At 45.6% G+C, this 144179-nt stretch overlaps 1 pseudogene; it reads right to left on the reverse strand.

Annotated features, from left to right (window-relative positions):
• Positions 1–7473: 7473 nt before the first annotated feature.
• On the reverse strand, positions 7474–81842 carry LOC136479915 (disease resistance protein Pik-2-like; annotated as a pseudogene).
• Positions 81843–144179: the final 62337 nt, after the last annotated feature.

The raw sequence follows: 144179 nt of genomic DNA on the forward strand, positions 1-144179 counted from the left end.
CCTCGAACGCCCTCTCGGTCTCCTCCTCATGCCGATGGGCCTCGGCCTCCTATAGTCGGAGATTGTCCACCTCCTCAGCAAGGGGAGTTAGCTCGGCCACCCTCTATTGGGTGGCAACAAGATGGGTGGTCACATCCCCATGCAACCACGCCTCTTTGACGAGGTGGTCCTAGTTCTCCTTCTGCTCATGAAGCAACCGGGATTTCTCCCAGCTATGAGCGATAAGGGACTGAAAAAAGATAATGGTCAGAACACAAAAATACATGAAGAAAGAAGAAGGCGAGAGGCAAGGTCAAGTGAATACCTAGCCAGTGGGAATGACGACTTCACGTAGGGCACCCCTGGTATGGTCCAAGGCTTTTAGCATGGCCGCAATCCCCTCGTCGAGACGCTCCCGCTTCAAGCGCTCAGTGGCATCGTCGAGGGTGAAGAGTGTCGACATTGGGTCCTATGGATTCGTCCACCGGAGTAGGGGCTCACCCCATGTGGGCGAGTGGCTGCCTTCAACATCAGGGCTAGGGACGATTCCCCACCGGTCCTCTCCGCCACCACCACAACGTCCGGGGACCCCTCGGCCGCGTCCCCCTCCATTCGGCCCACGTCGGGCGGCATCACTTGGGCCACCGGTGGTGCGGATCGTGCCACTACCTCGAGCACCGCCATGGTTGCATCCGACTATGTCTCGCCCATCACAGCCGCTACCACCTCTACCTGCATCGGTGGGGCTTCGACCAGCGGTGTCACGCCCATCGCGGTTGGCACCACAAGCGCGGTCGGTAGCTCCGTCTGCCCTATCGTCAACAGCGGTATCACCTCCGTCGCTGGCTGCTCAATGACCTCTGAGGGCATCCCTCAAGCTCTAGTGCCCGCTTGTCCCACCAAGGGCATGAGTGAAACCATGAGCGGCGCCTCACCTGCCGGCGACGCAGTCGCACCGGCGCTGCTCCCACCCAAAATGGGTGTGACGTCAGCCGATGGCTGCCGCCTCACTTGAAGGGTGATGCTCTTTTTTAGCGCCAGCGCCAAAAGATTACGCCGCCTCAAGATGCTGTGAGAAAGAAAGGCATGAGTCACAAGAAAAACAGAGGAGTTGGTGACTTACATTGGCGCTATTGGGTGGTGGATATGTTTTGGAAGACGAACCCCTAGGTCCCTACTCCACCTCATTAGGGCAGGGCCGTTTTGAGCCCGCCCCGTGCTCCCGGGCAGAGGGGCTCGCCCCCCTTGCATCTTGGGGCACGATGGCGGAGCTACCCTCCTCCGCTGGCACCTCGAGCACGGTGGCAGGCCCGCTCACCCCTGTTGGCTCCTAGGGCCCTCCCCTCCATGGTATGGGAAGGGTCCTGACCCCTGCAAGGACGAGCGGATACCTGCCAGCATATCCTTACTCTCTAGGTCATCCCGCTCGGTGTCGGCAACTACTTCATCATCGTCCTCCTCATCGTCATCGTCATCACTATCAGTGTCCTCCCCCCGCTCCCACGCACACAATTTCTGTTGCCTCTTCTTCCTCTCGTCCTCCTTCGCCTTCCTTTGCCGCTTGGCCTCGGCGTGGTTCGCCGCCCTCATAGATGGATCCCTCGACAATGGAGCCAGGTGATCCATGAGGATGAGGTCTCTCGGCTGGTCCCCCAATCTCAATGTCAGTATCAAGGAGTCAGGAGTTCAATTGAAGAGAAGGCAAGAGGAAGGGAAAACTTACAAGGATGATGTATCTTGATTCCGACCGCATCGGGGATGCCCCGGCTCTAGGTACACAAAATCAAGGGGGGCGCCCACGCTGTCCCGAGAAAGCTCCATCACCTTCTTGATGCGCTGCGCGACTTCGAAGGGGAAGAGCGCCCCCTCGGCAAGCGCCATCCCGTCAAATGATGCCCAGGCGCCATCGCGTATAGGGGAAGCGCATGCCTCATCAGTGGTGCCACCCTCCTCGCGTGGTAGGTGCCGATGATGCCCGACCCCTTCAGTCCCCTCTCCTTCAGGATTCAGATGGCGGTGAGGTGGTCCCAGATCCTCTTCTTGTCCTTCTCCGAAACACCCCACTTCCTCCATGAGTCTGGGACCTCTTCGACTAGGCGCTTGGTGAACTCTGCCAGGGGGCGGCTGCATCGTTCTTGAGATAGAACCAATGCGAATGCCACCCCTTATTAGAGGTTGACAGATGCATTGATGGGTATTCGTCGACCTGGTTGTTCCAGAGTTGGATGCCGATGCATCCCATCAGCTTGTTCAGCTCCTGCTTCTTCTCCCACTTCTTTTGGAGGGTGACAGCGAAGAAGTACCGCCACAGATCAAAGTGGGGACTGATCCCCAGGAATCCCTCACATAGGGTGATGAACGCCGCCATGTGCTGGATTGCATTGGGATTGAGGTGCTGCAACTCGATTTGGTAGTAGTGCAGCAACCCCCAGAGAAATTTGTGAGTAGGGGTAGCAAACCCCTGCTCATGGAAGCACACGAATGAGAAAACGTAGCCATCGGGCGATGACGACACGTCCTCCTCACCAGGCAGCCACCACTCCTCGGCGGCGGTCCGCGCGTAGAGAAGACCGTGGTAGACAAGGCCCTCCATGCGCTGGAGGGTGATATCAAAGCGGCACCACGGTTCCATTGGAAGATGGGGGTGGGTGGATGCGAACTCGACGATGGCTGAAACGCGGATGTGGGAAACCTTGGCAATTAGCGGCGGAGGTTGTAGATGCGAAGGTAAGGAGGCAAAGTATGAACCCTAGGGGTGAATCTTTTGGTTTTATAGGGGTGACGGATGCAAGGAAACCACCGTCTACCTAGATCTCCACGCCTACCATGATCTACCACAACGTCACGCCGCGGGATATGCGTGCGCAATCCTTATCCTTTCCTTCGGAAGACTCGCCAGACGTTTCGCCTCCCCGGGCGAGCCTAGGCTCATTACGAGCAAGAGAAATACGGATCAACAAACGCCTCTACGGCCCATCTAGGCCTAGGAGTTTGATGGTTGGCCCATCTATAGGTTTGACAGCCGCTCCAAGCACCCCTACAATAAGGGATGGGCCCCACAAGCGGCCAGTACCCGGGCACACGAACGCCATGAGCATCTCAGCCCATGATCGTATCTCAGCCAGGTAGTTCTTGACCGGATCCCCATGAACAGGATACCGGGACCCCAATCGAACTATCCAGCTAACGATCCACCAAATCTCACGACCATACCCGTGAAGGGTCCGACCTCGGCAAGGAGAAATCACCATCTACAGGACACGCCGTGGGCAACGATAGAGGGCCAGGGCTCTCAGAGTCCTCTCTTTTGGAAAAACCTCTGAAGGAGTATTCTACTCCTCTGTAGGCTCGAGGGCTACACCCACCGGGCGCGCTCGTGCACACCCGCTAGCTAGTCAAAAAAATCCCTAGGCGATTCTACTCAAATCGCCTGGGGGCTTGGGGGCTACTGTCAGGAACCAATACTAGGGTACCCGATGAGGAGGAGCTAATGACCATCAAAATTGATTCGTTCGCACGATCAAGAGCGCAACTACGCCATTTGCCGGGCTCCACCTCGTCCAGCCACTGAGGCCATGGGCCCTACCTCATCTGATCCCTGAGGGTTGACTCTGCCTCGGCTGACTCCCGAGGACTGTTCTGCCTCGCCCGATGTCTAAGGGCTGGCTCTGCCTCGCCCGACGTCTGAGGGCTAGCCCCGCCTCGCCTGATGTCTGAGGGCTGGCTTCATCTCGCCCGACGTCTGAGGGTTGGCTCCGGCTGGCTCGACGTCTGAGCGCTGGCCCCGCCTCACCGACGTCTGAGTGCTGGCTCCGCCTCACCCAACGTCTGAGGGCTAGCTCTGCCTTGCCCGACGTCTGAGTGCTGGCTCCGCCTTGCCTGATGTCTAAGGCCTGGCTCCACCTCACCCGATGTCTGAGGCCTGGCTCCACCTCGCCCGACGTCTGAGGGCTAGCTCCACCTCGCCCAATGTCTGCACGTGAGTCCTTGACAACAACGCGCGCAACAGATAAGGCAAGGCGCTCAAAGTCAACCGCAATACCGAGGACCGTACCTTGCACACCTGCAGGACAGTACCGTCAAGCCATGCCAGAAGGGTGCTTTGCAACCTTCTAGGCATGTCAGAGCTTAAATAGTGTTGTAGGCGCCGACATTTGCCTCACAGTGTTGTGGGTGCCATCATTTGCCTCACAGTGTTGTGGGCGCCGTCATTTGCCTCATAGTGTTGTGGGCGCCGTCATTTGCCCTTGGACACGGATCCTTACAGAAGCTCATGACAACGACTACGGTCTAGAAGGAAACTCGTATCACCCACAGTAACGGACGTGCGGTTAATGTGCTGCCTTCTCCCTGTATGGCCACTGATCAGCATCTTGGTCCGTTGTGCCGCCCGCCGGGACGGGATGGAACGTGACAACCCGCTGACAATGCCAGGACATGGCATCGTCAGCGGACAGACGACCATTGCGGCCCTGTCAGGGTCAGTGGACATACGCCCGGTGTGGGGCTGTCCCTGTCACCGCCTGCCATGTCAGCGGGGCCTGCACAGAGGAAATGGAGGACCCGACGTCCTTGAAAGACTTCCTTTGCCTCTCGTTTTCCTCTTTTCTCCCATCTGTAGTCCTTGCTCTCTCTTGGCCTATAAAAGGGAAAGCAGGGCACCCCACTAAGAGAATCGATTGACCGCATCACAGCAGAACCACTAGCGTCGAACCTCGAACACATTGCTGAGCAGTGACTTAGCTCTCGGCATCCATTCGATTTTTCCATCAGAGACTTGGGACCTGTCCCTCTCTCGCCCGTTTGTAATCCCTACTACAAACTTTTCAGTGCTAATAACACGAGCAACAGCCACGAACTGGACGTAGGGACATTCTACCCGAACCAGTATAAAACTTGTGTCTTTTTAGCATACCATCCGGGTCAGACGCGCAATAACACAAATTTACTCGTTGGTGTTTACTCGAAACACCGACACACAGTGTTTGTGAAGCATGTGTTTTATTTGCATAATCGAAGACCAGAAAATGGATTTGGTAGAGTTTTTGTTATTAGCTGTCCAGAAAGAATCATTCGGATAGTATTTGGACTTGATAATGGCGGACAAAAAGGGGGTTTTATTAGTAACAATATTCCAAGCAGCATTGATAATATGGCTTTGATTGATTTTAAGAACATCTCTAATGCCGAGCCTACCTTTGTCTTTAGGTTTACAGATATTATCCCTAGATCTAAAATGAAAGGAATTGGTTTCGTTTTCATCTTGAACACCCGCCCACCAAAATTTCCTAATGATTGAGGTAATTTTGGAAATGAAACCTTTGGAAAACAAAACCGTGGACATGTAGTAAATGGGAATGGAGCACAGAACAGAGTTAATATAAACTAAACGACCAGCGTGATTAAGTTTATTCGCTTTTATAGTCGTAAGTTTAGCTCTAAATTTGGTCAGAATAAAATTATAAGCTTTGTTCCTATCCTTATGGCTGAAAGTGAGAGGGTGACCTAAATAAATGGAGTTAGGAGCATGGTTATTAACAGGGAAAACAGATTTAACCTCATTTTTGCTGCTGTCATCGACATTTTTACTGAAAAGAATATGAGACTTAGCAAGATTAGGCGTTTGGCCAGGGGCATTACAAAAGTCATACAAGATAGATCTAATATTATTAGCTTCACTAGCATTAGCTTGCCCACAAATGATCAGGTCATTCGCAAAAAGTAAAGAATGAATTCTAGGACAGCCAGGGCCTAAAGTAACACCATTAATGTTGAGATTGTCCATATTAGACTGCATACTGATGGATGGATAACTCATTGACAGCCAAGACAAACAAGTAGGGTGAGAGAGGGCAGCCTTGTCTGATACCTCTTTGGGGATGAAAATTAGAAGAAGGTTCACCATTAACAATGACTGAAAGAGTAGTCGTTGAGATACATTGGTATACTAGGTTAATAAAGTGATTGTGAAACCCATGTCTTCTCATAGCTCTGACAATGAAATGCCATTCAATTCTATCAAAAGCTTTAGCTAAATCAATCTTCAGAAGAAAAGCTTTCTGATTCCAAGATTTTAGGCAGAAAGAATGAACAATCTCTTGAGCAATAATGATATTAGAGGCAATGTGCCTACCTTGGACAAAAGCAGATTGAGAAGGATGAATAATGTGGGGAAGGTGACTTTTGATTCTGTCAGCTAAAGATTTAGCAATAATTTTATAGCTAACATTGCAAAGACTGATTGGCCTAAAATCCCTAGTAGTAGCAGGACAATTAATTTAGGGATTAAGACAATGTGCGTGGCATTAATCGGTCTGGGCAAATTACCAGTGCTGTAGAAAGACAGAACTAGTTCATGTAAATCCTTACCTGTGCATGACCATGTGGACTTGTAAAATGCAGCATTTAACCCGTCCGGCCCAGGGGAAGCGTTGTTGCGCATATTCTTGAGTATGTAATGAATTTCCTTCAAATCTGGAGTAGAGTTAGTGAAAGTGTCATTAGATGTTACCTGATCACCATGTGTCTCGGTCTAAGCATCACCCAAGATGTTGTTATTTTGCCCTACATGTTGGCTGGTACGGTGAAGAGATCTTTGAAATAATCAGTGGCGGTTTGGGCTAGCTGCTGTTGAGTGGTAAAATAGGAGCCATCAGGGTTCTGCAAGTAAGTGATGGTATTTCTCCTAGCTCTTTTGATGATGGACTGCACTATAACATCTCCATGGCTCACATATCTCCAAAGAGATGAATCAGCTTGAAGTTTGGACCATGTTGTTTGAATTCACCCTGGTCACCGTATTATTTTTCTTTTTGAGCATGCTTAAATTTGACTTCAAGTGCAACATCATAATCATTTCTACAGTTGTATGCACTATAGTACCATGGAATATGATCCCTGCCAGCAATCAGCGGCCCATAAAAAACTGTAGGAACCCAGATCAATATCTGGAAAGCAGAAATACAATACAACTATTAATAGGATGTATATATCATAGCGAAAACCAGTCAAAACAAATGTACACACAAACAACCAGAACAGAACATGGATGCCATAGCAAGATACACCACGAAACTACAATACAGGACAGCAATAGAAGTACAACACAAATTGACTGGTCCAATCTTTATATATATAATTATAAACACATTTGCACACCATCGGTATGTTTTAGAATAAATCCAAACTGGGACTATGCGCTAGGAATAATTAAACCAAGCTGAATTCAGCTACGCATGTCATGGCCACTACTGAATGCTGATGTGACATGCACAAGAAGAATGAATAGACTGGTCGAATAGACTGATCAGTATGTGGCGAAGCAGGAAGCTTTCAGGTTTCACCATTGGCACGATGGTTGCCTAACCGATCTTTCTAATTGGTTAGACTGGATCAAGCAGCAGTGAAGAAATAAGAGGAAGCGAACAGCACCAGTCACTAATCCTTAATATCGTTATGACAGGAAGCTCAGAATCCATCAGTGGACGAAAGTACTTATTCCATCTTTAAAATAGGTTTCTTTGGATGCCCGGCAAGTTGTCCCTCCACGTCTTTTTTGAGTGTGGCATCATGGGCACCCTTAATCTGGACTTCCTTGAGTTCAGATTCAGACAGTTTTTCTAGCCCAGAGAACTTCATTACCAACCCTGAACCACTACAGCAGGAAACTTTCAACAGCTCAAGATTGTGCAGTGCTTGTGATCCAAAAGTCACATCTAAGCTGGAGCTACAAGAAATCTCGAGTACCTTCACTGTTTCATAGCAGCGTAATTGCTGTCCATTCAACATGACACAAAAATTGAGGTTACCATCAGGAAGCTGCTTGGCAATGAGATGTAGAATAGATTCTTTAAGATCCCTGAGTCCACTAATAGTATCTTTGGTTAATATAGTTGCGAACACAAGGTTGACAAGTACCCTTGTGTATTCGTTTTGTGACGAGTGATTGTCAATGTGATCCACGAAGTAGGTTAAGTGGTGACTAACCCTACCATGGCGAAAGCTATGTGTGCGACATGTCTTTTGGCTTGTGTTGTGTAGGTGTGGAGCTCGGATGCGGTGGTCGACGGCGAGGTGAAGGTCAAGGAGGACGTGCCGTGCCGACAGACCGGGAGCAGTGAAGGACGGACGTGAGGCTTGGACCGAGGGACCCAGAGGCCGGGTGACTAGCCGCGGTGGCTGACACTTGGGACATCGACAAGTGCAAGAAGACATGGAGTGACGGTGTTGACCGGGTCAAGACGGCGGACGCGTGAGTCGAGCGAGGCTCAGGAGGACTTGGCGGGCCGGCCGGTCGAGGACGGCGGTGACACGCGTCGGATGGCGGGGGACGCGTATGTAGTACGCTACTCGCGGACGGTTTGATGGTTTGGACCTCAAAACCATCGGATAGATGGTTTACGGGTTTGGGCCTCAAAACCCGGGCGGAGGTTCCGAGGAGGGACGGACGGCACGTGGCGGCATCGGGGAGTTCGCGTCGAGGCGAAGCTACCGATGAGAAGGCACGGTGGCCGTCGGATCAAGATTACACCGGGTTGGACAACAACGCCCTTGGGCTTAGCGGTTCAACTCATTTGTATCCAGGGGTAAAACTGGGAATGTGTAATAGCCCTGTTAAATAGGATGAGGGAGCCCCCATCTCCCTCACCTCCTCCAGTTTTCATTTTCTCCTTTAGGGTTTCTTCCTCTAGTTTGCATCCATGTATGAGAGAGGTCCACAACTCAAATTGTGACTTGGTTTTGAAGGAATCGGTGGCCGTAACCACCGTATGCCCTCCGGGATTCATGATTTAGTTGTGTTCTTGATGTGATTTTGGTGTTCTTCACGAGCTCCTTTTGTCCCTTCTTGTTTCCCCTCTCGTTTCTTCGTTTTGGGATGGTTTTGGTTCGTTCTTGTTGCCTTGGATCGATCAATGACATGAGTAGAAGCTTTCCACCGAAGGAAATCCACTAATTCCTCACGAGATCGCAGATCCGGGCAATTTTAGTTCTTGACCTATTTTTTTGGGGGATTCTTCAATTCCTTCGATTCACGGAGCTAGAGTTTGTCTCGGGCCATGATCCTTTAGAGGTTGCTTTTCTACTCGCTTGTGAACCCTTGTGCAAAGTTTCAAGTCATTTGGAGTTGATTTGATCAAGTTATGGCTTGATTTAATTTTTTCCCGAGAAACTGCTCGCTCATACCGGACGCGTCCGATATGATCTAGGACGTGTCCGATATTTCTCACTTTGGAGTTTTGAGCTGAAATTTGGTGGAGACCTTCCCTTGGTGTCTAAAGAGCTATGGTTAAAATTTCATGATTTTTGGACACCATTTGACGGGGTTTTGGATTTTTCTCTTTTGGTCAGCTTGCTGCCGAAAATACCGGACGTGTCCGATATAATACCAGACGTGTCCGATATTTGCAGGAGCAGTGCTGTTTTTCTTTTGGGAGTTTGCTCGTTTGGGCTTCGATCTGTGTTCCGTTTGCTCTGTGGTGACCCGCTGTGTTCTGAGGGAGCATCCACCCTTCTCTAGGGTCGTGGTCATCAAGTCTTTCGTGTATACTTTTTGGGGATTGATGTTGGGACAGTGGTCGAAGATTTCGAAAGAAATTTGAGGCTCCCATTCACCCCCTCCCTCTGGTCGCCGTTTCCGGTCCTTCAATTGGTATCAAAGCCGGTTAAGGATCATTCCACCTTAATCGGTCCGTGATCCACGAAGGCGACATGGAGCGTGGTTCCGGCAAACCACCGCACTTTGATGGGTCCAACTATCCTTATTGGAAGATCCGCATGTCTGCGCATCTCCAGGGGATTGATTGGCTCGTTTGGGAAATTTGCGAGGATGCTACTTACGTTGTGCTCCCTGTTGCGGCCCGTACCACCCAGGATCACAAGGATCGGCACAATGCAAATAGCAAAGCTCACAGTGTGCTTTTCTCGAGTCTTTCGCTTTCTGAGTTCGAGCGTGTCTCCGATTGTACTACAGCTCGAGAGATCTGGGTGAGGCTTCAGAGCTATCACGAGGGGACCGCACAGGTTAAGACCAGACTCTACGAGACGTACAAGCGCGAGTATGAGAACTTCTCTCAGTTTGATGGCGAGTCCATCGATGCCATGTTTTCCCGCTTTCAGACTATCGTCAACAAAATGAAAGCGAACAAGGCCAACCTACCTTATAGTGATCATGAGAGGGCGCTCAAGCTTCTCTATGCCCTTGATCGAAAGGTATGGGATGTGAAGGTGTCGGCGATCATCGAGTCGGCCAACTACGACACCCTCACCGTCGATGAGCTTTTCAGCAAGCTCAAGTCCACAGAGATCGACTACCAAACCCAAGCCAAGCTCAAGAATCCTTCTGCACCAACCATGGCTTTGGTCTTAGGTAGTGGTTCAAGTTCATTGACTAACCCTTCACAAGCTTCTTTCTCTTTGTCGTGCTTGATGTCAGTCACAGAGGAGCAGCTGGAGTCTCTTGGGGATGATGAGTTGGCACTCATCATCAGTCGGTTCTCTCGGTTTCACAACAACCGTTTGAACCACCGACGCAGTGGTGGCCCAAAGGAGGGATGCTATGGATGTGGAGATCCAGACCACTTTGTCGTGCACTGCCCTAAGAAGAAGCCCTTCACCAACAAGTATGACTCCGGCAAGCGCAAGGATAAGCGCGACTACACCTCCGGCAAGCACAAGGCCAAGGGCGGCTTCGACAAGGAGGCGATCAAGAAGGCGTACCGCAGGAAGGCCAAAGCTCAAGAACGCGCCTTCCTCGCCTCCCTCAGCGACCTCAACGACGACTTCGACAATGATCACTCTTCTTCTCCCTCGACCGACGATGAGTCCGAGAAGAAGCGCGAGGACAAGCTCAACGGTCTCTGCTTTGTCGCCGGTGCAAACCGTGGTGGGTTTTGCACTATGGCGGTTGATGGTGGAGCAAAGCTCAAAAAGGATGTCGACGTCGATGACGACGAAAATGAGGTACCGCCCACACTTGACTCACTTATGCTTGAGCTTGATACTATGAATGATACATTGATGAGTCAAGATAAGTTGCTTAAGCGTGCTGCCCGCGAGAGAAAAGAGTTTAAGGACCAGCTAGAGGTTGCTTTGAAGGAGTTGGAGCTTGCCAAGAGTGGTGTAGTGGTGTCAGAGGAGGAGGAGTGCGATGAGTGCGCTATACACATGTCTAACCTCTCTGACTTGCAATCCAAGTATGCTGTTTTGCTTGATGAATGTGATGAGCTGAAGTCTCGTTCTGGGTTGCTCGGTGCGTGCAAGTCCTGCTCAGGCTTGCAATCTGAGTTGGCAGAGAAGGTTGCCAAACTTGCTGAGTTTGAGAAGGCCAACTCAGATAGCACCACCACTACATGTGTTCGATGTGAAGCTTTGGTGTTGGAGCTTGAGTCCTGCAGGCACGACAAGATGGGAACCGAGGAAGAAAACACACAACTTCGGTCCATCTTGAGTTGGGTGTCGTGCAGTGAGCCCCAGTTGGGCATGATGGTGAGCCAGTTCAGGCGGGGAACTGACTCATCGGGAGTAGGCTTTGCTATAGGTGGGAAGGGTGAGCATGTCTATGGCAAGGTTGGTGAACATAGTGGTTTGAACCCAAGTGAGAAACCCACCAACACTCCCAAATTGATCAAGATCCCTCCACCAGAGCCTACCAAGCCTATGATCAAAGATGGTGTGTTTGAAGAACCACCAAAAGCTCCACCATCCAAGCAAGTTTGGGTTCCCAAACCGAACCACTTTCAGAACTCACTCGATACTCTACCCAACATCTCTAGTGCACCCCTTCCTAAAGCCAAAAAGCCTCAGAGAGTGAACCACATCCACAAGAGAGTGAGTCAACCACCACCCAAGAGAGAGGTGAGGTACCACTATGACTATTGCCATAGAGATGGTCATTTGGCTGAGTTTTGCTTTAGGAGGAAGAGAGATGAGCGGTGCGAGTACGAGTTGAACAACCGGAACATGTACCGTCCTCCCCATGGCGTATATGTACCGCCTATTCAGAGGCACAGTGTTAGGCCTAGAGGTGCAATGCCTCAAGGTGCTAGGCCTTAGGTGGCGAGACCACGTGGTGGTCGTGCCTGGCGTGGCCCAAGTCATGATCTATATGACTCTGGACCTCGCGACGGTGGCTTTCAGTCCCACACTCCTAGCGGACCACGTTTTTCCCCACGTGGTGATCGCTTCTCTCCAATGGGACATGGCATGTATGGTGTTTTTCCTAACACTTTTCCAGGGCAAATGACTCAACACTGGTATTCTCCTCATTTCACTAACCCCAGTGTTGTGCCATTTGCTCACCCCCTGTCTTTCTATTGATGCAGAGCGGAGGCCTAGAGAACACGTGGCTTGTTGATTCCGGCTGTTCGCGCCACATGACCGGAAGTTCCAAATGGTTCTCCAGCCTCGACCCCATGCAATACAAGGAGTACATCACATTTGGGGACAATAGCAAAGGTAAGGTGCTGTCTTGTGGGACTATTCGGGTCAATGAGTCTTTTATCTTGAAGGACGTTGCTTTGGTTTCAAGCCTGCATTTCAATTTGCTCTCTGTTTCGCAACTCCTTCAAGATGGGTTTGAGGTGCGCTTTAAGACTGGACTTTCTCGTGTGCTCGATTCTCAGGGACATCTAGTTTGTCAGATCGTTCCTTTTGGCCGAGTTTTCAGAGCTGATTTCTCTCAGTCTTTCGGTTCTTCTCGCTGTTTGGTTGCCGGATCTTCTTCTGATTTGTGGAAGTGGCATAGGAGACTTGGTCACTTGAGCTTCGATCTCCTAGTGAGGTTGAGTTCTCTTGACATGATCCGAGGATTGCCCAAACTTAAGTTTGAGAAGGATCTGGTATGCCATCCCTATCGCCACGGAAAGATGGTGGCTGCTTCCCATCCTCCAGTGACTCAGGTCATGACCACGAGACCCGGTGAGCTACTCCATATGGACACTGTTGGTCCGGCTCGGGTTCGGTCAGAGGGAGGGAAGTGGTATGTTCTTGTGATCGTGGATGATTTTTCTCGCTATTCTTGGGTGTTTTTCATGGAGGGCAAGGACAAAGCGTTTTCTCATGCTCGTGACTTGATCTTGAGGTTGCAAACTGAGTTACCAAAGAATGCCATACGAGCTATCCGCAGTGACAATGGCACTGAGTTCAAAAACTCTCAGTTTGACACCTTCTATGCTTCCTTGGGTCTTGAACATCAGTTTTCTTCACCCTATGTCCCTCAGCAGAATGGTGTTGTTGAGCACAAAAATTGGACTTTGGTTGAAATGGCCAGGACGATGCTAGATGAGCATAGGACTCCTAGGCGTTACTGGGCCGAAGCCATCAACACCGCCTGCCATGTTTCAAACCGCATTTTTCTTCGTGCTTTCTTAAAGAAGACATCCTACGAGTTGCGGTTTGGGCGTCCACCCAAGGTGAGTCATTTTCAAGTCTTCGGTTGCAGGTGCTTCATTCTTAAGCAAGGTAATCTTGACAAGTTTGAATCTAGATCTTCGGACGGTATATTTCTCGGTTACGCTTCTCATTCACATGCATACCGTGTGCTTAATCTTGAGACTAACCGTGTTGTGGAGACTTGTGAAGTCACCTTCGACGAAACCATGCCCTCTTCTATTTCGGTCTTTGAACGTGCAGGTGATGAAGAGATGGGTGACAGCATTTTCGTTGAGGATGATGATGACGTCGATTGGGATGATCCCAAGCCATCTCAACCGGCTGCCCTGATCGAGCCAGCTTCGACCACTTCGGCTCACGGCCCCGAGCCCTCCACCTCTACTTCATGGGGTCCGTGCGAGCCACTTCCTCAATCAACTGAGGAGGCCCCAGCTGTGGATGAGGGGGAGGCGACTTCGTCTTTGGGTGCACCTCGACATATCCAGCGACGCCATCCTCCTTAGACCATGATCGGTGACATCGACGAAAGGGTAACGCATTCCAAGTCTTATCATATTTCCCATTTCGCTCATTCTGCTTTCGTAGCTTCTTTTGAGCCTCGAGATATTGGACACGCACTATCTAATGCCGATTGGGTTAATGCTATGCACGAGGAGTTAGAGAACTTTGAGCGGAACCAAGTGTGGGTTTTAGTTCCACCTCCACCAGAGTGCCACCCCATAGGTACAAAGTGGGTTTACAAGAACAAGCAGAGTGAGGATGGGGTGGTGGTGAGAAACAAGGTGAGATTAGTGGCTCAAGGTTTTTGCCAAAAAGAGGGAATAGACTATGAAGAAACCTTTGCTCCTGTTGCCCGTCTAGAAGCCATTAGGATTCTTTTAGCATTTGCAGCTTCGAAAGGGTTCAAGCTGTATCAGATGGATGTAAAGAGTGCCTTCTTGAATGGGTACATAGAGGAAGAGGTTTATGTGAGGCAACCCCCTGGCTTTGAAAATCCAAAGTACCCCAACCATGTTTTTAAACTCCACAAAGCCTTGTATGGTTTGAAACAAGCCCCGAGAGCCTGGTATGAGCGTTTAAAAGCTTTCTTGCTTGATAAGGGTTTTAGGATGGGTTCCGTAGATAAGACTTTGTTCCTCCTCAAGCAAGGCACATACATCCTTTTGGTTCAGATATACGTGGATGATATAATCTTTGGTGGCTCTTCTCATGCTCTTGTTGCCAAGTTTTCAGATACTATGAGCAGGGAATTTGAGATGAGCATGATGGGCGAATTGACTTTCTTCCTTGGGCTGCAAATCAAGCAAACTCGTGAGGGGACGTTCGTGCACCAAGGCAAGTACACCAAGGACGTGCTCAAGAAATTTGATATGGGTGAGGCCAAGCCTCTTTCGATGCCCATGTCAACAACGACGGCCCTGGATGAGGACAAGGAGGGAGAAGCCGTGGACCAGAAGGAATACCGAAGCATGATCGGGTCCCTGCTGTACCTAACGACGACGAGACCAGACATCCAGTTCGCAGTCTGCTTGTGCACGCGCTTTCAGTCTTCGCCGTGCACGTCTCATCGTCAAGCCATCAAGTGGATCCTCAGGTACCTTCATTTCACACCCGAGTTTGGTCTTTGGTTTTCAGCTTCCTCCTCTCTTTCTCTTTGTGGGTATTCTGATGTGGATTATGCTGGTTGTCATGTTGAGAGGAAGTCCACTTCGGGGACTTGTCAGTTTCTTGGATCTTCTCTTGTGTCTTGGTCTTCTTGCAAGCAGTCTAGCGTCGCCCAATCCACCACAGAAGCTGAGTATGTTGCTGCTGCTGCTTGTTGTTCCCAGTTGCTTTGGATGATAGCTACTCTGAGAGACTTTGGGTTAGAGTTTAGGCGAGTGCCTTTGTTTTGTGATAGCACCAGTGCCATAAGTGTAGCCAAAAACCCAGTCCTTCACTCAAAGACAAAGCACATAGAAGTTCACTTTCACTTCTTGTGTGACCACTATGAGAAAGGTGATATCGATCTGCACCACATTGATACCCAAAACCAGCTCGTAGATATCTTCACCAAACCACTTGACCAAGCCCAGTTTGCTCGCTTGCGAGGGGAGCTTGGAGTTTGTTTCCCTTTTTAGAGGAGGGGAACTTTGGTTGTTGTATTCTAGTTTTGCTTTTCTTTGTAGTTTAGCCTTTGTTTTTGTTTTTATATCATTCTTGCATATCATATCATCATGTATCATATTGCATCCTGAGCTTCATCCTTATAGTAGCTAGATTGACACTATGCTCTTGTTGGGGATGTTATGGATATACAATGATGTGCTTTTGGCTTAGGCTCCTTTTGATCAATTGATACATGTTTTGAGCTAAGCTTGTTTTCCAAACTGTGAACTTGATTAAAACTTGTTGAAACATGAAATGTGTTCACCACTACTTGTGGCACTAGCATGTGTAGAATGTGTCGAGATCTTTTTCTTGCTTCATATATATGCTTAGTTGCTACGGCTCATACCTTGAGTTACACACTTGCTTGAGAAACTTGAATTTGTGCTAAAACTTGAAAATCAAACTAAGTGATTTGAAAAGATCGGGATGGGTCTGTACTATCCTGTGTCAGAGTATCGAGACAGCTCCAAATTGCACTTATTGGTGAACTTGAGCTCTGTAATGGATACCGAGATCATTGTCTTAAGCTTCTGATTGCCTTTGGCATAGGCTTGACATGGTCGCTAAGTCAGGTTTTGATGGCACAGATAACCTCCCGCACACACTTGTCTGACAAACTTTGGTAATACGCTGCATAACTCCGATAAATTTCAATTGGTGTCTAAAATTTGATCAAACCACAAGTTTGTCTCATGACATGATGTGTGAACTTTGTTTGGGGTAGTTCACTTTGCATACATGTGTAGCACAAGGTCGATCTCCTGTCTATTTTTGCTATGTGCTCCTTTGGTGGTGAACCCTCTTTTAAAATTGCTCAAACTTGATCAAACTTGCTTAAATGCCATATTTCGCTTCATTTGGTCACCTTGAGCATTTGCTAGCACTTGTATGTGTTGCTATATATACATGACAGCATCCACTAGAGCATTCTTTCAATATACTTGCTATAATCTTGAAGCTTCTGCATTTGCGCATTTCTGCATTCCTAGCTTGTTTTGAGGGGGAGTTGCAATTCTTGGGCTCTAGCTTGATAAGTGCATATGTCAACAAGGGGGAGAAGTTTCCACACTCACAATGTCACCTAAAGTTAAGAGATATGCATTCATTTGAGAGAGATTCACCTAAAGTTGAGAGATATGCATTCATTTGAGAGAGATTGCACTTGTTTAGGGGGAGTTGCATTTGAGGTGTTTTGCTAGATGTGTTGAGCCTTTGCCTCTTCTGGAGGGTCTAGCAGTTTTTCGGTTTTTCGAGCTTTGCTAGTGGTGTTGAGCCCGTTGCCTCTTCTTGAGGGCTAGCTTTGTTTTACTTGGTTGCGTCGAGCCGTTGCCCATGCCTTTGGGGACTAAGTTTTTTGCTCATTTTCAAATGACCCGGTTCTTGGCTTTTCTTTGGCTTTTGGTCATTTGGGTGAGTTCTTTCTTTTCTCTTCTTCTTCTTTTTCTTTTGCTCAAGCTGTTCGTGTATTGGTGTTGACAATGCACTCATCAAGGGGGAGATTGCGAACACAAGGTTAACAAGTACCCTTGTGTGTTCGTTTTGTGATGAGTGATTGTCAATGTGATCCACGAAGTAGGTTGAGTGGTGACTAACCCTACCATGGCGAAAGCTATGTGTGCGACATGTCTTTTGGCTTGTGTTGTGCAGGTGTGGAGCTCGGATGCAGTGGTCGATGGCGAGGTGAAGGTCAAGGAGGACGTGCCGTGCCGACAGACCGGGAGCGGTGAAGGACGGACGTGAGGCTTGGACCGAGGGACCCAGAGGCCGGGTGACTAGCCACGGTGGCTGACACTTGGGACATCGACAAGTGCAAGAAGACATGGAGTGACGGTGTTGACCGGGTCAAGACGGCGGACGTGTGAGTCGAGCGAGGCTCAGGAGGACTTGGCGGGCCGGCCGGTCGAGGACGGCGGTGACACGCGTCGAATGGCGGGGGACGCGTATGGAGTACGCTACTCGCGGACAGTTTGATGGTTTGGACCTCAAAACCATCGGATGGACGGTTTATGAGTTTGGGCCTCAAAACCCGGGCGGAGGTTCCGAGGAGGGACGGACGGCACGTGGCGGCATCGGGGAGTTCGCGTCGAGGCGAAGCTACCGATGAGAAGGCGCGGTGGCCGTCGGATCAAGATTACACCGGGTTGGACAACAATGCCCTTGGGCTTAGCGGTTCAACTCATTTGTATCCAGGGTCAAAACTAGGAATGTGTAATAGCCCTGTTAAATAGGATGAGGGAGCCCCCATCTCCCTCACCTCCTCCAGTTTTTATTTTCTCCTTTAGGGTTTCTTCCTCTAGTTTGCTTCCATGTATGAGAGAGGTCCACAACTCAAATTGTGACTTGGTTTTGAAGGAATCGGTGGCCGTAACCACCGTATGCCCTCCGGGATTCATGATTTAGTTGTGTTCTTGATGTGATTTTGGTGTTCTTCACGAGCTCCTTTTGTCCCTTCTTGTTTCCCCTCTCGTTTCTTCATTTTGGGATGGTTTTGGTTCGTTCTTGTTGCCTTGGATCGATCAATGACATGAGTAGAAGCTTTCCACTGAAGGAAATCCACTAATTCCTCACGAGATCGTAGATCCGGGCAATTTTAGTTCTTGACCTATTTTTTTGGGGGATTCTTCAATTCCTTCGATTCATGGAGCTAGAGTTTGTCTTGGGCCATGATCCTTTAGAGGTTGCTTTTCTACTCGCTTGTGAACCCTTGTGCAAAGTTTCAAGTCATTTGGAGTTGATTTGATCAAGTTATGGCTTGATTTGATTTTTTCCCGAGAAACTGCTCGCTCATACCGGACGCGTCCGATATGATCTAGGACGTGTCCGATATTTCTCACTTTGGAGTTTTGAGCTGAAATTTGGTGGAGACCTTCCCTTGGTGTCTAAAGAGCTATGGTTAAAATTTCATGATTTTTGGACACCATTTGACGGGGTTTTGGATTTTTCTCTTTTGGTCAGCTTGCTGCCGAAAATACCGGACGTGTCCGATATAATACCGGACGTGTCCGATATTTGCAGGAGCAGTGCTGTTTTTCTTTTGGGAGTTTGCTCGTTTGGGCTTCGATCTGTGTTCCGTTTGCTCTGTGGTGACCCGCTGTGTTCTGAGGGAGCATCCACCCTTCTCTAGGGTCGTGGTCATCAAGTCTTTCGTGTATGCTTTTTGGGGATTGATGTTGGGACAGTGGTCGAAGATTTCGAAAGAAATTTGAGGCTCCCATTCACCCCCCCCTCTGGTCGCCGTTTCCGGTCCTTCAATAGTCATCTCCAAAACTAACTTCCTGAGATTGTCAAGTTGATTGATCCACTCTGGAAACTTGTTTGCAAGACCATACAGTTTAAAGCTCTATAGGTTCTTGGGGGGAAGGTAGCCATCTGGGGTGACATACAAGCAATCCTGATTGTCCTTGAGCCGAACCGATAAGGATTCTAAATGCGCATGACTTGAGATGGCCAAACAGAAATCTTTGTTGTTGTTCCTACTGATTCTAGACACTTCAATCTTGCGCAATTGGGTGAGCTTCCTGGCCTCTTTCAAGACAGCCCTCCCCCGAGCAGAATCGACATTAACAACACCGATGGTGTGCAATGCAGTCATTTTGTCTATCCCAGTAGGCACCTCAACACCCTCTAGCTGTCGATGTCTGCGGAACAAAGATGATGTCCATGATACCGTGGTACATGGGGTTGGTTGTTTCTCGGTAGGTTTGGGTGCACCGGTAGTATTAGGTATTGGTTGTTCCTCAGTTGGTTTGGTGGTACTAGCACGAAGGTACTGCAGTTTCTTTAGCTTGGTGATGGTTGTTGCATGGTTGCTATGGATGTATGTCTGACCCGAAGGCACAATGAACCGCCACCTCAACTTTGCTCTAATTCTACTCATACAAAATGTATGAATGGTTAAGCATAAAGTTGAACATGTTAAGATCATAACATACAAACTATATGCTAGTCCATATGTCAAGATTATAACATGAGAACTATAGTCTAGTTCATATGCACTACTATATTGATAATATGAGAACAAGGCTATGGAAGAACTCTTCATAGTATTCATACCAAAGTTGCTCTTCTTCCAAGGAGCCAAGCTCTCCAAGGTAGCTCCTGCCTAGCTCCAAACTACTACTAAAAGCTATAAGATTACAAGTAGAGAGGTGAGGTGTGTAGCTCCAAATGTTGGTGTCTTGAATGGTGAGCACCTCCTCTCTTCTTATAATAGTGTGTGGTCGGTTTGGTGTGTTATACATGGAACCCCCTATGTAACCGACCTCCCCTAGCATTAATGATACCGCCTGAACAACGTGAGCTTGAGAGGTAGTGGCGGGCCACCGTCCTTCTCTGGTCGGTTGCTGGGTGGGCCTGGACCATGTCTACGCCGGTGCTTGGCCCAGAATTGGCATTTGGACGGGCCTTCTTCTCCTTCGTTGCAAATGATCTGCTTTGCGCTTTGATGTATGGTGTATTATGACTATAATTCCCTTGTATTCCAATATGGGTCCTACAAAATAGTAATCTTACAATACAAGTGGAACTATGTCAATAGTAAAAGCATATGTGTATAAGTTTGCTTAATTTCTCCTGTTTTGGACTTAAGTTGCTGGTTGGATTTGGTCGTTAAAGACCGCCAACACATGGCAAATAAGTGATGGTGTGTATCCTTAAATCAATTTAATACATAAAACATGGTCATGCAAAACTTCACATTATGACGATACGCTTGATGATTTCTCGTCCTGCCTCGTTTTTGGCTTCTCAACCCAATTCCCAATGATTAGTAACAAGCATTTGGATGTGTTGTCTTTCTTGTTGGTGTGTGATCTAGTGTGGATGGGCTTGCTGGCCCAGCATTGTCTAGTGCTCCTAACTAGTGTGGTCTTGTTGCCACTTTTGGCACTGCCAGTATTGCTGGAGAGGCCAAAAATATCACCTCTACGATAGTTAGGGTGCTGGAAATTGTGATATAAGGAGATGCGGCTCCTATAGAGGGCACTAGGTTGACAATGCGATAGTTGGGACTAATATAGCTGTAGTTGTTGATCAGTTCTCTAACAACGATGATGAGAACAATGCCTCAATAACCACTAGAACAAACAATTCCATGGCATACCCCGATGACAACTCAAGGTTTTCTTGTTGGAAACTCCTCCGATGATTTACTAGGAAACAAGAAAACTATGTGTAGAATATATTTCCTACAAAGGATATCACGGACGATTGAGAGATCTATCTATCCAATCGGCCAAAGGCTTCATGATGTACATGGGATTGCTTGGATCAGTCGGACACTAGCATGGGCAAAACTTTACATTATGACGATACGTTTGATGATTTCTTGTCCTGCCTTGTTTTAGCCTTCTCTACCCAATTCCCAATGATTAGTAACAAGCATTTGGATGTGATATCCTTCTTGTTGGCGTGTGATGTAGTGTGGATGGGCTTGCTAGCCTAGCATTGTCCAGTCCTCCTAACCAGAGTGGGATTATTTCTACTTTTGGCACTGCCAGTACTGCTAGATAGGGCACAAATGTCACCTCCGTGATAGCTAGGGTGCTTGAAATTGTGATATAAGGAGATGCATCTCCTATAGAGGGCACTGGGGCGACAATGCTATAGTTGGGACTCATATAGATGTAGCTATTGATCAGTTCTCTAACAACGATGATGAGACCAATGCCTCACAGTTCGTCATAACCTCTAGAACATACAATTCCGTACCATATCTCGACGACAACTCAAGGTTTTCTTGTTGCAAACTCCTCCGATGATCTACTAGGAAATGAGAAAACTATGTGTAGCATATGTTTGCTACTGAGGGTATCACGGGCTATTGAGAGATCCATCCATCCAATCGACTAAAATAATCTATTAAACTTTTTGACTTTTCTGTACCTAAACCTCTCCTGGTCCCCTTGATATCCAGCGCATCTCTCTACGAGATCTAACAACATCGAAGGTGGCTTTGATGATTTTATAGCAGCCCCGTTGTTCAATTTCCTGATGGGTCATCCCCTGAGGGCTTCGTGGGTCTTTTTGGCAAAGAACTAGCGTTGAATCGGCCTCTCCGTAAAGCCAGTCAGCCTCGCCATTTAGATCTATATCCGTTGTGTATCTTGGACATGTGCAGCCCGGACGATCAAGCCCATGCTAGTGTATGACCGGAATTCGCATCAACACACCTTTTATCAACTTTGCTGGGGAAGGAAGCAAACATATCTCCTACTATGGCCGACGGTATGCAAAATGGTCCGATTGATCCAAGCAATCCCGCGTACATCATGAAGCCTTTGGCCTATCAACTTCCTAATGAGATTTGCAAGATGCTAGAGAAGAGGGCATAGGCCGGAGTTGTTACTAATCTATAGTATGCTCTAGTGTGCTTTACATTGGATCGGCTAGAACCTTTCAAGAAAATTAAAGGCAGCAAAATTGATTTTATTCCTGCTACAACTTCATCTGAGGTAAAAACTCCTCAACCACCTCCAAGATCTGGATGGAGGGAATTTTACTCAACTGACCAATAATTAGCTGCTATTAGTTTGGTGTGCTTAGGTAACAAGTTAGTTGTTGGCTTGGTGTCCATCTAATAGTTAGCTAACATAATAGCTAGGTCTATTGGATCCACCACAACTAATTTTTAGCAGCTAATAACTACTATCTGGTTGGATCCAACCCGACCCTCAAATAATGTTAAAGTGTTGTTAATTATGATCAATATAATATTAGAAGTAATCAAAATTGATATGGTGTATTAGCAGCCAATAAGTACCTATGCATGGTAGATTGGTATGGAGTGAATCTATATCATTAAAAATTTGATTTTCAAGGATCAAAATAGATACGACATTATTAGGCAGCATATGCTTACTTATGAAGTAAGATGAGAAATTGTAAATATATGATTTAAATAGCTACCATCGGTGTAAACATTGAGTGGGTAAAATATATTAGAGGATATTGGTGCTACGAGTAAAAATCTCAAGATATGATATTTTTTAAGGAAAAAATGACAAAAATTGATTGCTCAAGGTTAATTTGGTTGTGGCTCAAGCCTATATAAGAAAAGACCCACAAGCATAGGGGCACTCAATTCTCAATCAGCGAACAACCACAAAGCATAGGAGCATCATCAAGGGACCAAGTAGCCTCTACTTTCGGAAGCCTAGCCTAGAGCATCATGGCGTGTTCCAAGAAAACTCTCGCAATTGTCGTTGTTCCACTACTGATGCTCTCCTTGCCTCGGCCATTCCAGCAAGCCAAGGCAGTCGTGCCCTATTAGGAGCAGAGCAGTGCTCCAAATCTGACAACTACAACGAACAGTCGTGTGGGGCGACATGCGCCGTCTTGGGGTTGAATGCTATTGGGGTATGCAACATTGTTGGTGGGGTCTCCTCCTGTTGTTGCGTCCCAAAACCATCCACCTCCATCAGCATCCGCCACTAGCTTGTTCGCTGATTCATCAATTTGTCGATTCAAGATAGAGAAACTACATTTTTGTTAGCAATATGTAATACGTTCTACAAGGGACAAATGTGTGGCACAATGTATTACATCCATGCGCATGGCAAATAATTAATGGTGTGTATCCTTAAATCAATTTAATATATAAAACGTGGTCACACAAAACTTCACATTATGACGATACATATGATGATTTCTCGTCCTGCCTTGTTTAGGCTTCTCTACCCAATTCCCAATGATTGGTAACAAGCATTTGGATGTGATGTCCTTCTTGTTGGCATGTGATGTAGTGTGGATGGGCTTGCTAGCCTAGCATTGTCCAGTCCTCCTAACCAGTGTGGGCTTGTTGCTACTTTTGGCACTACCAGTACTGCTAGATTGGGCACAAATGTCACCTCCGTGATAGCTAGGGTGCTTGAAATTTTGATATAAGGAGATGTATCTCCTATAGAGGGCACAGGGGCGACAATGCGATAGTTGGGACTCATATAGATGTAGCTATTGATTAGTTCTCTAACAACGATGATGAAACCAATGCCTCACAGTTCGTCATAACCTCTAGAACATACAATTTCGAAGCATATCCCGACGACAACTCAAGGTTTTCTTGTTGCAAACTCCTCCGATGATCTACTTGGAAACGACAAAACTATGTGTCGGATATGTTTCCTACTGAGGGTATCACGGGCTATTGAGAGATCCATCCATCCGATCGACAAAAATAATCTATTAAACTTTTTGACTTTTCTGTACCTAAACCTCTCCCAGTCCCCTTGATGCCCAGCGCATCTCTCTACGAGATCTGACGACATCGAAGGTGTCTTTGATGATTTTATAGCAGCCCCGTTGTTCAATTTCCTGATGGGTCATCCCCTGAGGGCTTCGTGGGTCTTTTTGGCAAAGAACTAGCGTTGAATCGGCCTCTCCGTAAAGCCAGTCAGCCTCGCCATTTAGATCTATATCCGTTGTGTATCTTGGACATGTGCAGCCCGGACGATCAAGCCCATGCTAGTGTGTGACCGGAATTCACATCAACACACCTTTTATCAACTTTGCTGAGGAAGGGAGTAAACATATCTCCTACTATGGCCGATGGTACGCAAAATGGTCTGACTGATCCAAGCAATCTCGTGTACATCATGAAGCCTTTGGCCTATCAACTTCCTAATGAGCTTTGCAAGATGCTTGAGAAGAGGGCATAGGCCGGAGTTGTTACTAATCTATAGTATGCTCTATTGTGCTTTACATTGGATCGGCTAGAACCTTTCAAGAAAATTAAAGGCTGCAAAATTGATTTTATTCCTGCTACAACTTCATCTGAGGTAAAAAACTCCTCATCCACATCCAAGATCTAGAGGGAGGGAATTTTACTGAACTGACCAATAATTAGCTGCTATTAGTTTGGTGTGCTTAGGTAACAAGATAGTTGTTGGCTTGGTGTCCATCTAATAGTTAGCTAACATAATAGCCAGGTCTATTGGATCCACCACAACTAATTTTTAGCAGCTAATAACTACTATCAGGTTGGATCCAACCCGACCCTCAAATCATGTTAAAGTGTTGTTAATTATGATCAATATAATATTAGCAGTAATCAAAATTGATATGGTGTATTAGCAGCCAATAAGTGCCTATGCATGGTAGATTGGTATGGAGTGAATCTATATCATTAAAAATTTATTTTCAAGGATCAGAATAGATATGACATTATTAGCCAGCATATGCTTACTTATGAAGCAAGATGAGAAATTGTAAATATATGATTTAAATAGCTACCATCGGTGTAAACATTGAGTGGGTAAAATATATTAGAGGATATTGGTGCTACGAGTAAAAATCTCAAGATATGATATTTTTTAAGGAAAAAATGACAAAAATTGATTGCTCGAGGTTAATTTGGTTGTGGCTCAAGCCTATATAAGAAAAGACCCACAAGCATAGGGGCACTCAATTCTCAATCAGCGAACAACCACAAAGCATAGGAGCATCATCAAGGGACCAAGTAGCCTCTACTTTCGGAAGCCTAGCCTAGAGCATCATGGCGTGTTCCAAGAAAACTCTCGCAATTGTCGTTGTTCCGCTACTGATGCTCTCCTTGCCTCGGCCATTCCAGCTAGCCAAGGCAGTCGTGCCCTATTAGGAGCAGAGCAGTGCTCCACATCTGACAACTACAACGAACAGTCGTGTGGGGCGACATGCGCCGTCTTGGGGTTGAATGCTATTGGGGTATGCAACATTGTTGGTGGGGTCTCCTCCTGTTGTTGCGTCCCAAAACCATCCACCTCCATCAGCATCCGCCACTAGCTTGTTCGCTGATTCATCAATTTGTCGATTCAAGATAGAGAAACTACATTTTTGTTAGCAATATGTAATACGTTCTACAAGGGACAAATGTGTGGCACAATGTATTACATCCATGCGCATGGCAAATAATTAATGGTGTGTATCCTTAAATCAATTTAATATATAAAACGTGGTCACACAAAACTTCACATTATGACGATACATATGATGATTTCTCGTCCTGCCTTGTTTAGGCTTCTCTACCCAATTCCCAATGATTGGTAACAAGCATTTGGATGTGATGTCCTTCTTGTTGGCATGTGATGTAGTGTGGATGGGCTTGCTAGCCTAGCATTGTCCAGTCCTCCTAACCAGTGTGGGCTTGTTGCTACTTTTGGCACTACCAGTACTGCTAGATTGGGCACAAATGTCACCTCCGTGATAGCTAGGGTGCTTGAAATTTTGATATAAGGAGATGTATCTCCTATAGAGGGCACAGGGGCGACAATGCGATAGTTGGGACTCATATAGATGTAGCTATTGATTAGTTCTCTAACAACGATGATGAGACCAATGCCTCACAGTTCGTCATAACCTCTAGAACATACAATTTCGTAGCATATCCCGACGACAACTCAAGGTTTTCTTGTTGCAAACTCCTCCTATGATCTACTTGGAAACGACAAAACTATGTGTAGGATATGTTTCCTACTGAGGGTATCACGGGCTATTGAGAGATCCATCCATCCGATCGACAAAAATAATCTATTAAACTTTTTGACTTTTCTGTACCTAAACCTCTCCCAGTCCCCTTGATGTCCCAGCGCATCTCTCTACGAGATCTGACGACATCGAAGGTGTCTTTGATGATTTTATAGCAGCCCCGTTGTTCAATTTCCTGATGGGTCATCCCCTGAGGGCTTCGTGGGTCTTTTTGGCAAAGAACTAGCGTTGAATCGGCCTCTCCGTAAAGCCAGTCAGCCTCGCCATTTAGATCTATATCCGTTGTGTATCTTGGACATGTGCAGCCCGGACGATCAAGCCCATGCTAGTGTGTGACCGGAATTCACATCAACACACCTTTTATCAACTTTGCTGAGGAAGGGAAGTAAACATATCTCCTACTATGGCCGATGGTACGCAAAATGGTCTGACTGATCCAAGCAATCTCGTGTACATCATGAAGCCTTTGGCCTGTCAACTTCCTAATGAGATTTGCAAGATGCTAGAGAAGAGGGCATAGGCCGGAGTTGTTACTAATCTATAGTATGCTCTAGTGTGCTTTACATTGGATCGGCTAGAACCTTTCAAGAAAATTAAAGGCATGCAAAATTGATTTTATTCCTGCTACAACTTCATCTGAGGTAAAAACTCCTCAACCACCTCCAAGATCTGGAGGGAGGGAATTTTACTCAACTGACCAATAATTAGCTGCTATTAGTTTGGTGTGCTTAGGTAACAAGATAGTTGTTGGCTTGGTGTCCATCTAATAGTTAGCTAACATAATAGCCAGGTCTATTGGATCCACCACAACTAATTTTTAGCAGCTAATAACTACTATCTGGTTGGATCCAACCCGACCCTCAAATCATGTTAAAGTGTTGTTAATTATGATCAATATAATATTAGCAGTAATCAAAATTGATATGGTGTATTAGCAGCCAATAAGTGCCTATGCATGGTAGATTGGTATGGAGTGAATCTATATCATTAAAAATTTGATTTTCAAGGATCAGAATAGATATGACATTATTAGCCAGCATATGCTTACTTATGAAGCAAGATGAGAAATTGTAAATATATGATTTAAATAGCTACCATCGGTGTAAATATTGAGTGGGTAAAATATATTAGAGGATATTGGTGCTACGAGTAAAAATCTCAAGATATGATATTTTTAAGGAAAAATGACAAAAATTGAATGCTCAAGGTTAATTTGGTTGTGGCTCATGCCTATATAACAAAAGACCCACAAGCATAGGGGCACTCAATTCTCAGTCTGCGAACAACCACAAAGCATAGGAGCATCATCAAGGGACCAAGTAGCCTCTACTTTCAGAAGCCTAGCCTAGAGCATCATGGCGTGTTCCAAGAAGACTCTCGCAATTGTCGTTGTTCCGCTGCTGATGGCTCTCCTTGCCTCGGCTGTTCCAGCAAGCCAAGGGCAGTCGTGCCCTGTTAGGAGCAGAGCAGTTCTCCAAATCTGACAACTGCAATGAACAGTCGTGTGGGGCTACGTGCGCCGTCTTGGGGTTGAATGCTGTTGGGGTATGCAACGTTGTTGGTGGGGTCTCCTCCTGTTGTTGCGTCCCAAAACCATCCACCTCCATCGGCATCCGCCACTAGCTTGTTCGCTGATTCATCAATTTGTCGATTCAAGATAGAGAAACTGCATTTTTGTTAGCAATATGTAATATGTTCTACAAGGGACAATGTGTGGCACAATGTATTACAATGCAGTGCGCATGGCAAATAAGTGATGGTGTGTATCCTTAAATCAATTTAATACATAAAACGTGGTCACGCAAAACTTCACATTATGACGATACATTTGATGATTTCTCGTCCTGCCTTGTTTTAGCCTTCTCTACCCAATTCCCAATGATTGGTAACAAGCATTTGGATGTGATGTCCTTCTTGTTGGCGTGTGATGTAGTGTGGATGGGCTTGCTAGCCTATCATTGTCTAGTCCTCCTAACCAGTGTGGGCTTGTTGCTACTTTTGGCACTGCCAGTACTGCTAGATAGGGCACAAATGTCACCTCCGTGATAGCTACGGTGCTTGAAATTGTGATATAAGGAGATTCATCTCCTACAGAGGGCACTGGGGTGACAATGCGATTGTTGGGACTCATATAGATGTAGCTATTGATCAGTTCTCTAACAACGATGATGAGACCAATGCCTCACAGTTCGTCATAACCTCTAGAACATACAATTCCGTAGCATATCTCGACGTCAACTCAAGGTTTTCTTGTTGCAAACTCCTCCGATGATCTACTAGGAAACAAGAAAAATATGTGTAGCATATGTTTCCTACTGAGGATATCACGGGCTATTGAGAGTTCCATCCATCCAATCGACAAAATTAATGTATTAAACTGTTTGACTTTTCTGTACCTAAACCTCTCCCAGTCCCCTTGATGTCCAGCGCACCTCTCTACGAGATCTGACGACATCGAAGGTGGCTTTGACGATTTTACAGCCACCCCGTTGTTCAATTTCCTGATGGGTCATCCCCTGTGGGTTTCGTGGGTCTTTTTGGCAAAGAACTAGCATTGAATCGTCCTCTCCGTAAAGCCAGTCAGCCTCGCCATTTAGATCTATATCTGTTGTGTATCTAGGACATGTGCAGCCCGGACGATCAAGCCCATGCTAGTGTGTGACCGGAATTCGCATCAACACACCTTTTATCAACTTTGCTGGGGAAGGAAGCAAACATATCTACTACTATGGCCGATGGTATGCAAAATGGTCCGACTGATCCAAGCAATCCCGTGTACATCATGAAGCCTTTGTCCTATCAACTTCCTAATGAGATTTGCAAGATGCTAGAGAAGAGGGCATAGGCCGGAGTTGTTACTAATCTATAGTATGCTCTAGTGTGCTTTACATTGGATCGGCTAGAACCTTTCAAGAAAATTAAAGGCAGCAAAAAATTGATTTTATTCCTGCTACAACTTCATCTGAGGTAAAAACTGCTCAACCACCTCCAAGATCTGGAGGGATGGAATTTTACTCAACTGACCAATAATTAGCTGCTATTAGTTTGGTGTGCTTAGGTAACAAGATAGTTGTTGGCTTGGTGTCCATCTAATAGTTAGCTAACATAATAGCCAGGTCTATTGGATCCACCACAACTAATTTTTAGCAGCTAATAACTACTATCTGGTTGGATCCAACCCGACCCTCAAATCATGTTAAAGTGTTGTTAATTATGATCAATATAATATTAGCAGTAATCCAAATTGATATGGTGTATTAGCAGCCAATAAGTGCCTATGCATGGTAGATTGGTATGGAGTGAATCTATATCATTAAAAATTTGATTTTCAAAGATCAAAATAGATATGACATTATTAGGCAGCATATGCTTACTTATGAAGTAAGATGGGAAATTGTAAATATATGATTTAAATGGCTACCATCAGTGTAAACATTGAGTGGGTAAAATATATTAGAGGATATTGGTGCTACGAGTAAAAATCTCAAGATATGATATTTTTAAGGAAAAAATGACAAAAATTGATTGCTCAAGGTTAATTTGGTTGTGGCTCAAGCCTATATAAGAAAAGACCCACAAGCATAGGGGCACTCAATTCTCAATCAGCGAACAACCACAAAGCATAGGAGCATCATCAAGGGACCAAGTAGCCTCTACTTTCAGAAGCCTAGCCTAGAGCATCATGGCGTGTTCCAAGAAGACTCTCGCAATTGTCATTGTTCCGCTGCTGATGGCTCTCCTTGCCTCGACCGTTCCAGCAAGCCAAGGCAGTTGTGCCCTGTTAGGAGCAGAGCAGTGCTCCAAATCTGACAACTGCAACGAACAGTCAAGTGGGGCGACGTGCGCCGTCTTGGGGCTGAATGTTGTTGGGGTATGCAACGTTGTTGGTGGGGTCTCCTCCTGTTGTTGCGTCCCAAAACCATCCACCTCCATTGGCATCCGCCACTAGCTTGTTCGCTGACTCATCAATTTGTTGATTCAAGATAGAGAAACTGCATTTTTGTTAGCAATATGTAATATGTTCTACAAGGGACAATTGTGTGGCACAATGTATTACAAGCGTGCGCATGGCAAATAAGTGATGGTGTGTATCCTTAAATCAATTTAATACATAAAACGTGGTCACACAATACTTCACATTATGACGATACGTTTGATGATTTCTCGTCCTGCCATGTTTTAGCCTTCTCTACCCAATTCCCAATGATTGGTAACAAGCATTTGGATGTGATGTCCTTCTTGTTGGCGTGTGATGTAGTGTGGATGGGCTTGCTAGCCTACCAGTGTCCAGTCCTCCTAACCAGTGTGGGCTTGTTGCTACTTTTGGCACTGCCAGTACTGCTAGATAGGGCACAAATGTCACCTCCGTGATAGCTACGGTGCTTGAAATTGTGATATAAGGAGATGCATCTCCTACAGAGGGCACTGGGGTGACAATGCGATTGTTGGGACTCATATAGATGTAGCTATTGATCAGTTCTCTAACAACGATGATGAGACCAATGCCTCACAGTTCGTCATAACCTCTAGAACATACAATTCCGTAGCATATCTCGACGTCAACTCAAGGTTTTCTTGTTGCAAACTCCTCCGATGATCTACTAGGAAACGAGAAAAATATGTGTATCATATGTTTCCTACTGAGGATATCACGGGCTATTGAGAGATCCATCCATCCAATCGACAAAAATAATCTATTAAACTTTTTGACTTTTCTGTACCTAAACCTCTCCCAGTCCCCTTGATGTCCAGCGCATCTCTCTACGAGATCTGACGACATCGAAGGTGGCTTTGATGATTTTACAGCAGCCCCGTTGTTCAATTTCCTGATGGGTCATCCCCTGAGGGCTTCGTGGGTCTTTTTGGCAAAGAACTAGCGTTGAATCGTCCTCTCCGTAAAGCCAGTCAGCCTCGCCATTTAGATCTATATCCGTTGTGTATCTAGGACATGTGCAGCCCGGACGATCAAGCCCATGCTAGTGTGTGACCGGAATTCAGCATCAACACACCTTTTATCAACTTTGCTGGGGAAGGAAGCAAACATATCTACTACTATGGCCGATGGTATGCAAAATGGTCCGACTGATCCAAGCAATCCCGTGTACATCATGAAGCCTTTGTCCTATCAACTTCCTAATGAGATTTGCAAGATGCTAGAGAAGAGGGCATAGGCCGGAGTTGTTACTAATCTATAGTATGCTCTAGTGTGCTTTACATTGCATCGGCTAGAACCTTTCAAGAAAATTAAAGGCAGCAAAAATTGATTTTATTCCTGCTACAACTTCATCTGAGGTAAAAACTGCTCAACCACCTCCAAGATCTAGAGGGAGGGAATTTTACTCAACTGACCAATAATTAGCTGCTATTAGTTTGGTGTGCTTAGGTAACAAGATAGTTGTTGGCTTGGTGTCCATCTAATAGTTAGCTAACATAATAGCCAGGTCTATTGGATCCACCACAACTAATTTTTAGCAGCTAATAACTACTATCTGGTTGGATCCAACCCGACCCTCAAATCATGTTAAAGTGTTGTTAATTATGATCAATATAATATTAGCAGTAATCAAAATTGATATGGTGTATTAGCAGCCAATAAGTGCCTATGCATGGTAGATTGGTATGGAGTGAATCTATATCATTAAAAATTTGATTTTCAAGGATCAAAATAGATATGACATTATTAGGCAGCATATGCTTACTTATGAAGTAAGATGGGAAATTGTAAATATATGATTTAAATAGGCTACCATCGGTGTAAACATTGAGTGGGTAAAATATATTAGAGGATATTGGTGCTACGAGTAAAAATCTCAAGATATGATATTTTTTAAGGAAAAAATGACAAAAATTGATTGCTCAAGGTTAATTTGGTTGTGGCTCAAGCCTATATAAGAAAAGACCCACAAGCATAGGGGCACTCAATTCTCAATCAGCGAACAACCACAAAGCATAGGAGCATCATCAAGGGACCAAGTAGCCTCTACTTTCGAAAGCCTAGCCTTAGAGGCATCATGGCGTGTTCCAAGAAGGACTCTCGCAATTGTCGTTGTTCCGATGCTGATGGCTCTCCTTGCCCCGGCTGTTCCAGCAAGCCAAGGTAGTCGTGCCCTGTTAGGAGCAGAGCAGTGCTCCAAATCTGACAACTGCAACGAATAGTCATGTGGGGCGATGTGTGCCATCTTGGGGTTGAATGCTGTTGGGGTATGCAACGTTGTTGGTGGGGTCTCCTCCTGTTGTTGCGTCCCAAAACCATCCACCTCCATCGGCATCCGCCACTAGCTTGTTCGCTGATTCATCAATTTGTCGATTCAAGATAGAGAAACTGCATTTTTGTTAGCAATATGTAATATGTTCTACAAGGGATAAATGTGTGGCACAATGTATTACATGCATGCGCATGGCAAATAAGTGATGGTGTGTATCCTTAAATCAATTTAATACATAAAACGTGGTCACGCAAAACTTCACATTATGACGATACGTTTGATGATTTCTCGTCCTGCCTTGTTTTAGCCTTCTCTACCCAATTCCCAATGATTTGTAACAAGCATTTGGATGTGATGTCCTTCTTGTTGGCAGTGTGATGTAGTGTGGATGGGCTTGCTAGCCTAGCATTGTCCAGTCCTCCTAACCAGTGTGGGCTTGTTGCTACTTTTGGCACTGCCAGTACTGCTAGATAGGGCACAAATGTCACCTCCGTGATAGCTAGGGTGCTTGAAATTGTGATATAAGGAGATGCATCTCCTACAGAGGGCACTGGGTTATAATGCGATAGTTGGGACTCATATAGATATAGCTATTGATCAGTTCTCTAACAACGATGATGAGACCAATGCCTCACAGTTCGTCATAACCTCTAGAACATACAATTCCGTAGCATATCCCGACGACAACTCAAGGTTTTCTTGTTGCAAACTCCTCCGATGATCTACTAGGAAACGATAAAAATATGTGTAGCATATGTTTCCTACTGAGGGTATCACGGGCTATTGAGAGATCCATCCATCCAATCGACAAAAATAATCTGTTAAACTGTTTGACTTTTCTGTACCTAAACCTCTCCTAGTCCCCTTGATGTCCAGCGCATCTCTCTACGAGATCTGACTGACATCGAAGGTGGCTTTGACGATTTTACAGCAGCCCCGTTGTTCAATTTCCTGATGGGTCATCCCCTGAGGGCTTCGTGGGTCTTTTTGGCAAAGAACTAGCAGTTGAATCGTCCTCTCCAGTAAAGCCAGTCAGCCTCGCCATTTAGATCTATATCCGTTGTGTATCTAGGACATGTGCAGCCCGAACAATCAAGCCCATGCTAGTGTGTGACCGGAATTCGCATCAACACACCTTTTATCAACTTTGCTGGGGAAGGAAGCAAACATATCTACTACTATGGCCGATGGTATGCAAAATGGTCCGACTGATCCAAGCAATCCCGTGTACATCATGAAGCCTTTGTCCTATCAACTTCCTAATGAGATTTGCAAGATGCTAGAGAAGAGGGCATAGGCCGGAGTTGTTACTAATCTATAGTATGCTCTAGTGTGCTTTACATTGCATCGGCTAGAACCTTTCAAGAAAATTAAAGGCAGCAAAAAATTGATTTTATTCCTGCTACAACTTCATCTGAGGTAAAAACTGCTCAACCACCTCCAAGATCTGGAGGGAGGGAATTTTACTCAACTGACCAATAATTAGCTGCTATTAGTTTGGTGTGCTTAGGTAACAAGATAGTTGTTGGCTTAGGTGTCCATCTAATAGTTAGCTAACATAATAGCCAGGTCTATTGGATCCACCACAACTAATTTTTAGCAGCTAATAACTACTATCTGGTTGGATCCAACCCGACCCTCAAATCATGTTAAAGTGTTGTTAATTATGATCAATATAATATTAGCAGTAATCAAAATTGATATGGTGTATTAGCAGCCAATAAGTGCCTATGCATGGTAGATTGGTATGGAGTGAATCTATATCATTAAAAATTTGATTTTCAAGGATCAAAATAGATATGACATTATTAGGCAGCATATGCTTACTTATGAAGTAAGATGGGAAATTGTAAATATATGATTTAAATAGCTACCATCGGTGTAAACATTGAGTGGGTAAAATATATTAGAGGATATTGGTGCTACGAGTAAAAATCTCAAGATATGATATTTTTTAAGGAAAAAATGACAAAAATTGATTGCTCAAGGTTAATTTGGTTGTGGCTCAAGCCTATATAAGAAAAGACCCACAAGCATAGGGGCACTCAATTCTCAATCAGCGAACAACCACAAAGCATAGGAGCATCATCAAGGGACCAAGTAGCCTCTACTTTCGGAAGCCTAGCCTAGAGCATCATGGCGTGTTCCAAGAAGACTCGCAATTGTCGTTGTTCCGCTGCTGATGGCTGTCCTTGCCACGGTTGTTCTAGCAAGCCAAGGCAGTCGTGCCCTGTTAGGAGCAGAGCAGTGCTCCAAATCTGACAACTGCAACGAACAGTCGTGTGGGGCGACGTGCGCCGTCTTGGGGTTGAATGCTGTTGGGGTATGCAACGTTGTTGGTGGGGTCTCCTCCTATTGTTGTGTCCCAAAACCATCCACCTCCATCGGCATCCGCCACTAGCTTGTTCGCTGATTCATCAATTTGTCGATTCAAGATAGAGAAACTGCATTTTTGTTAGCAATATGTAATATGTTCTACAAGGGACAAATGTGTGGCACAATGTATTACATGCATGCGCATGGCAAATAAGTGATGGTGTGTATCCTTAAATCAATTTAATACATAAAACGTGGTCACGCAAAACTTCACATTATGACGATACGTTTGATGATTTCTCGTCCTGCCTTGTTTTAGCCTTCTCTACCCAATTCCCAATGATTTGTAACAAGCATTTGGATGTGATGTCCTTCTTGTTGGCGTGTGATGTAGTGTGGATGGGCTTGCTAGCCTAGCATTGTCCAGTCCTCCTAACCAGTGTGGGCTTGTTGCTACTTTTGGCACTGCCAGTACTGCTAGATAGGGCACAAATGTCACCTCCTATGATAGCTAGGGTGCTTGAAATTGTGATATAAGGAGATGCATCTCCTACAGAGGGCACTGGGTTACAATGCGATAGTTGGGACTCATATAGATATAGCTATTGATCAGTTCTCTAACAACGATGATGAGACCAATGCCTCACAGTTCGTCATAACCTCTAGAACATACAATTCCGTAGCATATCCCGACGACAACTCAAGGTTTTCTTGTTGCAAACTCCTCCGATGATCTACTAGGAAACGATAAAAAAAATATGTAGCATATGTTTCCTACTGAGGGTATCACGGGCTATTGAGAGATCCATCCATCCAATCGACAAAAATAATGTATTAAACTGTTTGACTTTTCTGTACCTAAACCTCTCCCAGTCCCCTTGATGTCCAGCGCATCTCTCTATGAGATCTGACGACATCGAAGGTGGCTTTGACGATTTTACAGCAGCCCCGTTGTTCAATTTCCTAATGGGTCATCCCCTGAGGGCTTCGTGGGTCTTTTTGGCAAAGAACTAGCGTTGAATCGTCCTCTCCATAAAGCCAGTCAGCCTCGCCATTTAGATCTATATCCGTTGTGTATCTAGGACATGTGCAGCCCAGACGATCAAGCCCATGCTAGTGTGTGACCGGAATTCGCATCAACACACCTTTTATCAACTTTGCTGGGGAAGGAAGCAAACATATCTACTACTATGGCCGATGGTATGCAAAATGGTCCGACTGATCCAAGCAATCCCGTGTACATCATGAAGCCTTTGTCCTATCAACTTCCTAATGAGATTTGCAAGATGCTAGAGAAGAGGGCATAGGCCGGAGTTGTTACTAATCTATAGTATGCTCTAGTGTGCTTTACATTGGATCGGCTAGAACCTTTCAAGAAAATTAAAGGCAGCAAAAAATTGATTTTATTCCTGCTACAACTTCATCTGAGGTAAAAACTGCTCAACCACCTCCAAGATCTGGAGGGAGGGAATTTTACTCAACTGACCAATAATTAGCTGCTATTAGTTTGGTGTTCTTAGGTAACAAGATAGTTGTTGGCTTAGGTGTCCATCTAATAGTTAGCTAACATAATAGCCAGGTCTATTGGATCCACCACAACTAATTTTTAGCAGCTAATAACTAGTATCTGGTTGGATCCAACCCGACCCTCAAATCATGTTAAAGTGTTGTTAATTATGATCAATATAATATTAGCAGAAATCAAAATTGATATGGTGTATTAGCAGCCAATAAGTGCCTATGCATGGTAGATTGGTATGGAGTGAATCTATATCATTAAAAATTTGATTTTCAAGGATCAAAATAGATATGACATTATTAGGCAGCATATGCTTACTTATGAAGTAAGATCAGAAATTGTAAATATATGATTTAAATAGCTACCATCGGTGTAAACATTGAGTGGGTAAAATATATTAGAGGATATTGGTGCTACGAGTAAAAATCTCAAGATATGATATTTTTTAAGGAAAAAATGACAAAAATTGATTGCTCATGGTTAATTTGGTTGTGGCTCAAGCCTATATAAGAAAAGACCCACAAGCATAGGGGCACCCAACTCTCTATAAGCGAACAACCACAAAGCATAGGAGCATCATCAAGGGACCAAGTAGCCTCTACTTTCAAAAGCCTAGCCTAGAGGATCATGGTGTGTTCCAAGAAGACCCTCGCAATTGTCGTTGTTCCGATGCTGATGGCTCTCCTTGCCTCGGCCGTTCCAGCAAGCCAAGGTAGTCGTGCCCTGTTAGGAGCAGAGCAGTGCTCCAAATCTGACAACTGCAACGAACAGTCATGTGGGGCGACTTGCGCCGTCTTGGGGTTGAATGCTGTTGGGGTATGCAACGTTGTTGGTGGGGTCTCCTCCTGTTGTTGCGTCCCAAAACCATCCACCTCCATCGACATCCGCCACTAGCTTGTTCACTGATTCATCAATTTGTCGATTCAAGATAGAGAAACTGCATTTTTGTTAGCAATATGTAATATGTTCTACAAGGGACAAATGTGTGGCACAATGTATTACATGCATGCGCATGGCAAATAAGTGATGGTGTGTATCCATAAATCAATTTAATACATAAAACGTGGTCATGCAAAACTTCACATTATGACGATACGTTTGATGATTTCTCGTCCTGCCTTGTTTTAGCCTTCTCTACCCAATTCCCGATGATTTGTAACAAGCATTTGGATGTGATGTCCTTCTTGTTGGCATGTGATGTAGTGTGGATGGGCTTGCTAGCCAAGCATTGTCCAGTCCTCCTAACCAGTGTGGGCTTGTTGCTACTTTTGGCACTGCCAGTACTGCTAGATAGGGCACAAATGTCACCTCTGTGATAGCTACGGTGCTTGAAATTGTGATATAAGGTGATGCATCTCCTACAGAGGGCGCTGGGGTGACAATGCGATAGTTGGGACTCATAAAGATGTAGCTATTGATCAGTTCTCTAACAATGATGATGAGACCAATGCCTCACAGTTCATCATAACCTCTAGAACATACAATTCCGTAGCATATCCCGACGACAACTCAAGGTTTTCTTGTTGCAAACTCTTCCGATGATCTACTAGGAAACAAGAAAACTATGTGTAGAATATGTTTCCTACTGAGGGTATCACGGGCTATTGAGAGATCCATCCATCCAATCGACAAAAATAATCTATTAAACTTTTTGACTTTTTTGTACCTAAACCTCTCCTAGTCCCCTTGATGTCCAACGCATCTCTCTATGAGATCTGACGACATCAAAGGTGGCTTTGACGATTTTATAGCAGCCCCGTTGTTCAATTTCCTGATGGGTCATCCCCTGAGGGCTTCGTGGGTCTTTTTGGCAAAGAACTAGCGTTGAATCGGCCTCTCCATAAAGCCAGTCGGACTCGCCATTTAGATCTATATCCGTTGTGTATCTTGGACGTGTGCAGCCCGGACGATCAAGCCCATGCTAGTGTGTGACCGGAATTCGAATCAACACACCTTTTATCAACTTTGCTGGGGAAGGAAGCAAACATATCTACTACTATGGCCGATGGTATGCAAAATGGTCCGACTGATCCAAGCAATCCCATGTACATCATGAAGCCTTTGGCCTATCAACTTCCTAATGAGATTTGCAACATGCTAGAGAAGAGGGCATAGGCCGGAGTTGTTACTAATCTATAGTATGCTCTATTGTGCTTTACATTGAATCGGCTAGAACCTTTCAAGAAAATTAAAGGCAGTGTCGACGAAATATGGTCGGCAGTCTACCTAGGGGTATGCCCAAGGTAGTAGATTATCGGCAGACAGATGCACAAGCTACAAACAAGATGGTGACGCAAGACAGACATGAGGTTTTATCCAGGTTCGGCCGCCGTGAAGGCGTAATACCTACGTCATATGTCTGATTGTATTGCTGTATGTCAATGAGAGATGTTTTTGAGAGGGGTCCCCTGCCCGCCTTATATAGTTTGGGGGGCAGGGTTACAGATCTGGAAACTAATCCTAACCAGTTACAATTGCCATAGGTGGCCGAATAAGGATTCCTATTCTAACCGACCAGGATCTTGCTTGATCTCCAAGTCTGCCTTGATTCCTTGTGCGGGACTCCGAGCAGATTGGCTAGGCCACGCGTCGTCTTCTAGTGGGTCGGATCCCCTAGTCCAGGCCGGCCCGAGCCTAGCCGTAAGGGTATACGGGTTAATACCCCCACAGCTAGTCCCCGAGCACCATGTATTATGTTGCGACACACCGTTCGATCTTCTTTGACTAATGCGATCTATCTTCATGTCATCTCCAACTGGCTGAAACATTGACCAAGCAAATGTGCCAGCATCCTGGTCAGCATAGAGAGCAGTAGACCACGATTATAGCTAAAGATTCCAGTTGTCCAAAGAATGCATGGTGCTCTAAAGAAAAAAGAAAAAGATTTCTTTCCTGATCAAGTGTGCCCACTTATATTTCTGAAAAGAAATGTAAGTGACCCTTTTACAGTAGCAGTTATGGCCAATAGTCAGAGCGTAGGGGTTGATAAAATAAGCACATTCACCGCAAGGTGAAGTGTGCCCACTTAGTCCCTGAGCCTGGTAGTAGGTGACGTAGGCACGTGGTGCTAGGGTCTAAAAAGAATTCTCAGTTAAGTTGAGAATCCAATCGTCGTACAATCGATATGAGATGCACCGGCAGGTGCATCGTACCGATGTAGTCCCCGAGCTTGCTGGAAGGCGAGGTATCAGCCTTGTAGCAAGGTCAAAGTAAGAAAAATAAATGCCTCTCAACTGTATGTGAGTACAAATCACATGTAGCCAATGAGAGCGGTCTCCGAGCAATGGTCGGAGAGTGGTCGGGGCAGTCCCCGAGCGCAACATGGGAAAAACGATGAATCCCCGAGAATAACCGTAGTCAGTTTAGTCCCCGAGCACGAGGGCAGTTGAGATAGTCCCAAGCACGAGGGCGGTCGAGACAGTCCCCGAGCACGATGGTGGTCGGGACAGTCCCCGAGCACGATGGTGGTCTGGACAGTCCCCGAGCATGAGGGTGGCCTGGACAGTCCCCGAGCAAGAGGGTGGTTAGGACAATCCCCAAGCACAAAGAGTGTGGCAAAAAACCTTTTGCCACTTGTACTATTATGCCACTTTTACTATTATTTTTTGTATTTGCTTATGTATTTGCTCTAAGAAGTCCGGTCTGACATGTCTAGTCAAAAAAGTAGACGGGTATAGCACGTCAGTTTCCCTTTTTGTCTTGTCAAGCAAATAGTTGCGTGGCACCTGTCAGTAGGTGCGTCAGTGTGGGCCCTCCCACACTGGCAACGAAGAGGCGTATATATTGGCGTAGATCTCGAGGCTGTGAAAACAACCGTCTACGGCGCGTGCGCACGTCTCCCAAGAATTCCAGACAGACGAAATGGCATAACTCTTGGGTTAAATATGGTATATGATAGGTCAGTTACTATTTACTGAACCCCATTGCCATTCGCAGCTGCAACTTTCTTTTTCCTCTTGCCAACCCTAATACATCCAAAATCACCACCAATCAATCCGCCGCCATTTCCCCGTTCACCAGCAAGGCCGGAGTCATGGCGAAAAGTGATGTGCAGAAGAAAGCAGGGGTCATGGCGAAGGAGTGGTGGAAATCAAAAAGCAACGAGCAAACCATTGAAGACCTCATCACCATGGGGGTACTCCACAACAAGGAGCTCATAGGATGGCGTGCGTCGGAGGGCGAGGGGTACCCCGATCCATAACCAGGTGAGATGGTGGTGTTCGAGGATTTCTTTAAATGGGGATTTGGGGTTCCGGTACATCCGTTTCTTTAGGGGCTCTGTCTTTACTATGAGATTGGGATTTGCAATCTGAATCCCAACTCGATCCTCCTTGTTGCCACTTTTATACATCTCTGCGAAGCATATGGCGGCTTCTAGCCCCATTTCGATTTTTTCCGCCATCTTTTCTGTCTGCGGAAGAAAGGAAGCGGTGGTTCGAAGATAGTCTGGGGGTGTGTACCTCAACCTCCAGTGATGACATGAAAGCCTAGTACCTGCACTACCCATGGAACACCTCGCTCGATGACTGGTACAAGAAATGGTTCTACATCCATGAAGAGCCGAACACGATCACGCTGTGCGACGTGGGCTACATTTCCGAGAAGAAGACAAGCTGGTCGGAGAAGCCCGAGCACCTGGAAACAGATTCCTAGAAATATTTGGAATGATACCAGTGGAAAAAACTGGATGGTCCGAGCGTGGTCAGGAGCTTCATCAGCCGAATGGATCCAGCCCTACTAGAGGAGGGTACATCCTGGCTATAAGTATCAAGGGAGCAGCAGACCCGACTGAGGACGAGGCAGGGGGCGCTTGACAAAATCGAAGTCAAAGCCAGAATTGGCTGAGCTGTTTAACTTAGCCTAATCCAAATTATGCCAGATTGAGTGAACATCGAGCATGCTTTCAAGCTTGCCTGACCTCCCCCAAAGGTAACTCGTCTTGCCTTGTACCCGTAGTCTTATATTGTGGTAGGATAAGTGAAAACTTACTGTGTTCACTCCCTTTTGTTACCTAGGTTAATGGTCAGGATAGAGCGACAGTATTTGTGTCACCACCCCCTGGAGTAGAGTGGCCACAAGGAGCTGATCTCACCATCCAGACCAGCGTCGAGATCAAGGACGAGGACGTCAACTGGGCGGTGCTCGGAGCTGGAGAGGAGGCAGCGGCCAAAGCCGCTGGTAAGCGGCTGGCTGCCCCCAAACAGTTGAAGAAGAGATCAGTAACCACCCTAGTCACCGAGGGGCGCTAAATATCAATGAGCCCGAGGGGGACCCAGAGGAGAACCCGGCCAGCAAGCGTCGGCAGGCAATTTTTGCTTAGTTGGACGATGACACAGAGGAGGGAGAGGATGCAGACATCTTTCGACTTGTCCCTCGAAAAAGGAGGAAGCAACTGGAGTCAATGGAGCAAGGTGGCTCCTCCGCGCCTATGGGACCTACATCACCGACGGCGGTGAAGGATGCAGCCGGGTCGACCTCGGCAGTACCTGGGCAAGGAACGCGACCGGCGACGGGAGCGACAACTCGACCGAGCATGCCACCGACCACTGCAACGCGAAGGACGAGTGGCGGAGGGGTTGAGCTTCAAGGCCCAGCGACAGTGCTAGATGTGGAGGGAGAACAGGAGTCATCCGCACAGCATGTCGAGCAAGTACGGCCGAAGAGACGCGCCTTCTCCACATCATTTCGTGCTTCCAACATGTAAGTATTTGTAACCTTTATGTAAGTTAGCAATTTGCATTGAATATGATTGCCTTCTGAACTTATCTCAGATGTACTAGTTTGGCGTCCATAGAAAGTCCGAACCAGCTAGCCGGAAGTAGCGTGGCTCCGCCAATAAGTTCAGAGTAGACTACCCAGCAGCCGACCACCAAGGAGGCCATAGTAGAAGATCCGTTGGGGCCTTAGCAAGCGATCAGTCAGACAACAGTCCTCGAGCAGGTGGTCGAGGGACCAGCCGAGCCGGGCACGAGTGCTCTGAGCGTTAAACCTGCTGAGGGCAACACCTCAGCGTCGAGGGTGATAAAGCAGACCGATGAGCAGTGGCCGAAGGTGAGAGCACAGCCCACATTTACCGATGCTGTAGCTCGTGGGAAGGCTATGGTGATCACAGATGCTGCCGACGCCGGGACAGCACCAGGGCCCGAAGAAGAGCCCAAAGAGGATGAGGTGGAGGAGGTCCTGGGCCATCCGCAAGACAAACGACAACATGTGTATGTGTCGCATTGGTGGAACGACCAATGGGTTGTCCATGAGGAAATCCCGGAGGTCGAAGAAACCAAGAAAGTTGAACGGGCGGCGAAATGGCTTATGACAGAGGTGTAGGTAAGCTTTGCTTCACCCCCTAGTCTTGTTGTCTAGTCGTAGTTGTCTTACTTAGCTATCTGCACATAGGACTTAATGAAGACCGCAAGGTACCGCAAGAAATGCTTCGACCAGATCGAGGGGATCGCTGCAAGCAACAAGGAGCTGACGGCGGAGGTGGAACACTTGCACCAGCGACTTGAAGCCGCCAATCATGAAAAGACGGTGCAAGAGTCCCAGAACCAGAACCTGGTCATCCAGCTCAGTAATAAAGAGCGGGAAAGAACAAGTAAGTAGCCATTTTATCATACCGAGAACTGACAAGTGTTGTTGTGTTGTTGGTAGTAACAGCTGTAGTGCAGGCTTAGACGCTGAAGTGATCTGTCTCCGAGAGGAGAACAGTCATGCGGTCGTGGAGTGTGATCGCCTGAATGAGAACAACAGAAAATTGGCGCAAGACTAGTCACAGCTCTAGGACCACACGACCAAGATGACAGAGGAGCTGAAAGGTAAGTTGTCCAAATGCCTTTGCTCATTTTTGTTGCCTACCAAAGTTTGGCATGGTCTGACATTTTAATAGCGTGTGCGGTTTGCAGTTATAAAAGTCAATGCAAAGAAGCATCTGGAGGCCATGATGAAAGACCGTGACGGCTGGAAGGCGCAATGCCAAGAGATCACCAAGGACCGTGACACCTGGAAAAGCCGGTGCTAGGAGGTGGCAAAGGGCATTTTGCCGGTGCTTAACCTCATCGATCCGGTGCTAGTAGAAGATGTGCCAAGGACACCGCAGCTGGGATTGATCGAGAGATGCCAAAAGGCATGGGGATGGTTCCAGGAGTTCATGAAGGAGGCAGGAGAGTACGCAGGCGCACATGTGCTGAGTATGGTATGTGCTCACTACCCCCTGATCGATCTCAAGCGCTTGGAGGCTAGATACCCGAAGGAGGTAGATCCAGACAAGGACGAGGAGCTATGGATGACCCAGCTGGACTTGTCGGTGAAAATAATTGGTGACATTAACCTGTGTGGAGGTGCGACACCACCCGTACAAGAAACGCCATCAACAAGTCAACTGGGAGCACCTTTATTTTCAAGCCAACCGGCGAAGCCTGCGGTCTCGACCAGCCAGGCGTCGGCAGGGCCATCTTCTTCACCTCAATCAATGCCAGAGTCCCCGAGACCCGAGCACAATGTCAGGCCCAATGAGCAGCAGGTGCCGCATGCCCTGACCAGCCATTAGTGTAGGCTATAGCTATAGAAGAAGATGTAGTTGTGTTATTGTAAACTTGGACCTTTTTAGGCAAGCTTGTAATAACGTAACTGTATATCAACATGAGCTTCTTTGTTTTCTAGAAAACGTGTTTAAGCTCGGATATCATGCTGATGTAACTAAGTTAGAACGCGTTGGCGTTCTGTTTAGTTGTACCAGTTTAGTCGACACGTCATCCTGAAAGGTTTGTATGGCCCTGGTTTGTCTTGCGGTCGGAATGTGAGGTGCGTAGCTTGTGCACACGTAGAAACACACAAGTCAAACTAGAGAGCACCTGCCGATCACCCGTAGCATAGAGAGCGGATCCCATGCACACGTTGGGAGGAACCAGAGACAGGGCCTGCTCCAAAAACCTGAGAAGGAATGGTGGTCGGTTTTAAATGGTAGAGTTAGAATAACAATAAACTTCGAAATGACACATTAGAATGGTCAGAGAAATCATAATAGCTTTATTGAAATAAATCAATAGTACAAGAGGGGTACATATCTTAGTAGCTAAGCATAGAGACGCCTAAGCTTGTCGATGTGCCAGGAATTGGGTACGTCTGTGCCGTCTAGGCGAGCTAACCTGTAAGATGTAGGGCGTGTAACTTCCTTGATCATAAAGGGTCCTTTCCATGGGGTTGCGAGTTTGTGGACACCAGCCTGATTCGTCTTCCACTTTAGGACCAGGTCCCTGACCATGAAGAACCACTCCTTGATGTTCTTGTTGTAGTACCTGTGCAAAACAGCAAGGTATTTGGCTGTATGTACGCAAGAATCGAGCCATTTCTCTTTTGCACTATTCAATTCTAGCTCCTGTACTTCATTGGCCTTGTCTTCGTCGAAGTTCTCTACCTGTGCTGATCTGAAGGCTATATCTGCTGGGAGCACTGCCTCAGCGCAATAAACCATAAAGTATGGTGATACGCCGGTATTGCGACTGGGCTGGGTTCTGAGACCCCAGACCACGGCTGGTAACTCTTTGAGCCATCTTCCAGGAGCTTTGTCATTCTCTTTGTACATCCTCTTCTTGAGTGCATCCAGGATCATACCATTTGCCCACTCGACCTATCCATTAGCTCTAGGGTGTGCCACCAAGACGTATTTTACTACTATGCTCATTTCATCGCAGAAGTCCCAAAAAGTGTTCCCGGTGAACTGAGTACCTAGATCAGTGATGATGCTGTTGGGTATGCCAAAGCGGTGGATGACTTGGTTGATGAACGCGACAGCCTTTTCTGAAGATGCCTTGACCAGGGGCATGTACTCTATCCACTTGGAGAATTTGTCGATCAGCACAAAGACACATGTAAATTTCCCAAGGGCCAGTTTGAAAGGCCCGATCATATCCAGTCCCTAGCATGTGAAGGGCCAAGAGGCTGGTATAGTCTAAATCTCGTGTGCTAGTACGTGGATTCTCTTGGCGAAGAACTGACAACCTTCACAATGGCGGACTAGCTTCTCTGCATCGACTACGGCTGACGGCCAATAGAACCCTGCTCAGAAAGCCTTGCCAACCAGCGTTCTCAAGGTCGCGTGGTTGTCGTAGGGGCCAGAGTGGATTTTGTCTAGGAGATGTTCACCATCCTCTTGGGTTATACACTTCATCAAGATTTCCTCCTTCGCGTTCTTGCGCCACAATTTGCCATCGACGAGCAGATACTGCTTACTGCGACACATCAGGCGTTTGTTTTCTATTCGATCGATGTAACCGCTGCCATCTGTCAGGTACTTGATGAAAGGTACTCTCCAGTCAGGCTCCTTAGTGGTCGGAGGTGGTTTGGTGGTGTTTGACGCCGGAACCGTAGCCACCAATAGCTGGTCTGGAGGCTTGTCGACCATGGGATCTTCTTCTTTGATGGAGGGCGTGAGCAAGTCTTGAACAAATACGCCATGTGGGACTTTGGCTCAGAATGATCCTAACTTTGACAACGCATCTGCTGCTTGATTTTTGTCTTGGACCACATGTGTGTACTCAATGCCATAGAACTTGCCTTCCAACTTTCTAATCGATTTGCAGTATGCGTCCATCTTTTCGCTGGTCGTATCCTAGTCCTTGTTGAGTTGGTTGATGACCAGAGCCAAGTCTCCATAGACATAGAGACGCTTGACACCGAGTTCGACCACGATGCACAGACCGTGTAGGCATGCTTCGTACTCGACGGTGTTATTAGGTGCTGGGAAATGAATCCTGAGGACATATCGGAGCTGCTCCTTGGATGGTGATACGAAAAGGACTCCTGCCCTTGCGCCGTCGATGTTGAGAGAGCCATCGAAGTACATCTTCCAATACTTGGTGGACCCCTAAGAGGCAGGTGTGCTTAAGTCTGTCCACTCGATGATGAAATCAACAAGTGCCTGAGACTTGATTGTAGTACGGCTTGCAAATTCCAAGGAGAAAGGGCATAACTCCATTGCCCATTTGACGATGCGCCCATTCGCATCCTTGTTGCGAATGATGTCACCCAGAGGGTACTCGGTCATGACCACCACACGATATTCATCAAAGTAGTGTTTCAACTTTTGGGATGTAATTAGTATGGCGTAGATTAGTTTTTGAATCTATGGGTACCTGGTCTTGGATTCATTGAGCACATCACTGATGAAATAAATTGGTCGTTGTACCTTGTAGACGTGGCCGGGCTCATTGTGCTCGACCACCATAGTAGTGGAGACCACTCGATTAGTTGCCACAATGTAAAGCAGGAGGGTTTCGTCTTCTCTAGGAGCAGTGAGGACCGGAGGTGATGTAAGGAATTGTTTCAGCTATGTAAAGGCAGCGTCTGCTCCTTCGACCACTCGAACTTCTCGGATGCTTTGAGCAGCTGGAAAAACAGTAGTCCTTTTTCGCCTAATTTTGATATGAAACGACTGAGGGCAGCCATGCATCTGGTAAGCTTCTGAACATCCTTCACCTTTTTGGGCGTCTTCATCTCCAAGATAGCTTTTACTTTCTCTGGGTTAGGGCATATGCCGTCATGACTGACGATGTTGCCGAGCAGTATACCAGATGGAACACCAAAGATGCACTTCTTTGGGTTTAATTTCCACTGGAATGTGTTAAGGGCTGCAAAGGTACGTTCTATCTTGTCGACAAGGGTGTATGCTTCCTTGGTTTTAACAACTACATCATCGACATAAGCCTTGACGAGGTCGTCCTTTATCTCGTCTTTGAGGCAGGACTGTATGGCGCGTTGGTAGGTAGCCCCAGCGTTCTTGAGCCTGAACGACATGGTCGTGTAGCAGTAGGCGCCGAAGGGCGTGATGAAGGATGCCTTGATCTGGTCGTCCTTTTTGAGAGCGATCTGGTGATAACCAGAGTAGCAATCAAGAAAGGAAAGCAGCTCGCAACCGGCAGTTGAATCTACGACCTCGTCTATGCGAGGTAAGGTCGAAGGGGTCTTTAGGGCAGTGTTTGTTGAGATCAGTGTAATCAACGCACATTCTCCATTCCTTATTCTTTTTGCATATAAGAACCAGGTTGGCTAACCACTCCGGATGATACACTTCTTTGATAAATCCGGCTGCTAAAAGCCGTGTAACTTCTACCCTAATAGCCTCCTTTTTGTCGCAAGCGAACTGTCGTAGCTTCTACTTGATGGGTTTGGCCTTGCCATCAACATTTAAGGAGTGCTCGATCAAGTTCCGAGGTACACCGAGCATGTCAGTGGGTTTCCATGCGAACACACTCACGTTGCTTCTCAAGAACCTGACGAGCGTGTCTTCCTATTTAGGATCTAGGTTGGCCCCGATAAGGGCCATTTTGCTGGGATCATTGTCGACCAGCTAGATCTCTTTGTGCTCTTTGGACTTGATGTTCTTGCGTGGGGCCTCGAGCTTTGGGATCTCCAGGTGATCGGCTGGGGTCTTCCTGGTGTCGAGCGTGGTCTCGGTCATGCGAATAGAGAGGTCGTGAGCCTCTGCTATTTTGAAGTTGTCATCCTCGCAGGTATAAGCTACGTATACATTGCCCCTGAGAGTTAGAACCCCTTTCTCAGTAGGCATCTTGAGCACCAAATACCTGTAGTGAGGTATGGCCATGAACTTGGTGAGCGCTGGTCAACCAAGGATAGCATGGTAGGTGCCTTCAAAGTCGGCGACCACGAAGTTGACATAGTCGGTGCGGAAGTGGTCTGGGGTACCAAATTGCACAGGTAGCATGATCTGCCCGAGAGGTGTAGAGCTCTGTCCGAGGAGAACACCCCAGAACTGTGCCTCGTATGGCTTGAGATTAGCCTAGGTTATCTTTAAAGCTGGCAAACTGTTCTTGAACAGTATATCGATGGAACTGTTGCCGTCAATCAGCACTCTATCGAACTGAACCTTGTTGATACAAGGATCGAGAACCAGAGGAAAATGCCCTGGCTCAGGTATTGCGGCCCATTGGTCCTTTCTGCTGATGGAAATCTCGCGATGAGACCAAGGAGGTAGCCGCGGATCGGCGATGAGGTTGTCGGCATTGGCCACGTTCAAGCAAGCGCGGGCAAGCAGCTTGCGCTCTCGCTTAGTCTCGATGGACACTCTGCCCCCAATGATGGTGTGGACGCGGTCGGTTGGCTTGACGTACTTGTGACGGGGATCTATGTCTTCATCTTCGTTGTCCTCGTTATGCTGCTTCCCTATGTCGTTAGGCTTGTCAGATTTATCCGGAGCCTGTTGGCGCGTGTAGATGGATTTGAGAACATGGCAATTCTCCATGGTATGGTTCGACTTGGGATGGAGCCGACAGGGTCCCTTCAATGCTTTGGCGTAGTCTTCTTCATAGTTGCGACGTCCGCCACCTTTTTTAACGGTGTTGACTTCACCGTCATCTTCTCGAGCACGCTTGCCCCTGCAATCATCACGACGATTACGCCGCTGATTACGCTGGTCGCAGTGGTCGCGAGAATCGTTGTGCTGGTTGCGGCGATCAAAATTGTCGTTCCGACCACGGTTGCCGCGGTAGTTGTCGTAGTGCGGGGGGTGGTCGGAGCATGGAACCCTTGCTGCTTCTTCAATGATTATCTTTTTAGCATCATTGGCATCCGCATATTTTTTAGCAGTGGCTAGGAGCGCTGTGACCGATTCAGGTCTTTTACGGAGGAGCTTGTCCCTTAGGGCATCATGGAAACGGAGACCAGTGATGAAAGCTTCGATTGTCTCATTGTCAGAGATTGATGGGACCTTGATGTGCATCTCCGAGAAGCGTCAGACGTACTCACGTAGTGGCTCATCTTTGCGATCTCGAATCCGCTGCAGATCATATTTGTTGCTTGGTTGTTCGCAAGTAGCAATGAAGTTGTCGATGAATGCTTGCCTGAGCTCTTGCCAAGAATCAAAGTAGTTCGCCGACAAGCTGACCAGCCATTGGTGGCCTGCATGGCCGATGGCGACTGGGAAGTAATTAGACATGACGTGCTCATCAGCCATGGCTGATCTGCACGCGGTTTCGTAGAGCATGACCCATAACTCGGGGTTCTCCTTGCCGTCGTACTTCTAGAGTTTTTCGAGCTTGAAGTTTTTGGGCCATATGACTTGGCAAAGGTGAGGGGTAAACTGCTTCAAACCCGGAGGGCCGTGGGTAGTATCATATTCCATACGGCGATAGCTTTCGTGGGATGCACGATCATTGGTTCTTTGGTTAATGCGATCGTGCAGATCGCGTTCTCCAAGGGAATGGCGGAGATCGTTATTGCCATCACGGCGATCCTGATTGCCCCTCTGGTTGACTCTGCGACCGTGGTTATCACAGTGATTATCGCGGTGGTTGTCGTTGCGGTTGTCGTCCCGACCACCATCATGACCACCATGACGGTTGTCTGGTGGGTCATTGTTGCACGAGCCATGTTGGTTGGGTGACTGTGGGTGACTTGAGTACTGGCGACTGCGGCTTGATTCGACTGAGACGGACAGAGCCCGAGCTTGGTTTGCAATCTCTGCGGTCTGGGCCATAGCAGCTGTCAGGTAGGCTTGTACATCATCACGAATTGCCTGGGTTTCTAGGGTATTGGGTAGTCGTTGCATTGTTGCCATAGCAACAGCTATGTTGGCGCTTGGAGTCCTGAAGACCTGCTTTTCCCCTACCCTATCAAAGGCATTGTTGAGGTCATGTGGCTAGAACCTTATGCGTCGTGCCTCCTCTTCCGCCTCGGCTTCGGCTTGTCTGCGATTGAACCGGTCAATATTGCATGCTTCGCGTGCTAGCCTTTCTTGTTCTGTTTCGCCAACCGCCGATGGTTCATCATTACTGATGACATTGATCAAGCCTCCTCGCCTTGGTGGGAAGGATGGGAATCATGGGAACCTCGGGGAGTGGTCTGGGATATCCAGATTGTATTCAACTTCTTCATTGTCACAATGCTGGAGCTCGGTGTGGATGGAGCCATTAGATGCGATGCCAGACGAGGAGCTTAAGCCGCCCTCTTGAACTGTGTGGGTCGATCCTTCTTGATACTCCTCAATCCGAACCATATTGACAAAGTTGTGCAGGCCGTAGGGCTGAGCCTGGTAATTCTCCATCAAGGCTTCACACTTAGAGAGCCGGAGACCCATTGCGGGGGCTGATCAGCGATGAACGGAGCGCCCTTTAGGAGTAGACGTGACCACGAGATCCGTACCGAGTCGTGTAGGATGACTGGCCCGAGCTGGTCGGGTAGATCTGTTGTGGGTAGTGGTTACCTGCTTGGTAGGTTGATTTTGAATCGAATCTACCAGAGCTAGGGTTTCAGCAAGCTTGGTTCTGACCCGATCAATGGAGTCGAGCAGGTCAGTGTTGTCGATCTACCTCTCTTTGTAGCGAGGAAGCGAACGACGGGTTGTCGGCATGGCTGAAGATGATGCTGGTGTAGCCGGAGCTAGGTCCAACGTGGTCGGAGCCATAGCAGATGCCAGTGAAGCAATGGTCAACACAGATTGGATCCGCGCCTCCTCCATGGTCATGGCGATGAAGTTGTCAGAGCCAGTGGTCCAGGTGATCTGGCCGATGGTGAACGTGAGGCCGTTCAGCGTAGCCATGGAACTAGGGATGATGACCATCTTGTTTGTCTGGAGAGCAGTATGCATAGCCCCTACCTGGCGTGCCACTGTCGATGAAATATGGTCAGCAGTCTACCTAGGGGTATGCCCAAGGTAGTAGATTATCGGTAGACAGATGCGCAAGCTACAAACAAGATGGTGACGCAAGATAGACACGAGGTTTTATCTAGGTTCGGCTATCGTGAAGGCGTAATACCAATGTCCTGCGTCTGATTATATTGTTGTATGTTAATGAGAGATGTTTTTGAGAGCGGTCCCCTGCCCGCCTTATATAGTCTGGGGGGCAGGGTTACAGATCTGCAAACTAATCCTAACCAGTTACAATTGCCATAGGTGGCCGGATAAGGATTCCTATTCTAACCGACCAGGATCTTGCTTGATCTCCAAGTCTGCCTTGATTCCTTGCGCGGGACTCCGAGCAGATCGGCCGGGCCGCGCGTCGTCTTCTAGTGTGCCGGATCCCCGGGTCTGGGCCGGCCGAGCCTAGCCGTAAGGGTATAGGGGTTAATACCCCCACAGGCAGCAAAATTGATTTTATTCCTGCTACAACTTCATCTGAGGTAAAAACTCCTCAACCACCACCAAGATCTAGAGGGAGGGAATTTTACTCAACGGACCAATAATTAGCTGCTATTAGTTTGGTGTGCTTAGGTAACAAGATAGTTGTTGGCTTGGTGTCCATCTAATAGTTAGCTAACATAATAGCCAGGTCTATTGGATCCACCACAACTAATTTTTAGCAGCTAATAACTACTTCTGGTTGGATCCAACCCGACCCTCAAATCATGTTAAAGTGTTGTTAATTATGATCAATATAATATTAGCAGTAATCAAAATTGATATGGTGTATTAGCAGCCAATAAGTGCCTATGCATGGTAGATTGGTATGGAGTGAATCTATATGATTAACAAATTGATTTTCAAGGATCAAAATAGATATGACATTATTAGGCAGCATATGCTTACTTATGAAGTAAGATGAGAAATTGTAAATATATGATTTAAATAGCTACCATCGGTGTAAACATTGAGTGGGTAAAATATATTAGAGGATATTGGTGCTATGAGTAAAAATCTCAACATATGATATTTTTAAGGAAAAAATGACAAAAATTGATTGCTCAAGGTTAATTTGGTTGTGGCTCAAGCCTATATAAGAAAAGACCCACAAGCATAGGGGCACTCAACTCTCTATAACCGAACAACCACAAAGCATAGGAGCATCATCAAGGGACCAAGTAGCCTCTACTTTTGGAAGCCTAGCCTAGAGCATCATGGCATGTTCCAAGAAGACCCTCGCAATTGTCATTGTTCCGCTGCTGATGGCTCTCCTTGCCTCGGCCATTCCTGCAAGCCAAGGCAGTCGTGCCCTGTTAGGAGCAGAGCAGTGCTCCAAATCTGACAACTGCAATGAACAGTCGTGTGGGGCGATGTGCGCCGTCTTGGGGTTGAATGCTGTTGGGGTATGCAACGTTGTTGGTGGGGTCTCCTCCTGTTGTTGTGTCCCAAAACCATCCACCTCCATCGGCATCCGGCACTAGCTTGTTCGCTGATTCATCAATTTGTCGATTCAAGATAGAGAAACTGCATTTTTGTTAGCAATATGTAATATGTTCTATAAGGGACAAATGTGTGGCACAATGTATTACATGCATGCGCATGGCAAATAAGTGATGGTGTGTATCCTTAAATCAATTTAATACATAAAATGTGGTCACGCAAAACTTCACATTATGACGATACATTTGATGATTTCTCGTCCTGCCATGTTTTAGCCTTCTCTACCCAATTCCCAATGATTAGCAACAAGCATTTGGATGTGATGTCCTTCTTGTTGGCGTGTGATGTAGTGTGGATGGGCTTGCTAGCCTAGCATTGACTAGTCCTCCTAACCAGGTGGGCTTGTTGCTACTTTTGGCACTGCCAGTACTGCTAGATAGGGCACAAATGTCACCTCCGTGATAGCTATGGTGCTTGAAATTGTGATATAAGGAGATGCATCTCCTACAGAGGGCGCTGGGGTGACAATGCGATAGTAGGGACTCATATAGATGTAGCTATTGATCAGTTCTCTAACAACAATGATGAGACCAATGCCTCACTGTTCGTCGTAACCTCTAGAACATATAATTTCGTAGCATATCCCGATGACAACTCAAGGTTTTCTTGTTGCAAACTCCTCCGATGATCTACTAGGAAACGAGAAAACTATGTGTAGCATATGTTTCCTACTGAGGGTATCACAGGCTATTGAGAGATCCATCCATCCAATCGACAAAAATAAACTATTAAACTTTTTGACTTTTTTATACCTAAACCTCTCCCATTCCCCTTGATGTCCAGCGCATCTCTCTACGAGATCTGATGACATCGAAGGTGGCTTTGACGATTTTACAGCAGCCCCGTTGTTCAATTTCCTGATGGGTCATCCCCTGAGGGCTTCGTGGGTCTTTTTGGCAAAGAACTAGCATTGAATCGGCCTCTCCATAAAGCCAGTCAGCCTCGCCATTTAGATCTATATCCGTTGTGTATCTTGGACATGTGCAGCCCGGACGATCAAGCCCATGCTAGTGTGTGACCGAAATTCGCATCAACACACCTTTTATCAACTTTGCTGGGGAAGGAAGCAAACATATCTACTACTATGGCCGATGGTACGCAAAATGGTCCGACTGATCCAAGCAATCCCGTGTACATCACGAAGCCTTTGGCCTATCAACTTCCTAATGAGATTTGCAAGATGCTAGAGAAGAGGGCATAGGCCGGAGTTGTTACTAATCTATAGTATGCTCTAGTGTGCTTTACATTGGATCGGCTAGAACCTTTCAAGAAAATTAAAGGCAGCAAAATTGATTTTATTCCTGCTACAACTTCATCTGAGCTAAAAACTCCTTAACCACCTCCAAGATCCGGAGGTAGGGAATTTTACTCAACGGACCAATAATTAGCTGCTATTAGTTTGGTGTGCTTAGGTAACAAGATAGTTGTTGGCTTGGTGTCCATCTAATAGTTAGCTAACATAATAGCCAGGTCTATTGGATCCACCACAACTAATTTTTAGCAGCTAATAACTACTTCTGGTTGGATCCAACCCGACCCTCAAATCATGTTAAAGTGTTGTTAATTATGATCAATATAATATTAGCAGTAATCAAAATTGATATGGTGTATTAGCGGCCAATAAGTGCCTATGCATGGTAGATTGGTATGGAGTGAATCTATATCATTAAAAATTTGATTTTCAAGGATCAAAATAGATATGACATTATTAGGCCGCATATGCTTACTTATGAAGTAAGATGAGAAATTGTAAATATATGATTTAAATAGCTACCGTCGGTGTAAACATTGAGTGGGTAAAATATATTAGAGGATATTGGTGCTACGAGTAAAAATCTCAAGATATGATATTTTTTAAGGAAAAAATGTCAAAAATTGATTGCTCAAGGTTAATTTGGTTGTGGCTCAAGCCTATATAAGAAAAGACCCACAAGCATAGGGGCACTCAACTCTCTATAAGCGAACAACCACAAAGCATAGGAGCATCATCAAGGGACCAAGTAGCCTCTACTTTCGGAAGCCTAGCCTAGAGCATCATGGCGTGTTCCAAGAAGACCCTCGCAATTGTCGTTGTTTCCCTGCTGATGGCTCTCCTTGCCTCAGCCATTCTAGCAAGCCAAGGCAGTCGTGCCCTGTTAGGAGTAGAGCAGTGCTCCAAATCTGACAACTGCAACGAACAGTCGTGTGGGGCGACGTGCGCCGTCTTGGGGTTGAATGCTGTTGGGGTATGCAACGTTGTTGGTGGGGTCTCCTCCTGTTGTTGCGTCCCAAAACCATCCACCTCCATCGGCATCCGCCACTAGCTTGTTCACTGATTCATCAATTTGACAATTCAAGATAGAGAAACTGCATTTTTGTTAGCAATATGTAATATGTTCTACAAGGGACAAATGTGTGGCACAATGTATTACATGCATGCGCATGGCAAATAAGTGATGGTGTGTATCCTTAAATCAATTTAATACATAAAACATGGTCACGCAAAACTTCACATTATGACGATACGTTTGATGATTTCTTGTCCTGCCTTGTTTTAGCCTTCTCTACCCAATTCCCAATGATTTGTAACAAGCATTTGAATGTGATGTCCTTCTTGTTGGTGTGTGATGTACTGTGGATGGGATTGCCAGCCTAGCATTGTCTAGTCCTCCTAACCAGTGTGGGCTTGTTGCTACTTTTGGCACTGCCAGTACTGCTAGATAGGGCACAAATGTCACTTTCGTGATAGCTACGGTGCTTGAAATTGTGATATAAGGAGATGCATCTCATACAGAGGGCGCTGGGGTGACAATGCGATAGTTGGGACTCATATAGATGTAGCTATTGATCAGTTCTCTAACAACGATGATGAGACCAATGCCTCACAGTTCGTCATAACCTCTAGAACATACAATTCCATAGCATATCCCGACGACAACTCAAGGTTTTCTTGTTGCAAACTCCTCCGATGATCTACTAGGAAACGAGAAAACTATGTGTAGCATATGTTTCCTACTGAGGGTATCACGAGCTATTGAGAGATCCATCCATCCAATCGACAAAAATAATCTATTAAACTTTTTGACTTTTTTGTACCTAAACCTCTCCCAGTCCCCTTGATGTCCAGCGCATCTCTCTACGAGATTTGACGACATCGAAGGTGTCTTTGATGATTTTATGGCAGCCCTGTTGTTCAATTTCCTGATGGGTGATCCCTTGAGGGCTTCGTGGGCTTTTTTGGCAAAGAACTAGCATTGAATCGGCCTCTCCGTAAAGCTAGTCAGCCTTGCCATTTAGATCTATATCCATTATGTATCTTGGACATGTGCAGCCCGGACGATCAAGCCCATGCTAGTGTGTGGCCGGAATTTGCATCAACACACCATTTACCAACTTTGCTGGGGAAGGAAGCAAACATATCTACTACTATGGCCGATGGCATGCAAAATGGTCCGACTGATCCAAGCAATCCCATGTACATCATGAAGCCTTTGGCCGATCAACTTCCTAATGGGATTTGCAAGATTCTAGAGAAGAGGGCATAGGCTGGAGTTGTTACTAACCTATAGTATGCTCTAGTGTGCTTTACAGTTTATCGGCTAGAGCCTTTCGAGAAGATTAAAGGCATCAAAATTGATTTTATTCCTGCTACAACTTCATCTGAGGCAAAAACTCCTCAACCACCACCAACAGCTGGGGGAGGGAATTTTACTCAACTGACCAATAATTAGCTGCTATTAGTTTGGTGTGCTTAGGTAACAAGATAGTTGTTGGCTTGGTGTCCATCTAATAGTTAGCTAACCTAATAGCCAGGTCTATTGGATCCACCGCAACTAATTTTTAGCAGCTAATAACTACTATCTGGTTGGATCCAACCCGACCCTCAAATCATGTTAAAGTGTTGTTAATTATGATCAATATAATATTAGCAGTAATCAAAATTGATTTGGTGTATTAGCAGCCAATAAGTGCCTATGCATGGTAGATTGGTATGGAGTGAATCTATATCATTAAAATTTTGATTTTCAAGGATCAAAATAGATATGACATTATTAGGCAGCATATGCTTACTTAAGAAGTAAGATGAGAAATTGTAAATATATGATTTAAATAGATACCATCGGTGTAAACATTGAGTGGGTAAAATATGTTAGAGGATATTGGTGCTGTGAGTAAAAATCTCAAGATATGATACTTTTTAAGGAAAAAATGACAAAAATTGATTGCTCAAGGTTAATTTGGTGGTGGCTCAAGCCTATATAAGAAAAGACCCACAAGCATAGGGGCACTCAATTCTCTATAAGCGAACAACCACAAAGCATAGGAGCATCATCAAGGGACCAAGTAGCCTCTACTTACGGAAGCCTAGCCTAGAGCTTTATGGCATGTTCCAAGAAGACTCTTGTTGTTGTCGTTGTTCCGCTGCTGATGGCTCTCTTTGCCTCAGCCGTTCCAGCAAGCCAAGGTAGTCATGCCCTGTTAGGAGCAGAGCAGTGCTCCAAATCTTACAACTGCAACGAACAGTCATGTGGGGCGACGTGCGCCATCTTGGGGTTGAATGCTGTTGGGGTATGCAACATTGTTGGTGGGGTCTCCTCCTGTTGTTGCGTCCCAAAACCATCCACCTCCATCGGCATCCTCTACTAGCTTGTTCGCTGATTCATCAATTTGTCGATTCAAGATAGGGAAACTGCATTTTTGTTAGCAATATGTAATATGTTCTACAAGGGACAAATGTGTGGCACAATGTATTACATGCATGCGCATGGCAAATAAGTGATGGTGTGTATCCTTAAATCAATTTAATACATAAAATGTGGTCACGCAAAACTTCACATTATGACGATACATTTGATGATTTCTCGTCCTACCATGTTTTAGCCTTCTCTACCCAATTCCCAATGATTGGTAACAAGCATTTGGATGTGATGTCCTTCTTGTTGGCGTGTGATGTAGTGTGGATGGGCTTGCTAGCCTAGCATTGTCCACTCCTCCTAACCAGTGTGGGCTTGTTGCTACTTTTGGCACTGCCAGTACTGCTAGATAGGGCACAAATGTCACCTCCGTGATAGCTACGGTGCTTGAAATTGTGATATAAGGAGATGCATCTCCTACAGAGGGCGCTGGGGTGACAATGCGATAGTAGGGACTCATATAGATGTAGCTATTGATCAGTTCTCTAACAATGATGATGAGACCAATGCCTCACAGTTCGTCATAACCTCTAGAACATACAATTCCGTAGCATATCCCGACGACAACTCAAGGTTTTCTTGTTGCAAACTCCTCCGATGATCTACTAGGAAACAAGAAAACTATGTGTAGCATATGTTTCCTACTAAGGGTATCACGGGCTATTCAGAGATCCATCCATCCAATCGACAAAAATAATCTATTAAACTTTTTGACTTTTTTGTACCTAAACCTCTCCCAGTCCCCATGATGTCCAACGCATCTCTCTACGAGATCTGATGACATCGAAGGTGGCTTTGACGATTTTACAGCAGCCCCGTTGTTCAATTTCCTGATGGGTCATCCCCTGAGGGCTTCATGGGTCTTTTTGGCAAAGAACTAGCGTTGAATCGGCCTCTCCGTAAAGCCAGTCAGCCTCGCCATTTAGATCTATATCCGTTGTGTATCTTGGACATGTGCAGCCCAGACGATCAAGCCCATGCTAGTGTGTGACCGGAATTCGCATCAACACACCTTTTATCAACTTTGCTGGGGAAGGAAGCAAACATATCTACTACTATGGCCGATGGCACGCAAAATGGTCCGACTGATACAAGCAATCCCGTGTACATCATGAAGCCTTTGGCCTATCAACTTCCTAATGAGATTTGCAAGATGCTAGAGAAGAGGGCATAGGCCGGAGTTGTTACTAATCTATAGTATGCTCTAGTGTGCTTTACATTGGATCGGCTAGAACCTTTCAAGAAAATTAAAGGCGGCAAAATTGATTTTATTCCTGCTACAACTTCATCTGAGGTAAAAACTCCTTAACCACCTCCAAGATCCGGAGGTAGGGAATTTTACTCAACGGACCAATAATTAGCTGCTATTAGTTTGGTGTGCTTAGGTAACAAGATAGTTGTTGGCTTGGTGTCCATCTAATAGTTAGCTAACATAATAGCCAGGTCTATTGGATCCACCACAACTAATTTTTAGCAGCTAATAACTACTTCTGGTTGGATCCAACCCGACCCTCAAATCATGTTAAAGTGTTGTTAACTATGATCAATATAATACTAGCAGTAATCAAAATTGATATGGTGTATTAGCGGCCAATAAGTGCCTATGCATGGTAGATTGGTATGGAGTGAATCTATATCATTAACAATTTGATTTTCAAGGATCAAAATAGAGATGACATTATTAGGCAGCATATGCTTACTTATGAAGTAAGATGAGAAATTGTAAATATATGATTTAAATAGCTACCATCGGTGTAAACATTGAGTGGGTAAAATATATTAGAGGATATTGGTGCTACGAGTAAAAATCTCAAGATATGATATTTTTTAAGGAAAAAATGACAAAAATTGATTGCTCAAGGTTAATTTGGTTGTGGCTCAAGCCTATATAAGAAAAGACCCACAAGCATAGGGGCACTCAACTCTCTATAAGCGAACAACCACAAAGCATAGGAGCATCATCAAGGGACCAAGTAGCCTCTACTTTCGGAAGCCTGGCCTAGAGCATCATGGCGTGTTCCAAGAAGACCCTCGCAATTGTCGTTGTTCCGCTGCTGATGGCTCTCCTTGCCTCGGCCATTCCAGCAAGCCAAGGCAGTCGTGCCCTGTTAGGAGCAGAGCAGTGCTCCAAATCTGACAACTGCAACGAACAGTCGTGTGGGGCGACGTGCGGATTCAAGATAGAGAAACTGCATTTTTGTTAGCAATATGTAATATGTTCTACATGGGACAAATGTGTGGCACAATGTATTACATGCATGCGCATGGCAAATAAGTGATGGTGTGTATCCTTAAATCAATTTAATACATAAAACGTGGTCACGCAAAACTTCACATTATGACGATACGTTTGATGATTTCTCGTCCTGCCATGTTTTAGCCTTCTCTACCCAGGCTTGCTAGCCTAGCATTGTCTAGTCCTCCTAACCAGTGTGGGCTTGTTGCTACTTTTGGCACTGCCAGTACTACTAGATAGGGCACAAATGTCACCTCCGTGATAGCTACGGTGCTTGAAATTGTGATATAAGGAGATGCATCTCCTACAGAGGGCGCTGGGTGACAATGCGATAGTTGGGACTCATATAGATGTAGCTATTGATCTGTTCTCTAACAACGATGATGGGACCAATGCCTCACAGTTCGTCGTAACCTCTAGAACATACAATTCCGTAGCATATCCCGACAACAACTCAAGGTTTTCTTGTTGCAAACTCCTCCGATGATCTACTAGGAAACGAGAAAATTATGTGTAGCATATGTTTCCTACTGAGGGTATCATGGGCTATTGAGAGATCCATCCATCCAATCGACAAAAATAATATATTAAACTTTTTGTCTTTTTTGTACCTAAACCTCTCCCAGTCCCCTTGATGTCCTGCGCATCTCTCTACGAGATCTGATGACATCGAAGGTGGCTTTGACGATTTTACAGCAGCCCCGTTGTTCAATTTCCTGATGGGTCATCCCCTGAGGGCTTCGTGGGTCTTTTTGGCAAAGAACTAGCGTTGAATCGGCCTCTCCGTAAAGCCAGTCAGCCTCGCCATTTAGATCTATATCCGTTGTGTATCTTGGACATGTGCAGCCCGGACGATCAAGCCCATGCTAGTGTGTGACCGGAATTCGCATCAACACACCTTTTATCAACTTTGCTGGGGAAGGAAGCAAACATATCTACTACTATGGCCGATGGTACGCAAAATGGTCCGACTGATCCAAGCAATCCCGTGTACATCATGAAGCCTTTGGCCTATCAACTTCCTAATGAGATTTGCAAGATGCTAGAGAAGAGGGCATAGGCCGGAGTTGTTACTAATCTATAGTATGCTCTAGTGTGCTTTACATTGGATCGGCTAGAACCTTTCAAGAAAATTAAAGGCAGCAAAATTGATTTTATTCTTGCTACAACTTCATCTGAGGTAAAAATTCCTTAACCACCTCCAAGATCCGGAGGTAGGGAATTTTACTCAACGGACCAATAATTAGCTGCTATTAGTTTGGTGTGCGTAGGTAACAAGATAGTTGTTGGCTTGGTGTCCATCTAATAGTTAGCTAACATAATAGCCAGGTCTATTGGATCCACCACAACTAATTTTTAGCAGCTAATAACTACTTCTGGTCGGATCTAACCCGACCCTCAAATCATGTTAAAGTGTTGTTAATTATGATCAATATAATATTAGCAGTAATCAAAATTGATATGGTGTATTAGCGGCCAATAAGTGCCTATGCATGGTAGATTGGTATGGAGTGAATCTATATCATTAAAAATTTGATTTTCAAGGATCAAAATAGATATGACATTATTAGGCCGCATATGCTTACTTATGACGTAAGATGAGAAATTGTAAATATATGATTTAAATAGATACCATCGGTGTAAACATTGAGTGGGTAAAATATGTTAGAGGATATTGGTGCTGTGAGTAAAAATCTCAAGATATGATACTTTTTAAGGAAAAAATGACAAAAATTGATTGCTCAAGGTTAATTTGGTGGTGGCTCAAGCCTATATAAGAAAAGACCCACAAGCATAGGGGCACTCAATTCTCTATAAGTGAACAACCACAAAGCATAGGAGCATCATCAAGGGACCAAGTAGCCTCTACTTTCGGAAGCCTAGCCTAGAGCATCATGGCGTGTTCCAAGAAGACCCTCGCAATTGTCGTTGTTCCGCTGCTGATGGCTCTCCTTGCCTCGGCAATTCCAGCAAGCCAAGGCAGTCGTGCCCTGTTAGGAGCAGAACAGTGCTCCAAATCTGACAACTGCAACGAACAGTCGTGTGGGGCGACGTGCGGATTCAAGATAGAGAAACTGCATTTTTGTTAGCAATATGTAATATGTTCTACAAGGGACAAATGTGTGGCACAATGTATTACATGCATGCGCATGGCAAATAAGTGATGGTGTGTATCCTTAAATCAATTTAATACATAAAACGTGGTCACGCAAAACTTCACATTATGACGATACGTTTGATGATTTCTCGTCCTGCCATGTTTTAGCCTTCTCTACCCAGGCTTGCTAGCCTAGCATTGTCTAGTCCTCCTAACCAGTGTGGGCTTGTTGCTACTTTTGGCACTGCCAGTACTGCTAGATAGGGCACAAATGTCACCTCCGTGATAGCTACGGTGCTTGAAATTGTGATATAAGGAGATGCATCTCCTACAGAGGGCGCTGGGTGACAATGCGATAGTTGGGACTCATATAGATGTAGCTATTGATCAGTTCTCTAACAACGATGATGGGACCAATGCCTCACAGTTCGTCGTAACCTCTAGAACATACAATTCCGTAGCATATCCCGACAAAAACTCAAGGTTTTCTTGTTGCAAACTCCTCCGATGATCTACTAGGAAACGAGAAAACTATGTGTAGCATATGTTTCCTACTGAGGGTATCATGGGCTATTGAGAGATCCATCCATCCAATCGACAAAAATAATCTATTAAACTTTTTGTCTTTTTTGTACCTAAACCTCTCCCAGTCCCCTTGATGTCCTGCGCATCTCTCTACGAGATCTGATGACATCGAAGGTGGCTTTGACGATTTTACAGCAGCCCCGTTGTTCAATTTCCTGATGGGTCATCCCCTGAGGGCTTCGTGGGTCTTTTTGGCAAAGAACTAGCGTTGAATCGGCCTCTCCGTAAAGCCAGTCAGCCTCGCCATTTAGATCTATATCCGTTGTGTATCTTGGACATGTGCAGCCCGGACGATCAAGCCCATGCTAGTGTGTGACCGGAATTCGCATCAACACACCTTTTATCAACTTTGCTGGGGAAGGAAGCAAACATATCTACTACTATGGCCGATGGTACGCAAAATGGTTCGACTGATCCAAGCAATCCCGTGTACATCATGAAGCCTTTGGCCTATCAACTTCCTAATGAGATTTGCAAGATGCTAGAGAAGAGGGCATAGGCCGGAGTTGTTACTAATCTATAGTATGCTCTAGTGTGCTTTACATTGGATCGGCTAGAACCTTTCAAGAAAATTAAAGGCAGCAAAATTGATTTTATTCTTGCTACAACTTCATCTGAGGTAAAAATTCCTTAACCACCTCCAAGATCCGGAGGTAGGGAATTTTACTCAACGGACCAATAATTAGCTGCTATTAGTTTGGTGTGCGTAGGTAACAAGATAGTTGTTGGCTTGGTGTCCATCTAATAGTTAGCTAACATAATAGCCAGGTCTATTGGATCCACCACAACTAATTTTTAGCAGCTAATAACTACTTCTGGTCGGATCTAACCCGACCCTCAAATCATGTTAAAGTGTTGTTAATTATGATCAATATAATATTAGCAGTAATCAAAATTGATATGGTGTATTAGCGGCCAATAAGTGCCTATGCATGGTAGATTGGTATGGAGTGAATCTATATCATTAAAAATTTGATTTTCAAGGATCAAAATAGATATGACATTATTAGGCCGCATATGCTTACTTATGACGTAAGATGAGAAATTGTAAATATATGATTTAAATAGATACCATCGGTGTAAACATTGAGTGGGTAAAATATGTTAGAGGATATTGGTGCTGTGAGTAAAAATCTCAAGATATGATACTTTTTAAGGAAAAAATGACAAAAATTGATTGCTCAAGGTTAATTTGGTGGTGGCTCAAGCCTATATAAGAAAAGACCCACAAGCATAGGGGCACTCAATTCTCTATAAGTGAACAACCACAAAGCATAGGAGCATCATCAAGGGACCAAGTAGCCTCTACTTTCGGAAGCCTAGCCTAGAGCATCATGGCGTGTTCCAAGAAGACCCTCACAATTGTCGTTGTTCCGCTGCTGATGGCTCTCCTTGCCTCGGCCATTCCAGCAAGCCAAGGCAGTCGTGCCCTGTTAGGAGCAGAACAGTGCTCCAAATCTGACAACTGCAACGAACAGTCGTGTGGGGCGACGTGCGGATTCAAGATAGAGAAACTGCATTTTTGTTAGCAATATGTAATATGTTCTACAAGGGACAAATGTGTGGCACAATGTATTACATGCATGCGCATGGCAAATAAGTGATGGTGTGTATCCTTAAATCAATTTAATACATAAAACGTGGTCACGCAAAACTTCACATTATGACGATACGTTTGATGATTTCTCATCCTGCCATGTTTTAGCCTTCTCTACCCAGGCTTGCTAGCCTAGCATTGTCTAGTCCTCCTAACCAGTGTGGGCTTGTTGCTACTTTTGGCACTGCCAGTACTGCTAGATAGGGCACAAATGTCACCTCCGTGATAGCTACGATGCTTGAAATTGTGATATAAGGAGATGCATCTCCTACAGAGGGCGCTGGGTGACAATGCGATAGTTGGGACTCATATAGATGTAGCTATTGATCAGTTCTCTAACAACGATGATGGGACCAATGCCTCACAGTTCGTCGTAACCTCTAGAACATACAATTCCGTAGCATATCCCGACAAAAACTCAAGGTTTTCTTGTTGCAAACTCCTCCGATGATCTACTAGGAAACGAGAAAACTATGTGTAGCATATGTTTCCTACTGAGGGTATCATGGGCTATTGAGAGATCCATCCATCCAATCGACAAAAATAATCTATTAAACTTTTTGTCTTTTTTGTACCTAAACCTCTCCCAGTCCCCTTGATGTCCTGCGCATCTCTCTACGAGATCTGATGACATCGAAGGTGGCTTTGACGATTTTACAGCAGCCCCGTTGTTCAATTTCCTGATGGGTCATCCCCTGAGGGCTTCGTGGGTCTTTTTGGCAAAGAACTAGCGTTGAATCGGCCTCTCCGTAAAGCCAGTCAGCCTCGCCATTTAGATCTATATCCGTTGTGTATCTTGGACATGTGCAGCCCGGACGATCAAGCCCATGCTAGTGTGTGACCGGAATTCGCATCAACACACCTTTTATCAACTTTGCTGGGGAAGGAAGCAAACATATCTACTACTATGGCCGATGGTACGCAAAATGGTCCGACTGATCCAAGCAATCCCGTGTACATCATGAAGCCTTTGGCCTATCAACTTCCTAATGAGATTTGCAAGATGCTAGAGAAGAGGGCATAGGCCGGAGTTGTTACTAATCTATAGTATGCTCTAGTGTGCTTTACATTGGATCGGCTAGAACCTTTCAAGAAAATTAAAGGCAGCAAAATTGATTTTATTCTTGCTACAACTTCATCTGAGGTAAAAATTCCTTAACCACCTCCAAGATCCGGAGGTAGGGAATTTTACTCAACGGACCAATAATTAGCTGCTATTAGTTTGGTGTGCTTAGGTAACAAGATAGTTGTTGGCTTGGTGTCCATCTAATAGTTAGCTAACATAATAGCCAGGTCTATTGGATCCACCACAACTAATTTTTAGCAGCTAATAACTACTTCTGGTCGGATCTAACCCGACCCTCAAATCATGTTAAAGTGTTGTTAATTATGATCAATATAATATTAGCAGTAATCAAAATTGATATGGTGTATTAGCGGCCAATAAGTGCCTATGCATGGTAGATTGGTATGGAGTGAATCTATATCATTAAAAATTTGATTTTCAAGGATCAAAATAGATATGACATTATTAGGCCGCATATGCTTACTTATGAAGTAAGATGAGAAATTGTAAATATATGATTTAAATAGCTACCATCGGTGTAAACATTGAGTGGGTAAAATATATTAGAGGATATTGGTGCTACGAGTAAAAATCTCAAGATATGATATTTTTTAAGGAAAAAATGTCAAAAATTGATTGCTCAAGGTTAATTTGGTTGTGGCTCAAGCCTATATAAGAAAAGACCCACAAGCATAGGGGCACTCAACTATCTATAAGCGAACAACCACAAAGCATAGGAGCATCATCAAGGGACCAAGTAGCCTCTACTTTCGGAAGCCTAGCCTAGAGCATCATGGCGTGTTCCAAGAAGACCCTCGCAATTGTCGTTGTTTCCCTGCTGATGGCTCTCCTTGCCTCGGCCATTCCAGCAAGCCAAGGCAGTCGTGCCCTGTTAGGAGTAGAGCAGTGCTCCAAATCTGACAACTGCAACGAACAGTCGTGTGGGGCAACGTGCGCCGTCTTGGGGTTGAATGCTGTTGGGGTATGCAACGTTGTTGGTGGGGTCTCCTCCTGTTGTTGCGTCCCAAAACCATCCACCTCCATCGGCATCCGCCACTACCTTGTTCACTGATTCATCAATTTGACAATTCAAGATAGAGAAACTGCATTTTTGTTAGCAATATGTAATATGTTCTACAAGGGACAAATGTGTGGCACAATGTATTACATGCATGCGCATGGCAAATAAGTGATGGTGTGTATCCTTAAATCAATTTAATACATAAAACATGGTCACGCAAAACTTCACATTATGACGATACGTTTGATGATTTCTTGTCCTGCCTTGTTTTAGCCTTCTCTACCCAATTCCCAATGATTTGTAACAAGCATTTGAATGTGATGTCCTTCTTGTTGGTGTGTGATGTACTGTGGATGGGATTGCCAGCCTAGCATTGTCTAGTCCTCCTAACCAGTGTGGGCTTGTTGCTACTTTTGGCACTGCCAGTACTGCTAGATAGGGCACAAATGTCACCTTTGTGATAGCTACGGTGCTTGAAATTGTGATATAAGGAGATGCATCTCATACAGAGGGCGCTGGGGTGACAATGCGATAGTTGGGACTCATATAGATGTAGCTATTGATCAGTTCTCTAACAACGATGATGAGACCAATGCCTCACAGTTCGTCATAACCTCTAGAACATACAATTCCATAGCATATCCCAACGACAACTCAAGGTTTTCTTGTTGCAAACTCCTCCGATGATCTACTAGGAAACGAGAAAACTATGTGTAGCATATGTTTCCTACTGAGGGTATCACGAGCTATTGAGAGATCCATCCATCCAATCGACAAAAATAATCTATTAAACTTTTTGACTTTTTTGTACCTAAACCTCTCCCAGTCCCCTTGATGTCCAGCGCATCTCTCTATGAGATTTGACGACATCGAAGGTGTCTTTGATGATTTTATGGCAGCCCTGTTGTTCAATTTCCTGATGGGTGATCCCTTGAGGGCTTCGTGGGCTTTTTTGGCAAAGAACTAGCATTGAATCGGCCTCTCCGTAAAGCTAGTCAGCCTTGCCATTTAGATCTATATCCATTATGTATCTTGGACATGTGCAGCCCGGACGATCAAGCCCATGCTAGTGTGTGGCCGGAATTCGCATCAACACACCATTTACCAACTTTGCTGGGGAAGGAAGCAAACATATCTACTACTATGGCCGATGGCATGCAAAATGGTCCGACTGATCCAAGCAATCCCATGTACATCATGAAGCCTTTGGCCGATCAACTTCCTAATGGGATTTGCAAGATTCTAGAGAAGAGGGCATAGGCTGGAGTTGTTACTAACCTATAGTATGCTCTAGTGTGCTTTACAGTTTATCGGCTAGAGCCTTTCGAGAAGATTAAAGGCATCAAAATTGATTTTATTCCTGCTACAACTTCATCTGAGGCAAAAACTCCTCAACCACCACCAACAGCTGGGGGAGGGAATTTTACTCAACTGACCAATAATTAGCTGCTATTAGTTTGGTGTGCTTAGGTAACAAGATAGTTGTTGGCTTGGTGTCCATCTAATAGTTAGCTAACCTAATAGCCAGGTCTATTGGATCCACCGCAACTAATTTTTAGCAGCTAATAACTACTATCTGGTTGGATCCAACCCGACCCTCAAATCATGTTAAAGTGTTGTTAATTATGATCAATATAATATTAGCAGTAATCAAAATTGATTTGGTGTATTAGCAGCCAATAAGTGCCTATGCATGGTAGATTGGTATGGAGTGAATCTATATCATTAAAATTTTGATTTTCAAGGATCAAAATAGATATGACATTATTAGGCAGCATATGCTTACTTAAGAAGTAAGATGAGAAATTGTAAATATATGATTTAAATAGATACCATCGGTGTAAACATTGAGTGGGTAAAATATGTTAGAGGATATTGGTGCTGTGAGTAAAAATCTCAAGATATGATACTTTTTAAGGAAAAAATGACAAAAATTGATTGCTCAAGGTTAATTTGGTGGTGGCTCAAGCCTATATAAGAAAAGACCCACAAGCATAGGGGCACTCAATTCTCTATAAGCGAACAACCACAAAGCATAGGAGCATCATCAAGGGACCAAGTAGCCTCTACTTACGGAAGCCTAGCCTAGAGCTTTATGGCGTGTTCCAAGAAGACTCTTGTTGTTGTCGTTGTTCCGCTGCTGATGGCTCTCTTTGCCTCAGCCGTTCCAGCAAGCCAAGGTAGTCATGCCCTGTTAGGAGCAGAGCAGTGCTCCAAATCTTACAACTGCAATGAACAGTCGTGTGGGGCGACGTGCGCCATCTTGGGGTTGAATGCTGTTGGGGTATGCAACATTGTTGGTGGGGTCTCCTCCTGTTGTTGCGTCCCAAAACCATCCACCTCCATCAGCATCCTCTACTAGCTTGTTCGCTGGTTCATCAATTTGTCGATTCAAGATAGGGAAACTGCATTTTTGTTAGCAATATGTAATATGTTCTACATGGGACAAATGTGTGGCACAATGTATTACATCCATGTGCATGGCAAATAAGTGATGGTTTGTATCCTTAAATCAAATTAATACACAAAACGTGGTCATGCAAAACTTCGCATTATGACGATACGTTTGATGATTTCTCATCCTCCCTTGTTTTAGCCTTCTCAACCCAATTGCTAATGATTGGTAACAAGCAGTTGGATGTGATGTCCTTCTTGTTGGTGTGTGATGCAGGGTGGATGGGCTTGCTCGCCTAGCATTGTCCAGTCCTCCTAACTAGTGTGGGCTTGTTGCTACTTTTGGCACTGCCAGTACTACTAGATAGGCCACAAATATCACCTCCGTGAGAGTTAGGGTGCTTGAAATTGTGATATAAGGAGATGCATCTCCTACAGAGGGAACTGGGGTAACAATGCGATAGTTGGGACTAATATAGATGTAGTTATTGATCAGTTCTCTAACAACGATGATGAGGCCAATGCCTCACAGTTCGTCATAACCTCTAGAACATACAATTCCGTAGCATATCCCGATGACAACTCACGGTTTTCTTGTTGCAAACTCCTCCGCTGATCTACTAGGAAACGAGAAAACTATGTGTGGAATATGTTTCCAACTGAGGGTATCACTGGCGATTGAGAGATCCATCCATCCAATCGACAAATATAATCTATTAAACTTTTTAACTTTTTTGTACCTAAACCTCTCCCAGTCCCCTTGATGTCCAGCGCATCTCTCTACGAGATCTGACGACATCGAAGGTGGCCTAGATGACTTTATGGCAGCCCCATTGTTCAATTTCCTGATGGGTCATCCCTTGAGGGATTCGTGGGTCTTTTTGGCAAAGAACTAGCGTTGAATCGGCCTCTCCGTAAAGTTAGTCAACCTTGCCATTTAGATCTGTATCCGTTGTGTATCTTGGACATGTGCAGCCCGGACGATCAAGCCCATGGTAGTGTGTGACTGGAATTCGCATCAACACACCTTTTATCAACTTTGCTGGGGAAGGAAGCAAACATATCTACTACTATGGCCGATGGTATGCAAAATGGTCCGACAGATCCAAGCAATCCCATGTACATCATGAAGCCTTTGGCCGATCAACTTCCTAATGAAATTTGCAAGATGCTGGAGAAGAGGGCATAGGCCGGAGTTGTTACTAATCAATAGTATGCTCTAGTGTGCTTTACAGTGGATCGGCTAGAACCTTTCAAGAAGATTAAAGGCATCAAAATTGATTTTATTCCTCCTACAACTTCATCTAAGGTAAAAAATCCTCAACCACCTCCAAGATCGGGGGGGAGGGAATTTTACTCAACTGACCAATAATTAGCTGCTATTAGTTTGGTGTGCTTAGGTAACAAGATACTTGTTGGCTTGGTGTCCATCTAATAGTTAGCTAACATAATAGCAAGGTCTATTGGATCCACCACAACTAATTTTTAGCAGCTAATAACTACTATCTGGTTGGATCCATCCCGTCTCTCAAATCATGTTAAATTGTTGTTAATTATGATAAATATAATATTAGCAGTAATCAAAAATTGATATGGTGTATTAACAGCCAATAAGTGCCTATGCATGGTAGATTGCTATGGAGTGAATCTGTATCATTCAAAATTTGATTTCAAGGATCAAAATAGATATGACATTATTAGGCAGCATATGCTTACTTATGAAGTAAGATGAGAAATTGTAAATATATGATTTAAATAGCTACCATCGGTGTAAACATTGAGTGGGTAAAATATGTTAGAGGATATTGGTGCTATGAGTAAAAATCTCAAGATATGATATTTTTTAAGGAAAAATGACAAAAATTGATTGCTCATGGTTAATTTAGTTGTGGCTCAAGCCTATATAAGAAAAGACCCACAAGCATAGGGGCACTCAATTCTCTATAAGCGAACAACCACAAAGCATAGGAGCATCATCAAGGGACCAAGTGGCCTCTACTTACGGAAGCCTTGCCTAGAGCTTCATGGTGTTTTCCAAGAAGACTCTCGCTATTGTCGTTGTTCCACTGCTGATGGCTCACCTTGCCTCGGCCGTTCCAGCAAGCCAAGGCAGTCGTGCCCTATTAGGAGCAGAGCAGTGCTCCGAATCTGACAACTGCAACAAATAGTCATGTGGGGCGATGTGCGCCGTCTTGGGGTTGAATGCTGCTGGGGTATGCAACGTTGTTGGTGGGGTCTCCTCCTGTTGTTGCGTCCCAAAACCATCCACCTCCATCAGCATCCACCACTAGCTTGTTCGCTGATTCATCAATTTGTCGATTCAAGATAGAGAAACTGCATTTTTGTTAGCCATATGTAATATGTTCTACAAGGGACAAATGTGTGGCACAATGTATTACATCCATGCGCATGGCAAATAAGTGATGGTGTGTATCCATAAATCAATTTAATACATAAAATGTGGTCACGCAAAACTTCACATTATGATGATACATTTGATGATTTCTCGTCCTGCCTTGTTTTAGCCTTCTCAACCCAATTCCCAATGATTGGTAACAAGCATTTGGATATGATGTCCTTCTTGTTGGTGTGTGATGTAGTGTGGATGGGCTTGCTAGCCTAGCATTGTCCAGTCCTCCTAACCAGTGTGGGCTTGTTGCTACTTTTGGCACTGCCAGTACTACTAGAAAGGCCACAAATATCACCTCCATGATAGTTAGGATGCTTGAAATTGTGATATAAGGAGATGCATCTACAGAGGGCACTAGGGTGACAATGCGATAGTTGGGACTCATATAGATGTAGCTATTGATCAGTTCTCTAACAACGATGATGAGACCAATGCCTCACAGTTCGTAAGAACTTCTAGAACATACAATTTCGTACCATACCCCGATGACAACTCAAGGTTTTTCTTGTTGCAAACTCCTCCAATGATCTACTAGGAAACGAGAAAACTATGTGCAGAATATGTTTCCTACTGAGGGTATCACAGGCGATTGAGAGATCCATCCATCCAATCGACAAAAATAATCTATTATACTTTTTAACTTTTTTGTACCTAAACCTCTCCCAGTCCCCTTGATGTCCATCGCATCTCTCTACGAGATCTGACGACATCGAAGGTGGCTTTGACGATTTTATGGCAGCCCCGTTGTTCAATTTCCTGATGGGTCATCCCTTGAGGGCTTCGTGGGTCTTTTTGGCAAAGAACTAGCATTGAATCGACCTCTCCATAAAGCAAGCCGCCTCGCCATTTAGATCTATATCCGTTGTGTATCTTGGACATGTGCAGCCCAGACGATCAAGCCCATGCTAGTGTGTGACCGGAATTCGCATCAACACACCTTTTATCAACTTTGCTGGGGAAGGAAGCAAACATATCTACTACTTTGGCCGATGATATGCAAAATGGTCCGACCAATCCAAGCAATCCCATGTACATCATGAAGCCTTTGGCCGATCAAATTCCTAATGACATTTGCAAGATGCTAGAGAAGAGGGCATAGGCCAGAGTTGTTTCTAATCTATAGTATGCTCTAGTGTGCTTTACAGTGGATCGGCTAGAACCTTTCGAGAAGATTAGAAGCATCAAAATTGATTTTATTCCTGCTACAACTTCATCTGAGGTAAAAACTCCTCAACCATCTCCAAGATCTTGGGGGAGAGAATTTTACTCAACTGACCAATAATTAGCTGATATTAGTTTGGTGTGCTTAGGTAACAAGATAGTTGTTGGTTTGGTGTCCATCTAATAGTTAGCTAACCTAATAACCAGGTCTATTGGATCCACCACAACTAATTTTTAGCAGCTAATAACCACTATCTGGTTGGATCCACCCTACCCTCAAATCATGTTAAAGTGGTGTTAATTATGATCAATATAATATTAGCAGTAATCAAAATTGATATGGTGTATTAGCAGCCAATAAGTGCCTATGCATGGTCGATTGGTATGGAGTGAACCTATATCATTAAAATTTTGATTTTCATGGATCAAAATAGATATGACATTATTAGGCCGCATATGCATACTTATGAAGTAAGAAGAGAAATTGTAAATATATGATTTAAATAGCTACCATCGGTGTAAACCTTGAGTGGGTAAAATATATTAGAGGATATTGGTGCTACGAGTAAAAATCTCAAGATATGATATTTTTTAAGGAAAAAATGATAAAAATTGATTGCTCAAGGTTAATTTGGTTGTGGCTCAAGCCTATATAAGAAAAAAAAAACCCACAAGCATAGGAGCACTCAATTCTCTATAAGCGAACAACCACAAAGCATAGGAGCATCATCAAGCGACCAAGTAGTCTCTACTTACGGAAGCCTAGCCTAGAGCTTCATGGCGTGTTCCAAGAAGACTCTCGCTATTGTCGTTGTTCCGCTACTGATGGCTCTCCTTGCCTCGGCCGTTCCAGTAAGCCAAGGCAGTCGTGCCCTGTTAGGAGCAGAGCAGTGCTCCAAATCTAACAACTGCAACGAACTGTAGTGTGGGGCGACGTGCACCGTCTTGGGGTTGAATGTTGTTGGGGTATGCAACGTTGTTGGTAGGGTCTCCTCCTGTTGTTGCGTCCCAAAACCATCCACCTCCTTCGGCATCCACCACTAGCTTGCTCGCTGATTCATCAATTTGTCGATTCAAGATAGAGAAACTGCATTTTTGTTAGCAATATGCAATATGTTCTACAAGGGACAAATGTGTGGCACAATGTATTACATCCATGCGCATGGCAAATAAGTGATGGTGTGTATCCTTAAATCAATTTAATACATAAAATGTGGTCACGCAAAACTTCACATTATGACGATATGTTTGATGATTTCTCGTCCTGCCTTGTTTTAGCCTTCTCAACCCAATTCCCAATCATTGGTAACAAGCATTTGGATATGATGTCCTTCTTGTTGGTGTGTGATGTAGTGTGGATGGGCTTGCTAGCCTAGCATTGTCCAGTCCTCCTAACCAGTGTGGGCTTGTTGCTACTTTTGGCACTGCCAGTACTGCTAGATAGGCCATAAATATCACCTCCATGATAGTTAGGATGCTTGAAATTGTTGTTTAAGGAGATGCATCTCCTACAGAGGGCACTAGGGTGACAATGCGATACTTGGGACTCATATAGATGTAGCTATTAATCAGTTCTCTAACAACGATGATGAGACCAATGCCTCACAGTTCGTAAGAACTTCTAGAACATACAATTCCGTAGCACACCCCGATGACAACTCAAGGTTTTCTTGTTGCAAACTCCTCCGATGATCTACTAGGAAACGAGAAAACTATGTGCAGAATATGTTTCCTACTGAGGGTATCACAGGCGATTGAGAGATCCATCCATCCAATCAACAAAAATAATCTATTAAACTTTTTAACTTTTTTGTACCTAAACCTCTCCCAGTCCCCTTGATGTCCAGCGCATCTCTGTACGAGATCTGACGACATCGAAGGTGGCTTTGATGATTTTATGGCAGCCCCGTTGTTCAATTTCCTGATGGGTCATCCCTTGAGGGCTTCGTGGGTCTTTTTGGCAAAGAACTAGCGTTGAATCGACCTCTCCATAAAGCAAGTCGCCTCGCCATTTAGATCTATATCCGTTGTGTATCTTTGACATGTGCAGCCCGGACGATCAAGCCCATGCTAGTGTGTGACCGGAATTCGCATCAACACACCTTTTATCTACTTTGCTGGGGAAGGAAGCAAACATATCTACTACTTTGGCCGATGGTATGCAAAATGGTCTGACTGATCCAAGCAATCCCATGTACATCATGAAGCCTTTGGCCGATCAACTTCCTAATGACATTTGCAAGATGCTAGAGAAGAGGGCATAGGCCGGAGTTGTTTCTAATCTATAGTATGCTCTAGTGTGCTTTACAGTGGATCGGCTAGAACCTTTCGAGAAGATTAGAAGCATCAAAATTGATTTTATTCCTGCTACAACTTCATCTGAGGTAAAAACTCCTCAACCACATCCAAGATCTTGGGGGAGAGAATTTTACTCAATTGACCAATAATTAGCTGCTATTAGTTTGGTTTGCTTAGGTAACAAGATAGTTGTTGGTTTGGTGTCCATCTAATAGTTAGCTAACCTAATAACCAGGTCTATTGGATCCACCACAACTAATTTTTAGCAGCTAATAACCACTATCTGGTTGGATCCACCCTACCATCAAATCATGTTAAAGTGGTGTTAATTATGATCAATATAATATTAGCAGTAATCAAAATTGATATGGTGTATTAGCAGCCAATAAGTGCCTATGCATCGTAGATTGGTATGGAGTGAATCTATATCATTAAAATTTTGATTTTCATGGATCAAAATAGATATGACATTGTTAGGCCGCTTATGCATACTTATGAAGTAAGAAGAGAAATTGTAAATATATAATTTAAATAGCTACCATTGGTGTAAACCTTGAGTGGGTAAAATATATTAGAGGATATTGGTGCTACGAGTAAAAATCTCAAGATATGATATTTTTTAAGGAAAAATGACAAAAATTGATTGCTCAAGGTTAATTTGGTTGTGGCTCAAGCCTATATAAGAAAAGACCCACAAGCATAGGAGCACTCAATTCTCTATAAGCGAACAACCACAAAGCATAGGAGCATCATCAAGGGACCAAGTAGTCTCTACTTACGGAAGCCTAGCCTAGAGCTTCATGGCGTGTTCCAAGAAGACTCTCGCTATTGTCGTTGTTCCGCTGCTGATGGCTCGCCTTGCCTCGGCCGTTCCCGCAAGCCAAGGCAGTCGTGCCCTGTTAGGAACAGAGCAGTGCTCCGAATCTGACAACTGCAACGAATAGTAGTGTGGAGCGACATGCACCGTCTTGGGGTTGAATGATGCTGGGGTATGCAATGTTGTTGGTGGGGTCTCCTCCTGTTGTTGCGTCCCAAAACCATCCACCTCCATCGGCATCCTGGCACTAGCTTGCTCGCTGATTCATCAATTTGTCGATTCAAGATAGAGAAACTGCATTTTTGTTAGCAATATGTAATATGTTCTACAAGGGACAAATGTGTGGCACAATGTATTACATACATGCGCATGGCAAATAAGTGATGGTGTGTATCCTTAAATCAATTTAATACATAAAATGTGGTCACACAAAACTTCACATTATGACGATATGTTTGATGATTTCTCGTCCTACCTTGTTTTAGCCTTCTCAACCCAATTCCCAATGATTGGTAACAAGCATTTGGATATGATGTCCTTCTTGTTGGTGTGTGATGTATTGTGGATGGGCTTGCTAGCCTAGCATTGTCCAGTCCTCCTAACCAGTGTGGGCTTGTTGCTACTTTTGGCACTGCCAGTACTGCAAGATAGGCCACAAATATCACCTCCATGATAGTTAGGATGCTTGAAATTGTGATATAAGGAGATGCATCTCCTACAGAGGTCACTAGGGTGACAATGCGATAGTTGGGACTCATATAGATGTAGTTATTGATCAGTTCTCTAACAACGATGATGAGACCAATGCCTCACAGTTCGTAAAAACTTCTAGAACATACAATTCCGTAGCATACCCCGATGACAACTCAAGGTTTTTCTTGTTGCAAACTCCTCCGATGATCTACTAGGAAACAAGAAAACTATGTGCAGAATATGTTTCCTACTGAGGGTATCACGGGCGATTGAGAGATCCATCCATCCAATCGACAAAAATAATCTATTAAACTTTTTAACTTTTTTGTACCTAAACCTCTCCCAGTCCCCTTGATGTCTAGCGCATATCTCTACGAGATCTGACGACATCGAAGGTGGCTTTGACGATTTTATGGCAGCCCCGTTGTTCAATTTCCTGATGGGTCATCCCTTGAGGGCTTCGTGGGTCTTTTTGGCAAAGAACTAGCATTGAATTGACCTCTCCATAAAGCAAGTCGCCTCGCCATTTAGATCTATATCCGTTGTGTATCTTGGACATGTGCAGCCCGGACGATCAAGCCCATGCTAGTGTGTGACCGGAATTCGCATCAACACACCTTTTATCAACTTTGCTGGGGAAGGAAGCAAACATATCTACTACTTTGGCCGATGATATGCAAAATGGTCCGACCGATCCAAGCAATCCCATGTACATCATGAAGCCTTTGGCCGATCAAATACCTAATGATATTTGCAAGATGCTAGAGAAGAGGGCATAGGCCAGAGTTGTTTCTAATCTATAGTATGCTCTAGTGTGCTTTACAGTGGATCGGCTAGAACCTTTCGAGAAGATTAGAAGCATCAAAATTGATTTTATTCCTGCTACAACTTCATCTGAGGTAAAAACTCCTCAACCATCTCCAAGATCTTGGGGGAGAGAATTTTACTCAATTGACCAATAATTAGCTGCTATTAGTTTGGTGTGCTTAGGTAACAAGATAGTTGTTGGTTTGGTGTCCATCTAATAGTTAGCTAACCTAATAACCTGGTCTATTGGATCCACCACAACTAATTTTTAGCAGCTAATAACCACTATCTGGTTGGATCCACCCTACCCTCAAATCATGTTAAAGTGGTGTTAATTATGATCAATATAATATTAGCAGTAATCAAAATTGATATGGTGTATTAGCAGCCAATAAGTGCCTATGCATGGTCGATTGGTATGGAGTGAACCTATATCATTAAAATTTTGATTTTCATGGATCAAAATAGATATGACATTATTAGGCCGCATATGCATACTTATGAAGTAAGAAGAGAAATTGTAAATATATGATTTAAATAGCTACCATCGGTGTAAACCTTGAGTGGGTAAAATATATTAGAGGATATTGGTGCTACGAGTAAAAATCTCAAGATATGATATTTTTAAGGAAAAAATGATAAAAATTGATTGCTCAAGGTTAATTTGGTTGTGGCTCAAGCCTATATAAGAAAAAAAAAACCCACAAGCATAGGAGCACTCAATTCTCTATAAGCGAACAACCACAAAGCATAGGAGCATCATCAAGGGACCAAGTAGTCTCTACTTACGGAAGCCTAGCCTAGAGCTTCATGGCGTGTTCCAAGAAGACTCTCGCTATTGTCGTTGTTCTGCTACTGATGGCTCTCCTTGCCTCGGCCGTTCCAGTAAGCCAAGGCAGTCGTGCCCTGTTAGGAGCAGAGCAGTGCTCCAAATCTAACAACTGCAACGAACTGTAGTGTGGGGCGACGTGCACCGTCTTAGGGTTGAATGCTGTTGGGGTATGCAACGTTGTTGGTAGGGTCTCCTCCTGTTGTTGCGTCCCAAAACCATCCACCTCCTTCGGCATCCGCCACTAGCTTGTTTGCTGATTCATTAATTTGTCAATTCAAGATAGAGAAACTGCATTTTTGTTAGCAATATGTAATATATTCTACATGGGACAAATGTGTGGCACAATGTATTACATCCATATGCATGGCAAATAAGTGATGGTGTGTATCCTTTAATCAATTTAATACATAAAACGTGGTCACGCAAAACTTCACATTATGACGATACGTTTGATGATTTCTCGTCCTGCCATGTTTTAGCCTTCTCAGCCCAATTCCCAATGATTGGTAACAATTATTTGGATGTGATGTCCTTCTTGTTGGTGTGTGATGTAGTGTGGATGGGCTTCCAGAGTCTCAAGCTGCCTCAAACAACCCAATGAATTCGGCAGCCTAGAGATCTCAGTGCATCCTCGTAGGGAAAGATACTTGAGGCGGCAAAGCAGCTTCATCATTTGTTTGAGGTCTTCATCTTTTAAACCAGATGCATCCTCAAGATCCAGAACCCGAAGTAACCTCATCCTATCAGAGATGAAGAATGACCTCCATTCTCCAAACACTGTCAAAGACCGTAGCCGCAAGAAGTCAATGCTCTCAAACACAATTCTGTCTCTGTCCCAGCTTTTCAGTATGATGAGGTGACGCCCCGTGCGCTGAGAGGTTAGGGTGCAACTGCCTCCCAGTTCAAATACAAGGTTCTCTTCCATTTGACGTGAGATGATATACTCTCGGACAAAACTGTTGACTTGGCACAAAGTCACTCTTCTGCCACCGAATGCGGAGGTGACTGAATATGTTTTCAGCATTATTATGCTCAGATCGAGGAGCCTGTAGAAGAAGTGCTCCCCTCTCTCCTCCGCAGAAATTTTGTCCGTGTCCCTGGCATAGCCCTCTGCAATCCACCGTCTCACCAATCGCCTTCTCCAGATGATGTGATCTCTAGGAAAAATTGACAGATGGAAGATACATGGCTTGAGGAAATCCGGGCAAGTTCGAAAGTAGGAGTGCAGTCAAACAAAGAGTGGCTGCAGGCAAGCAAACTCTGGGCTGCTCTCCAGCTCTTGCATAAATTTGAGATTCAAAGAACTTGCACTATCCATCCATGTGCCTGTTTTAGGTGCCAAAAAGATAGCTACGGCAACTATCACTTTGGGAAGACCGCCGCACTTCAAAATAAGTTCTTGTAGCTCTTCATCTTTGGAGTCCTTTATAGGAGATGATGGTTTTTGCCTTTGTACCTAAAGTAGAAGGACAAATGCTTTCAGCATGGTAAGCAAAATGTGTTTTCATTCACAAAATGTATGCACATAATGAACATACGCTTCATAGTCAACTTGATATATGCATTAACATATCACAGAATAATGGAAATATATACATACTGAAATTGTTCAGTAATAATTGTTTTTTTGAGGGAATTCAGTCATAATTGTCTTAACTAGAAATGCAAAATGAAGTGAAAGGAAAAGGCAGAAATACATTACTATTTTACTACAATTAGTTTCTTGCTTTAACAAAAACAAAATCTTTTTATATCGTGTCTGGTAAAAGTGAAAGACAACGGAAGAATTTTCCATAAAAATATATTATTTTGGTCCCTATTACCACTTAAAACAACATCTATTACCACTTAAAACAACATCTGGCCCTAAACATTTTTATGTTCTATGCAAATGTCATTTTAGATGAATTCCATGTATGCATATTTATCCTGATAAAAAAAATATTAGACAAATTAATCTTATGGCAATAATAGCGCCAACAAACATGGGAATCCAGTATTCAAATGTAATATTGGCCAAAATTTAATATTGACAGCTCTGACCATGCAGAATCTGCTATGCAACTTAGTTATAAATTTGAAATTTTCAGGAAAATTGGAGAAATGGTGAGAGCCTGCCGATTGATGGAAAGGTTATTACCATTTTCATTCCTTTCTTCCCGCTTTAAAGATAAACATTCCCTCTAGTTTTGAAGCTTTTAGTCCCAGCCACTCTTCCTGTACAACTACAAGTTGTGGGTTGCATGCAAAATATGCCCCATGGCTATTTATTAGTGTAGGAGGAATAGAATTAGGTTGAATTAGATTATTTGCATTGAGCCTCTGGGGCGGTATATACAGAGTTTACATGACTTGGGGGATCAAGCAGGTACACGGGATCATAATCCCAACTAACTCTATCCTAGTCATGATATACTCCAACAATTAGCATTCGTTCTCAAGGGAGAGATAACAGCTTCAGGTTGTTCTAATCAAATGAATGAATGGGCAAAGAAGGTGAGAAGGGACTTTTGCATCAGAATTTAAGTTTGTAAAAACCATATGTACGCAGGAAATTATGTTGAAATGATGTAGAGCAGATTCTTATTTCTGAATAAGCCTACCTGCTTTTTGAAGAGCTTGAGGGCTGCTTTGTCTTCTAGACCTTTGACATTAAATATGACCCCTTCATTGTCTGCACAATGTGTGGCGATGCTTGCTTCAGTTGTAATGACAATGATAATATTCGCTCAAAAAACATGACAATGAGAATACTTCTAGAAGGTCTAGACAACAAGGCAGCTTGTATTAAGTCCCATTCTTCCATGGACTGCAGATCATCAATAACAAGGCACCGGTTATCCTCTATAATCTTATGACACTCTTGAGTAGGGTCTCTGATTCCCATGTCTTGAACAGGTTCTGAATAAAAATCCAAAAGCAAACTCCGGGAGAAGTCCCTTAAATTGAATGGGTAGGTTACATCGACCCAACCATACTTGTCAAAGTACATGGTCCTGACGAGGGCCGATTTCCCAACACCGGCTATCCCCCAGACAGACATCATTTGCAAACCATTGACATATGCCTTAGCAATATAGTTACCAAGTTGGTTCATTTCTGACTTGCGTTCAACAAGTTGAAAATTCTTCACCCAATCTGAGGCGGCCTTCCGTTTAGATGCTGGAATTCTGTAGTAGGACAGGCCAGTACCGTGGGTTGCTTCATCCTGCATTGATATTTCATTGCTGTTGTCTACCACTCTATCAGATTCCATGCTTTTATCACCATCACCTTGCAAACCCTGAAACGGAAGATTGGTACAGAACCATATAAAGGAATTAAAGACCAAGGGAAGGCGATTTGCAAAGAGTGGAATAGGAAAGGAGCAGCAACGATGTTTCTGTGCCGAAGTCCTACATATTAATGGATACTTTAAGATTACAGTATGTGCAGGTTCTGAAGTTCTTTTTTTTCTGCAAAAGATTACAGTATGTAGTCAAGATGAGATGCTTCTCTAGTCTCCGCTCTACAATACTATTTCGCTTGCAAGAAATGGAATTGATGAGCAGCAAATGAATACTCCCTCTGACCTAAAAAGAATGCAATTCTTACTTTTTGAGAAGTCAAACAATTTAAGTTTGACAAACCTTTTAAAAATACTAATATTTATGATACCGAATAATTATCATTAGATTAATCATGTAATATATTTCATAGTACACCTATCTGGAGACATAATATTGATAGTATTTTCTATAACTTAGTCATACTTAAAAAAAATGACTTAGTTCAGATCTACAATTGCACTCTTTTCGGGATGGAGTAGTTATAAAAACAGCATAAACAACACTAATGATTACTTTTGTCATTTTCATCCCTTCCAACTGAAATTTAGTTTAACCTTGAACACTAACATTGTTCTAGTTAAATGATGTTAAAGGTTACCTCCTCGAAGAAGACGCATACAGAGTGCTCTGCTGAGACTGCTTCACCTCCCATACTTGGTATAAATGCCCAATGCACAAGCTTGCAATTTCACACTGCTGCTTGGATACAATGACCCAACTGCCATTCTTCCTGTCTGGCAGGTAAGTCCTGATGGTGTCCCAATATCCAATTGTGGACATATTTTCCAGGACGACTAGGTATCTGTTCTCATTTACTTTGTCCATAAATGCCTCAATGAGTCCACCTTCCATTGTCGCCATTACCTCAATCCTCTTCAGTTCATCCACATTAATAACGATTCCTTTTTGCAGGCAACTGTTTGTGTAGAACTGAGCCACCATACTGCGGAGGAACTCGTGGGGATTGAAAGGTTGTGTAAGCTTCACCCAGCCACAACATTCAAATTTTCGACAGAGTTCTGGGTCCTGGTACGCCTTTCTGATGATGGATGTTGTACCAAGTTCACTGCCTGTTCCCCACACTGAGATTACCCCAAGGTCAGTTTGTTCCTTTGTGAGTAGCTGGGTGAGGTCTCCTAAACCTTGCTGCTTTTTTGCGGTGTCCCTCGCCTCAACCAGAATGCCAAGCACCATTGTGCCAAAAGCAGTGTTGGGTGCCGTCTGTTGCTGCATGATGGGCTTGGATCCAGAGTCGCTGATGAGGCTGTAGCGTGAGTTCCTTCGGCTCAAGTCCTCAACCCTAACCTTGAGCTGCTCTATCTCAGTGACCACCTCGTCTAAGGGCAATGCTGATGCTGCCAAGCAAGGTGGCAGCATGCGGCGCCACCAGCTTGACCTGTTGTCCAGGTGGGTGACAAACTGCCAGATCACGAACCTGCCTCACCCAGGTCCTCACAACGTTGTTCTTGACACGCTCCTCATTGGCAACATTGAGGAAAGAGTGCATCATCTCAAACTCACCAGCAATGAACACAAGGTTGTGCTGCACACTTTGCTGCAGTTTTGCCTCCTCCTCAATCGCCGACTGAGCCTTGGTCAGGGCCCCCTCCAACACCGTCTTTGCCAAGCCAACCACAAGGTCTGCCGTTGCTCTTACAGTCTCTGATTCTCTCCTTAGTGGTAATAGCTAGCTAGGAATTGTCTGAGCACCTACAGATGGAGATGTTAGTCATCTAAAAAGCTGTTAATTGGACTTTGTTTATGTTATGACCGGGGTTCAGTACACCCGGAGGAGGGCCATTAGTGGCTAGAGGCGCAGGGAATTACGGGCTTGGCCCAATTTATTATTATTTATTTCCTATTATTAGCAAGGAGGAGAGTTATATAAGCAGATGTAAGACACTTTGTGATGGGAGGAAAAAAGAGCAAACATAATTGCTCGGCTTCCTTTAGGGAGCCGGGAGACCCCCAGTAGCCCTAGCCGCCTCCTTCTCTTCTTCTGCGCGTGACCACGGCGCCCAGAAGCCGTCGAGCGTGCCTCCAGCCTCGCCCTCCCCTCTCTCACTCGTACAACCTAAGAACTCGCATCGGTAGGGATCGGATTCCTATCAATCAACTATCAGAGATCTCTGGTTCGATCATGTCCAGCCCTCTACCGAGTTCTTCCCACCCGCCGCCGCCCCGCCACCACCAGCGTCTTCGTCGGTGCTGCTGCCCCACACATCAGGCGCGCCGGCATTGGGCGCGCTGGCGTCCTCAGGGGCGATCGCGCCCTCTGCCCCGGCGTCGTCGTCTCCCACCGCCCTCGTCCTCACCCCGGAGCAGATGACGGCCGCAATCCTAGAATTAGGGCAGGCCGTGGCGGGCATCAGGGCCTTCCTCGTCGGGCCCTATGCGCCCCAGCCACAGCCCCAGCTGCCACCTCCTCCACCGCCACACCAACAGCAGCTACCCCCGCCGCCGCCGCCGCCCTCGGCCGCGACCACGGCGCCGGTCATCTCGTACCAGTATGGGATGCCCTACGACGGGACTGCGACGACCTCGTTCCCAGCCGCGCCGCCGCCGTCCCAGGGCGTCCCCATCCAGCAGATCAGGTTCCCGTCGTCGCCGTCACCGTTTCCGGCTTGGATCGCCGGTTTGTCGAAACCCATCTACACGGCACCCAGTACCCAGCCGCACCTACCGCCGCTCCTGACCACCGGGGCTATCGTGGCGCATGGCGGCGCCCCGGCTCCAGGTGTCCTCTACGGCGGGGTGGACGGCCCCCTGTTCCACGGCGGCAGCCTGATGCTGACGCTCTCCGCCGCGTTGCCCTCGCTGGACAGCACGGGCGCAGCGCCCTCGGCCGCCGCACAGGACCCGCCGCCGCCCAAGTTTTACAAGTTGGAGTTCGCCACATACGACGGCTCCATTGATCCCCTAAATTGGCTCAACCAGTGTGAGCAATTCTTTCGGGGTCAGCACACGCTCGCCTCCGACCGTACCTGGCTCGCCTCCTATCATCTCCGGGGGGCCGGCCCAGACTTGGTACTACGCCCTCGAGTAGGACGAGGGCATGCCACCGTGGGAGCGCTTCAAGGAGCTGTGTCATCTGTGCTTCGGCCCTCCGATCCGCGGGAGTCGGCTGGCTGAGCTGGGCCGGCTACCGTTTGTTTCCACTGTGCAGGAGTTCGCCGATCGCTTCCAGGCGGTGGCATGTCACGCCCGGGACGTCTCCACGCGTCAGCGGGCCGAGCTCTTCGTTGGTGGCCTTCCAGATCATATCCGGGTGGACGTGGAGATGCCGACCCCCGGACCACAAGACAGCCATGTACTACGCCCGGGCGTTCGAGCGTCGTGCAGCTGCCATGCAGCCGGCGCCGCCTCCTCGAGCCGCTCGTCCGGCTCCGCGTCAGGGTCAGCCTCATCCGGCGCGCGCACCCGGGGCGGCCCAAGCGGGACAGGCCCCCGCTGCGGCCAATGCGGCCCCCGCGGCGCGCCCGTTTCGCCACCTTACACCGGCGGAGCAGCTAGAACGTCGTCACCAAGGACTATGCTACAACTGCGACGAGCCCTACGTCCCTGGGCATGTGTGTCAGCGACTCTTCTACCTGGAGTCCGGGGACTACATTGAGGAGGACGCCGCGCTCGCCGAGGACGGGGACGCGGCCATACCACCAGAGGAGCCGGTCGCCCAGGGGCAGGCGGCCGCTAACGCTCTCGTCGTGTCCCTCCATGCACTTGCAGGTATCCGAACGGAGAACACGATGCTGCTGCCGGTGATGGTCAAGGGGGAGCGCCTCTTGGCCCTTCTCGATACCGGCTCCACCCACAACTTCCTCCAGGGCGCAACCATGCGCCGCCTGGGGCTTCCGCCCACCGGGGGGGCACAGCTCCGTGTCACCGTCGCCAACGGCGATCGCCTGCGTTGCGAGGGCATCGCCCGTCACATCCCCATCAGCATCGGGGCCGAGGACTTCTCCATCACATGCGTCGGCCTCGATTTGGGCTGCTTCGACTTCATCCTCGGCGTCGACTTCCTGCGGACCTTGGGCCCCATTCTTTGGGACTTCGAGGCCATGACGTTGGCCTTCTGGCGCGAGGGTCGCCGCGTCCTCTGGAAGGGCGTGGGCGGCTCTGACTCGGCCGCGCCCCAGCAGCATGTGGTGGCGACCTTCGTCGACTCTCAGCAGCCCTTGCTGGACCGCCTACTGCAGCAGCACGGTGCCATCTTCGAGGAGCCGTAGGGCCTTCCACCGGCCCGTCCGTACGACCACCGCATCCACCTCCTGCCGAACACCGCTCCCATTGCCGTGCGCCCATACCGCTACCCCCAGCTGCAGAAGGACGAGCTGGAACGGCAGTGCGAGGACATGCTCACCCAGGGCATCATCCGGCCTAGCACTTCGCCGTTCTCGGCGCCTGTGCTCCTTGTCCACAAAGCGGACAAGTCTTGGCGCTTCTGCATCGACTATCGCGCCCTCAACGCCAAGACGTCCAAGGACAAGTTCCCGATACCGGTCGTGGATGAGCTTCTCGACGAGCTCCATGGGGCTCGTTTCTTCACCAAGCTCGACCTGCGTTCGGACTACCACCAGGTGCGGATGCACCCCGATGACATCGCCAAGACCGCCTTCCGCACACACCACGGCCACTACGAGTTCCTGGTGATGCCTTTCGGCCTCTCCAACGCCCCGGCGACATTCCAGGCGTTGATCAACGACGTCCTTCGCCCCTACTTGCAGAGGTTTGTGCTGGTCTTTTTCGACGATATTCTCATCTACAGCTCTTCGTGGGCGGAGAATCTGCAGCACATTGCCATCGTCCTCAACGAGCTTCGGGCGCACCGTCTTCACCTTTAAGCGCTCGAAGTGCTCGTTCGGGGCGACGTCCGTGGCCTACCTGGGCCACGTCATCTCTGCGGACGGCGTCGCCATGGACGCCAACAAGGTGGCGGCGGTCGCTACGTGGCCCCCGCCGCACTCCACTCGGGGCCTCCGAGGCTTCCTGGGCCTAGCGGGCTACTACTAGAAATTCATCCGGGAGTTCAGCCTCATCGCGGCGCCCCTTACGCGTCTCTTGCGACGAGACGCGTTCGCCTGGGACACGGAGGCAGAGGAGACCTTCCAGGCGCTTAAGCGCGTCCTCACCACCGAGCCCGTCCTCCAGATGCCTAACTTCGACAAGCTATTCATGGTGGACTGCGACGCGTCCGGCGTGGGGTTTGGCGTCGTTCTCCACCAGGGTGCTGGACCTCTCCCGTTCTTCAGCAGGCCGTTCGCCGCGCGCCATCTCAAGCTCGCAGCTTACGAGCGGGAGCTCATCGGGTTGGTGCAAGCTGTGCGCCACTGGCGCCCGTATCTGTGGGGGCGCCACTTCCTTATTCGCACTGACCATTACAGCTTGAAGTTCCTCCTGGACCAGCGCTTGTCTACCGTTCCGCAGCACCAGTGGATCAGCAAGCTATTCGGCTTCGACTTCACCGTCGAATACCACCCAGGGCGCCTCAACACCGTGGCGGACGCCCTGTCCCGCCGCAACGCCGAGCACGGGGCCGAGGAGGACAGCAGCGTGGGCGCTGCCATGTGCACCCGCTCAAGCCCCTCCGCTTTCATCGACGACATCTGCCGCGCCATGGCGACAGCGGCGGACGCGCAGCTACTCCTTCGACGCCTTGAGGCGGGCGACCTGCAGGGGCCGTGGCGCCTTGACGACGGGCTGCTCCTGCATGGTAGTCGCCTCTTCGTCCCCAACCACGGTGACCTGCGCCATCAGGCGCTCCTTTTGGCGCACTCGGCCGGGCACGAGGGCGTTCAGAAGACCCTCCACTGCCTACGCTACGACTTCTACATCCCCGGCAATCGCGCGCTGGTGCAGGACTGGGTGCGGTCCTGCAGTACCTGTCAGCGCAACAACACGGAGACCCTGCAGCCGGCGGGACTGCTGCAGCCGCTGGAGGTTCCGTCCCAGGTATGGGCGGATATCTCCATGGACTTCGTCGAGGGCCTCTCGAAGGTGGGCGGCAAGTCCGTCGTACTCACGGTGTTCGACCGCTTCTCCAAGTACGCGCTCGGCCACCCCTACACCGCCACCTCCGTCACTCGCGCCTTCTTCGACGGCATCGTCCGGCTCCACGGGTTTCCCTCCTCCATCGTCAGCGACCGGGATCCGGTGTTCACCGGCCACGTCTGGCGCGACCTCTTCCGGATGGCCGGCGTCAAGCTGCGTATGAGCACGGCTTTCCACCTGCAGACTGACGGCCAGTCCGAGGTGGTGAACAAGGTCATTGCCATGTACTTGCGATGTGTTACAGGTAACCGCCCGCGTGCGTGGGTGGACTGGCTCGCCTAGGCGGAGTACTACTACAACAACACCTCCTACCACACCGCCCTGCGCGCCACTCCGTTCGAGGTGGTCTATGACCGTCCCCCGCCGCCCATCCTGCCGTATGAGTCGGGGACGGCCCGGACGGAAGCTGCTGACGCCCTCCTCCGCAGCCGTGATGAGATCCTCACCGAGGTGCGCCAGCGCCTCCTGCAGGCGCAGCAGTTGTCCAAGTACTACGACGCCAACCACCGCGACTTGGAGTTCGCCGTCGGCGACTGGGTCTGGCTGCGGTTGTTACACAGAACAGCGCAGTCCCTGGACCCCTGTGCCAGACGCAAGGTTGGGCCTCGCTACGCACGACCGTTCTAGGTGTTGGAGCGCATTGGGCGCGTCGCCTACCGCCTGCAGCTGCCGGAGGGCGCCCGCGTCCACGACGTCTTCCACGTGGGGCTGCTGAAGCGGCACCGCGGAGATCCGCCGGCTGTTCCGGCCACCCTTCCGCCGGTCCTCGATGGTCGCGTTCTGCCGGGACCAGAGCGGGCGCTGCAGGCGCAGCAACGCCGCGGTGTCTGGCGCGTGCTGATCAAGTGGCGCGGCCTTCCGGACGAGGATGCTACCTGGGAGCCTCTCGACGAGTTCCGCGAGCACTTCCCCGACTTCCAACTCGAGGACGAGTTGTTTGCGCAGGCGGGGAGAGATGTTATGACCGGGGTTCAGTACACCCGGAGGAGGGCCATTAGTGGCTAGAGGCGCAGGGAATTACGGGCTTGGCCCAATTTATTATTATTTATTTCCTATTATTATCAAGGAGGAGAGTTATATAAGCAGATGTAAGACACTTTGTGATGGGAGGAAAAAAGAGCCAACATAATTGCTCGGCTTCCTTTTGGGAGCCGGGAGACCCCAGTAGCCCTAGCCGCCTCCTTCTCTTCTTCTGCGCGCGACCACGGCACCCAGAAGCCGTCGAGCGTGCCTCCAGCCTCGCCCTCCCCTCTCTCACTCGTACAACCTACGAACTTGCATCGGTAGGGATCGGATTCCTATCAGTTTAACAAGACTGGTCAGATCCGCAAGAGCCCGATTCGCAACAAAGATGAGTTTACCTGTAGCTCATGTAAAGGATGTCCCTCATAGATAAATGGATCTGCACTGATGCTCATAACTTTATCATCTACACCTGCTTCAGAATGGAAATTTTACATTAATAGAGTCGAGACAGATCAATTGGCATATTTTGTAATGTGGGGGTAAAATGATAGCTTAAGTGCAAGACAACAGGTATGCATGAGGAGGAAAGTTCAAAACGAACTTTTTAGAAGGGCAACTCTGTGGTAGATGATCCTATACCACTTAACAAAGTGAAAAATGTGTTACTGATTATGATCTACTTATGAATTTGTTTACTGTGAGCCCAGCACTTGGGTTAGGCCCTTCAAATGAGTGTCAGTGTGCCTACACCTGGGACGGCTACTGAAGAAGAGGAGAAGATGGATGAAGAGCGGGAGGACATGGATCAGGAGTTAAGCCCAACGCGTCCAAGGAGGCCCATCCGAGCTACCAAGCATAATACCAAATACTACGGCCCACAATGGGCAGCGGCAAGTTCCCCTCTGCAAGCCGTGGGTGTGTGTACAAAGGAGATAGGAGAGGCGTCGAGAAGGGGTAAGGAAGAAGGCAGTAGGAAGCTAGAACTTGGCCGGCTGTGTCTGGATGGCTATTGCGAGATGAACTCGTCAGTACCTAGATCTTGTCTTACATACTGAACTATCCACAAATCGAGTAGAATTAGAGTCGTGACAATGAGGTGGCTCTGGTTGCAAAAAACTGAGCCTAATTGACCTTGGGCTGCCTTCCCCATACATGTCCATTTTTTGGTTAGTGCTTTCTTCTCAGTGGCCATCATTTCAGAATTTTGGGAATGGAAAGAACACCCTTTTTTGGACCAATAATTGGTTGCACAGTCAGTGTGTATCATCTCTTGTCCCTCACTTGTTTGGACTGTTTTCTAAAAGGCGAGCAGAGCAAAGAACAGTTTGCGATGCTTTGGCAGAAATTAGTTGGATTTCAGATCCAAGGTACAGTTACTGTTACGGTCATTGCTGAATTTCTTGATTTATGGGACCTTGTCTCGAAGGTGGAGCTGCACCCCGAGGTTGAAGACGCCTACTTATAGCTTTTTTCTACCAAAGGAAAGTACTCAACAAAATCAGCATATGAGGGATTGTTAGTTGGGGCTGTCTATTTTAGACCTTGGGAGAGACTTTGGAAAAGTTGGGCGCGTGGCAAATGCAAATTCATCATGTGGTTGATTGCCCATAATAGGTGCTGGACTGCAGATCATCTTGCCAAAAGGGGTTACTGTATTAAGCTACGTTACACGGATACGTCCAGGAAGGCGCGTATCGCGTATCCGATACGTATCGGATACGGATACGTGTCCGATACGCCAAGGATACGTATCGTCGGAGTATCCGAATTTTAATATTTTTCGCGAATATTGGATACGTGGGCTGATACGTATCGGCCTTATGGGATACGGCCCGGCCCAACAACAGAGTCATATCCTCTGTCCCCGACGCCCTAGCCAGCGATGCCCGCACTCCTGCACGCCCGCGTCGCCGCGACTCGCGCTGCAACACCGCGCGGTGACGGCGCATCCCCCGCTCGCCGCCCGCCGGCCACCGGCGACGGGCCTCCGCCTCCGCCTCCGCTCGCCGGCGTCCCTACTCGCCGGCCGCCAGCAACGAGCCTCCGCCTCGTGCTCACCTCCCCTCCCCGTCCCGTCCCCACCCCACGCCGGCCGTGCCGCTTCTGCCAGCCCCTCTCCGCCGGTGCGGAGCGGACGGACGGAGATCCGCGCGCCTGGTGCAGAGCGGACAGACGGATGGAGATCCGCGCGCCTCCGGCTCTACTGCATCGTCACTACGCCGGCTCAAGGTCAGTTCCCTCTCCTCCCCCACTGCGGCCCAACGACCCACCGCCGCCACCGCGTGGTCCGTTGCGTACTCGCTAGCTGCAGCTTGCTTCCCGGGGTTAGGTTTTTTTTTTGAGATGGATTTGATGCGCTGCTAAATGTGACGCATCCATGTCTAGAGTGGAGTGGAGTGCAGTTCTTGTTGCTTTTCCATTTTAGCTGTTGACCTGTTGTGGCTTTGCGCTTTGTGAGCTAAATATTGCAAAAAGGATAAACAAACAGAAAAACAAAGTGCTGCAATGGATCAGTCATGCTCCTATATCCTTGTGACGGCCTCATTTCTAGGGTTGAAATTGGCTAACAGCTGTATAAATAATCTGTTTAGGCAACAATAGCTGGAGAAAACACAAGCATGTGAGCCGTCTATATCTGGTAATTTAATACATCTCTTATTTAAAATCAACAGACCCTTCAGTCAAGAGAGCTAATACAAACATGGAAGGTTTGTGATTGCACTTGACAGTAGTGTCCTGGAATTGATGGGGGCTTTTAGAGTTGGAGATCACCATGATGATGTAGGGTATATTCATGTTTGTGTGTGTATTTGAAGAATGGAGATGCTTCCGGAGTTCCGGTCTTTGCTTTGGCTGGTACTTGCTATTGCAAGGTAATTTACTACTTTCACTCTTTCACAATTTTAATATGCGCTATTATCTATATTTATTAAAAAAACAGTAAAACGTATCCGCGTATCGGGTTTCTTAGGAAATTGCCATATCCGCGTATCCGTATCCTTCCGATACCGATACGCATATCCGTATCCGTGCAACTTAGGTATTAAGTGGGTCTCCCAGTGCAAATGATATTTCCTTTGATGATTGGTGGGAAACAACAAATGATAGAGTAAGTGGTCTGGTTCGAGAAGGGCTAAATTCCATCATCATTTTTAGGAGCATGGGCAATCTGGAATCACCTCAATCGCTGCGTTTTTATGGGGTTTTGCGAAGCTTGAATGAGGTGAGTTCTTGTGTAGTAGATGGCAAACGCCCAACGGAGTCCAGTTGACTACCTGCTCATCAAAAACTACGTGGGCTGTGCCGGATTTTGGTTGGGTATGATTTGTAATTTCCAAGGAAGCAACAAATCCAAACGCAGGGGTGCAGACAGAGTCAGCCTGTTCGGTTGGCTGGTTCATATCGTTGATGGTTCGTGAAGAAGTACTGCTGGCTGGTTTGTGTGAGAGAAAAATACTGTTCCGGCTGGAAATTTACGATCGTTTACGACAAGCCACAGCTAAACGAACAGGTTGAGTGCAGTGAAGGAGCAACAACCCATCAGTAGCAGGGTTTAGTGATGCTGGCCAGGTGCAAATGCTGCAGTTGTGCTGGGGCACCAGAGACATGGATGGCAGGCACAAGCAAACAGGCACGAAATCAACCAAACAGAGCACAGTCTTCCACTAGGTAATTCTGTCGAGCACACACCATGCATCTACGATTGGCCGCGGCCCTCAGAAAAGGATGAAGAAGAGGGCCTGCTAGGGTCCAACAGGAGCCGTTGTGGCGAGCTTGAGATCGGCGTACGGATGCCGAGCGGCGACGTGCGTGGCAGCCGCCCATGTTGGCCTGTGCCGCAATCTACAAACACAGGCACAGCAATGGTTTGTGGCCGAGTTCAGGGGTGATTTGGCGCATGCCAAGGCGTAAGAACTCGATGCACTCGGAAGAACACCAGCTGCAAGTGACCAAGTACTCAGTAGCATAAGCAACAAACTAGTCACAACCTGCGCGAGCTTCACAAGTACTCAAGTAGCCTCAATCTGAATAAGAAATTCCACTAGTCCTTTGAGAAACTTGAATAGGAGATGAACAGCAAAATCAAATGCATCTACAGTCCCACCACCAAAGAAATTTCCATGTTGCAATCTGCACATGCTACATTGGCCTTGTTATTTAGTTGGTCCCGTACTGATTAATTTGTCCTCCACAGACTGATAGGAGGGAGGGAAATCAAAGAGAACAAGGATCCTTTGTTCAGCACGAGAGGAGATATGTATAATCCGGATCCGTCCGTGAGCATCTAATCCAAAACTATACGACAAAAAAAAATCTGGATGCAAGCAGCAGCGATGTACCTTGAGATCGGACATGGCCGGCATGCGAGAAGACGTTGACGGCGTCGGCCGCACCGATTGGGAACGCGAGGGGGCCGCGCCGGGAATGCGAGCGCGGCAGGTGGACGCCGACGCGCCGTGACTGCGAGGTGATTTTGTAGCACCCGTTTTATGAAGAAAACCAGATCTCAAAGGTAGAAATGCACATTTCGCATATAACTATAAACAAGGATAATATCAATAAACAATGCTCAATTGTATAAGGAATATAACCTTATACAGTAAACAGCGGAAAGACAACTTTGATCTTCGTGTGAAGACTCTAATTTCACAGGGACAACTGACTGGTTGATCACAAGCATAACTTCTCCAGATTAGCAATCTATTACTCATCCGGAATTTTTATCTAAATAATTGAAAAATAAAGCAAGCGTAAGTACATATCGTACTCAACAAATATAACATGGGTTCATGAGGCTCACAAGGCTGACACTGGTTTTAGTGCGATTAGCTTTTAATTATCACAATTTTAGCAAAGGAGTAGCAACAAGTTTATCACAAACCCATATAAACATATGATCAGGTAAACATAAATAATGAATAGCATAAACAGTAATCATTAGTGAGCATCGTTATCATCGGTGTTCATCATCTATTCCGTAAGGGTTCTAAGGCCGCTCGTGACCGTAAGCACGGTTGATATACCAGTTTTACACTCTGCAGAGGTGGTACACTTTTACTGTAAGTCGTGATTTACCCTTTCGCCCGAGATAACTAATCTCTTGACCCACTTTCAAGGAAGGTCGGCAGGGTTCACTATAAAGCCTTTCAAAAATTCGTCTAACAAGTTAAGGCCGCTAAGGTTTTCCCATCAGTAAGCATGAACCCCCTCCAAAGAGTGACTAATAAAATACAAAGAAATTAAAGTGCACCCTCTTGGCAGGCCGAGATCATACAAACCAGAGCCCCTCTTGCGCTATAAAGATAACCACTAACAAGCTAGAAAATATCCTTATACTGAGCTAAAGCCAGAGCTATATAGCCCTCACAGCTGTATAAGTCCTGGATGATCACTTACAGATAAGTCCTTAGAAAGAGAAATCTAGAGCACCAGAAAATAGCCCAATGCTCTAGCCCCCCTTGTTCATATTGCTAAAAACATCTTTTAATGTTTATTGCATATAACATTAGTTAAGTTACAAGATCATGATTGTAGTTGAGCACTAGCATCATACTACCCAATGCAATACCCCATAGGTATCAAGGCACAAGGTAACAAAGCATTAGGAAATCCTTAGTGGTAGTCAAGATAGACACATGCAGTATGAATTAAATGATTAAAGGTGTATAAGTCAACAAGAAAGATTCCATGCTATACTTGCCTTAAAACACCACTCCTTCCGTAAGCTTTAATCTTCACCGTTCTTTTTCTTCTTCTTCTTCTTGATCACCACGTATATCTCACCGACTGGACGTAATCATAAAGCATCCATGCAATCATACACAAAATAAACAATAGATCTAAATTAAAATAGTACACCAAACATAAAATCAAGATAAAAAGTTTGTAAAACGAATCTACGTCTCACTACGAACACACAGATGCGAAAAGCACGCTAATCGGAGCTTCGGTGAAAAAAATACATCTACCGATAGATTTGCTTTATACGTGGAAAAGGAAACTATATGCTTCATTTATTTTAACTATATAAATTCATATATATAAGATATTTTATAAATAATATAAATTGAATTAAGTCAATTTTAGATTTGAATTATAAAACTAAAGTAAAACAAATCATATTTTATTTATAAAATTCAGTTGCATAGTTATTATTCAAATTAAAGTTTAAATATAAAATTCTAGAAAAAGTGACATGATAAACATTGTTACTAATACGTAATTTACGTTTTTACGAATCCAACGCAACTTGAATGGGCTTAAACGGACTTAAAACATAGAAGATATGAATTAAACAAGATTTCCTTTATTAAAATAATAATATCGGTGCAGAAAGTGACCAACTAGTAAATATTTGTAGTTTTGCCGTAAGTTATGATCGGAGGTGGCCTAGCACTCAATGATACAGGATTTATACTGGTTCAGGCAACATGCCCTAAGTCTAGTATGGGTCGGTCAGTGACTTTATTCCTGAGCGCAGGTGCTCGAAGTTTGTAGTGGGGTTACAAACGAGAAGGAGAAAGATGGGGTGTACAAGAGGTCCGGTCGGCTCTGGTCGGGAGGGCCGAGAGTGACAGGAGCTACGCTATGAGCTAAGTGTTCAAGCGTGTACTTGACGTCCGAACCCAACGGTTCTATGGTTGTGGACTAGTGAACTTGGTGGATCTAATGAATCTCAGAAAAGACTCTAGAAAAGCTCTCTTTCGTTGGAGGGAGCGCATCCCCTTTTATAGATAAAGGGGATCGCTTTATAAGTGAGAGGGTGAGGGTACGTATGCTACTAGGCTTCGTTGCCCATGCTGGCGGGTACAAGATAATGGTAGACGGCTACAACACTGTTGATGTCACTGTAGAATGTCAGATGCATGTGGGAGGTTGCGTTGCCTTTCTCAGGAATGGTAGATGTTGGTACCTGCAAATACTGTTTGATGCCTTAAGGCATGTGAGGAGTTTCACCACATTCACCTGGTACGGCAAATCCCGGTGCCTACAACACTATCGATGCCCACAGGCACGTGGGGGGCCTTACCGTATGGGAGTTTAACAGTGCCTATAATACTGTAGAGGAACATATCGGCATCTACAATACTGTTTGTGTCGGAACGGTTGCAGAGTACTATTCCTGCAGGCTACAGGGTATGGTCCCAGGTATCGTGGTTTGACTTGTGCACCCTGGCTTGCTTTCTCCGTTCGTCCCTGGTTCCTTCTGAGCGGGCGTCCCCGGTCGGATGGCCCTAGTCGGCTCTGGTCACGCCAGTCGGAGAAGAGCGGTGAGCAGGGTTCCTACGAACCCCGGTCGGAGACGCGGGGTCGGAGCCGGAAGTAGCGCTTGGGCCAGGCCTTTCGATCGGAGAGGCCATCTAGAGGCGGTCGGAGTTCGAAGCGAGCGCTTCGGTCAGAGAGGTGGGCCGAAGTGGTCGACGAGCAGGCGCCGTTCCACTTTGGCCAGACCTTCCGGTCGGTGACCGGACCGCCCTTTCGGCCTGTTGTTCTAGATTTTTGGGTCGGCCCATGAGTTGTGTGCTGTCTGCTTGGGCCGAGCATCGGCGCGGAAGCTAGTCCCCGAGGGACCCCGTGTTTATGAACCCGACAGAAGCCCCCGAGCCCCTAGGTGATTCGGGCATAATCGTCTGGGGGATTTTTGTCTTGCCGGCGGGTGCGCGCGAGCGCACCTGCAGGTATAGCCCTCGGGCGGTTCAGGCAGAACCATCTAGGGGGTTTTCTGTGTCGTCAGTGGGGGAGGCTTTCCGTTTCATCGGTGGGTGAGTGCGAGCGCACCCACGGGTGTAGCCCCCGAGCCCCAGGGCGATTCGAGTAGAACCATCTGGGGGGTGTTCGGTAGCGGGCATGTGTGCGTGTTTTTAGTTGGGACGGAGTTTGTTTTAACCAAGGCGTCATTGTGTAGCTGAGGCGGTTTAGGCGCGGGGATTGGATTTGAGACAGAACTTACTAATCCTGGCGTCGATGCGCGCTAGGGGATCGGGCGAGCAAGTTAGTTTGGACGAGACATAGCTCACTGATCCTGGCGTCGATGCTCGCCGTGGGATCGAGCGAGGGAATCAGTCAAGGGATTTGGACGAGACAGAGCTCACTGAGCCTGGCGTCGATGCGCGCCGCGGGATCGGGTGAGTCGGAGTCACAGGGCGAGATCGGGGTCGCGGACCCAGGTGCTTGGAGCGCAGTCAGAAGCGTAGCCAGATGGGGCGAGATCAGGGTCGTAGACCTAGGTGTTTTGGGGCGTAGTCGGAAGCATAGCCGGATGAGGCGAGATCGGGGTCGCAAACCCAGGTGTTTGGAGCGCAGTCGGAAGGGGCAAGTTCAGGGTCGTAGACCTAGGCTTTTTGTGTCTTGAGCCCCCGAGCCTCGTTGGGCCTTAGTAGGGGTCAGTGTGAGTTGTGTGCGTTACCCCATCTTTGGTTCCTCACAACCGAAGGGGCTAAGTTTTGTTGCTTGTCCCGATCGCTCAGGCTTGAGTGACGCGCTTGGTGAGTTCGCTAACAGGTATGATCGAGTGGAATCCGGGTCCGTCGTTCATGACGGGGTCGGCATAGCCCTCTTGTGACATTCCACTGCTCCTTTACCTGCAACCTTCCGGAGACTGACCCGGGTGGCCTATCAGCCTCCCCTCGATGGAGATTCTATGGGCTTGGCGAGAGGTTTAGGATCAAATGAGAAGGTTGAGATGACCCGGTCTGCTAGACCGGGCGAGGGCCGCACGGAGCTCATCTATGATTTTCTCCCCAGGCTCTGCTGGTCGCTCATGTAGAATGAGGCGACCGCCGCTTCGTGACGCAACATGGAGCGTTATGATGTATTTCGCTGCACGTGCGATGCTTAGTTCCCGAGCCCTCGGGCGGTTCAGGGCCTGAATCATCCGGGAGGCACGGGCGTATGGAATGAATACGCATATGGATGTATGAAATGATTATAAGGGAATAGAGGGGGTTTGTAGTTTTTACCTTGACGACTCGAGTGACGGGGTTCTGGAAAGCTCCAGTCGGAAACGTCTGACCGGGACCCGTGCTCGTCGTTCATGATGGAGTCGGCATGGCCTATATGGGGCGTCCCTTTGCTCCTTACCTGTCTCTCGGTGTCTATCCTAAGTGATTCGATCGACTCAGGGGGCCCGATGGTCTCTCCCGGTGGAGATCTCGTTTTGGGTTTTTTCCTAGGTTTGGCCTAGGGAAGCAGGGAGCCGCCCGCGTGCGGTGGCGCTTTGGTTCTTATGCCCGGCGTGCAGTAGTGGTGGGCCATGCCCAAGCCACGTCCCATTTGATCAGGAGCCATTCCGTCGGGCAGGGCACGTCTCATCGGTCAGGGTGCGTCTCATCTGCATTAAATGGGAAAGAGAGAGAGTTTCTCGCTCTGCCATTTTGCCTTCTCCGATCGGCGCGCTCTTCCATAACTACTCTTCCCTTTTCCTTAAGTAGGATATGGGAGAGGGTTTTCGTCCCGTTCTTTTGCCTGTTCCTCATCTGCCGCCGCCTTTCCTCTTCCTTCTTGCCGTGAGCGTTCCTGAGAGCCGCGGTGGTTTCTAGGAAAGAAAGGGGAGAGAGCGAGGGAGAGGAGAAGAACTCACAAGTCCTTTCGCGATCCCGGAGCGCAATGTCAGACTAGAGGTCATCCACTGTGAGGGAGTCGGTGTTGAAGTCCTTCGTCGTGAAGGGATTTCTACCGCCGAAGGAGGTGGCGCACTAGAGGGTTCCCAGGAGGGAGGAGTCCTCGTAGCCTCGGGGCGACGAGGTGGTTTCCTTTCTCACCTTCCATGAGCGTAGGTTAGGGTACCCCGCGCACTAGTTCCTGTGTGGGCTCCTTAATGAGTGGGGTCTGGAGCTGTAGCACCTTAATCTGATGGGGGTGCTGCACATCGCCGGTTTCATCACCGTCTACGAGGCTTTCCTCGGGATGGAGCCACACGTGGATTTCTTCCGGCGGCTCTTCTCCGGGAGAGCCTTGACGGTGGGGGACCCGGCCGAGATCGTGCCGGTGGGGGGTTTTGCCCTACAGAGGAAACCGAGCATGGGAGGCTCGTATCCCGCGTACCTCCCCTATGACTCCAACCAAGGGTGGCATAGGGAGTGGTTCTACATCAGGAATCTAGCGGCGGTGTTGTTCCCGACGTTCACCGGTGGGAGGCTGAAGAAGCAGGACAGTTGGTCATGGGGTTGTGCCAAAAAGGAGAAGCATAAGGTGGGGTCATCGAGGAGGAGCTCCGAAAGCTCATAAAGCACGGCCTTGACGAGGTGCGGGTGTTCCACACCCTATACCGTCGCCGGGTCATGCCGTTGGCGGAGAGGACATGGCTGATGTGGCTATACAGCAGCCTGTCGGACCCGAACCGTGCATCGTCGAAGGGTCTGCCGGACGATGAGGTCTGGAGTCGCCTAGGCCGGGTGCTGCAACTGAAGCCCAGAGAGAGGGTCGAAGGGAAGCCCGTGCCTTTCAACTCCACGATCGTGTCTAGCCTGGTATGGTCCCTTCTCTTTAGCCCACATTTCTTCCTCTGCTTTTCCTTTTTTTTGATTGTGAGTCACACGTTCCGCAGGGGCTTGGAAATTACAAGTCTCGGCTGCACCTTCCAAAGGGTCCAGAGGGCATGGCCAAGCAGGCCGCTAAGAAGGAGGCGGCAGACGCCAGAAAGAAGAAAAAGGCCGAGGTGGCCCACTGGAAGTACAAGAAGGAGAAGGAGGTTGCCCGGCGCGTGAAGGCAGGGGAGAGAAAGAGTGATGTCGAGTCTGAGCTTGAGTCGAAGGATCCCATGGATGTGGACGACATGGTTTTCTCCGAGGAGGAGGGAAGTCAGGAGGGTGTTGTGACCTCGGTGGAACATCGTGACCCTACGGCGATGTCCATTGGTGATGAGCAGGAGGCCGCGCGGCGCGCGGTGGCTTCCGCGCCAAGGAAGCACGCGGCGAGCGCGGACACCGTCGGTGAACGGGCGGCAAAGCGAACGCGGTCACCACGCCCTTTGGCGGCGGCGTCGGTCCCGTCGCCGCCTGTGGGGGACGTGGCCAAGCAAGTCAGGCGGTCCGAGGAGCGGACTAGCACTTGTGCATCACAGGGTCTGGTGCCAACGCGTGACTCACAGTCGGGGGAGGCCCCGCCTACCGCGGATGCGGTCAAGCAAGCCGGGCAGTCTGAGGAGCAGACTAGCACCCACGCGTCGCGTGACTCCTAGCCGGAGGATGCTCCGCCCCCTGCTCCGGTCAGGGAGTCTCGAGCCGAGGGTCACGGCGACCCGTAGGACGAGCAGGAGCTGGTTGGGACGACTCTACCCCCAACCGGAGCAAGGGGGCGTGGGTCGCATCCCGGGAGCGGCCCGTGCCCTGCAGGCCCGCCGACGCCAGGTCTTGCCTTTAGAGTCATACTGCTCGCCACCCAGTATGTTTTTACTTTGTTTCTTTCCAATCTTTTGCTGTTGAGTTTTTCTTTGGAGTGTGATTTACCGGCACCCTCTGTCAGTGGTCGGGCAATGACGGGGTTGAGCATCGCCCCAACTCCTATGCGAGAGGCATGGAGGCCCATCCTACAGCTTGTCACAGCGAGCGGCGGGGGAATAGGATGGTGGCAATGAGCCCTTCCCTTCCGGGGGTGGTTGCTGCCATAGTGACAGCGGCGACGTCGGCATTGGTGGTGATTTCGGTGCCGATGGTGGAGGCTATGTCAGAAGTAACCCTCGCAGCCCTTCCTCCATCGGTCACGGTGGAAGAGGAGAGGGAGACCGAGCTCCCTACCTCGCCGGGTGGAGGGCTACACAGCTCACCCTCGTGGTTGGAGCCAAAGGCGCCGGGGGATAGCGCGGCCGGGACGGAGTCAGAACGTCTGGTGGCGGTCCACGCAACCAAGGTGGTGGACATCCCGTCTGATGACGAGGCGGGCGATATGGCAGAATCGCCGGTGTCATCGTGGGAGCTGGCGGTGGTCCAGTTGGAGGCTGGGCCCTCCGATGGGCTACCAGAGGGTGACCTAGAGTGGCCCTACCCTAAGGACTCGGCGAAGGTGTAGTTTGTCCTCCGGGATTCCCAGGAGTGTCAGCTCTGAGCATCCTTGGGGAGCAAGGGCATGCCACGGTGTCTGAACTCACCAACCTGTCCGCAAAGCTCGGAGACGCCTAGGAGCAGGTTAAGTCCGCTCAGTAGTTAGTTGAGGTCGACCTACAGCTTGCAACGGAGGTGAGTTTCGCGTACTTGTCCTTGACCTTTGAATCTTTTGTTGGTTGCCTTAGCATGTTTGTTTTCCATAGAGTCTAAAGGGGATGTCGTCCTGCAAGTCCCGCTTTCTTCAAATGGAGCACGCCCGGATGGCTGAGCTTGAGTGTCAGCTAGCGTCCGCTCATCGCGAGTCCTAGGACCGGGTGGCCGAGGCGACCGTGGGGCAGGTGGAGGGGCAGCGTGTAGCCGAGCGGCGACTACCGCCGAGCAAGGGCTCGAGGCGGCGAAGGCCCGCCAGGTGGAGACTGAGGCGGGGTTGCGGACATTCCTAGCGAACACCGAGGTGGCGCTTCAAGAGTCCTTGGCGGCCCTTGAGTCAGAGCGGGCCACTTTGGTGTTGGAGCAGAGCGCCTTGGAGTCAGCACGGAAAGCCTTAGAGGCGGAGCAGAGGGCCCTGGAGGTGGAGCGGAAGGCCCGGTCAAAGGTGGACCAGGAAGTGCTCGCGCTCCGGGGCCGGGTGATGGGGACGGAGGACACGAGCGCCCGGCTACGCGAGCAGGTGGCCCCGTAGGTAGAGGATCTCTCCACCCTTGAGAACTTCCGCATCGGTACATACCTTTTCTATTTTTCATTGTGTTAGTTTTTCCTTTAGCCTGTTTCTGAGCTTGTCACTCTTCTTTCAGAGCTGGGTGGAAAGGTGAAGACGCTGGAGCGGGACCTGGAGATGATCAAGGCGACCTTTAGCCGGAATGTGGAGGAACTGGCCAACTCCCACGAAGAGCGACGTGCTCTCGAGGGTGATCTTGACCAGATCCACAATGTTGCCCAGCTTGTCATCTCGGAAGTCTTCAAGTCGGCGCCAAGCACTAGCGCGCCCGCCGTCCAGCTGGCGGAGGTCCCGGATGTGGTCCGGGACCTTATCAGGAGCAGGCTATTCTATGGAGCGTCAGGGGTGCTGACTTCGGTGGTGACGCACCACCCAAACCTGGACTTCGCTGCTATCTGCAGTGGGTATGCGGAAGGCTTGAGCATGGAGGACATCTAGTCGATCGGGGAGGGCTTGCTGCCGCACGCAAGGTCGATGGTAGAGCAAGTCTCTGCCTAGTGGGTGATGGACGTCCGACGTGAAGACATGGCCAGAGGCATGCGTGGGGAGGACGCTACCCAGCCTGCGGACGGCGTGGAGCTTAGGTCGGAGGTGAATGTCGCCCCAGTTTCGATCGAGCCCAATGTCGTGCTACCGGGGCATGAGCAGGCCACGCCCTCGTCGGTCGCACCGACAGTAGATGCCGCCGGGCCGATCCAATTGCTTGTAAAAAATAAGTTGTTTAGTTAGCGTAAAAAGTTTAAGTTCGTGGGGGGAGCCCCTGTGTAAACATTCCTGTGTGCTTAATGACTACGGTCTGTTTCATTTTCTATAATGGAGTTACTCCGTTCAGGGAAGCTTGTTCCCCTTTGTTCCTTAGTTTTTTCCTTAGCATAATTTTGTTTTTTATTCTTTCTTTCTCGTACCTGCCCATTTTTCCCGTAGGCTACGACCTTGGGAGCCCGGAGCATGGCCCGCGAGGCTTGGCTGCTCGTAACCGTAGGGAAAGGCGGGGTGCGATCAGTCAGAATTTTTTAATGCAAAGCTACGTAAGGCAAATTAAAGGAACAAACTATCCTTTTGGTTGTGTAGGAAGGAATTTCACCATATGATAGTAAACAAAATAGAGAGGTAGTAGTGTACCCTAGTGGAGCCCTTGAGCTATTCCAAGCGTTCAGAGAGATGGGCATCGTTGTCGTCCTTTGGTCGGTAGGCATCCGGTCAGATCACTTCATCCTTCCGTCGTCCGGATCCTTACCCGCTACGCCCCCTTTCTCGGTCGCTGCTTCTTTACCTTTTTCTTCCTTTGGCCTACTAGCCTGCTATAGAAGGCGCTTGAGGAGCTAGCAGTCCTTGTAGAGGTGTTTTATGGGGTAGTCATGCTTGGTGCACGGGCTCTCCATGAGCTCGTGGGAGTGGCCTAGAGGGTCCTGCTGGGGCTGTGTGCCCGCATGATCAGCCGTGGCGACCAACGCGGAGTTGGCCGATCGGTGGTGATTCTTTCTGTTCTTTTTCCCCCTCTGCATGGAGGGGCCCTCGTCCTGATCCTGGCGCTTGGCCTTGCCCTTGCCACGGCCTCCGTCAGAGCGCGGTAGGAGCAGCGTTTGTTGGAGGTTGGGGACAAAGGTCCACTGTCCTGGGTGATCAGGGCTAGGACTTCGGTCACTGCTGCATGTGTCTCAGTTCGGTCCAAGCTGCACGTATATAGGCGGTTGGTGCGGAGCGATCGTCAAGTCAAGACGAGGTGCCAATGCAACCTCCTGTGCTACGCTTGGCGATTGTAGCGATGATCGGGCGGAGCGACCCATCTATTGCAGCCCTGTTCCCTTAACGGGGAGCGAGGCTGCGAGTCGGCGTCGCGATACAGAATACTCCTCTTGTTGAAAGGCGGCGGTCTCCACTAGTGCCCGAAGGTTCCGGTGGATCGCCTGTTCATGAGGGTCATTTGGCTCGGACAGGCCGCGCAGAAGCATTGCCGCAGCGGTGATGTTCTGATTGGCCCGAGCGAACTGCGGGGGATCATTCCCCCTATCCATGGTGTTGTGCTAGACCCGATGGGCATGACCTCGAGCGCTGCTCGCCGGTCTATGCGCATGGGGCTCAACGTGGTGCACCGAGCACGCTGGCGCAGTTGGTGGCTGATGCAGCCACGGTTGTCGTAGTTCCTCCCCATGCTCAGGTGTGAGCTCGGGGGTCTCTGCATGAGGGTCCAGAGGGGCATGAGTCTACAAGGACTTCGTTACCCCAGGCGGCTGTCCCGGAGCGTCCACCATAGTGCACTCCTAGGACGGATGGTGGCTAGGTGCCACGTCATCGATGCTGGAGCCATCACTCCCGACGTCGTCATCCATGAGGTCGAGGAAACAGGTGTGAGCGTAGCTCACCATCCCCATGAATTTAGACGTGAGAGGGGCGGTGCCGGCATCTTTTGGAGCCCCCAGGTGTCTGCATTCATGGGGGACATGAGGCCATAGGGGAACTGGCCATATGGCAGCCGCGATGAGGACAACCTCCTTTCTCTGGGTAATTGGCGGAAGATAGAAAATAGCAAGTAAATAACAGCATGTACATTACTCACAGCGGGGTTTGAGCAGAGAGTTTGCTCGGAAAGAAGCGCAGATGCCACATCATCGAAGTCATGCATCCCGGAGCTAATGGAGGGGGCCCCTCCGATGGGTGCTGGGACATGAGCCTCCTCGTGGAGGTGTAGTACGCCGAGCCGGTCAGTGATGAAGTCCAGGCTTCCGAAGAGGAAGGCCTAGAATGGCTCAAAGACGGGGGGAGCCCACATCCCAATAGGTGAGAGTGCGGGAAACTCCAGCGAGCCAAAGCGAATCGTATCTCCTGAGTCCATCACGGCAAGGGTGGCAGAAAAGTGGGCCATCCGATGACCAAAAAGTGTTGAACGTACAGCGTCTTCCCCATAGATGCCACCAACTGACGGTGCAGAAAGTGACCAACTAGTAAATATTTGTAGTTTTGCCATACGTTGTGATCGGAGGTGGCCTAGCACTCAATGACACAGAATTTATACCAGTTTAGGCAACGTGCCCTATGTCCAGTTTGGGTCGGTCAGTGACTTTATTCCTAAGTCCAGGTGCTCTAAGTTTGCAGTGGGGTTACAAATGAGAAGGAGAAAGATGGGGTGTATAAGAGGTCCGGTTGGCTCCGGTCGAAAGGGCCAAGAGTGACAGGAGCTACGCTATGAGCTAAGTGTTCAAGCGTGTGCTTGAGGTCCAAACCCGACGGTTCTACGGTTGTGGACTAGTGAACTTGGTGGATCTAATGAATCTCAGAAAAGGCTCTAGAAAAGCTCTCTTTCGTTGGAGGGAGCGCATCCCCTTTTATAGATAAAGGGGATGGCTTTACAAGTGAGAGGGTGAGGGTACGTATGCTACTAGGCTTCGTTGCCCATGCTGGCAGGTACAAGATAATGGTAGGTGCCCACAACATTGTTGATGTCACTGTAGAATGTTAGATGCATGTGGGAGGTTGCGTTGCCTTCCTTAGTAATGGTAGATGTCGGTATCTGCAAATACTGTTTGATGCCTTGAGGCATGTAAGGAGTTTCACCATGTTCACCGAGTACGGTAAATCTTGGCTCCCACAACACTATCGATGCCCAGAGGCACGTGGGGGCCTTACCGTATGGGAGTTTAACAGCGCCTACAATACTGTAGAGGAAAATGTCGGCGCCTACAATACTGTTTGTGTCAGGATGGTTGCAGAGTACTATTCCTACAGGCGTACAGGGTATGGTCCCTAGTATCATAGTTTGACTTGTGCGCCCTGGCTTACTTTCTTTGTTTGTCCCTGGTTCCTTCCGAGCGGGCGTCCCCAGTCGGATGGCCCTAGTCGGCTCAGGTCACGCCAGTCGGAGAAGAGCGATGAGCAGGGTTCCTGCGAACCCTGGTCGAAGACGTGGGGTCAGAGCTAGAAGTAGCGCTCGGGCCAGGCCTTCCGATCTGAGAGGCCGTCCGGAGGCCGCCGGAGTTCGAAGCGAGCGCTCCGGTCAGAAGGTGGGCCAAAGTGGTCGACGAGCGGGCGTTGTTCCTCTTCGGCTAGACCTTTCGGTCGGTGACCGGACTGCCCTTTTGGCTTATTGTTCTAGACTCTTGGGCCGGCCCATGAGTTGTGTGCTGTCTACTTGGGCCGAGCTTCAGCGTGGAAGCCGGTCCCCGAGGGACCTCGGGTTTATGAACCCGACAAATAGATTAAATCGAACCTCAAATTTTAAAAGTTGGAAACTTATCTAACAGTAGTATGAACACGTAGATTATGAAATTACGAACCTAACGCAAGTTGAACGGGTCAAATCAGAGTTAAAACGGAGAAGTTATGGCCTAAAGAAGATAGTGGCAAAAATGTAAATAAGTGAAAACGTATTTTGGATCTAAACCAAAGAAACTACGCTTTTCAAAGAAGAAAACATAATATGTGATTTCGCCTTGGACCGCGGGTTCTATTTTGAAGAAACCGAGGGGTTCTTATGAAATTAAGCCACGCGAAGGGGTATCCTTGATCTTGGGCCGCTGGATTAGATTTGGACGGCTGTGATTGGATCGGGCGGGTGAAGGGCGACGGCGGTTGGCCGGAGCATGATGGCCACGGCGGTGCCATGGCCAAAACGGCGACGAGCTCACCGAATATGTCGGTTAGGAGCCTACGGTGCACGGTTTTCTAAACGGAGAGGTCCGAGAGAGAGAGGAGAGGATGGGGAACTTACTACGGTGGATCTTGGCAGCGTGGAGCAAGTGGAGGCGGCATTGTGCTTGTCGAAGCGGATGGTGGACGGTGGTGCTAGGTTGCGGTGTGGCTGCGAGTGCTCGGGCGATGCGGTGGCTTGCAATCGGGTTAGGCGAGGGCGGGGAAGCTCAGACGCTATTTATGGGACCGAAGGGCATGGGGCGCATGGCAAGCGAGCGAGGCGGGGCAGCGTGGACGGGACGGACACGGCCTCAGCGTGAGTATGGGTCGACGATGAGCCGAGGTAGGAGGCAGAGCTGACTGGTGGACCTAGGCTATCAGCCGAACAAGGTGGGGGGATCGGCTATCAGCAAACCGAGGGAGAGAGAGATGGCCGCTGGCATGGCTTCGGCCTAGACTGCGGGAGCGGCCAAGCGGGAGGGAGGAAAATGGGCCGGCCAGCTGCGGTGGTGGGCCGCTGGTGAATAAGAGAGAGATGGGAGTAGGCTTGCTAGAACGAGGAGAGAAGAGAAGGGAGTGGGCCTGGGCTGCAGCTTGGGCCGAGGCCGAGTAAGAGAGAAAGGGAGAAGGGAGAGGAAAGGAGCGCCTGGGCCGGCTGCTGGGCCAGAGAAGGAGAAAAGGGTGAGGCCGGGCCTTCAGGCAAAAAGAGAGAGAAGGAGCATTTTCCTTTTTAATCTCTTTCCTTTTCTTATTTCAAATCCAATTCAAATATGAACCTATGCAAGCTCAAATATTATTTCCAATTTATTTTTCAATTCAAAATAGGAGAAGAACCATTGTTAGGTTTTCAAAAAAATAAATTTTACAGCTTTTTAAACTCTTTTATTTTCAAATTTTCTTTTCTTTTATTTCTATGCCATTTTCAATTTTATTTCCAAAAGCAATTTTAACCATTTTAAATTTTCAATCAAAACCACTCAACCAAATAAATCCAATGCAAGGGCATGTATGCACATCGATGTTGCTGCCCTATGATAAATTTTAAATTAATAGAAAATTTTATTTTTTTATGTTTTCATGAGCACATAAATTTAGAAATAAATCCTTTTAAACCTATTTTTAAAAGAGGCAAATTTTAGGATGTTACAATTCTACCCCCCTTAGGATGAATCTCGTCCTTGAGATTTGGAGAACGTTGACTAGGAGATAGGGATACTTCGTCTTTGGATTCTTCTTTACTTCCTCGTATAGTTCCATCATCTTGACAAGGATCCCACTTTACTTTGCATACCTGTTGACCTTACTCCAAGTAACTTATCAAACTGATTCCAAGATTCTGACAGGTACCTTGAACAATTCTCAGGTAACTCCAATCACTAGGCCACATTTTCTATAATACCAATTCTCTTAAGATATCCACCTTCCAACAAAGCCTGACGAATTTCTTGGCCAGAAGGAAAATTCTACTGCCAGTCTTCAAAACATTAATGATTCCGGTCAAGTTGCTCGAACTTGGAATACAATTCTTATTCCTTGGTGTCACCCGAACCTTCTTAGCACAACTCTCCATTGCTAAGGGCATCAGCCATGACTTCGCTTCTCGAAGTGATAACACTTTTCCAAGTCATAATCAATCTCATTCCAACGAGGATATCACAAGCTCAAGACCAACTTGGTGAAGATGTCCTGTATATTCTTGTGATTCTCCTAGATGTCACTTTTATGTCCAGGAAGATATTACTTTCATGCTCCATAATGGATAACTCCGGATCATTCGTTAGATGTTCCATCTTATGCCTTCCTGCATAAACTTCTTGCAACTTCTTTTGCTTGGCTACCCCCCTTAAGAAAAGATCACCAGGGGACACAAGAAGAGTAGCTTGCACCTTCTTTCAGATGAGCTATCTAGTATCAAGATGTTCTGACATCCCAATGATACTCTTGTGTATAGGCAAGAACAAGAAATCTAAAATTCCTCGCGAGCAGAAAACAGCAGTGCAGTAAAACAGTTCTAACTATCATTCTGTTAATCCAATGAAGTTGTAGCTTATACCGTTGGAAAGCTTATAAAATTCTCCACAACTTCCTTATAGAATACTTTTCCAAATTCCACAGTTAACTTGGTCGAAAACAGTGCACAAGAGAACTGTTTCTGGTTCCAAACAGCACAGGTGCTTTGCCTTGTGATTTTCATCACTCCACAACTAAAATAGCTATCAGGGTTATTCTTGCGCTTAGAGAAAGATATGGAAGTATACTATTGTTCAGAATTTTTCCATAATTTTAGGTTATCCAAGATCAGAGATATAAGCCGATATAGACAGGTTGATCCCAAAAGAAAGAATAGGGAAAACAGGAGATAAGCGAAACCCATCTATTTATTGCATTAATCCTTATGCCTTAGGCCTATAAACTAAATGAAATTGTGGAAACACCCAATAAGATCATTGCAATCATTACAAAGATGCAAAACAATCATAAGCATAATGACAAATCAACAAAGCACTAAAGATGCACAACTCAATCATCGACTCAACCTGCGATACTATCGTCCTCGTTATACTGGGGGTAACAATCCTAATACTCATCTTTAGATTACACAAGAAGGTAGTGAGGAATAGTTCTAAAAGCATATCAAATCAAAGAGTGAAGATGAGAACAAAGACTTCAAAATAAGCACCGAGGTAGAGATGAATAGCATGGGTAGAGATATAGTAGAGAAGAAAATATCAAGGTTCATAGAGCAATGGTTTTTGTAGCAACTTATAAACCTTAGAACGACCAGTTTCTACTAGGCTTACATCCTACAATCAGCATTGCTCTCATACCACTTTGTAGCACCCGGTTTTAAGAACAAAACCAGATACACACCATATGTGAGCCTAGGAAGTTAAATCTCACATATAGCTACAAATAAGGGTAATATCAATAGACAATACTCAATATATAATGTACTTAGTATAAAGAATATAGCCTTAGATAGCAAACAACGGAAAGACAACTCCGATCTTTGGGTGAAGACTCCAATTCTACAGGGACAACTGACTGGTTGATCACAAGCCTAACTCCTCTAGATTAGCAATCTGGTACCCATCTAGGATTTTTATCCAAATAATTGAAAAATAAAGCAAGCATAACTACATATCGTACTCAACTAATATAACATGGGTTCATGAGGCTCAAAAGGCTGACACTGGTTTAACTGCGATTAGCTTTTAATTATCACAATTTTAGCAAAGGAGTAGCAACAAGTTTATCACAAGCCTATATAAACACATGATCAGGTAAACATGAATAATGAATAGCATAAACAGTAATCATTAGTGAGCATCTTTATCATCAGTGTTTATCATCTATTCCGTAAGGGTTCCAAGGCCGCTCGTGACCGTGAGCACGGCTATTATACCAGTTTTACACTCTGTAGATGTTGTACACTTTCACTGTGAGTCATGATTTACCCTTTCATCCGAGGTAGCTAATCTCTTGACCAACTTCCAAGGAAGGTCGACAGGGTTCACTATGAAGCCTTTCGAAGGTTCGTCTAACAAGTTAGGGCCGCTAAGGTTTCCCCATCAGTAAGCATGAACCCCCTTCTAAGGAGTGACTAACAAAATTCAAAGAAATCAAAGTGCACCCTCTTGGTAGGCCGAGATCATACAAATCGGAGTCCTCTTGCACCATAAAGGTAAGCACTAACAAGCTAGCAAAGGTCCTCATACTGAGTTAAAGCCAGAGCCATATAGCCCTCACAGCTATAATGTAAGTCTTGGATGATCACTTACAGATAAGTCCTTAGGGAGAGGAATCTAGAGCACCATAAAATAGTCCAATGCTCTAGCCCCCTTGTTCATGTTGCTAAAAAGCATCTTTTAATGTTCACTGCATATACCATTAGTCAAGTTATAAAATCATGGTTGTAGTTGAGCACTAGCATCATACTACCCAATGCAATACCCCATAGGTATCAAGGCATAAGGTAACAAAGCACTAGGAAATCCTTAGTGGTAGTCAAGGTAGACACATGCAGTATGAATTAAATAATTAAAGATGTATAGGGCAACAAGAAAGATCCCATGCTATACTTGCCTTAAACACCAATCCTTCGATAAGCTTTAATCTTCAACATTCTTCTTCTTCTTCTTGATCACCACGTATATCTCACCGACTAGACGTAATCATAAAGCACCACACAAGCATCCATGCAATCATACACGAAGCAAACAATAGATCTAAATTAGAATAGTACACCAAACATAAAATCAATTTGAAAAGTTTGTAAAATGAATCTACATCTCACTACGAACACACAGACGCGAAAAGCACGCTAATCGGAGCTTCGGTGAAAAAGATACATCTACCGATAGATTTGCTTTATACGTGGAAAAGGAAACTATAAGATTCATTTATTTTAACTATATAAATTCATATATATAAGATATTTTATAAATAATATAAATTGAATTAAGTCAATTTTATATTTGAATTATAAAACTAAAGTAAAACAAATTATATTTTATTTATAAAATCAAGTTACATAGTTATTATTCAAATTAAAATTTAACTATAAAATTCTAGAAATAGTGACATGATAAACATTGTTACTAATACGTAATTTATGTTGTTACGAATCCAACGCAACTTGAATGGGCTTAAACGCAGTTAAAACATAGAAGATATGAATTAAACAAGATTTTCTTTATTAAAATAATAGATTAAATCTAACCTTGAATTTTAAAAGTTGAAAACTTATCTAACAGTAGTATGAACACGTAGATTATGAAATTATGAACCTAACACAAGTTGAACGGGTGAAAGGTCCTAATATGGCTAGAGGGGGGTGAATAGCATATTTAAAATTCTACAAATCAACTAGAGTAATTTGATTAGTAAGACAAATAGCGAAATGCAAACTTGCTCTAGCTCTACGGGGGTTGCAAGCCACCTATCCAACAATTCTAGTTGCAATGATAGTTAGACACACAACTTGCTATGATACTACTCAATAAGAGCTCTCAAACTTGCTATGCTAAAGAGCTCCACTAAATGTATTTGAATAGCAAAGCAAGCTCTCAATTCTAATTACACTAAAAAGCTTGCTACAACTACTTTGCAAGAATATAAATGAGTGAGTAGAATGGTTATACCACCGTGTAGAGGAATAAACCAATCACAAGATGAATATGAAACCAATCACCAGGAAAGTACAATATGGCAATAGACAACCGATTTTCTCCCGAGGTTCACGTGCTTGCCAACATGCTACGTCCCCGTTGTGTCGACCAACACTTGGTGGTTCAGCGGTTAAGAGTTATTGCACAAACCTCGTCCACACGACTGGACACCGCAAGAACCTACCCACAAGTGAGATAACTCAATAACACGAGCAATCCACTAGAGTTACCTTTCGGCGCTCCACTGGGGAAGGTACAAATCTCCTCACAATCACCGGAGATGGCCACGAACAATCACCAACTCATGCCAATCCTCCACCGCTGCACCAAGCCGTCTAGGTGGTGGCAACCACCAAGAGTAACAAGCGAAATCCGCAGCGCAACATGAATACCAAGTGCCTCTAGATGCAATCACTCAAGCAATGCACTTGGATTCTCTCCCAATCTCACAATGATGATGGATCAATGATGGAGATGAGTGGGAGGTGTTTGGTTAAGCTCACAAGGTTGCTATCTCAATGAAAATGTGCAAGAGAGTGAGCTTGAACCGGACATGGGGCTTAAATAGAAGCCCCCACGAAATAGAGCCGTTGTACCCCTTCACTGGGTACTGATCGGGGTGACCGGACGCTCTGGTCCTACTGACCGGACACTGGACCCAATGTCCGATCGCCCGATGTCAGCCACATGTCCTTCTACATTCAACAGGAGCCAACCAATCTCAACGGCTATGAAGTGACCAGACGCTCCGGCACAAGTGACCAGACACTGGACCCAGCATCCGATCGTTTACAGTAAGCTCCCAGAGACGCATTTCTTTGACCGGACATGTCCGGTCGCCCTTGACCGAACACAGCCAGCGTCCGGTTAGTCAGCCTGATTACTATGCAGCCATGTCAGCTGGACCGGACATAGCCTTCCAGCGTCCAGTCAGTCGAGACCCAGCGTCTAGTCGTTCGACCGACGCCAGCATCTTTGCTTGTCACAACTGACCGGACGCGTCGGTCCTCTAGAGACCAGCGTCCGATCACCTTGTGACCAGCGAGACTAACTCCTTTTCACCTCTAATTTCTTCACCCTTGCTCCAATGTGCCAACCACCAAGTGTATCACCTTGTGCACATGTGTTAGCATATTTTCGCAAACATTTTCAAGGGTGTTAGCATTTCACTAGATCCTAAATGCATATGCAATGAGTTAGAACATCTAGTGGCACTTTGATAACCGCATTTCAATACGAGTTTCACTCCTCTTAATTGTACGGCTATCTATCCTAAATGTGATCACACTCACTAAGTGTCTTGATCACTTAAAACAAAATGACCCCTATTATTTATACCTTTGCCTTGAGCCTTTTGTTTTTCTCTTTCTTCTTTTCCAAGTTTAAGCATTTGATCATCACCATGCCATCACCATTGTCATGATCTTCATCATTGCTTCATCACTTGGAGTAGTGCTACCTATCTCATGATCACCTTGATAAACTAGGTTAGCACGTAGGGTTTCATCAATTAAACAAAACTAAACTAGAGCTTTCAATCTCCCCCTTTTTGGTAATTGATGACAACCCTTACACAAAGATATGAATTGAATTTTAATTGAATCCATGTTGCTTGTCCAAGCATATTTACCATGTGTAAAGGATTATGGACAAGTTTCATGAATTCCAAATGGTAGCAATTGCTCCCCCTACATATGTGCTAAGAGTTTGGATTGTAGCTTGCACATATGCTTAGATAGGAAATATAGGAGTCAACTTTTACCAAATGATGCTAAGGTATAAGAGATGAACCTTTGAAGTGTGATATCAATCGGAGTGCACCAATATACCATCCTTAGCACCATTAGTAACTAGACATACACAAAAACTAGAATACTCCATGAGATCAACATTAGAAGCAAGGGTCTAGTTTCCATAAGATGACCATAAGTCTAGTTACTTTAGCTCAATACCACTTGTAAATACATGGGAATGAAACCATTAGATAACCTATGCATGCTAGCTTTTCATTTCATCATTCAAATTTACAACTATATTGAAATTTAAGACTTGTGCTATGCAAGCAAACATATGTAATGCGCATTCAAATGCACCATGCAAGTTTATGAGCTTGCTCCCCCTACTTGTATGCTCAAAATTATTATTGATCCCCTTCCTTTGTCATATTCTCCCCATTTGTTCCCTTTGTTGTCTTTTCACTATCTTTGTTATCTTTGTACACTATTTCTCCCCCTTTATCATCAATGACCACAAAGGCTTAAAGTAGATAGGTTAAGATTATCAATGTTAACACCTAGCACAAAAGGTGAGCTCAAATTATAGATAGGTTGGGGTGAAACCATGTGAAGTGAGGATCATTTTTCCAATTTGGTTCAATCTAGATTACTTGCAAAAGATATTTAACTCAGTTTGATACAAGGACAAGCTTCTTCACTCCTTCAAATAAGGGTTATCTTGTACCATATTGAGTTAAACACTTATAGCTTATTTTCTAGATCAAACACTAGGTTTACAAGCCCACAATCATGTCATATGCTACCACTAGATCAATTCAAGCATTCAAGCAATAGTGGTACCATACAATCATCAAATTCATTTGATTTTCATGAATGAGCCTATTCAAATGTGAAATATGTCTAGATGCACTAAACATGTCCTTAGCAAGGATGTATGTCATGCCAATCAATTTTTACCTTGGATTGTTCAAAGGAGAGGCATGTTATATAAGTGGGGGGGGTGCATCAACACATATTGGAGAAGTCAAGTATGTTCAATTCATTCCTTAGCTTGCAAAACCTCTTCTCATCAAGTGGCTTGGTGAATATGTTGGCAAGTTGATCTTCGGTGCTCACACTCTCTATGCAAATGTCCCCTTTTTGTTGATGATCTCTTATGAAGTGATGGCGGACATCAATATGCTTTGTTCTTGAGTGTTGAACCGGGTTGTTGGTGAGCTTTATGGCACTTTCATTGTCACATAGCGATGGCACTTGCTTGATTCTAATTCCAAAGTCACTCTAGGTAGCCTTCATCTAAAGTAATTGAGCACAACAACTACCAGCCGAAATGTACTCCGTTCAGCGGTTGAAAGTGCTACACTATTTTGCTTCTTTGATGACCAAGACACAAGTGATCTTTCCAATAGTTGACATGTGCCCGAAGTGCTCTTTCTCTTAACTTTGCATCCCGCATAATCGGAGTCCGAATATCCAATCCACTCAAATCTTGCTCCTTTGGGATACCACAATCCAACATTTTGTGTATGCTTCAAGTACCTCAATATTCTCTTTGTTGCTTTCAAATGACTTTCTCTTGGTGAAGCTTGAAATCTAGCACACATGCATACACTAAACATCACATCCGGCCTTGATGCGGTCACATAAAGTAAGCTTCCAATCATAGACCGATACATCTTTTGATCCACCATGTTGCCACTAGCATCACTATCCAAGTTTCCACTTGTCCCCATTGGTGTACTAATAGCTTTAGCATCATCCATTCCAAACTTCTTGAGCATGTCCTTGATATACTTGCCTTGACTCACAAATGTGCTATTCTTCATTTGCTTGATTTGAAGACCAAGGAAGTAACTAAGCTCTCCAATCATTGACATCTCAAACTCACTTGCCATCATCTTGCCAAACTCCTCACAAAAATCTTGATTTGTTGACCCAAATATGATATCATCAACATAGATTTGCATTACAAACAAGTCATTCCCAAGCTTCTTGGTGAAGAGAGTGGTGTCAACCTTTCTCATCTTGAATCCCTTAGAGAGTAGGAAATCCCTCAATCTCTCATACCATGCTCTAGGTGCTTGTTTTAATCCATACAAAGCCTTTCTCAACTTGTAAACATGGTTGGGTTTCTTTTCATCTTCAAAATCGGGAGGTTGCTCAACATCACAAGCTCATTGATGTACCCATTTAGAAATGCACTCTTCACATCCATTTGGTACAACTTGATGTTGTGGGCACAAGCATAGGCTAACAAGATCCTAATTGCTTCAAATCTTGCAACCGGGGCATATGTTTCTTCAAAGTCAAGACCTTCAACTTGAGTGTAACCTTGAGCCATAATCTTGCTTTGTTCCTTATTACTATCCCATCTTGATCTTGCTTGTTCCGAAAGACCCACTTAGTTCCAATCATATTATGATCCTTAGGCCTCTCAACTAACTCTCATACTTGGTTTCTTGTGAAATTGTTTAGCTCTTCATGCATAGCATTGACCCAATCAACATCATTCAAAGCTTGATCTATCTTCTTAGGTTCAATGGATGACACAAAAGAGAAGTGTTCACAAAATGAAGCCAATCTTGATCTAGTTTGCACACCTCTTGAAATATCACCAATGATAGTGTCCAATGGATGATCTCTTGCAACATTGGTTGGTTGAAGCACTTGCACTTGATTGCTAGCATTTGATTGATCACTTGGTTGAGATAATGAACTAGCCACTTGTTGATCTTGTATATTGTCATCACTAGTACTTGCTTGAATTTGATCATGAGATCCACTAGCTTGCACATTTGAGTTAGAGACCACTTGATTCTTGTCATCTTCAATATCAATCACTTCTCTAGGCCTTATCTCACCAATGTCCATGTTTCTCATTGCCTTGATCAATTGAGTGCCTTTGACATCATCTAGATTCTCATCTTCCTCTTGGGATCCATTTGTTTCATCAAACTCCACATCATGAACTTCCTCAAGAGTACCACTAGCCAAATTCCAAACTCTATATGCCTTGTTAGTAGTGGAGTAACCAAGCAAGAAACCTTCATCATATTTCTTTTCAAACTTGCTTAATCTAGTGCCTTTCTTCAATATGTAGCATTTACAACCAAAAACCCAAAAGTATGCTATGTTGGGCTTTTTTCCATTCAAAAGCTCATAAGGTGTCTTCTCCATCATGGGGTGACAATAGAGTCGGTTGCTACAGTAGCAAGCCATGTTGATTGCTTCGGCCGAAAATGAATAGCTCACATTGTACTCACTCAACATTGATCTTGACCCAAATATGATATCATCAACATAGATTTACATTACAAACAAGTCATTCCCAAGCTTCTTGGTGAAGAGAGTGGTGTCAACCTTTCCCATCTTGAATCCCTTAGAGAGTAGGAAATCCCTCAATCTCTCATACCATGCTCTAGGTGCTTGTTTTAATCCATACAAAGCCTTTCTCAACTTGTAAACATGGTTGGGTTTCTTTTCATCTTCAAAATCGGGAGGTTGCTCAACATCACAAGCTCATTGATGTACCCATTTAGAAATACACTCTTCACATCCATTTGGTACAACTTGATGTTGTGGGCACAAGCATAGGCTAACAAGATCCTAATTGCTTTAAATCTTGCAACCGGGGCATATGTTTCTTCAAAGTCAAGACCTTCAACTTGAGTGTAACCTTGAGCCACTAATCTTGCTTTGTTCCTTATTACTATCCCATCTTGATCTTGCTTGTTCCGAAAGACCCACTTAGTTCCAATCATATTATGATCCTTAGGCCTCTCAACTAACTCCCATACTTGGTTTCTTGTGAAATTGTTTAGCTCTTCATGCATAGCATTGACCCAATCAACATCATTCAAAGCTTGATCTATCTTCTTAGGTTCAATGGATGACACAAAAGAGAAGTGTTCACAAAATGAAGCCAATCTTGATCTAGTTTGCACACCTCTTGAAATATCACCAATGATAGTGTCCAATGGATGATCTCTTGCAACATTGGTTGGTTGAAGCACTTGCACTTGATTGCTAGCATTTGATTGATCACTTGGTTGAGATAATGAACTAGCCACTTGTTGATCTTGTATATTGTCATCACTAGTACTTGCTTGAATTTGATCATGAGATCCACTAGCTTGCACATTTGAGTTAGGGACCACTTGATTCTTGTCATCTTCAAGATCAATCACTTCTCTAGGCCTTATCTCACCAATGTCCATGTTTCTCATTGCCTTGATCAATTGAGTGCCTTTGACATCATCTAGATTCTCATCTTCCTCTTGGGATCCATTTGTTTCATCAAACTCCACATCATGAACTTCCTCAAGAGTACCACTAGCCAAATTCCAAACTCTATGTGCCTTGTTAGTAGTGGAGTAACCAAGCAAGAAACCTTCATCACATTTCTTTTCAAACTTGCTTAATCTAGTGCCTTTCTTCAATATGTAGCATTTACAACCAAAAACCCAAAAGTATGCTATGTTGGGCTTTTTTCCATTCAAAAGCTCATAAGGTGTCTTCTCCATCATGGGGTGACAATAGAGTCGGTTGCTACAGTAGCAAGCCATGTTGATTGCTTCGGCCCAAAATGAATGGCTCACATTGTACTCACTCAACATTGATCTTGACCCAAATATGATATCATCAACATAGATTTGCATTACAAACAAGTCATTCCCAAGCTTCTTGGTGAAGAGAGTGGTGTCAACCTTTCCCATCTTGAATCCCTTAGAGAGTAGGAAATCCCTCAATCTCTCATACCATGCTCTAGGTGCTTGTTTTAATCCATACAAAGCCTTTCTCAACTTGTAAACATGGTTGGGTTTCTTTTCATCTTCAAAATCGGGAGGTTGCTCAACATCACAAGCTCATTGATGTACCCATTTAGAAATACACTCTTCACATCCATTTGGTACAACTTGATGTTGTGGGCACAAGCATAGGCTAACAAGATCCTAATTGCTTCAAATCTTGCAACCGGGGCATATGTTTCTTCAAAGTCAAGACCTTCAACTTGAGTGTAACCTTGAGCCACTAATCTTGCTTTGTTCCTTATTACTATCCCATCTTGATCTTGCTTGTTCCGAAAGACCCACTTAGTTCCAATCATATTATGATCCTTAGGCCTCTCAACTAACTCCCATACTTGGTTTCTTGTGAAATTGTTTAGCTCTTCATGCATAGCATTGACCCAATCAACATCATTCAAAGCTTGATCTATCTTCTTAGGTTCAATGGATGACACAAAAGAGAAGTGTTCACAAAATGAAGCCAATCTTGATCTAGTTTGCACACCTCTTGAAATATCACCAATGATAGTGTCCAATGGATGATCTCTTGCAACATTGGTTGGTTGAAGCACTTGCACTTGATTGCTAGCATTTGATTGATCACTTGGTTGAGATAATGAACTAGCCACTTGTTGATCTTGTATATTGTCATCACTAGTACTTGCTTGAATTTGATCATGAGATCCACTAGCTTGCACATTTGAGTTAGGGACCACTTGATTCTTGTCATCTTCAAGATCAATCACTTCTCTAGGCCTTATCTCACCAATGTCCATGTTTCTCATTGCCTTGATCAATTGAGTGCCTTTGACATCATCTAGATTCTCATCTTCCTCTTGGGATCCATTTGTTTCATCAAACTCCACATCATGAACTTCCTCAAGAGTACCACTAGCCAAATTCCAAACTCTATGTGCCTTGTTAGTAGTGGAGTAACCAAGCAAGAAACCTTCATCACATTTCTTTTCAAACTTGCTTAATCTAGTGCCTTTCTTCAATATGTAGCATTTACAACCAAAAACCCAAAAGTATGCTATGTTGGGCTTTTTTCCATTCAAAAGCTCATAAGGTGTCTTCTCCATCATGGGGTGACAATAGAGTCGGTTGCTACAGTAGCAAGCCATGTTGATTGCTTCGGCCCAAAATGAATGGCTCACATTGTACTCACTCAACATTGATCTTGACCCAAATATGATATCATCAACATAGATTTGCATTACAAACAAGTCATTCCCAAGCTTCTTGGTGAAGAGAGTGGTGTCAACCTTTCCCATCTTGAATCCCTTAGAGAGTAGGAAATCCCTCAATCTCTCATACCATGCTCTAGGTGCTTGTTTTAATCCATACAAAGCCTTTCTCAACTTGTAAACATGGTTGGGTTTCTTTTCATCTTCAAAATCGGGAGGTTGCTCAACATCACAAGCTCATTGATGTACCCATTTAGAAATGCACTCTTCACATCCATTTGGTACAACTTGATGTTGTGGGCACAAGCATAGGCTAACAAGATCCTAATTGCTTCAAATCTTGCAACCGAGGCATATGTTTCTTCAAAGTCAAGACCTTCAACTTGAGTGTAACCTTGAGCCACTAATCTTGCTTTGTTCCTTATTACTATCCCATCTTGATCTTGCTTGTTCCGAAAGACCCACTTAGTTCCAATCATATTATGATCCTTAGGCCTCTCAACTAACTCCCATACTTGGTTTCTTGTGAAATTGTTTAGCTCTTCATGCATAGCATTGACCCAATCAACATCATTCAAAGCTTGATCTATCTTCTTAGGTTCAATGGATGACACAAAAGAGAAGTGTTCACAAAATGAAGCCAATCTTGATCTAGTTTGCACACCTCTTGAAATATCACCAATGATAGTGTCCAATGGATGATCTCTTGCAACATTGGTTGGTTGAAGCACTTGCACTTGATTGCTAGCATTTGATTGATCACTTGGTTGAGATAATGAACTAGCCACTTGTTGATCTTGTATATTGTCATCACTAGTACTTGCTTGAATTTGATCATGAGATCCACTAGCTTGCACATTTGAGTTAGAGACCATTTGATTCTTGTCATCTTCAAGATCAATCACTTCTCTAGGCCTTATCTCACCAATGTCCATGTTTCTCATTGCCTTGATCAATTGAGTGCCTTTGACATCATCTAGATTCTCATCTTCCTCTTGGGATCCATTTGTTTCATCAAACTCCACATCATGAACTTCCTCAAGAGTACCACTAGCCAAATTCCAAACTCTATATGCCTTGCTAGTAGTGGAGTAACCAAGCAAGAAACCTTCATCACATTTCTTTTCAAACTTGCTTAATCTAGTGCCTTTCTTCAATATGTAGCATTTACAACCAAAAACCCAAAAGTATGCTATGTTGGGCTTTTTTCCATTCAAAAGCTCATAAGGTGTCTTCTCCATCATGGGGTGACAATAGAGTCGGTTGCTACAGTAGCAAGCCACGTTGATTGCTTCGGCCCAAAATGAATGGCTCACATTGTACTCACTCAACATTGATCTTGACCCAAATATGATATCATCAACATAGATTTGCATTACAAACAAGTCATTCCCAAGTTTCTTGGTGAAGAGAGTGGTGTCAACCTTTCCCATCTTGAATCCCTTAGAGAGTAGGAAATCCCTCAATCTCTCATACCATGCTCTAGGTGCTTGTTTTAATCCATACAAAGCCTTTCTCAACTTGTAAACATGGTTGGGTTTCTTTTCATCTTCAAAATCGGGAGGTTGCTCAACATCACTAGCTCATTGATGTACCCATTTAGAAATGCACTCTTCACATCCATTTGGTACAACTTGATGTTGTGGGCACAAGCATAGGCTAACAAGATCCTAATTGCTTCAAATCTTGCAACCGGGGCATATGTTTCTTCAAAGTCAAGACCTTCAACTTGAGTGTAACCTTGAGCCACTAATCTTGCTTTGTTCCTTATTACTATCCCATCTTGATCTTGCTTGTTCCGAAAGACCCACTTAGTTCCAATCATATTATGATCCTTAGGCCTCTCAACTAACTCCCATACTTGGTTTCTTGTGAAATTGTTTAGCTCTTCATGCATAGCATTGACCCAATCAACATCATTCAAAGCTTGATCTATCTTCTTAGGTTCAATGGATGACACAAAAGAGAAGTGTTCACAAAATGAAGCCAATCTTGATCTAGTTTGCACACCTCTTGAAATATCACCAATGATAGTGTCCAATGGATGATCTCTTGCAACATTGGTTGGTTGAAGCACTTGCACTTGATTGCTAGCATTTGATTGATCACTTGGTTGAGATAATGAACTAGCCACTTGTTGATCTTGTATATTGTCATCACTAGTACTTGCTTGAATTTGATCATGAGATCCACTAGCTTGCACATTTGAGTTAGAGACCACTTGATTCTTGTCATCTTCAAGATCAATCACTTCTCTAGGCCTTATCTTGCCAATGTCCATGTTTCTCATTGCCTTGATCAATTGAGTGCCTTTGACATCATCTAGATTCTCATCTTCCTCTTGGGATCCATTTGTTTCATCAAACTCCACATCATGAACTTCCTCAAGAGTACCACTAGCCAAATTCCAAACTCTATATGCCTTGCTAGTAGTGGAGTAACCAAGCAAGAAACCTTCATCACATTTCTTTTCAAACTTGCTTAATCTAGTGCCTTTCTTCAATATGTAGCATTTACAACCAAAAACCCAAAAGTATGCTATGTTGGGCTTTTTTCCATTCAAAAGCTCATAAGGTGTCTTCTCCATCATGGGGTGAAATAGAGTCGGTTGCTACAGTAGCAAGCCACGTTGATTGCTTCGGCCCAAAATGAATGGCTCACATTGTACTCACTCAACATTGATCTTGTCATATCAATCAAGGTTCTATTCTTCCTTTCAACTAGGCCATTTGATTGAGAAGTATACTTAGCCGAGAATTGATGTCTAATTCCTAATTCATCACATAACTCATCAATTCTTGTGTTCTTGAATTCACTACCATTGTCACTTCTAACTTTCTTGATGGTTGTTTCAAACTCATTGTGAATGCCCTTGACAAAAGATTTGAATGTTGCAAACACATCACTCTTGTCAACAAGAAAGAAAACCCATGTGTATCTAGTGAAATCATCCACAATCACAAATCCATATTTATTTCCACCAATGCTAGTGTATGTGGTTGGTCCAAACAAGTCCATGTGCATCAACTCAAATGCCTTAGATGTGCTCATCATGCTCTTCTTAGGATGTGTGTTACCAACTTGTTTTCTAGCTTGACATGCACTACATAGCTTATCCTTCTCAAAAGTGACATCTTTCAAGCCTCTAACTAAGTCATGCTTGATCAATTTGTTTAATTGTTTCATTCCAACATGACCAAGCCTTCTATGACATAACCAACCCATGCTAGACTTAGTGATCAAACATGTTGACAATTGAGCTTCTCTAGCATTGAAATCAACTAAGTATAGATTCTCATATCTAAATCCTTTGAATATCAAGTTAGAGCCATCTATACTTATGATCTCTACATCATCCACACCAAATATGCACTTAAAACCAAGATCACATAATTGAGCTACCGACAATAGGTTGAAGTTCAAGCTCTCTACTAGTAGCACATTGGAGATGCTCAAATCATTGGATATTGCAATCTTACCAAGCCCTTTGACCTTACCTTTACCATTGTCACCAAATGTGATACTATCAATCCCATTGCTCTTATTTTCATTGATTGAATTGAACATTCTTGGATCATCGGTCATGTGATGTGTGCACCCACTATCAAGCACTCAATGCCTTCCTTCGGCTTTATAATTGACCTACAAAAGAAGATCAATTCCTTTTAGGTACCCAAACTTGCTTGGGTCCTTGAAGGTTAGTTACCAAGGTCTTTGGTACCCAAATGGCCTTCTTCTTTGGGCCCACAATTGGTGTACCAATGAACTTAGCCTTTACACCATTGGCACCCTTAAAAAGCATGTAACAAGAATCAAATTTAATTGAGGATACATTAGGTAGCTTGTTCTTGTTAATCTTACAATATTGCTCTACATGCTCAACTTGCTTGCATTTATTGCAAAACCGACCATTGCCCTTCACAAAGCTAACTTTGGGAGTGACAAAGGTCGCCTTGCCTTTCTTGGGGGTATAGCCTAATCCCTCTTTGTTAAGAGAGAACCTTTGGCTACCCAAGCACTTTAGCAAGCAGGCATCTCCACCATAGGCATTGCCTAAGGCATGAGTGAGCTTATTCACCTCCTTCTTGAGGGACTCATTTTCCATCATTAGTGAGGTATCACAAGTGAGACCATCACTCAAAGGTGAAGTAGAAGTGGTAGTGCTACAAGAAGTGTTAGTGGGAGCAACAATAATGGGCTTATGAAAATATTCATCAATAAGATCACATGTTAGTCCCACATCACATGATACAATCACTTGCTCCTTCTTGGCTTCCTCCACTTTGACTTGCTCAATGAGAGAGGAGTGAGCCTTTTCAAGCTTAGAGTGAGATTTGCCAAGCTTCTCATGGGCTTCCCTTAGCCTCTCATGAGTGGCAAAGAGCTCATCAAAGGATTGCTCAAGAAATTTTACTTTCTTGCGTAATTCTTTGCACTCCTTTCTCTTCATCTCATTGCAAGCGTGCACTTGCTCACACATGTCCATGAGTTCCTCCTTGGTGTACTCCTCCTCATCATCATCATCATTATCATCATTCCTACAAGCATCACTTTCACATTCATCATTATCACTCTCATCATATTTTACCTTGGTAGGCTTTGCCATGAGGCATGTCGATGGAGTGTCGAAGATGGAGGGCTTGTTGTTGATGGCGATGCTTGCTAGTGCTCTCTTGATAGATTTCTTGTCATCATTACTAGATCTATCACTATCCGAAGAGCCATCACTATCCCAAGTGACCACATAGCCTCCACCCTTCTTCTTCTTTTGGAAGGTCATTCTCTTCTCCTTCTTCTCCTTTTTTTCTTTCTTATCCTTCTTGTTCTTCTTCTTCTCATCTTCATCATTGTCACTATTGTAGGGACAATTTGCTACAACGTGATCGGGGCTTTTACAATTATAGCATCTTCTCACATATTCTTTGCTCTTGGTGTGATCTCTTCTCTTTCTTGCACCATAGCCCTTCTTCTTCATGAATTTTCCCATCTTACGGACAAAAAGGGCCATTGCTTCATCATCAATATCACTAAGATCATCATCATCACTTGATTCTTTCCTAGACTTGCCCTTGTTCTTGGATGATGATGAGCTAGCCTTGAATGCTATGCTCTTCTTCTTCTTGTCTTCTTCTTCCTTCTTCTCATCCTTGTCATCCCCCTCTCTTTCTACACGGTATGTCTCTTGTGTCATGACATCACCTAGTACTTGGTTGGGGGTAATCTCCTTCAATCCTCCTCTTATGATGAGCAATCTCAACATCTCAAATCTTAGAGGTAGGCACATCAAGAACCGATGGGAGACATCATCATCCTTGATCTTCTCTCCCAATGCCTTCAAGTCATTGATAATCACTTGCAATCGATGGAACATCTCCGGAATGCTCTCATCTTCCTTCATCTTGAAGCTTGTCAATTTGTCTTTGAGGATATACAACTTGGCACTCTTCACCACTGGTGTGCCCTCATATGTTTCCTTCAATCTCCTCCACACCTCATTTGCTCTTTCACAATCCTTGATTTGCTCAAACACCTTGGAATCAATGGCATTGTATATGGTGTTGAGAGCCATTGTGTTGCATTGCTTGTTGATCTTGTCTTGGTTGGTGGGATCATCGGGATCAATGATAGCATAGTCATTTTCGGTCACATCCCATACTTGATCATTGATTGAACCAAGATACATTCTCATTTTTCTCTTCCAATAATCATAGCATGTGCCATCAAAGAACGGTGGTTTACCCCCCACATGGTTGAACACAACTTGAGCCATAATTTGACACCGAGGTTGTTAAGCCTTTAATCAAACGGTGACCACGGCTCTGATACCACTTGAAAGGTCCTAATTTGGCTAGAGGGGGGTGAATAGCCTATTTAAAATTCAACAAATCAACTAGAGCAATTTGATTAGTAAGACAAATAGCGAAATGCAAACTTGCTCTAGCTCTACGGGGGTTGCAAGCCACATATCCAACAATTCTAGTTGCAATAATAGTTAGACACACAACTTGCTATGATACTACTCAATAAGAGCTCTCAAACTTGCTACTCTAAAGAGCTCCACTAAATGTATTTGAATAGCAAAGCAAGCTCTCAATTCTAATTACACTAAAGAGCTTGCTACAACTACTTTGCAAGAATATAAATGAGTGAGTAGAATGGTTATACCGCCGTGTAGAGGAATAAACCAATCACAAGATGAATATGAAACCAATCACCGGGAGAGTACAATATGGCAATAGACAATCGATTTTCTCCCGAGGATTACGTGCTTGCCAACACGCTACGTCCCCGTTGTGTCGACCAACACTTGGTGGTTCAGCGGTTAAGAGGTGTTGCACAAACCTCATCCACACGATTGGACACCGCAAGAACCTACCCACAAGTGAGGTAATTCAATGACATGAGCAATCCACTAGAGTTATCTTTTGGCGCTCCGCCGGGGAAGGTACAAATCCCCTCACAATCACCGGAGATGGCCATAAACAATCACCAACTCGTGCCAATCCTCCACCGCTGCACCAAGCCATCTAGGTGGTGGCAACCACCAAGAGTAACAAGCGAAATCCGTAGCGCAACACGAATACCAAGTGCCTCTAGATGCAATCACTCAAGCAATGCACTTGGATTCTCTCCCAATCTCACAATGATGATGGATCAATGATGGAGATAAGTGGGAGGAGTTTGGTTAAGCTCACAAGGTTGCTATCTCAATGAAAATGTGCAAGAGAGTGAGCTTGAACCGGCCATGGGGCTTAAATAGAAGTCCTCACGAAATAGAGCCGCTGTACCCCTTCACTGGGTACTGATCGGGGTGACCAGACGCTCCGGTCCTACTGACCGGACACTGGACCCAGCGTCCGGTCGCTCGATGTCAGCCACGTGTCCTTCTGCGTTCAACAGGAGCCAACCGATCTCAATGGCTATGAAGCGACTGGACGCTCCGACACAAGTGACCGGACACTGGACCCAACGTCCGATCGTTTACAGTAAGCTCCCAGAAACGCATTTCTTCGACCGGACGCGTCCGGTCGCCCTTGATTGGACACAGCCAGCGTCCGGTCAGTCAGCCTGATTACTGTACAGCCATGTCAGCTAGACCGGATGCAGCCTTCCAATGTCCAGTCAGTCGAGACCCAGCGTCTAGTCATTCGACCGACGTCGGCATCTTCGCTTGTCACAACTGACTGGACGCGCCGGTCCTCCAGAGACCAGCGTCCGGTCACCTTGTGACCAGCAAGACTAACTCCTTTTCACCTCTAATTTCTTCACCCTTGCTCAAATGTGCCAACCACCAAGTGTATCACCTTGTGCACATGTGTTAGCATATTTTCACAAATATTTTCAAGGGTGTTAGCATTTCACTAGATCCTAAATGCATATGCAATGAGTTAGAACATCTGTGGCAGAACCTCCTAAGGAATCGGGCCCACATGCACCTATCGTTGTCTTAACAGACCTCGGATAGCGTACACGAGTTCCCAACAACTCAACAGGTCTGTCGGGTGTCCTCGGGAAACCCGAATCATCCACGATTCTCTTTTCAAACAGGATCCCAATCACAGTCATTGCAGATTACAACAGTTTATTCAAATATATACCAGAGTAAAAGATAGCGGAAGTCTTAAGATAACATAATTACAAACCAGTTGTTTTCAAACTTACAATACCATAAGTGTTATACAACCATAGTAGCGGGATAATATTACATTAACTTTATTTATCAAACAAACTAGTGCCTTGTCCAAAGGCCATTCATCACTCCTCATCGTCATTGACTTCAAACACAGACATGCAGCAGGGACCAAAACAAGCCTGCGCATGCGACTCACCTGCAACAAGGGTTAACAAACCCTGAGTACAAAAGTACTCAACAAGACTAACCCGACGTAACGGGGTGTAAGACTTTAGAGATGCAGGGATTTGGGGCAAGGTAAGGATGTAGCAATATTCAAAGTTCTTTGCCAAAAGCTTACTATCCTTCATTCTATTTTCAAGTTTACCACTAAGTTCTTTTAGTTCATTATCTCAACTAAATATACATTTCCCATATTCCATTCCTTCTCATTCCATTCTTTTTCTCATATTTTAGTAATTCACCAGTACTACATTGCTTCTGTAATGAATCGAGTCTCCATATCCGCGGAGCACCGGCAATTCGAATTGATTCAAGTCCCAGCTGGGGATTCCTTATCACACGACATATGTAGAACTTAATCTTGCATATATCAACCTCGCTATCGGATCTTCCTATACTAAGCCGTCTCCACGCCACCCGAGAGCACAGCACACCTCAAATCCGGCCACATTCCAGCCACGAGGGTACACGCTACTCCCGCCATCTCTCCACTCCCAGTGCGCGGGCATTCGTCTTAGCATCGGATTAGCCGAAGTAGGCTTACCGGAGTATGTGACCAGTACTACAAAGTGTCTCGTTCAGAAGATCCACAATGAGTGGCCTTTAAGCGACATAGTCGGCAACATTACCCAACATTCAAGATAAGTCACCCGACTAGTCTCTAATTCATTCTAAATCCTTTCTTTCTTTGGCCAGTATGCCATCTTTGATTGTATCAAAACTTTTACTTTGAAAGCCTATCATAAAGCATACTAAGCACACTACGCCTTTATAAATGAAAACGTCTTCAAGGATGGTAAACAATTATCAAGGTAGGTAATGCATCAAGTAGGTAACATTGGAATTAAACAACTTAATGCAATAAATAACATAGGTGATAACTTTTCAAAGTAAACAAGGTAATGGCTTAATGCATAAACCGGGGCTTGCCTTCGTTGACGATTTCCGGTTCCGGATTAGTACCACAATTATCAAATCCCGTGACAACCGGGGATTCTTCCAGAACTTGCTCAACTAGAATCGTTTCGTTCTCGGGTTCTACACGAAATGATAACATATGCTTTAACATGATGATAATGTAAACATGATGCTTTCACGGCACATGAAATGTAAAAACACCCGCAAACGATTTGATTTCGCAGTACAGTTGCAAGCCAACAAAACCAACCGGTAACCCTATCATTAAGAACCACACATGTGACTTGACCGAATGGATCTTGGAACCCTACTAGTCACAAAACATGACCAAAACAAGATCCAACACTAATCAACACTTAGGGTTTCGACAAGTTAACTTGTTAATGACCTTGGTTATTACATGAAATGTCATTAAGACTTACTAATTACAAATTAGATATTAGTTCAAAAACTAATTAAGGTACTAAGGATCATTATAAGTTAATGACCCAAGGTCAACAATCAATTCTAAAGTCAAACAAATCTTAATTGATTAAACATTGATTAAATGAATAATTAATTAAATACTTAAGTCTATATTAGGTATAAAATAAAATTTGTCCAATTAAGCTCAAATTTTTACGTAAGCTTCCTTATGATAAATTAGTGTACCAAAATAAATTTCATAATTTTTGGAGTTATATAGTGACCTACAAAAATCATGGAAATTGCATTTTTCAATTAAAGGACTGAATATTTGAACATTCAAAATTTAACTAAATTTCAAATTTCAAATTTTTAAATCATACTAGAACATGTACAGAAGCTACACAAAAATTTTCAAAATTTTTGGATGTGTAAATAAATTCCTACAAAATTGCAAAACTGCTACACTATTCAAAATCAGAAATTAATAAAAGTCACTATTCTCACTCACGCTCTCACTGACAGCCGGCCCCCACCTGTCATCCCTAACCTCGGGATTTGACCGTGGCTGCGATGGCACTGACCGGCGCTAGCTCACCGATGGCGAGCTCAACTGTGACGACCATGGTACCAAAACAATCACAAGGACTAGCCGCGTCGACCAGTGGGATTTCGGAGGTAAATTACAACACGGAGCTAGGCTTACGCCGTCCATGGCGGACGCGGTGGCACGGCGATGTTACGCCGGCGAAACAAGGGCGGTTGAGATCAATCAAAAAGCTTAGAAAGGATCAGCAGCTCACAGTGATCACAATGATGTGCTTGGCGCAGTCGGAGATGGCCTGGAGTAGCCTGGCCACGGTGAAGGCAGTCACGGCGGAGCTCCGACCGGTCACGGGGAAGACGGGTTGCGCCGGGCGATTCTGGCCAACATCAGCGACGAGAGTAAGTCGGGGAGGAGCACAAGACCAAAACGCTCGTGTTGACGTAGCTAGGAACGACAGATTCGGCTCGACGAGACCTACGGCGAGCGGCGGAGCTACGCGGTGGCAGAGCAGAGCAGAGGGAAGAAATGGGAGCGACGGCGACGACGGTGGCTATTTATAGCCCAGAAGGAGGCGTCCGGTGTCGCCAACGCATGGGCGGACTCGCCACGGTGACAACGGCGTGTCACCGCGCGTGAAAGCGGCGAAGAAGGGCGGCGGCAAGCTGACTGCGTGGCGCCGGCGGTGAGCAGTGAAGTGGAGGTGAAATTTTGAAATAACTACAGAACTGCCACTGCATTCATTTCTCAAATTACTCAGAAATTTTCTAAAGAAGTTGAAAATCTCCAAAAATGAAAGTTGTTCAATTTTTCAAACTCTACAACTTTGCTTCTAGGAACATTTTCAAATTCTGCCTCCATTTTGAAATTTGAATTTGGGGTGCATTTGATCATTTGAATCATTTCAAAATTACTCCAAATTTTGTATGTAAACTTGAAAAACTTTAAATACCAAAGTTGATCCTTATGAAATAATCTCCAACTTTGCTTTTTGCCTCAACCCCAAATTCCTCATGGATTTTGAATTAGTTAAAAGGGGCAAAAAGGACTTTTATAATTTGAATGTGAATTCAAATTCGATTTGTCTTCCTTTTTCTTAGATTTTGATTTTTGACCAGTAACTTGGCCCATTAGGATTATTTGAGTCAAAGGACATATGACCTCACATGATCACATGAAATTTAACCCCTGTGGTCATGATCTGTATTTAGGGTTTTTGAAACGCATCACATGAAATAACAACATTATGAAATAAACCTTATTTAGTGAATGCATTCAAAACTTTATACTAAATGAATGCTTTGCAATGCACATGATGACATGTCAAATTTTAGTATTAGGTCAAAACACCAGAGGTGTTACAACCCTTCCCCCTTAAAGAAATCTCGTCCCGAGATTTAAAACTTAAGGCTAAGTAATGGAAAAGGAAATGTGTCAAGCTAACACATCATAACTTTATTCAAAAGGCTAGTGAGTGGGTTTTTCCATTCTGTTAACAGTAGGACAAGTTACAATATAGACAAGGTATTGCAACTAGATAGTAGCGAAGAAGTCAGGAAAATTCTCTTCTAAGTAATCCTCGGACTCCCAAGTAGCTTCATCTTCAGTGTGTTGATTCCATTGTACTTTGTAGAACTTGATTGTACGTCTACGAGTGACTCGATCTTTCTGATCTAAGACTCTAATGGGGTACTCGGCATAAGTCAAATCAGGTTCTAGTTCTACATCACCAAAGTCGATTTCTTGGTCAGGTACTTGAAGGCACTTCTTTAACTGAGATACATGAAAGATATCATGCACCGCTGACATGTGATCTGGTAGTTTGACGCGATAGGCGACTGGTCCACATCGTTGTTGGATCTGAAAAGGACCGACATAACGGGGCGCCAACTTTCCCCGAATCCCAAAACGATGAACTCCTTTCATCGGTGATACCTTGAGGTAGACATAATCTCCCACTTTGAATTCTAGCGGTCGTCTCCTCTTATCAGCATAGCTTTTCTATCTGGATTGAGCTACCTTCATATTGGCTTGTATGAGTTTAACTTTCTCTTCAGCTTCCTTGACCACATCCGGTCCAAAGAACCAATGTTCTCCAGCTTCTGACCAATTTAAAGGTGTTTGGCACCTACGGCCATACAGTGCTTCGAACGGTGCCATTTTAATGCTCTCTTGATGGCTGTTGTTATATGAGAATTCAGCTAAGGGAAGACATTCATCCCATTTAGTACCAAAGGAAAGAACACATGCTCTTAACATATCTTCAAGAATTTGATTTACCCTTTCGGTCTGTTCGTCTGTTTGCGGATGATAAGCAGAACTACGGATAAGTTTAGTTCCTAAAGACTCATGTAGACTTTTCCAAAACTTGGATATGAACAATGATCCTCTGTCAGAGACAATGGTCTTGGGTGCCCCATGCAGACTGAAAATTCTATCAAGATAAAGCTTTGCATACTGCTCCGCTCGATATTTATCTCTGACTGGCAAGAAATGAGCTATTTTGGTTAGACGATCAACAATAACCCATATTGAATTGTAGCCTGCAGATGTCCTAGGCAACCCTACTATGAAGTCCATACAGATATCTTCCCACTTCCAAGATGGAACTGGCAAGGAATGTAATGGACCTGCAGTCTTCATATGAACCGCTTTGACCCTCTGACAAATATCACACTTGGCTACATATTGAGCTATTTCTATTTTCATTTTGGTCCACCAATATCTCTTCCTCAGATCATGATACATTTTGTTGCTACCCGGATGAATGGAGTATCTTGTAGAATGAGCTTCATCAAGAATCTGCTTTCGCAGCTCCGGATTTTTGGGTACTACCAACCTATCCTTGAACCATACAACATCTGATTCATCAATCTTGAAACATGTTGGTCTTCCAGATCTGACTTTATCCTTAATATGGGCTATGCCCTTACTTTTCTGTTGAGCAGCAATGATCTGATCTTTGATAGTGGACTCAACTACAATATTGGACAGGGAACCTTGTTCTATGATTTGTAAATTCAGATGCTCCATCTCTTGACACAATGTTCGCTGCATCGGTTCTACAATCAAGCAATGACAATGACTCTTGCGACTCAAGGCATCGGCAACCACATTAGCCTTGCCCGAATGATAATGCACTTCTAAGTCATAATCTTTGATAAGTTCTAACCATCTTCTTTGCCTCATATTCAGTTCTGACTGAGTGAAGATGTATTTCAGACTCTTGTGGTCCGTATAAATATGACATATATTGCCCAATAAATAATGTCGCCAAATCTTGAGTGAATGGACAACAGCAGCTAATTCAAGATCATGGGTGGGATAATGTTCTTCGTGCTTCTTGAGTTGTCTGGAAGCATATGCTATGACTCTGCCTTCTTGCATAAGAACACAGCCAATACCAATTCCAGATGCATCACAATAGATATCAAATGACCTCTCGATATCAGGTTGTGCTAATACTGGTGCAGTTGTCAGCAACTTCTTCAATGTCTGAAAGGCCTCTTCACATTCTTTCGACCATACAAACTTTGTTTGATTTTTCAACAGTCCAGTAATTGGCTTCGCAATTCTGGAGAAGTCAGGGATAAACCGACGGTAATACCCTGCCAACCCCAGGAAACTACGAACTTGATGAACAATTGTAGGTGCCTTCCAATTAAGGACTTCTTCTACCTTGCTCGGATCAACAGCTATACCTTCAGCAGATAGCACATGACCCAGAAATTGTACTTCCTCCAACCAAAATGCACATTTGCTGAATTTGGCATATAGTTGGTGATCTCTTAATCTTTGTAGAACAATACGGAGATGTTCCGCATGTTCCTCTTTGCTTTTAGAGTAGATAAGAATGTCATCAATAAACACCACGACAAACTTATCCAACTCAGGCATGAAAACTGAGTTCATCAGGTACATGAAATGAGCCGGGGCATTGGTCAGCCCAAAAGACATGACTAGATACTCATATAGTCCATATCGGGTAGTAAACGCTGTCTTTGGCACATCTTCACGTCTGATCTTAATCTGGTGGTAGCCTGATCTTAAGTCTATCTTTGAGAATACCTTAGCTCCCGCAAGTTGATCAAAAAGTAAATCGATTCAGGGTAAGGGGTATTTGTTCTTGATGGTGACTTCATTTAATGGCCTATAGTCAACACATAACCTTAAGGTTTGGTGCTTCTTCTTCACGAAAATAGCAGGACATCCCCAAGGTGATGAACTGGGTTGAATGAAACCCTTGTCTAACAACTCTTGTAGTTGCATTTTTAATTCTGCTAATTCTTTCGGTGGCATCCTATATGCTCTTCTGGACACTGGTGCTGTCCCTGGTTTCAGATCAATTCTGAACTCTACGTCTCGGTCTGGTGGCAGACCAGGCAGGTCATCGGGAAAGACATCCGTAAACTCACATACCACTGAAATTTTCTCGGCTCCTTCAACAATAGTTGCACAGACGGTCTCCACTGTACTCTTAGGAAAAGGAAGTTGGATGAGAAGTTGGGTTTTGCTGTCAGGTGCATTTACCCTTATTGTTCTACGCAGGACATCTATGATAGCCCCGTGTTGAGTTAGCCAGTTCATACCAAGGATCACATCTATATCTTGATCCTTTAATATCAGCATATTGGTAGGGAACTCATATCCTCCCAAATCAATAGGTACATGCTGAACTACCTCCCTTGTACAGATTCGTCCCCCTGGCGACTGTATATGATAGGGTTCTTTTGTTTCCCCAATAGCTATCCCATGCTTCACAACAAATGTACGATTGATGAAAGTATGGGATGCACCAGAATCAAATAAGGTAATTGCAGGATGCTTAGCAATGGGAAACATACCCATCATAACTGGTTCTCCTTCTGGAATAGATTCCACTTGCGTATAGAATACCCTTCCAGTTTTCTTCTCAGCCTGACCCTTCTGACTGTTCTGAGCATTGCCCTTGTACTGATTCTGAGCTTGATTAACAGGGACTTTGGGTGCATCAGGATTGTTCTTCCTAGGATACGGACACTCTCGGGAAAAATGCCCGGGTTTACCACAATTATAGCATGGAAAATTGTGATTCTGGGAAGTAACATTGCGGTTTGCATTATTTGTATTGTTCTGCTGCTGCGGTGCTTGATATGTATAAGGTGTATTAGTTGCAGGGCGAATGAAGATTTGCTGCCTGCTTTGGCCTTGTTGTGGGCGGAATGGCGTACGGCCATGATTCTGAGGATGGTATACTATCTTCTGACGTTTGCCACTTGATGATCCAGAAGCAAATATTTTCTTCTTCTTCGCCTCCTTGTGTCGGCGGTAATTTTCTTCCGAAGCGATAGCAAGGTTGATTGTTTCGTGGTAAGTTGCATTACCACAGGCTGCCATCATTGTCTGAAGTTTAGTGTTCAAGCCTCGAAGAAAATGATTCTTTTTCTTCCTGTCCGTATTGACATACTCAATAGCATACTGAGACAGGTGGTTGAAACGCCCAACATAATGCATCACCGGGTGCTCCCCTTGCTTAAGAGCCAAGAACTCTTCCAACTTCATGGTCATCACACCGTCTGGAATATAATGTGCCCTAAAGGCATCCTTGAACTCCCTCCAGTCGATTTGGTGACCAACGGGCTGTACTGCTACCAAATTTGCCCACCAAGCACCAGCAGCTCCTCGAAGTTGCTGTGCCGCAAACCTTGGTTTTTGAACCTCAGTACAGTGGATTAGCTCGAACTTTTGCTCTATTGTCCTAAGCCAATTATCAGCTTCTAAAGGTTCGTCTGCCTTAGAGAACACGGGCGGACGTGTGTCAGTAAAATCCACATAAGTTGACTCGTCGTTTCCATTATTACGACGGCCACGATTAGGGTATGGTGCCTGCTGGTTCTGCGCCAACTCCCTTAATAGCCTGGCATTTTCTGCCGTTGCGTTGACAAGTGCGGCTATGGCATCTGCCATAGTCGAGGGCATTGGTGGAGGATTTGGGCACTCATCATCATCATGCGAGCCACTAGCACCAGTTCGGGTGATAGGACGAGGCATCTGTTAGAGAAACACATTTACTTACATTATTCTTTATTGAAAGCTTTTAAAAGGTTGCATATTACAAAGGGTTCTTATTTATATTACATGTCTTGTATCCCACAAGACAACCCTGGTTTTCTAGGAAAGCAGCAAAGGAACTACTTCTACTCCATGCTCTCAGTCTTCGGCATCCGTGCCCGTATCAGACGAAACCTCATCTTCATCTGAGAAGTACACTAACTCCTCAGGGTCCTCCTCCTCTTCTTCATTCTCGACCTCTCCTGGAGCTACAATCATTTCTTCATCTGTAACTTCACCATCCCCATGAGGTGGATGAAGTTGAGCATACAGCATATGGACATTTTCATGAAGAATGGCATTGTCCATCTCCAGGTCCTCTACGTAGAACTCCAACTCATTGACGCGTTCATTGGCCGCATCTTCTCGTGTCCAGGCTTCATTCCATAGCTCCATGGTCATGGTGATACCCCTTTGCATTTCCGCCAGCTCTTCTTGGTCTTTGGCATGAGCTCGACGAAGAGTGTTGAGCTCCTTATTAAGGTTCTCGACGTTGGCGGGGTTGTTTGAAGATCCTTCCTCTTCTGGGTTCTTGGAACTTCCTTCACCAAGCTCGTGATTTCTTGGTGCCAATTGGTGACGAGGGACTCCATGAGGTCCAGTGGACTTGCGTGCGGTTTTCTTGGTCTTTGCCATAGCCTGAAGAATTTAGGGTAGGACTATAAGAATAGCTTGAGGATAACGGAGGTTAGCAAGAATGGGATTGACATTACTTACCCAACCACTATTAAGGGGAATTATTATGCAAAGTGCTCAAGCATGATGCATGAATCGATCTTATGAATCTAAGTACCAAAGATTGATATAATCATAAGCACTAGATTTTCATAATACATAGGACAAACCAAATCATATTATCCGCCACAAACTTTCAAATAAGACAGGATTGAGGCTAGATCATAGGTAAGAAGAAAGAAATTGAACTTTCAAAATATCATGTTTACTTTCATTGATCCAAATCATTTTGAAGGTTTTCCAAAGTAACCTACAATGATCTTAGATGGGAACTGCTCTGATACCAGCTGTGGCAGAACCTCCTAAGGAATCGGGCCCACATGCACCTATCGTTGTCTTAACAGACCTCGGATAGCGTACACGAGTTCCCAACAACTCAACAGGTCTGTCGGGTGTCCTCGGGAAACCCGAATCATCCACGATTCTCTTTTCAAACAGGATCCCAATCACAGTCATTGCAGATTACAACAGTTTATTCAAATATATACCAGAGTAAAAGATAGCAGAAGTCTTAAGATAACATAATTACAAACTAGTTGTTTTCAAACTTACAATACCATAAGTGTTATACAACCATAGTAGCGGGATAATATTACATTAACTTTATTTATCAAACAAACTAGTGCCTTGTCCAAAGGCCATTCATCACTCCTCATCGTCATTGACTTCAAACACAGACATGCAGCAGGGACCAAAACAAGCCTGCGCATGCGACTCACCTGCAACAAGGGTTAACAAACCCTGAGTACAAAAGTACTCAACAAGACTAACCCGACGTAACGGGGTGTAAGACTTTAGAGATGCAGGGATTTGGGGCAAGGTAAGGATGTAGCAATATTCAAAGTTCTTTGCCAAAAGCTTACTATCCTTCATTCTATTTTCAAGTTTACCACTAAGTTCTTTTAGTTCATTATCTCAACTAAATATACATTTCCCATATTCCATTCCTTCTCATTCCATTCTTTTTCTCATATTTTAGTAATTCACCAGTACTACATTGCTTCTGTAATGAATCGAGTCTCCATATCCGCGGAGCACCGGCAATTCGAATTGATTCAAGTCCCAGCTGGGGATTCCTTATCACACGACATATGTAGAACTTAATCTTGCATATATCAACCTCGCTATCGGATCTTCCTATACTAAGCCGTCTCCACGCCACCCGAGAGCACAGCACACCTCAAATCCGGCCACATTCCAGCCACGAGGGTACACGCTACTCCCGCCATCTCTCCACTCCCAGTGCGCGGGCATTCGTCTTAGCATCGGATTAGCCGAAGTAGGCTTACCGGAGTATGTGACCAGTACTACAAAGTGTCTCGTTCAGAAGATCCACAATGAGTGGCCTTTAAGCGACATAGTCGGCAACATTACCCAACATTCAAGATAAGTCACCCGACTAGTCTCTAATTCATTCTAAATCCTTTCTTTCTTTGGCCAGTATGCCATCTTTGATTGTATCAAAACTTTTACTTTGAAAGCCTATCATAAAGCATACTAAGCACACTACGCCTTTATAAACGAAAACGTCTTCAAGGATGGTAAACAATTATCAAGGTAGGTAATGCATCAAGTAGGTAACATTGGAATTAAACAACTTAATGCAATAAATAACATAGGTGATAACTTTTCAAAGTAAACAAGGTAATGGCTTAATGCATAAACCGGGGCTTGCCTTCGTTGACGATTTCCGGTTCTGGATTAGTACCACAATTATCAAATCCTGTGACAACCGGGGATTCTTCCAGAACTTGCTCAACTAGAATCGTTTCGTTCTTGGGTTCTACACGAAATGATAACATATGCTTTAACATGATGATAATGTAAACATGATGCTTTCACGGCACATGAAATGTAAAAACACCCGCAAACGATTTGATTTCGCAGTACAGTTGCAAGCCAACAAAACCAACCGGTAACCCTATCATTAAGAACCACACATGTGACTTGACCGAATGGATCTTGGAACCCTACTAGTCACAAAACATGACCAAAACAAGATCCAACACTAATCAACACTTAGGGTTTCGACAAGTTAACTTGTTAATGACCTTGGTTATTACATGAAATGTCATTAAGACTTACTAATTACAAATTAGATATTAGTTCAAAAACTAATTAAGGTACTAAGGATCATTATAAGTTAATGACCCAAGGTCAACAATCAATTCTAAAGTCAAACAAATCTTAATTGATTAAACATTGATTAAATGAATAATTAATTAAATACTTAAGTCTATATTAGGTATAAAATAAACTTTGTCCAATTAAGCTCAAATTTTTACGTAAGCTTCCTTATGATAAATTAGTGTACCAAAATAAATTTCATAATTTTTGGAGTTATATAGTGACCTACAAAAATCATGGAAATTGCATTTTTCAATTAAAGGACTGAATATTTGAACATTCAAAATTTAACTAAATTTCAAATTTCAAATTTTTAAATCATACTAGAACATGTACAGAAGCTACACAAAAATTTTCAGAATTTTTGGATGTGTAAATAAATTCCTACAAAATTGCAAAACTGCTGCACTATTCAAAATCAGAAATTAATAAAAGTCACTATTCTCACTCACGCTCTCACTGACAGCCGGCCCCCACCTGTCATCCCTAACCTCGGGATTTGACCGTGGCTGCGACGGCACTGACCGGCGCTAGCTCACCGATGGCGAGCTCAACTGTGACGACCATGGTACCAAAACAATCACAAGGACTAGCCGCGTCGACCAGTGGGATTTCGGAGGTAAATTACAACACGGAGCTAGGCTTACGCCGTCCATGGCGGACGCGGTGGCACGGCGATGTTACGCCGGCGAAACAAGGGCGGTTGAGATCAATCAAAAAGCTTAGAAAGGATCAGCAGCTCACAGTGATCACAATGATGTGCTTGGCGCAGTCGGAGATGGCCTGGAGTAGCCTGGCCACGGTGAAGGCAGTCACGGCGGAGCTCCGACCGGTCACGGGGAAGACGGGTTGCGCCGGGCGATTCTGGCCAACATCAGCGACGAGAGTAAGTCGGGGAGGAGCACAAGACCAAAGCGCTCGCGTTGACGTAGCTAGGAACGACAGATTCGGCTCGACGAGACCTACGGCGAGCGGCGGAGCTACGCGGTGGTGGAGCAGAGCAGAGGGAAGAAATGGGAGCGACGGCGACGACGGTGGCTATTTATAGCCCAGAAGGAGGCGTCCGGTGTCGCCAACGCACGGGCGGACTCGCCACGGTGACAACGGCGTGTCACCACGCGTGAAAGCGGCGAAGAAGGGCGGCGGCAAGCTGACTGCGTGGCGCCGGCGGTGAGCAATGAGGTGGAGGTGAAATTTTGAAATAACTACAGAACTGCCACTGCATTCATTTCTCAAATTACTCAGAAATTTTCTAAAGAAGTTGAAAATCTCCAAAAATGAAAGTTGTTCAATTTTTCAAACTCTACAACTTTGCTTCTAGGAACATTTTCAAATTCTGCCTCCATTTTGAAATTTGAATTTGGGGTGCATTTGATCATTTGAATCATTTCAAAATTACTCCAAATTTTGTATGTAAACTTGAAAAACTTTAAATACCAAAGTTGATCCTTATGAAATAATCTCCAACTTTGCTTTTTGCCTCAACCCCAAATTCCTCATGGATTTTGAATTAGTTAAAAGGGGCAAAAAGGACTTTTATAATTTGAATGTGAATTCAAATTTGATTTGTCTTCCTTTTTCTTAGATTTTGATTTTTGACCAGTAACTTGGCCCATTAGGATTATTTGAGTCAAAGGACATATGACCTCACATGATCACATGAAATTTAACCCCTGTGGTCATGATCTGTATTTAGGGTTTTTGAAACGCATCACATGAAATAACAACATTATGAAATAAACCTTATTTAGTGAATGCATTCAAAACTTTATACTAAATGAATGCTTTGCAATGCACATGATGACATGTCAAATTTTAGTATTAGGTCAAAACACCAGAGGTGTTACAACATCTAGTGGCACTTTAATAACCGCATTTCAATACGAGTTTCACTCCTCTTAATAGTATGGCTATCTATCCTAAATGTGATCACACTCACTAAGTGTCTTGATCACTTAAAACAAAATGACCCCTATTATTTATACCTTTGCCTTGAGCCTTTTGTTTTTCTCTTTCTTCTTTTCCAAGTTTAAGCATTTGATCATCACCATGCCATCACCATTATCATGATCTTCATCATTGCTTCATCACATGGAGTAGTGCTACCTATCTCATGATCACCTTGATAAACTAGGTTAGCATTTAGGGTTTCATCAATTAACCAAAACCAAACTAGAGATTTCAACGGGTCAAATCGTAGTTAAAACGGAGAAATTATGGCCTAAAGAAGGTAGTGGCAAAACTGTAAATAAGTGAAAACGCATTTTGGATCTAAACCCAAGAAACTACGCTTTCCAAAGAAAACGTAATCTGTGATTGCGCCTTGGACCGCGGGTTCTATTTTGAAGAAACCAAGGGGTTCTTATAAAATTAAGCCACACGAAGGGATATCCTTGATCTTGGGCCGCTGGATTGGATTTGGACGGCCGTGATTGGATCGGGCGGGTGAAGGGCGACGGCGGTCGGCCGAAGCATAACGGGTGCGGCGGCGCCATGGCCGGAACAACGATGAGCTCGTCGGAGATGTCGGTTAGGAGCCTACGGTGCATGGTTTTCTGAACGGAGAGGTCCGGGAGAGAGAGGAGAGGATGGGGAACTTACTACGGCGGATCTTGGCGGCACGGAGCAAGTGGAGGCGGCGTTGTGCTTGTCAAAGCGAATGGCGGATGGCGGCGCTAGGTTGCGGCGTGGCTGCGAGCGCTCAGGCAATGCGGTGGCTTGCAATTGGGTTAGGCGTGGGCGGAGAAGCTCAGACGCTATTTATGGGACCGAAGGGCGTGGGGCGCACGGCAAGCGAGCGAGGCGGGGCGTTGTGGATGGGACGGACACAACCTCAGCGCGAGTACGGGTTGACGATGAGCCATGGTAGGAGGCAGAGCTGACGGGTGGACCTAGGCTATCGGCGAAACAAGGCGGGGGGATTGGCTGTCAACTAACCGAGGGAGAGAGAGATGGCCGCTGGCACGGCTTCGGCCTGGGCCGCGGGGTTGGGCTGCAGGAGCGGCCGAGCAGGAGGGAGGAAACTGGGCTGGCCAGCTGCGGTGGTGGGCCGCTGGTGAATAAGAGAGAGATGGGAGCGGGCTTGCCAGCGCGAGGAGAGAAGAGAAGGGAGTGGGCCTGGGCTGCAGCTTGGGCCGAGGCCGAGTAAGAGAGAAAGGGAGAAGGGAGAGGAAAGGATCGCCTGGGCCGGCTGCTGGGCCAGAGAAGGAGAAAGGGTGAGGCCGGGCCTTTAGGCCAAAAGAGAGAGAAGGAGCATTTTCCTTTTTAATCTCTTTTCTTTTCTTATTTCAAATCCAATTCAAATATGAACCTATGCAAACTCAAATATTATTTCTAATTCATTTTTCAATTCAAAATAGGAGAAGAACTATTGTTAGGTTTTCAAAAAAAATAAATTTTATAACTTTTTAAACTCTTTTATTTTCAAAAAAAAATTCTTTTATTTCTAAGCCATTTTCAATTTTATTTCCAAAAGCAATTTTAACCATTTTTAATTTTCAATCAAAACTACTCAACCAAATAAATCAAATGCAAGGGCATATATGTACATCCATGTTGCTACCCTATGATAAATTTTAAATTAATGAAATTTTTTATTTTCTTATGTTTTCATGAGCACATAAATTCAGAAATAAATCATTTTAAATATATTTTTAAAAGAGGCAAATTTTAGGAGGTTACAGATTTACGCCAGGAAGGATGCCGCGCAGTGGGGACATGGGGATTGGGGACGCGGACGACTTCTCTGTTCACTCACTAGTCAACGGCTTGAACGCATCGACTGACTCCACAGCGATGGAAACTGGGGACCCAGAAAGACTGGCGAGAGGGTCAGACCATCATCTCTCCCTCTCTAAAAATCCTCGATAAAAATCTTTCTCATATTCTACACACTCTGAAAGTCGATCAGTAAAAATTCAGATTCTTATAAAACGTGTCGGATTTAGATAATGCTACCATTAACTCAAAGACAGGACGCCTCGCTCCACTCACTCCTGCATGCGCTGCTCACCTAAAAAAACACGCATTGCCTAACAAAATCAACTCTCGCACACCTCGCACCGCTCCACTCCCATCCTTACCCCTTCTGCGCTCCTCATCCCATGCCACAGCGCACCAACGGCCGGCATCCTCCCTCATCGAGAGACCCCAACGCTCGTAGATCCGCGCGGCTCTCCCCCACTCGACGAGATCCATGGAGCAGGAGAGATATTCATGGAGGTGGCATAATGGTTTTGCAAGGAGTGGGCGGCTCTCCTCCACCCTAGCACAACGCCCTCCCAAACCCCGACGGCGTCCTCTCTCACCCAGGCGACCAAGCTCCCCCCACTCCGGTGGCCATGGCGCTCCTCGCCCCCCATCCCCCATTGTCGCCGCCGAGCCAAGCCCAGTACTGGTGGTGGTGGTGCTCGTGCGCCGACGCTCGCCACCGGCTCTGACCCCAACGGCTGGAATCGACCGGCCCAGGCTTCCCCTCCCCTATGTTCCAAATGTATATTTCAGGTGTTTCAATCGTTTCAAAGGTACGTTGCAGTTATTTCTTATGGATATTGCAAAAGTAGACTGGGGAATATTGCATATGTTACAAGTGTTTTTGAAACATGTTGCAAGCGTTTGTTCAAAATGTTTCATCAATTTCCAGATGTATGTTGAAATCGTTTTTTATTTGGATTTTGCATATGTTTTCACACATATATTGCAACAGTATGTTCCAAATGTTTCAATTGTTTCAGTCTTGTATTGCAATTGTTTTATCTATATGTTTTCACACACATGTTGCAAGCCGATGTCCCAAATGTTTTCTCTGTTTTCAAATATATGTTGCATTCGAGTGTTTCATGTTGCAAGTGCATACCGCCGACGTTGGTGTCCATGAGGGTGGGCAGGCAGTGGCGGAGGTAGGAATATTTTCTAGGTATGGCGGGTTTATAAAGGTTGAACATGTATAATGTAACTATCAATTATGCAAGGACACAGTAGAACATTAACAAAATATGTATATTACTATGTGATCAGCAAATATAACAGAAATCTAAAAGTAAAGCATTGGCACATAAAATACCTCGCTAAATAAATCTTGTCGTTGGAACAAATACATACCCATATAAAGCTTTATTTGGGTGCAAAGCTTGACAATGGAATTCTTCTTTTTTCTTTTGAAATTCTTTTTTAATTTCAGTAAGATCAAGTCCAAATAAGCCTCGCTCAATGTAGCACACCATCATGTCATTAAGCCAAGCATCAGCCATCTTATTGCGTAACTCTTCAAATCTGTATAGAAAGTCACAAGACAAAAAAAGGCAAACAATGTTATCAAATTAAATAATACTCAAAGATAAAGTGTTTAGAATTCTAATTTCTGACCTTTCATCACATATCTCCTCTTCTTTGGTGCCATCGTGCAGTTGAAGCAGTTGCAGACTTGCAGGCGCTAGGCGTAGCGGAGGCGCGGAGCCGCAGCCGCTGTCACCGGCGTGGTGGACTGGCCGCGTCGAACTCGCGCCGCCGTCCGCCGTCCACCGCGTTGAGTTCTCGGCTTCTCGCGCCGGCGCCACCGTCCGCCGTCCACGGTCCAGGAACCACCGCGTTAATCGATCAGATCAAAATACGAAGAGGAACACGCGAGCAGACGAGGCCTAGGCTAGCTTCCTCCGTGCCTTCTGGTAATCGACGCCACGAAGCCCATCAAGCAGAGGCGGAGCCCATCAGGCCTATCTAGCTTCCCTCTGTATGACCATATCACGTACGTATGTGTATGTATTTCAAATATATAGTACGTATATTCAGTATTTTTTATTTTTTTAGGTATGGCGGCCGCCAAGGCTCGCCAGATACTTACCTCTGCCACTGTGGGTAGGGTTAAGCCGCGGCCACCGACGCATGGAGGAGGCACAGGGCGCCACTGGCGGTGTGGGGAGGAGGCATAGGCCGCACGGTACTGCTGTGGAAGAGGTGGGGGCGAGTCTTTTAGATGGCCCGGAAGAGATGAGCGCCGCATCGGTGTGGAAGAGGCGGGGGCGAGTCATCCGAGCAGCATGGACAGCGGATTTGAAGCGGACGGTTCGGATGTGAACACGGGAAACAGAGCTGGCGTGGGTGGTGCGTGAATCCGAGCAGACGGGGCAGAGCAGCCACGGACATCCTAATGTCCGGGCGCTAGTGCTGCCGTTCAGATTTAGATTCTGATTAACGAAAAATAGTTTTCCAAAAAAATGAAAATATTCTTAAAAAATAGAATTTTTTTGTGAGCCTATATAAGGCTATTTCGCTTATTTACCGAGGGAAGTCATAAAAGGTATAAACGTTTTACCTTCAAATCCTCATGCTGCAATCATGTGCGGAAGTGTTTCAAGTGATTCTAGAGAGAGACTAATATGATTCTAGCGTCCAAACGGCCTCTAAAAAGAGAGAGATCCGTTCTCGGTCTTTAACTAGCGAAAACACAAGAATAGATGTTACCTACATTTATACAGATCTAATTGTTGGAGGATAATTTTTTTCACTACTGAAAAGATACGAAGAGCCTCTTGAGGTTGCTCTTACCATCCATGCATATGGATTATTCCATCGCCCTCCGATGTGCCTTGTGGCCCCGTTATTTCTTCATCTGCTTTTCTTATATATAAATAAATCAGTATTTACTGTGTGTCACTCTACTATGCGCGTGTTTAGTTGGATGAATTTGGGAATTTGGGCTACTGTAGCACTTTTGTTTTTATTTAGCAATTAGTGTTCAATCATGGACTAATTAGGCTCAAAACATTCGTCTCGTAATTTCCAACCAAACTGTGTAATTAGTTTTTTTCGTCTACATTTAATGCTCCATGCACGTATCGTAAGATTCGATGTGATGGATACTGTAGCACGTTTTGGAAATTTGGGGTTGAAACTAAACACGCGATATGTACAGTGCTATCAATTTTTTAAATAATATTATATCAATAAATAGTTGTAGATTTAGATATCATTAAATAAAAATTGCAAGACTATCATCCTATCAGGGCCTTGTTTAGATTGAGGTTATGAATCAGTATTTGGCACTGTAGCACTTTCGTTTGTATTTGACAATTATTATCCAATCATGGCTTAACTAGGCTCAAAAGATTCGTCTCGTAATTTACAATCAAAGTGTGTAATTAGTTATTTTTTTATCTACATTTAATACTCTATGCATATGTCCAAAGATTTGATGTGATGAAAAGAGAGTGGAAAAACTTACAATCTAAACAAGGCCCAGGCATCGGAGACGGCACGATGATGCGACAGTCAGGTAACGAAACAGTCGATTTTCAAAAAGGCCAACAACAGTCATGTCGGCCTATGGTAAAGCCGACAAGGCCTGTCAGCAGTTAGAGAGCAGACAAGCGTATCAGCAACTTGGTTGCCGACGTGCTTCTTGGGCCCTTTTTTCATGAAGTTACCGGTATGGAGGGAGAACTTTCTTCCTATTTGCATGAAAGTGTCATTGGTTCCTACAGCATGTGAAGTCTGATGGAGCGCTGCCTCTTTTCCGATGCCGTAAATAAACTAACAACCTACAAAACAATATATAAGAAGTCAAAATCTAACATAATAGTCCTAATCATGGAGTACAACCACACCTCATGTATCGCCCTCCAATCCTCCATCAACAATCTAATCACGCCGCGCACACACTCAACCATCACCTGACATGGCCAAGATGACCCCATCTTCAATAGGCTTTGGAAAACCTCTTTCCAAAGTAAACAAAGTGTTCTTTCGGTTAGTAACGAAGGACAGGATAAGTACAAAGAAACATGCAGAGAAGGAAAAGAATGCACCTAGTTGACTACGATCCTGTTTAGCAGGGCTTCTCCACCGGTTTCAGGAGCCGTTTGGAGCCGTTTTCTACCAAACGAGGTAAAGTAAAATAGTTTCACTTGTGAAGCCCCTAAAAACATGCTCTCATAGTGATTTGAGGTGGGATAGAGCCAAAAAAAAAAGTGGCTTCTCCCGGCCCCTCCTCCAGGGCCCTAAAACATGCTCTCACAAGGAAGTCATTTTACCAAACGGTTTACCAAAATCGCTTCAGCTCCACCA

The sequence above is a fragment of the Miscanthus floridulus genome, chromosome 9 (assembly GCF_019320115.1).
Source record: "Miscanthus floridulus cultivar M001 chromosome 9, ASM1932011v1, whole genome shotgun sequence".
Lineage (NCBI taxonomy): Eukaryota > Viridiplantae > Streptophyta > Magnoliopsida > Poales > Poaceae > Miscanthus > Miscanthus floridulus.